General features: G+C 44.5%; 4 protein-coding genes and 5 non-coding genes across 10 annotated transcripts; 2 read left to right on the top strand and 7 right to left on the bottom strand.

Moving 5' to 3' along the window:
* Window positions 1-8,775: 8,775 nt before the first annotated feature.
* Idh3b (isocitrate dehydrogenase (NAD(+)) 3 non-catalytic subunit beta) lies at window positions 8,776-13,012 on the top strand. Of its 2 annotated transcripts, none has more exons than XM_021645103.2 (12): window positions 8,776-8,911; window positions 9,046-9,126; window positions 9,258-9,356; window positions 9,473-9,593; window positions 10,516-10,576; window positions 10,648-10,780; window positions 10,914-11,047; window positions 11,138-11,240; window positions 11,333-11,479; window positions 11,799-11,893; window positions 12,013-12,073; window positions 12,893-13,012. In XM_021645103.2, the coding sequence occupies exons 1-12, from the start codon at window positions 8,876-8,878 to the stop codon at window positions 12,965-12,967; spliced, it is 1,146 nt and encodes a 381-aa protein (XP_021500778.1). In that variant the 5' UTR covers window positions 8,776-8,875; the 3' UTR covers window positions 12,968-13,012. The 2 variants fall into 2 exon arrangements, with proteins under 2 accessions (XP_021500778.1, XP_021500777.1); XM_021645102.2 differs by having other exon boundaries at window positions 8,779-8,911; window positions 12,591-13,012.
* Window positions 13,013-17,850, bottom strand: Nop56 (NOP56 ribonucleoprotein). Its single transcript, XM_021645101.2, has 12 exons — window positions 17,722-17,850; window positions 17,473-17,562; window positions 17,037-17,151; window positions 16,595-16,756; window positions 16,206-16,404; window positions 15,712-15,899; window positions 15,477-15,628; window positions 15,201-15,301; window positions 14,693-14,841; window positions 14,351-14,472; window positions 14,026-14,160; window positions 13,013-13,446 (listed from the first exon to the last, which is right to left on the bottom strand). Exons 1-12 carry the CDS (start codon window positions 17,722-17,724, stop codon window positions 13,096-13,098), a joined length of 1,767 nt encoding a protein of 588 aa, XP_021500776.1. The 5' UTR covers window positions 17,725-17,850; the 3' UTR covers window positions 13,013-13,095.
* On the bottom strand, window positions 14,236-14,307 carry LOC132649131 (small nucleolar RNA SNORD57). The gene has a single exon (XR_009587561.1). It is a non-coding gene; the product is annotated as a small nucleolar RNA SNORD57 (small nucleolar RNA).
* LOC132649132 (small nucleolar RNA SNORD56) lies at window positions 14,551-14,620 on the bottom strand. Its single transcript, XR_009587562.1, has one exon. It is a non-coding gene; the product is annotated as a small nucleolar RNA SNORD56 (small nucleolar RNA).
* On the bottom strand, window positions 15,055-15,138 carry LOC132649101 (small nucleolar RNA SNORD86). Its single transcript, XR_009587535.1, has one exon. It is a non-coding gene; the product is annotated as a small nucleolar RNA SNORD86 (small nucleolar RNA).
* LOC132649135 (small nucleolar RNA SNORA51) lies at window positions 15,970-16,103 on the bottom strand. The gene has a single exon (XR_009587565.1). It is a non-coding gene; the product is annotated as a small nucleolar RNA SNORA51 (small nucleolar RNA).
* LOC132649103 (small nucleolar RNA SNORD110) lies at window positions 16,861-16,931 on the bottom strand. The gene has a single exon (XR_009587537.1). It is a non-coding gene; the product is annotated as a small nucleolar RNA SNORD110 (small nucleolar RNA).
* Window positions 17,851-26,010: 8,160 nt separating the features above from the next.
* Window positions 26,011-92,431, bottom strand: Tmc2 (transmembrane channel like 2). The gene is made up of 19 exons (XM_021645111.2): window positions 92,398-92,431; window positions 85,788-86,100; window positions 78,248-78,400; window positions 73,660-73,750; window positions 61,486-61,567; window positions 61,051-61,157; window positions 58,479-58,577; window positions 56,911-57,053; window positions 55,568-55,715; window positions 52,311-52,499; window positions 51,210-51,389; window positions 49,618-49,767; window positions 48,145-48,273; window positions 43,910-43,977; window positions 42,970-43,209; window positions 36,672-36,797; window positions 30,986-31,064; window positions 30,119-30,236; window positions 26,011-27,766 (listed from the first exon to the last, which is right to left on the bottom strand). The coding sequence occupies exons 1-19, from the start codon at window positions 92,429-92,431 to the stop codon at window positions 27,549-27,551; spliced, it is 2,667 nt and encodes an 888-aa protein (XP_021500786.1). The 3' UTR covers window positions 26,011-27,548.
* A 13,922-nt stretch (window positions 92,432-106,353) lies between these two features.
* Window positions 106,354-113,978, top strand: Snrpb (small nuclear ribonucleoprotein polypeptides B and B1). Its single transcript, XM_021645112.2, has 7 exons — window positions 106,354-106,509; window positions 108,558-108,709; window positions 110,346-110,457; window positions 111,925-112,077; window positions 112,521-112,659; window positions 112,977-113,102; window positions 113,680-113,978. The coding sequence occupies exons 1-7, from the start codon at window positions 106,507-106,509 to the stop codon at window positions 113,688-113,690; spliced, it is 696 nt and encodes a 231-aa protein (XP_021500787.1). The 5' UTR covers window positions 106,354-106,506; the 3' UTR covers window positions 113,691-113,978.
* The last annotated feature ends 12,121 nt before the right edge of the window (window positions 113,979-126,099 follow it).

Below are 126,099 nucleotides of genomic sequence, written 5' to 3' on the forward strand. Positions count from 1 at the left end.
GCTGGCAAATGTCCCCTCTGAGAGCCCACACAAGGCAAACAGTCTGCTGCTGTGGACTATCTGAATCAGTCCCACATCCCACACTTGGGATTAAAACGAAACCATGTTTATATTCACTGCACCTCGGTTCCAGGTAAATGCCTGGATTTTTTTTTAAAGCCTCAATGTTTTCATCTGTAGAATTATAACATATGTCTTCCTTCCACCTAAAGCCATACCAGATAAGAGGTTTGCCTGGGATACATGAGACCCTGGCTCATAAAGTAGGTTACACCACAATTTTTATCTTTTATTTTTACATTTGTTTAGAGAGAGAGAGAGTGTGTGTGTGTACATGCACACATGCACGCATGGGTATTACTTCATTTAGTTTTTAAAATGGCTTTTCTCCTGCCCTTCAGAAAGATGAGTGATTGAATTACTGAAATGATCTTAGCCACCACATTTCTATTATTGGTGCCATGGCCTCATCTCTCCTCAGCCATCTTTGAGTTCTGATCCCTTACTCCTCCTACTGCAGTTCTCCTCTCCACAGGAAACCTCAGATCTCCATGTCTCCTGTGGCTTAAAGTTAACGTTGAGTAACTCTGGACGGCCTGGACTAGTGGTTTCCTTTCCATGGAGTACCAATGCTCTTCCATCACTGGGTAAAATTTTGGCAAACATCTACACTTAGAGCCCTCATCCAGTAAGAGAGTGTAGGACATTTCTAACATTCCTAAAGCCTCTCTTACACCTCTTACAGGTAAGGCCAAACCTGATCTCTCATTTTTGAAGGTTATGTGAGTAAGTAACGTGGTGTTGGTGGTCATCTAGGGGAGTGCCAAGTTTGTTCCTTTAGTGGACAAAGAATTGAGTGTCTAAAAAGGACAAGATCGAGCTATAGAGAAAACAAAGGTGACAGTTTTATTCATTTGAGTTGGGAGAGGCCCTAAAGCTGGGAGTCTGCTAATGCCGGCTTGGGTATTTTTAAAACAATTTATTTTACGTGCATGTGCACCATATGCAAACAGGGGCCTGAAGAGGTCAAAAGAGGCATTGGATCCCCTGGAACTGGAATTATAGATGGTTGTGAGCTGTCCTTTGGGTTCTGGGAACACAATCCTGGTCCTCTGCAAGAGCAGTAAGTGCTCTTAACTAATGAGCTACCCCTCTATCCACCCCATGCCCTTGTTTGAGGATTTTATAGGCCCCGAGTTTTTCCCTTTCTCTCCTGATGGCCCTGTTTAGGTACATGCTGTGGAACCCACATAGGTTCATGGGGAGTGGCAGTATTTGAAAGGATTAGGGCATGGGGCCTTGTTGGTTAGATGCCGACTTTGGGGTTTCAGAAGCCCAAGCCAGGCTGAGTGGCACCCTCTCCTTGCTGAATGCTTATCTGGATCTAGAACTCTCAGCTCCCTCTCTAGCACCATGTCTGCCTGTGTGCCTCCATGCTTCCTGTCATACCAATAATGGACCAAACCTCTGAACCTGTAAGCCAGCCCCAATTAAATATTTTATAAGAGTTACCATGGTCATCATATCTCTTTATAGCAATAAAAATCCTAAGACAATCCTCACCCCCAAACTTTCATTCTCCCCACAATGTCTTCCAGGAACAAGAATCCACCATCTCAGGAAGGCTGCTTTCACTTTCCTTACCTACCTGTGTTCCTTTAATGCTCCTCAATTCCTGCATTTCAGAGCTATACCAACCACTCTAGCTGTTTTATGCCAAGAGGGGACAGAGTCTTGGAGGGTATCCGTCCAAGAAAGAGAAAGAAAAAGAGAGAAAGAGAGAGAGAAAGAAAGAAAAAAGAGAGAGAAAGAAAGAAAAAGAAAGGAAGGAAGGAAGGAAGGAAGGAAGGAAGGAAAGGAAAGGAAAACAGAACCCAAACTGTATACTGCATACATGATAAATGAATGCTACCTGTGTGCAGATTGTTAAACCATGGGACTGGGTTAGTTCCCAGGTAAATCTTCATCTACCACACTGCTTTTGGCTTTGAAAGAGTGTAAGCAGCAGACAGAGCTTTATATTACAAGATAAGTAACAGTCAGAACACCTTTACTTTGGCTACTTTGTTGTTCTTTTTTTGTTCCTGTCACAGAATCAGGAGCCAACATGACTCAGGAAAGGAAGGGTAGGACATAGAGACAGACATGGGTGGGTCTGCAGTGGAAGGATCATATCCCATCTCCAGAGCCAGCTTCTCAGAGAGCTCAGACAGCACCTGACAGTTTAATGTAAACACAAAAGCCATTTATTCCTCTAAAAGCTGAATTCAGTTGTTTGCACTGGACAGGAGACTTGCTTTTGCGGCCAGTGACCACTTGTCACCTGCTGGGCTGTGCTTTGGGAACAGGAATTGATAAGAAACAGAAATCAGTTCCCCTTTTGCAATGAAAATGTTTATTTTATGCCATTGTGTATTGGAAGCATGTAACTTGGTTTTGTTTTATAGAAGCTCACAGTTAAAAGATTACTTTGAGTCTCAGAAGACTTTGGATTTTCAAACAGTGTTGGAACTATCAAACTCTATGGCAATTTTTGAAGCTGAACTGAATGTATTTTGTACTATGAGATGGCCACGAGCCTATGGGAACAAGAAGTGGAGGGACCGTTATAGCTTAAAAGCGACGTGTTTAGGTGTCAAGTTGACAAGGAGTGGACTGGTGATGGTTAGCATTGTTTGTCACTGAAGAGAGATGACTCGGGCATGCCTGTGAAAGGTTATCTGTGTTACCTGAGGCGGGAGGCCCACACTTGATGTGGGCAGTACCAGTTCAGACTGAACCAAATGGGAAAGCAAGATGAGCACCATTGTGCATCCCTCCGTGCTTCCCGACCAGATGTAATGTGACCAGCTGCTTCCTGCTCTTGCTGCCATATCTCTTCCCCACTGTGATGGACTGTCTCTCCTGGAACCATGAGCCAAAAGAAATGTTTACCTTTACGCTGATTTTGTCTTGTGTTTTGTCACAGCATTGCTAAAAGTAATTAGTATAGGGGCTGGAGAGATGACTCAGAGGTTAAGAGCACTGGCTGCTCTTCCAAAGGTTCTGAGTTCAATTCCCAGCAACCACATGATGGCTCATAACCATCTACTGATAAGATCTGGTGCCCTCTTCTGGCCTGCTGACATACATGCAGGCAGAATAATTTATAAATTATAAATAAATCTTTTTTTTTTTTTTTTAGTAATTAATACAAACCTATTCGCCAGACATGTGGCATACACCTTTAATCCTTGCACTTAGAAAGCAGAGAGGCAGGTGGATCTCTCTGAGTTCCAGGCTAGCCTGGTCTACATAGCAAGTTACAGCGTTATAAAGAGAGATCCAACAAAGCATGCATGCCTGTTCTGACTTCACTTTTAGTGTAGCATCCAGTAAGTCACTAGACATCAAACATTTATTATAAAATATACACTGGGTTTAAAGACTGTAAGTTAATTAGTATGTTCTGAACGCATTAAGGTAGGCTAGTCTAGCTTATGTTATTTGGTGGATGAGTTGTTTTAAAAACATTTTTTACTTAATATTTTTAATTCATAATCTATCTGTTGTAATGTAATCCTGTCATAAGTCAAGGAACATCTATATATGACTAAGGCAAGATTTCCTGTCTGGAAAAAAAAAGGTATATAAGTGATGCCAGGGGAATTAGCAAAACTAATTAAAGAAAAGTTATCATTATCCTATGAAACTAAATTTCAGATAAATAACAGTAAATACAAAACCATAACAGCATGAGGAAAAAAAATGTTGAGCACATGCTTGTCATTTTAGGGTAGAAAAGGCATTTGAAACCAAAGTGTTCTGGACACGTGTGATCTGGGCACAGACCACCCACACATCTCAAGGAAGTGTTGTTAGGGCTGGCAGGTGCCTGCTCTGCTCGTATCCAGTTCTTCTCCCTCCTGGCTGTTACTCTGGAACTGAAATACCTATGTGGATCTTGAATGACTTTGGGAATGAAGGTAACAATACGTGGGCCAGTGAAATGGAGTCTGTCTTTGACAGGATAGAGGACCTATGCTGGGTCACATATCATCATGAAACTATGGTTTCTTTGTTTTCGGTTTCAGTTCTAGGGATTGGACCCAGAGCTTGTGTATAATTAACAAACGGTCTGTTGCTGAGCTCCACCCCTATCACATACGTGGGAATTAAACCTCTCTTTTGTTTAGGTTGTGTGTTATGTCTCAGTGAAGCCAGATCTAGTCATGGTTTGCCAGCCCGGACCCAAGGAAGGATAATTGGTGTAAGCTACTGGGCCTCTTTTCTATTCTTTTCTTTTTTCTGAGACAGGGTTTCTTTGTGTAGAGATCTGCCTGCTTCTGCCTCGCTCTGTGTAGCCTTGGCTGTCCTGGAACTCACTATGTAGACCAGGCTGACCTCAAACTCAGAGATCCACCTGCCTCTGCTTCCCAGGTGCCGGGATTAAAGGCATTAACTACCAAGCCCTGTTTTCAACTCTGGCTTTTTAGAGGCATCCATTGGGCTTTTGAAAAAACAAATAAAAACCTACTATGCCTTGGTCCTACCCCAAACAGATTATATACAAATCTCTGAAGGTGCAGATGATTCTAATATGTAGCCCGAATGTGAATTGTTTGAAGCTAATCTGAACGAATGGCTTTCCCTCATTGTCAGCTTTCTTTGTAGTGAGAATTGTTATAGGTCTGGTTTTGATCTATGACATTCAAAAATTTGATGAGAATGTTTCTGAGAAAGCTTTGGTATTTGGGCTGCTTGTGGTGTGTATGTGTGTGTGTGTGTGTGGTGTCTGCAGGCATGAACATGCTATTGCATGTGTGAAGATCAGTGGACAATTCCCCAGAGTTGGTTTTCCCCTTCTGCTTTGTTTTGAGGCGGGGTCTCTGGCCTCGGCTGCCATGTTCCAGGTTAGCTGGCCCACAAGATACTCCCATGCCTCTGTCCTTCCTCGGAAGTCCGGCGATTATGGATGTTTGCTGATGCCTTCTTTTTACTCGGGTTCCAGGGTGTATCAGCCAGGGCTGAATCTCTGTCTCTGTCTGTCTCTCCCTCACACACTATTTTTTGGATTGGCTTACAGGCTGCTGTCCAACTAATCCAACAATGGCTAGCTGTGAATAGGAAGTCCAAGAGTGTCTCAGTTCCACAAGGCTAGGTTTCTCAGTTGGTCTTCTGTATAGGATGAAATCCAAGGAATGGATGTGATGGTAAAGTGAGGACAAGCAGGCAAAAAGATCAAAGGAACCCTTCCCTTTTCCACTGTCCTTATGTAGGTCTCCAGCAGAAGGGAGGGCCCACATTAAAGGTGTGCCTCAAGATCTGGATTAAAGGCCTGTGCCGATCCAGATCAAAAGTCTGTGTCTTCCTGCCTCAAGATCTGGATCACACGTGTGCCCTCCATTTCTATCTGGTAGTTCATTCCAGATTTAGTCAAGCTGACAACCGAGAATTGCCATCGCACAGGGAACTCAATGAACCTAATGACCTGAACTCAGGTCATTAAGCTTTCACAGCAAATATTTTTATTGGCTGAGCCATCTTCCTAGTCTCAAGCCTTAACATTTCAGTTAAGAAAATATATAAATGGTTGGGACTGTTTGTTCTTTTATCCATCTTCTACCTGTGAATGCAAAAGTGATGTCCAGAGCATCAGCTGCTATGCTGTGGCTATAAAACAAAGATGAAGACATCACACAAGCCACTGGAGTTCAGAGGCGATGACGGAGAGCCTGGGTCCCTGGAGACATTACTAAGCAGCTAAATCCATCTCAGTAACTTTTGAACTTTCAGAAGTAAAGGAAGAGAAACTAAGAGCCCTTGTGATTAATGAGCTTTCCATTTACAGCATCAGAACAAACTCCTAAGTGAAACACACACAGGTCTACAACCAAACTATCATGAACACACCATTGCATCTGAAATACAAGGCTACGAGTGCTTTTGTGGGGCGGCTTTAATCTTCATCACGTGTGCAAAGCAAAATGTACACAGCAGTGTTGCTGGTAACAGCCCAGATCAGATTTCATACTAGGCATTTGCCTAGTTAAGAAAGAATTAGTTAATTCAGTAAATTTGCATTACAGCATGGTATAGCAGTGGAGCAAAAGAATTGTTTTTTGTTTGTTTGTTTCAGGGCGTGGTGGCGCCTGCCTTTAACCCCAGCACTTGGGAGGCAGAGGCAGGTAGATCTAGGAGTTTGAGAACAGCCTGGTCTAAAGAGCCAGTTCTAGGACAGCTAAGGCTCACAAAGAAACTCTGTCTTGAAAAACCAAAATAATAATAATAATTTAAAAATGGGTTTTCTCATTCTTTATGACATAGTGTCTTATATCCCTATGACATGTAAGATAGTGTCTAGAGAAAAAGATAAATTATGTAACAGTAAGCATATAGATTATGAAACTATTCTGAAGTGCACACTAAAACCAGTACTAAATTCCCCTCCTTTCTGTGTGTGTGTACACACGAAAAAGCTTTTGAAGGACACAGTTAACTGCCTGTGGTTTGAGGGACAGAAACATTGTCCTTCTTTACTATTTCTATTTTTTTAAGAGAATTGTTATCATTTAGTTATTAATTAATATACACATGCTACTTAAATACTGGTTGAAATAAAAAGAGGCAGATCTCAGTGAGTTCAAGGTCAGCTTGGTCTTCACAGTGAGTTCCAGCTCAGCCAGGGCTATACAGTGAGACCCTGTTTGAAAATTGAGTAACAAAAATGTTCCTGCTTTGAGTTCTTCCTTGATAATCTTTCATGCTTTGCCATATCTGACTTCCTGGAATGGTACATGGATTCCTTCCAGGAGGTCTTTTTTGCCCTGGCAGGCACACTGCAACAAGGAGGACCATCCAGTGCTGTGGATCTGTGTCCTCCTCTGAAAGGGCTCCAACTCAACAGAGATCCTTCTGAAGATGGCGCTCTTAAATGAACCCAAATGTTTGCATCCTCCCCAAAGCCATCTACACCTAAATAAGGATAATTTCCATGGCCCCCAGGCTCAACAGTGTTGCTCATACATCATTTTCTCTCTGGTTTAGAACTTGCACTAACCTTACTTCTCATTCCTCACTATATATGTTTCGTCTCTTCGCACAGGTCCAATCTACTGATTTGCAGTCTTGGGGCTTTCTTACCAGCTGCTTTGCTAAGTACCTCTTGGCCAGCAGGTCTGTCCAGACCCTCAACTGCTTCAGCTGCTAGTCATTAACTGCTAACGACTTCCTCCTCCTCCGAGAGCTGTCGTTGGCCTGTGTGATACAAGGGCAAAGCATGCCAGGAAGTCTTGCCTCAAATCAGAACAATCTTGACACATTCTCCATGTTTCAGAGGTCTGCAGGGAGTCAGGTGGAGGGAGAACTCCAGCTGTGGCCACAGTTTGCTGAACTCCTTCTCCAGCACTTTTCTTGTATTGACACATTTCTCCTGAGAACACTTCCTAAGTGACTTTAACAACCCCTCATCTTTTATTCTGGAGAAGCAAAGGCACCACTTTTGCTTACAATCCACTTTCCTCTAGACTGAGCATAGTCACGTCTGTAAAATCCAGTTTAACCCACAGTCACAGTTGGCATTCTACTTCTTTCAAAACTCCCTCAGACTCCGTCTTCAAAAAATTGCCATTAGATCACTCCCTTGATTGCTCAAGGCTGTAGGGGAAAAAGATCGAACCAGTCTTTACAGAGAAGACATTTTGAGTCCTTTGTGTGCCAAGGACTTCTTTGGAAGAACACTGAAACACATGGATCATGTCCTAGATGGCTTTTAAATGGACAATGTAATTCAGATTACAAAGAAAACTCATTATGTTGGTATATGATAATAAGAAAACTAACTTGGAGCCGGGTGTGGTAGTATATGCCTGTAAACCCAGCACTCACGGAGGCAGGGGCAGGCGGGTCTCTGTGAGTTCGAGGTCAGCCTGGTCTACAAAGCAAGTCCTGGACAACCAGGGCTACACAAAGAAACCCTGTCTCAAAAACCAAAAAAGGAAAAAAGAAAAGAACACTAAGTTAATGAGCTGGCTCACTGGGTTAAAGGTGCTTGCTGCCAAGCACTAAGGGTTGAGCTCAACCCTTGAAATCTACACGGTGGAAGGAGAGCACCAGCTTTCTGAGTGTGCATCTGTTCTTTGACTTTCACAAGCGCCCTTTGGTGGCCTATGTATTGCTTCCCCCCAACCCCCACCCACAAGACAGGGCTTCTCTGTGTAGCCCTGGCTGTCCTGGAACTCACTCTGTAGACCAGACTGGTCTCGAACTCAGAGATCCTCTGGCCTTCCGAGTGCTGGGACTAAAGGCACGCGCCACCACCGTCCTGCTTACATTGCTTATATTGAATAACAATTTAATTTAATGTACAACTAATTCTTTGAATAACATGACCTAACACTGGGTCAACAATGTCAAAGTAGGTATGATGTTTTAAAGTCAAAGTAAACGATATTTTAAGATATTCATGACAAAAGAGATGTGTCGTACAAATATCGTTTCTATTAGCGACGAAGTTCAAGTCTATAACAACTGTTTAGAGCGAAGAATAGGACTCCGTAGTTTTAAAAGAAAACAAACAAAAACGAGGGGCTTGATAAATACCCAGTAACTGGGTATTTATTGTTAAACTCACGGTCTTGTTCGATAAATAGCAAAATATTCTTTAATGTTGTTTCAAAAGAAATTAAATCCGACGACTGAAAAAACAGACAAACTGGTTGTGCGACCCATGACCTTACACTACCAAATAGAAAGACAGCAGATAAACGAACCGGTAGACCCCGCCGATCAGTAGAGAAGACGGAAGCGGCCGACTCTCCAGGGATGGCAGGAAGTCCGGCTCCCACGGCCGCGCTGGCTTCCGGCGTCACTTCCCGCGCGACTCCCTCTGCAGAACATGGCCGCGCTGAGCAATGTCCGCTGGCTGACCCGAGTGAGGCCCGGGACGCGCTTCTCAGAGGGTGGGCGGGCGAGCAGAGGGTTTGTCTGAGGGTTCCGAAGGAAGGCAAAGTCATCGCGGTGTAAGGGGCCTGGGTGTCCCAGATCTGACCTTCATGTTTGTCGCAGGCGGTTGTCGGCGCTCGCAACTCCGGGGCTTGGAGAGGTCTCCGAACATCGGCTACCGCTCACGCCGCCTCGCAGAAACAGGTACGCTCGAGTCCGGCTTCGCTCTCGCTCATCCTTGTCGCCTCCTTGCCGTTCCCCTGGGTTTCCCCTCCCAACCTCCCTCTCTCTGACTTCTGCCTCTGTCCCCCCATCTCTGCTGGCCCCACTCACAGGCAGAAGATGTGAGAGTGGAGGGTGCCTTTCCTGTGACCATGCTGCCGGGAGATGGCGTGGGGCCAGAGCTCATGCATGCTGTCAAGGAAGTATTCAGGGTGAGTAGCCGTGGCCGGGGACAGGGGATGGGGGATTGACCTGGCTGCAGGGATGGATGGGTTGCCTTGGAAAGTTCAGACCCGACCCAGTCCTGTGCTTGGACTTATCCCTGAAGGCTGCTGCTGTCCCTGTGGAATTCAAGGAGCACCACCTGAGCGAGGTGCAGAACATGGCTTCTGAGGAGAAGCTGGAGCAGGTGCTGAGTTCCATGAAGGAGAACAAAGTTGCCATCATTGGTTTGTATGACACTGACATTTAAATTCAAATGAGCAGTGTTCATAAAGCCTCTCTCTGCAGCGTGCATGTATCAGCTTTCCAGAGTGCCCTCTACTGATATTTGGGGAATTTGTTTCTTCTCAGTGAGAAACCAGGAGTTCCTGAGGTCAGAAAGGGCTTGGTGCCTGTGTCACCGTGGTCTGTTAGCTGTGTCTGCAGTTGCACCCCCCCCACACACACTTTTTTTTTTTTAAGGCATGATTTTTCAGTGTAGCCCTGGTTATTTTGGAACTCTTTATAGCCCACACTGCCCTTGAGCTCACAGAGAGCTACCTGCCTCTGCCTTCCCCAGTGCCAAGATTAAAAGCTGGGTGTCACCCAGCCCTGTGTGCAGTGCCTATTCTAACCATTCCATTTCTTTTGCTGTGCTGTGGTATTGCCCTTATTGGATTATTTTATCTTCTAGATTTTCCCCTATAGGTCATTTTTCAAATCTATTTTCTTGGACAGCCTGACTACCAGGGCCAGCTTTTGCAGAGGAAAGTCGGTTCTTTATAATCTGGCCCCTGGCATTCCTGTTTTCCTTTCCACAACTTGTTCTGTGTTTTGCTCACAATCAGCAGTCTGTAACTCAAGTTCCAGGTGATCTGACACCAACATACATGCAGGAAAAACACCAATATACATTTAAAAAATAAATCTTATTAGAAATTTCAACATAAATAAAGTAACTGAAACTAAAGCATTAAACTCAGTTTTTCTGATTTTAACTACATGATTCTCCTCTGCCTTTTGTGAGAAGCAGTAAAAGGGTGAGGGATTTGGGAGTGGGAGATGAGAGTCTGGATTGTATGAAGTCACTGGGGAGACTGCACGCTGGTCTCTGCTCCCTCAGACTTGGCCATTTTCTAACACTCCTTCCCCTATACTTTGTTGCCACAGGAAAGATCTACACCCCAATGGAGTACAAGGGTGAATTAGCTTCCTATGATATGCAGCTGAGGTAGGTGGATGGGTAGGCTTGGGTGAAAGAGGTGGGCATCTGGCACAAAGTTGATGGCTGTTTACCCTCAGGCGTAAGTTGGATTTGTTTGCCAACGTGGTCCATGTGAAGTCACTTCCTGGGTACATGACTCGGCACAACAATCTAGACCTGGTAATCATTCGAGAACAGACAGAAGGGGAATATAGCTCTCTGGAACATGAGGTAAGAAACTGTGTGTGTGTGTGTGTTTGTGTGTGTGTGTGTAGGGAGGGGGTTGGAGGGAGAGAGGCATGCAAGAGGTAGAGGCCTCCTTGCCTTCTTTCTTAGTGCTGTCAGTCACTTCTCTTTCACTCAGAGTGCAAAGGGTGTCATTGAGTGCCTGAAGATTGTTACTCGAACTAAGTCTCAGAGGATTGCAAAGTTTGCATTTGACTATGCCACCAAGAAAGGGCGGAACAAGGTCACAGCAGTCCATAAGGCCAACATCATGTGAGGCATGGTTTTCCTGTGGCCTGGGCTCCCGGAGAAGTATCCCCTGAACTCTTTTGACTGATTTTTGTCTCCTTGGCCCATGAACAGGAAACTTGGGGATGGGTTGTTCTTGCAGTGCTGTGAGGAAGTTGCTGAACTGTACCCCAAAATCAAGTTTGAAACAATGATCATAGACAATTGCTGCATGCAGGTAAGGCCCTTTGTGAGTGTCCAGAGAGAGGGAAGGGAATGGCTCTTTCATTTTGTGGAACTCTTTTCTTCATTCTCTCATTTCACCCCTAGCTGGTTCAGAATCCTTACCAGTTTGATGTGCTTGTGATGCCCAATCTTTATGGAAACATTATTGACAATCTGGCTGCTGGCCTTGTTGGGGGAGCTGGTGTGGTCCCTGGTGAGAGTTACAGTGCAGAGTATGCAGTCTTTGAGACGGTGAGTTTTCCCCTTTTTTCCCCCGGGGATGGTGGCGCACGCCTTTAATCCCAGCACTTCGGAGGTGGCAGAGGCAGTCGGATCTCTGTGAGTCCAAAGCCAACCTGGTGTATGTAGCCAGGATACCCAGAGCTCCACAGTTAGATCCTGTCTCAAAAAAAAAAAAAAAATCCGAGTCCTGTTTCTTTGCTCTCCCAGTGCCTCACTTGTAAATGACAATGTCCGCCTCTTCTCAATTGCCTTGGCCTGCCCTCTTCTGTGCCATAATAGCTTTGACAGGTCTTCATCTCCAGTGATTCTGGCTTTCTCTTTTCTACAGGGTGCCCGGCACCCGTTTGCCCAGGCAGTGGGCAGGAATATAGCCAATCCCACAGCCATGCTGCTGTCAGCTTCTAACATGCTGCGGCATCTCAAGTAGGTTATAGAAAGCTGAAGTGGGTTGGTGGGTGGATGGGTGTTTAAAGGGGAAGCAAAGTGGAAAAGAAAGGGTGGGGGTGTTCTGGTTGGATTCTCAGTTTCTCCTGTGTTGACAGCCTTGAGTATCACTCCAGCATGATCGCAGATGCAGTGAAGAAGGTGATCAAAGTTGGCAAGGTGAGTTTAGAAAGGTTTCAAGGGCTCAGCACTGTTCGCAGGGAAACCTGAGGGACCTTTTCCCTCCAGGTTTCCACCAATACCTGCTGTGATCTCAGGGCTATTCCTCACCTCCCTTCTCTTGGCTATTTCATCCTCTTGGTCTTCTTGTCTTAGTTCCGTCTCCTGCACCCTTCCCTGCACCATCCATTGCCCCTTTCTTGGGCCATCCGAATGTGTACCTTGCAGCTTTGTCTGGGGTAGAGCTAGCAGGCAAGATTGTGCCTGTCTTCCCTCCCACCTGGTCTTTCATTTCCTGCAAGGTAAACTTCATCTCATCCTTTGATATGCACCCCCATCCCACTGCTTAGCCTGCTCAAATGGAGTGGGCAAGTCCTTTTGTCTCCACACCTGTTCACTTCCTCCCATTCTTGCCACATCCCATCTTGTTTTTCTTGGTCTCCATCTCATCATAATGCCCCATCTCCTTCATGGGCTCTTTTTTCTTCCCCACGGCTATTGCTGGTGGCGGCTGTAGGTTCGGACTCGAGACATGGGAGGCTACAGCACCACAACTGACTTCATCAAGTCTGTCATCGGCCACCTGCACCCCCATGGGGGCTAGAGCCCTTACTCCCTACAACTTCAAAAGGACCATGCTACCTACCTACACATCCCTTCAGTACAATGGACCAGGGACGAGAACATCTAGACAGTAGACCATGATTGCTTTTCTGGCAGAGGCTAGGTTGTCCTGGGGGCTGGCTTTAGGTGTACTTGTACAGGGTGGGTGTTGGGACCAGGCCCAGACCACAGGATGATGACAACTTTTTCCCACAGGTTCGAACATCAGATATGGGTGGTTATGCCACTTGTCATGACTTCACTGAAGCTGTCCTTGATGCCCTGTCATAAATCCCACATAAGCCCATGAATTGTTCAATAAACAAACACATGCTATCTGTTTTTGTGGTTTTATTGGGGTTTATCATGGGTAGGAACTGTCACCTTAGGCATGCCCCCTCCCCCCCAGCATGTCCATTTTAGTCTTCTTGGGATACTTTTTGGGACTTTTTCTTTTTCTTCGTGCTGCTCTTTGTGGAGCTAGCAGCAGCTTCAGGCTCCTCTTTAGAAAGTTTCCTTTTCTTCTTAGGGACAGCTGGGCTTGCAGCCTCTTCCGGTTCACTGGCTGCTTCCTCCTTAGGTGAGGATTTCTTCCTCTTAAGACTTACACTGCTAGTAGCTACCTCCTCAGGATCACTGGGCAACTCTTCCTTGGGAACTTTCTTTTTCTTGGTTTTAGGTAAAGAGACAGGCAGGTCTTCCATTCCATTTTCCTGTGGAGTCTCCTGGGGTTTTAGCTTTTTCTTCTTCTTAGGTTTTTCCTGTATCTCCTAAAGGGGGGAATCAAGACATGAGACTAGTTGCTTACTTGTTGAACAGCCACAGCTCCCATTAGAACCCAGGCAGAAGAGCAAACAGCCCAGTGCTTCAAGTGACTTAGTAATCTACTCTCAGCTAGAGAACATTTTAACAGTGTTCCTGGACCATAGGAAAAAAAAAAACCCTGTATGCTGGTCACAAATGGACATCATGCAGAGCTCCCAAGGGACCCTGAAATGGAATTCACTAATAGCTCAAGATGAAAATTCTAGACTGTTTGGTGACCTTCCTGCCCCCATCACCCATCATGAGACTATCACCTCCAGACACAGAACAGGGAGAGCAGGAATTCACACTACCCCCGGTTGAGGACTTCCTGGGAGGCAGCAGAGTACAGAGCACATTTGCCCATGGAATGGGCCATGTGCTACAACCAGCATTCTGGGCTCTTGGTCAAGTTCTCAGCACCTATCTCCTCAAGAGGTAGTTTTAGGTGTTTTGGTCCAAAAAGCCCAAGCTCCAGACCATGGTTTGCTGTCCTTTGTTCTACCACTAAGAATCCTACAACCTAGGATCCACACAGGACTGACCTCACACTCCTCTGGAGCACTACTGTTTTCTGAGGATGCCAGGGCCAGTGCAGCCAGTCGCTTCTTTTCCTTTTTCAAGCGTTTCTTCTCCTGTTTTTCCAGCTTCTTGGTTATTTCAGCAGCTGCTTCCTCAGCCTGGAAAAAAAACAAAAAACAAACCACTAAAAACCTGGAAAACCCCTGGCTTGCCACAACACTTGCAGTCTTGCTGGATCAGGCTCATTAAATCAGTTTTCTTGCCTCCATTACTTAAGGTCAGGCCAAGTCATTTCATCACTTCCAACAGCTAATTATGGTGCTCAGTTACTACAGAAACCACACCGACCTGAACCATGGCTTCCTTCATGACATCCAGGTTCTTCCGTGGAATCTCCCCAGTCTCATAGAAAGACAGCCGCTCCTCAACTTGTTCTCGGAGTTTCTCCCCAAACACACTTGTGGGGACCTCTAGGTGTGTGTTCATGTAGACAAAGCCCATTACAAACGTCACAGACAAACTCCTCCCCAGTCCCTCTCCCCTCAGCTTCACTCAGACCCAAAGAGTCAACACTCACTAGGTGAACTCTGTTGACGAAAAATATCACCATCATTGTAGAAGCTGCCATGACAGTTTGCTTCCCCTCCCTTACAACCCCTTCACTCAAAACGCCAGCTTCCCCATGCATACCAGAGAAGCAATCAATTCTTGATGCAATACTGCACTTGTTTGCTAGGTATCGGGAAATGCGGCCTTTGTTCTTTGCAGCTGCTCGGCCAATGAAGGTGGAATGAAATATGAGTCCATATTTTGGTGTGTTACCCCTTGTCTTCAGGGCTCTAAGAGAATATTCAGTTAATAGTTCATGGTCAGAAGAATTGACCCAAATGGTTAATTAAGCCCCCCTCTTCCAACAACTTCCACATTTCCCACCAGGCTTGGATAGACTTTTTCTACCTCAACACATGCCAACCCAGTTCCCAGAGGCAGAGAGGGAAGGCATCCAATGTCGCTGACCTGGAAACTTGAGTCCCTTTTTGCTGGGCCCTGGGAATTACTCAGACACCAGGACTGGCCATCACCCCCATAGCAGAGGCCTATAGGTCAGGGAGCCCTGGTCAGCCATCATTGTAATCCCCAAACAAAGCAGTGGGCACCAGAGGCAGCACCTGATATGGGCAGGCGCCCTCACTGGTACCTGAACAGGGCCTTTTCAGCCCCAAGGATCTGTACTGTGGAAGCTGGGTACTTGGCCAGGTTGGTGAGGCTGCCAGCATGAGCAATGAGACGTGCACCTACCTGGAAAGATCCAAGGAAGAAGCCAGGTAAGTGAGTGGGAAATTGACCTACCAGTTTCATACCCCTATTCTCCTCCCCACCATGCAACTAGGGACGACATGGTAGCCAGAAGTAGAATAGCGGTACAGAATGCTAACATTTTTACTCCCCCACTTTTGAGTTCCCCATGACGCACCGCTTCCCCAATTAAGGCCGACAGGCTGGGGGCTACTTGGCTCATCTTGGAGCGAAGGTAAGTGTGTAGGCTCTGGCGATACTCTGATAAAGACACCACACGACTGGAGAAGCTCTCGATGTTTATCAAGTCGATAGCAGATATGTCCATGCCTAGGAAACACCTAGTGTGAACAGGGGGACCAGGTACTCAAGGAGTCTCGTACCTTACGCAGGTTGCCGCGCTCTGCACTGACCCATGGAGGACCGAGAGGCATCCAAAATGGCCTTAGCCTTGGCCCCATCCATTGTTAACTCTTCCAGTTTCTCCAACTTCTCCTCATTCAGTTCCCTGCGGTTTCCAATGAACTGAGCCAGGCGACAGTATGTGGCGTTGTCATTGATGATCTTCACCAGCTCTGGAAAATGGTACCCATACCATTCCCTGCAGAGGAACAATCATTCCCTGACCCAGATGCTAAACTTCAAAATCAGGTCCCAGTCTCCCTCAAAGCCATTGTCTCCCCATTCACAATACAGACCAGGCACAATGCCCTAGGCTGAGGTGTACATGGGGTAAGGTACTCTGCCTCCCCTTTCTATACAGCCAGTGTAAGAGAACACAGCCTGTGGTAAGCACAAGGAGGCCTGCCTTCTACCCACAGGGGCCGCCAGCGCTGCTAACCATTAGCTGTTCCTAACCACTAAAACCCAAGCCAAGGAGCCCAGTGCCGCGGCCCCTGCACCTTACCTGACACGCATCGAGAAGGTATTGATATCTTTATCCAGTTGGTCCAGGAGGCTTATGGACTGGATGATCATATTGTCTACCCGGTTCACATTAAATTTAACTTTGGCACGAGAATAGCTGTGTCCCAGCCCTAGCTGGGCCTTACAGGCAGACAGATCTGTCAGGCCCTTCACCAGATTATGGAAGTGCAGACGAACTCCTAAAAAGAGGACAGGGACTATGAGTAAGGAAGGTCTCTGCCACATGGACGCTCACAGCTGATAACCCTCTATCTCCAGTCCCCCTCTTCTGGCTTCTTCCGGCACTGCACCCTCTCGGTATAAATACATGCAGGCAAACACTGATACTCACACAACGAAATCTTAAAAGTTTAGAAATAGGATTCTTACCCCGAAGGATCTCAGCGATCACACCCCCAGTCTGGCAGTTGTACCCCAACTCTTCCTGTATCGCAGCACCAATCTTGGGGTCTCCCACCCCCAGAAGTACCTTCTTCTTTTTCGATGGCAGGTAGGTCTCCAAAAGCAGGCGAAGGTCCTCATGGACAACACCTTGGGACAAAAGAACACTGCTGTAATAGGCTGAAGGATGCTTTACCTGAAGAGAGGACTCTGCCTCCAATTGGATCATGCAGGCACACCCATCCCTTCAGGCATTGCTCAGAAACATGGAGACATCAGTGATGACGCTCAGGGGATTGACAGATTTTTCAAGTCATCATTGCAAAGCCTGGCTCAACGGCAGATCCAGTAACCACTATGAAGTACTTTCATGCTTAGAACAGAAATATCAAACACCATCAAGAATCACATATCACAGGGGCCAACTCACCTTCAGACACAGCATTGGCATTTTCCAAGGCAACCTGGGACGAGGAAAAGGGACAAAAGGCCACCAAACGAACGACATTGTGGAATTTGCCAAGGTTAAGCACACACTCCTCCACCTGTGGAGAGAAGGATGAATGGGCTTTCTTTGGATTTGGCCTCTACAGCGCAGTAGATCAGAATCCCTGCTGCCGTAGCAGTTAAAACACTGGTGCCTGAGCCCCACACCCGATTCTACTCTATTTCTTAAAAAAATGGAGTCTGAGATGTTCTTCTCCAATCGCTCCTAAGGAGACTGTACTGATTCGCGTTAAAGAACTCCACGTTCTAGAGCTACCCCCCCCCGTGCTGTCGGCCACGTGGGATCACGCGGTGCATGCTGGGGCTTGGCGGCCTTAAGGGCTGCACTGCAGCACCGGGAGCCCACCCATCTCACCCACCTGCGGCAGCAGCAGGCTAATTTCCTCCACTTCCTTCAGCGCTAACAGCGCGTAGCCGACCGCGTGCTCGAACAGCACGTGCAACAGCACCTGAAACGGGAACCGGCGCGCGGCCATCAGTCAAACTTCCGGGTCCCCGGGGTCCCTCCTAGAGCAGGCCTTGGCCCATCCTCCGCGCCCGATCCCGAATGCAAACCTAGACCCACGCCGAGGCCTTCCCATCGCTCTTGACCCACAGCCACTCCTCACCATGGCGCCTGCTCCGTGCCCAGCTCGCAATGCGGCTTGCTCGCGCTGGCGCGCGGAACCAGGCTGCGGAAGCCACGCCCTCCCCCGCCTGGCCAATCAGAGGCCGCGGACGGAACCATCCTCACGCTTTCGGAGGGGCCCGCGGTTGTGGTACCGTCCGCCGGGCGGGCCGGACTGCGGCGGGCGGGAGCCGGCGGCCCATCCGGGCGTCTGCGGCTGCGCGAGCCGGGGCGGCATGCGCGGTGCCTGACGTCCGTCCCAGCGGCAGGTCGCTGATGGAGACCCCCCCGTTTTTCGTCTCCCGGGCTTTTGTCCCCGCGGGCCCGGCGGCAGAACTCGGTGAGGGTGGAGAGGCTCCCCGCGGGCCAGAGTCCTCTGGCGGCGGGCGCTCCGGGCCCGGCCTGCCGCCCCGGACGCGGCCGAAATGGCGGCTCCTTGCCGCCGGCCTCTTCAGCGTAGATTAGGGCGCTTTGCCTCTTCCTGTCTGTCCGTGCCGGGCTTCGCAGACCCCGGCGCTGCGTGCTCGGCGCCGCCTGTCGCTCACGGCCGCCTAGGCCCTAAGTTCTTCCGAGTTGCTGCTTTCCAGTTCTCCAGGGCCGCTTTTAGGCATCCCGAGGCGACTAAAACCGGCTTGATGTTAGCGTAAGAGTTAAAAGCCCCAAACTTGATTATCTCTTAGTCTTTCCCTTAATAAAATAATAATGCGAAGGGAAGACTCTCCACCTTTTCACTCTTTTCTGACCTCGCGTCTGTCCCCCAGTCCTGTGCCATCTGTTGGAGAATTCAAGGCGGGCACTCCCCAGCTGAGGTCTACAACAGCTCCCACGGGGACTTTGAACATTCTCACAACCGTTAGGCACACTGATTAGGTCTGTTTTCTTTTAACGCAGTGACTTGACAGTATTCAAACGCAAGGGTTGGAGAGATGGCCCAGTGGTAAGAGCACTGATTGCTCTTCCGGAGGATCTAGGCTCAACCCCAGCGCCCACATGGCAGCACACATCCATCTCTACTCCAGTTCCAGGGGATCCCATGCTCTCTTCCGGGCTCCATTGATGACATACATGCAGGCAGAATACCCGAACACATAAAATAATTTTTTTTTTAAATTGAAGCACATCGTTCATTTCATTTCACTCACATCTCTATCAAGCATTGAGCAATGATTACATCCTAAAAATCTCAGTATTGGCTTACAGATAGGGTTAATTATCACATTTGGGTTCATGATCTCAAAACTGAATCAGTCACTGCTTTTCCCATTTAAAAAGAAGACGTTGTATGTGTGTGTTTTCATCTTTGTGGGTGTGCATGCCAGTGTGTGTGTGTGTGTGTGTGTGTGTTACTACATGGGTCCCAGGGACTGAACTTAGTCCTCAGGCTTGGTAACAGGTGTCTTTACCCACTGAGTCACATTTCACATTTTTAGAGTGGATTTACAAAGTTAATCTACTCATTAACTGTGTCAGTTTCTTAAACATGACAAATAATTACCATGCAAGGTTAAATGGATGATTCCAGGATGAAATGGGAAATATTAATGGTATAACTCCATTATTTCAAACTTAATCTTAAATCATCATGGTTTTACAGGTGCTTAACTATTAAGGAATGGGTTTCAAGTAAGAAGTTAGAATTTCTTAGTAGGCTACATGGTTAACTTGAGAGTTCACGGCCAATATTAAATAAGTAGGTTAAAGAGACTAGGAGGTCATATGTCGTAGGGTATGGAATATTGACTATAAATCTTTTGTCTAGCCATACATACTTAGATACATTAGTATATATACACATAGAAATCTCACGTACACACATGTAAACTGTATATATACTTGTATAAGTTTAGAATATAAAAATCTTGAGAGTCTCTTAGCAAAAAGATATCTAGAATCATTGAGTAATTTGTAATTTGTTTATAATGAAGTGGACTTGGATAGTCAAAGAAATGTGTATGTATTACAACGTAGAAGCTACAAATGCTTGGCAGGACATGGTGGCACACCTTTAATTCTGGCACTTGAGAGGCAGAGGCAGGCAAGGCTGCTCAGTGAGTCTATCTCAAGAAAAGTAAGTGCTATAAATGCTTGTGATTATATGGGGGAAAAAGGCATAAACACCCAAATAAAATACTTCTTTTGCTTCCTCATCTCAATCACTTCATTAAAATATCTCCCCAGGAGTTGAGTGGTGGCACATATCTTTAGTCACAGCTCTTGGGAGGCACCTCTGTGAATTCAAGCCTAGCTTGGTCTATATGAAAAGCTCCAAGCTAGTCAGGTTTGCATAGCAAGAGCCTGTTGAAACAGGAAAAAAGGAGATTGTGATAGCAGATTCCATCTTTTCCTTAGCTTCTTCAGTAAATTAATTGCTCTTGCCTAAGTTTAGCCAGACCTCTTCTATCAAAGTAGATGATATGGATCTAGGAATAGCCACAAGTTGACCACTCAGATACCAGATTCAGATAAGACCGGTCAGTAGCACTATCTGGGCTCAGGAGCCGGACTGAGACCCTGCGTGGTTTTCAAAGTGAGTTTTTAAAGGGAAAAGCCACAAACAAGCAGGAAAAAAATCATTTCTCCAGGTACAGTGTGTTCATCTAAGCAATTAATTTTCAAGTTCATTGTATCTAGGTAGCTAGACAAAGCATTTTAAGCGGATTGGCCGAGATTTAGGGAAGGTAGCTCTTGGGGGCTTTCCAGCTTTCTGGGACAGGAACATGCCAGGGCATTTGGGCTTAACTCAAGCAGAACATGCATTTATCATCTTGTTTCATTCTAAACAGCAAGTACTGAACTGTTGAATTGTAAGTAAAGGCTATTGTCTAGGTGTGGTAGAGTCTGAGAACTTGAACTTTATTTCACCTTATGATCAAAATGGAGAATTAAAGACAAAATGGTTTCTGTTATGCTAAGGTGAAAGTGTTAACAGCGGAACTACAGTTATGCTAAGAACTAAAGCAGGTCTCAAGTGAGGGGCTATAGTTATGCAAAAAAGTTTAAGCTGATTACAACAGTGAAATCATTGGTTTCTGTCTCCAAGTTATCCTCCCTGCTGCCTGAATATTTTTAAAACAGATACTCATGTTCTGTTTATGGTTGTTCGTAGTGGCTGAAGTAATGAGAGAATTAATTATAGGCCTGATCTTTTAGAATCACCTGTGGTAGCTGTTCTCTAGAAAGGCCAACAATGATCTTGATAGCCAGGTCCCGTGTCCCCATGGACACAGGTAGATTGAGTCTGCCATTTCTGGGCCTCAGCTTTTTGCATGTTTGTTGACTTTGAGTTGCCTCATAAGAAATGCAGCTACTGTGTTGATGAGTCCTATGGAGACTACATAGGAATGGACAGAGGTCCAGTCTTCCCTGCCGAAATAGTAGATGTCCTGTGTTCTATCTAGCCCTTGCCGCTTTCTGACTGCAGCTGCATGAGACCCTACAAGTGGCCAGAAGAGCCATGTAGATGTACCCCTTGTCTATTCACAAAATTGTGAAAAAGCCATTAAATTTATGGGTGACTTTTTTTTTTTTTTTGGCAGAGTTTCTCTGTGTAGCCTTGGCTGCACTTTGTAGTCCAGGCCTCAAACTCACAGTGATCTGCCTGCCTCTACCTCCCTGAGTGCTGGGATTAAAGGTGTGCGCCACCATACCTGGCTTATGGCTTATGGGTGACTTATTAAGCTACAGTGATATGAATCAAAGTAAGCAAAGCTGTATGGGAACCCAAGCTCTGTGACTTACAGTGAGATCCGAAATTAATCACCTGACCTTGAGATTTTATTTCTTCAGAATAAAGATTCGTCCCTTTAACAAACCTTTACTGGATATCTGCTATGGGGCAGGTATGAACTAGGTATGGTGCCTGACATGTGGTGGGCACTTTGGGGGTCATTTTTATTGTTGTAAATATTATTTTGAGACAAGTTCTTACTATTAATCTCTGGCGGGCCTGGAACTCACTATGTAGAACCACTGGCCTTAGCTCACAGAGATGCAATTGCTTTTCCTCCTGCTGCGGTTAAAGGCACAGACCATCATGCCCAGTTTACCTTTAAAATTATTGAGTGATTTAACAAAATATGCCAGACCTTTGTAATAGCTTCGTAATATTTCTCCCTTTTTCTTTTTGTGGTTTTGGTGTTTGAACTCAGGGCCTCAAGGATGCTAGGCAAGTGCCCACCACTGAGCTGTCTCTCCAGCTCACCTTTTTGTTCATTTGTCAATAAATAGCACAACATTTTATATATAGAATTTCCTAACACCATTTTTTTTGGGGGGGGGGACAAGTTGAGACAGGGTTTCTGTGTAACAGAGCCCTGGCTGTCCTGGACTCAATTTATAGAGCATGCTGGCCTTGAACTCATAGAGATCTGCCTGCTTCTGTCTTTCAAATGCTGGGACTAAAGGCATGAGCCACCAAGCTTTCTTCCTAACACCGTCTTTTACACACCTTCCTAAAGGTGTGTTTTAAAACTCACACCAGTCATTCACTTACATGTGTAAAGACATTGTCCCCAAATACAGTTAAGTTTCACATGGTGAAACAGTTACCGATACTATCCAACTTCCAGCGGCATAGATGATATTCGCTTTCACTGATTAAATGATAGGAATTGGAAAATCCACTCAGATGGTAAATTTGCCAATTGTTAGTATCTTTATTCTTTCTTAAGAGTTCTTTCTCTTTTTAAAAGCGATTTATTATGTACACAGTATTCTGTCTGCATGTACACCTGCTTGCCAGAAGAGGGCACCAGATCTCATCTTAGATGGTTGTGAGCCACCATGGTGGTTGCTGGGAATTGATCTCAGAACTTGTGGAAGAGCAGCCAGTGCTCTGCTCTTAACCGCTGATCCATCTCTCCAGCCAAAGAGTCCTTTCTCTTAAAAAACAAAACAAAACAAAACCAAAACCAAAAAAACCTTTACCTTCATTGTTTGGGCTTAAAGGTGTGCACCTCCATGCCTGGACCTTAGCTTTTCTTTACCTGCAACTGGCTTTATACCAGACTGGCCTTGAACTCAGATCTGCTTGCTTCTGTCTCCTGTTTGTATTTTGGCTGGCTCACACAGAACTGGAAGGTCTTTGGATGTGATCTCTTGCTAGAGCAGCCATGTTCTGAATTAACATTCCTGTACAGTTCCCCCCATTTGATTTATTATCTGTCTGTCTGTCTGTCATCTATTTGAGACAGAGTCTCATTGTTCTCTTCTACCATGCGGGCCCCAGGGATTGAACTTAGGTCATCAGGATTGGTAACAAGTGCTTTTACCCATTGAGGCATCTTTTTTTTTTTCTTTCAGTTTTTTGACACAGGGTTTCTTTGGATAGCCTTGGCTGTCCCGGAACTACCTCTGTAGCTCAGGCTGGCCTTGAGTTCACAAAGATCTGCCTGCCTCTGCCTCCCAAGTGCTGGGATTAAAAGTGTGTGCTACCAATCCAGGATGCACTGAGGCATCTTGGCAGTCTTATAATTTCATTTATAAAAGGAAACATTTTAAAACTAAAATTTATCATCATTATTAATTATTTTGAGACTGGGTTCCTGTGTAGCCTTGGCTGGTTTAGAATTCACTATGTAGATCAGCCTGGCCTCGGGCTCATAGAGATCCACTTGCTTCTGCCTCTAGAGTGGTAGGATCAAAGGTGTGTGCCTCTGTGCACTGGTCAGCTTCTCTTACTGGCCAGCTCATCAGCTACTAGTATCAGGGAGTGTACAAGTCAGAGATGATAGTGGGAAAACTGTTTTCCTCAATATTGAGCTGGGGAAACTGGGGCATGAAAACACCAAGTGACTGGGTTCCTTAAGTGTGATGGGAGCAAGGCCTGCCTCATTCTGCACCCTTCCTCTTCTTGAGCCCCAGGGCTCTGGGTTTACAGAAACTCTCCTCTGGCATGTCCATCTGCTCACCCCTACCCACCAGGGCACAATGAGAGATGCCTCTGCTGAGGGACCCATCCCTTAGAGATACGGGGCCTAATGTTATCTATCACCTCTTCTCCTAGGCCCTAAGGGGCAGGACAGTGTCTCAGGGGCTTAGACGGAGCAAGGTGAGGCCCTGTGTGTAGGTGGCAAATACTTCCATTTGCCCACCAAAACATCTGAGATGGATGAACAAGGGCTCCCAGTTCCTTGGTGTTCTGCCATTGGGAGATGTCTGTTTTCACCCTTTGAATCTGGGTAAAGAATTCAGGAGAATGACATTGTCCTAGCTCCAGGGTTTAAGAACCCATGCCACTTATACTGTCTGTAGGAATTCTGAGGCCATTCATAAGCATAAACCCTAGTTAACCTGCTAGAAAGTCCATGGGGGAGGAATAGAAAGCCACTCCATCCCATGCTTGTCAGCTGCCACACGAGGTAAGCTGTTTAGCCCAACCAGCCCCAGCTGAGGTGACCAGACTTCCTTAGCATCCTAGTGCCTAGTCTATGTAATAACAGGGTACTCGAAAGACAAAAATGGAGGTGGCCCTTGTCCTTGGACATTTGGAACTTGCTGTATCCCAGTCCCAGCACAGGTGGTGCCCAGAGTCAGATCCCTCCCTAGGTGCTGTCTTCCCGCTACATCAGCTGATTTAGAGGTGGTGACTGGGAGGGACATACTGTCCAGTTCCTTCTAAACTGTATCTACAAAGCCCTACGGTTTGGCCAGGTCCAGCACCTGGCAGGATGAGTGGACTTAGCCCCATGTTGTGGATAATGCAGCACGGGTGGACATGCCCTACACACAGCTATACTGCTAGCCTTCCTCCACAGGCTGTGATGCTGTCACAGGAATGTGCTAGAAAGTCACATCTGAGGAAACAGAGCAGGTAGCAATCTTGGTTTATTTTTGAATAGTAATGTCCCTTCTCTGGAAGCCCACATTAACACTTTTTTTCACCATCTCATTTTTAGCCCACTCAAGGAGCTGTAAAAATTTATTAAACAATGAGGGATAGAGAGATGGCTCAGTGGTTAGAGCACTGGCTTAGCTACCAGAGGACATGGGTTTGAACCCTAGCACCCACACTAGCAACTGTCTGTGACTCCAGTTCCAGAGGATCTGATGCCCTCCTCTGGACTCCATGGGCACCAGGCATTCTTATGGTGCATAGACATACATGTTGACAAAACACCCATGCAGAAAAAATAAAAATAGAGCTTAAAAAAAAACAAGACTTGGTTTATACATTAAATATTGCCAATTTGAACTTCCAGCTCCCGAAAATACCTACAGGACTTTCTTTCAAAATCTCCTGTGTAGATCTCTCTATCCTAACAAACGCCCAATCTTTCCTTTGTTCTCCAGACATAGCACAGTTCTCTCTGGCCTGTGCACGCTGTTTTCCAGATTGCAGTCCTATCCTTTGCTTATTAAAAATCTCCCCCTTGCTGGAGATTTGCCGCCATAGTTTTATTTGACTTTGACACAGCTTTATGGAGAGTCATGGAGAGAATAACCATGGTCTCCTGTCAACACCTAGGAGGAATTAAAGCCTCCTGCCCATAGCCATGTGTGTGAACCACTGTGGGATTGTGAGGATTTCAGCCTCATTTGCTTGCAGAGCCTGGAAATAGAATGGCCTAGTAAGTCATTCCCAGACTCTTCTATTTGTGTGTGTGCCTGGGGTACACATATATGTACATGCTCCTTCATCAACCTTGGTATCCTAACTCAGGGCCTCTCTCTCTCCCTCCCTCCCTCTCTCTCTCTCTCAGTGTGTGCATGCGTGAGAGCAGGTGTCCATTTGAATACTCTAGTTTGTACATATGTGAAGATCCATATGTGACAGAGTGCCCTCCTCTGCTTTAGTGTTTGAGACAGAATCATTGAACATTGAGCTCATATCTGAGCTAGACTGGCCAGGCCCTTAGGATCTGTCTGTCTCCATGTCCCCTTCTGGAAGCACTGGTTTATAGATGCCTGGGTTTGCAGACCTTTCCTTGAGTTCTGGGGCTCAAACTCAAGGTTCTCCTATTGTCAGTGTAAGCTCTTTACTGATTAAGCTACCTCCCCATCCCACCCCCAAATTCTCGACCCACAGACACTACTCAATCATAATACATATTTAATGTACTTTATCTGCTTTCTTTTTGGATTTTTGAGCCAGGGTCCCATGATATAGCATTGGCTGGCCTGAAATTCACTATATGAACTAGATTGGCTTTGAGCATGATGCAAACCTCTTGCCTCTGCTTCCCAAGCGCCACTATGCCCAGCCCATTCTAAGGCACCAGTGTAAGGGCTCATTTGATTCGTAGCAATAGACAGCAAATATATTCCCTTACACACAATTATGCTTCCTCAAAACAGATGCTTTATTTGGTTTGTAACAGGCCTGTATTATTAACAGTCAGAGGCCCAACAGTAATGGAGGCCGATGGTTCAGGAGATGTCCCCCACTTGTTCGCTTTTCTGAGTTGGCATTATCCGGGCAAGATTATGCTGGAGGCATGGAAGATGCTGTGGAAGCTGCTGTGGACTTTGCTGGCTGGCGTGGGTTAGACTATGTGAGTTCCTGGGTTGCTATCTTAGGTAGCTTACAGCCAGGATGTTTGTCCCCGGAGAGCAGTGTAATCCACAGGAAGTGTCAGAGCTGGCGCTCACTGAGCTTTTATGGAGATCTTTTTGCTTTTGTCACTTCTGAGACAGGGTTTCTCTATGTAGCCTTGGTTTTCCTTTGTAGAGCAGGCTGGCCTTGAACTCACAGAGATCCTCCTGCTTCTGCCTCCTAGCGCTGGGATTACAGGCTTGCGCCACCACGCTCGGCACTTCATGGAGATGCTAATTTTTCTAGGATGGACTGAGATGAGGTGACTGCCCTATTTCTCCTGCTCATGTGTCTTCATTCCCATTCCACTGCAGCTTATGTGTGAGTTCAGATTGAAAACTGTTTTATCGTATAACTTATGAGTAGCTGTGAAATGTTCTCACTACCAGGACTTTGCCTGATGTACAATGTGTGTATGTATGTGTACCTCTGAGGGCCCCTATGAGCAAAAGTAACTCAGAGGAAAGGAAAACACTGTCTATAAACACTTGGGGTTTCTAGAGAATCCTCAACTAAGATGTTCACGTTGTTAAGCCTTTGGCTTTTAGCAGAGCCTTTTTAATGGTCTGGCTTCCCTGACTTATGCCTGCTCGGAGACATTTTGCAAAGAACCACCGTCTTCAAGGACCCTTTTACAGGAAACAGATTATCTAATTCCTTTTAGAATTTGGTGCATGAAAAAGACTCCTATCCTTCGCAACCGTCACGTTTTCTTCAGTTGGGTCAGGAGAGCTGTGTTATCTGTCTCTTTTCTTGTCTTGTGGTGAGGAGGCTCCTGTGCAGTGTTTGTGCGTAATTGGCATCAGCTTCCCTCAGGCTGGGTGCCGGGTGTCCCTGATCTTCTTGTCGAGAGGACACTGGCTCATCTACCTCTGTTTTCCTTTGCCTTGACCTGTCGTTTGAACCGTCTAGGCTCCTTTAGATAGGGCTGATGTCAGAACCGTAGGCTCCTCCACAGCACAGCTCTGCTCAGAGGACCTGAAGAAACTGGGTCCCAACATGTACCCCACAGAAAAGTCCACACAGGGCATCATGGCCTCACCCCCACCTTCCCAAGTCTGGAGCAAAGGGAAATCACTAGTGTGTGGGGCCTAGGGTTGCCTGAACAAGACATTGGGAAGCCCAAGTATTCAGGGTAAGCCATTGCCCTCCCCTTTTAAACAAGGGCTGGAGAGCAAGGATTAAAGTTCACATGTTATATGTGCCATATGGGAACATGTATGTGTGTGAGAGGAGAAGGGAAAGGATATTCAAAACAGCAGAGCCTGAGACTGGGAGAGCATGAATGCCAGCCATCAGTTGTGAAGCCTCTGGGTTTTCTTTCCAGAAGTTGACCTGCCCGTGTGCATCTGAGGCTGGGGTTGGCCCGAGTCTTGTCTAACCCTCGGTGACTTGGATCCAGCATGGTGCCAGGAGGTAGGCTGTGGGGCCCTGCCATCACTACTGGAGGTTCTGGGGCCCTGCGCTTTCTTGTCCAGGGCCTGGATTTGGCTGGGAGAGTGAGATGTGGGCTCTGGAAGGCAAAGAAAGAATGAAGATGAAGATTTTGTCTGTTTTCAATTGGAGCTGTTTGGAGCTGTTCTGCTATATAGATTCTAGTCTCCTTTGGTGCTATGAGAGCTGTCACTTTGGGGTCTGGTATGTACTGGAATAGGAAGAGCTTTGTCTGCTGGCTGGGGAATGAGAATTTTAATTCTGGCCTTAAGATAGAGGCTTTTTTGTTTGTTTTTTAGACTTATTTTAAATCTCTGTGTGTGTGTGTGTGTGCCAGGAATACATGCAGGTGTACATGCAGGACAGGAGAAGTCGTGGGCTCCCCTGGAGCTGGAGTTATAGGGGTTGTGAGCCTTACGATGTGTGTGCTGGGTGAGCTTGTGGCTTCTGGAAGATCAGCAAGTGCTCTTAACTACCGAGCCTCCTCTCCAGCCCCAAGGGTAGAACTTTATTCTAGGTTTTCCAGAGTAAAAATTAGGACAACAGTAACAGCAGCCTCTCGGGGTGATGACCATGTCAACTCTGATCATGGAAGCGAAGGGGCCATGTAAATTGGAAAACCACCTCATTTCCAGCTCTTTCACTTATCTTCCTCCCTCTCCCTGATTCCAAGATGGGGACATGCCCTTCCTAAACTCAGTTCTTCTTATGGAACACAGACCAGACAACATTCCTCCTGAGGCGTCACCACTACCAACTATGCTTTCTCGGCTTTCCTTTGAGAAATTTGATACAGGCAGAGCCATGGATGGAAGGAGTCATGTTTTCCTTTCAAAGCAGACAAGCACAGGGAATAGTGTGGTGTCCTTGGGCCCTATTTAGTTTTGAGCTAGTGCATGCCACAACCCCTCTTGTAATAATGCACTTGGCAGCCTAGGTCCTTTACCTGAATATACCACTGACATTACATTTTGAACAATGCACCTAGCAAACTCAGAACTCCAGAGACTCCTACCTGTACACACCCCTCTCTGAACAATAGTCTACATTTTTTCTGTCCCTAACAACAGTTACATTTAGACAGTTTCTGTTCAAGTGTATTCCCAATCTATCTGGGTATGATGAATAGAAGAGCTGATAGATTCTGAACTTGTTTAGGGAATATGCACAGTAAGGTAAATATCTGTAGTAGCAAAAATGAGCATGTGACTTAACCTATGAAAAAATAGGGAATCCACTAAACCATGCCTCTTAGTAACCAGCTGCTCCTTCTCCACAGAAAGAGACTCTAGACTGTATGCTAGGGCTACAGAATGTCTTCAATCGTGTGGCCTGCTGTCAGCCTTTATCTGCAGTGTATCTTTTTCTAATCTATACTGTTTCTTCACTCCCAAGAAAGCTCTCTTATTACTTGGGCAAATCTGTGTGCGCCTTTATCGCCAGTTCTCTGGGCAAGAGGCCCAGAACCTGTAAATGCCTTAGCCCTTGGCCACCCACAGCATCTCCTGAATTGTGGTCACCAAGTGGAAAAACACTATTTGGATTTTGCATTGAGTAAGATGTAATAAGATATTTTGGACTTATTTGTTGTAGCAGATAGTATTATTCTGGTTAGTGATTAAAACAATAGACAAGAACACGTGAAATGTGACTACTAAGAAACTGGAACAAATAAGAAATCCTAACCCATAAATTATTAGTCATTTATTGTGCCTCTTGTATAGTTCTCTCTTCCAAGGTCAACATTGTTGCGTGCCCTTTAAAACAGAGGTGCTCCTAAGACAACCAGATAAGCTTAGACATGGTCTTTACACCTCACACTTTCCTCTCTCTGTATTGGAGCCTTGTCTATCTATGAGCACTCTTTGGAGACCCTAGACCCTTCTGGGAGAAACTTACTTACCCTCTCCTACCAGCTTATTCTCTCCAATATGTCTCTTTAAAAGTTTATTCATCATCATCATGAGTGCTGGGGTTAAAGCCAGGCACCGCCATTGCCTGGCAGAAGTTTGTAATTATTATTTATATATGAGTGTTTTCCCTGAACGTATGTCTGTGTGCCGCGTGTGTTCATTGCCCGTGGATGCAAGAAAACAGCACTGAACTTTGTGGGTGCAAGAAATAGAACCTGATCTTTTAGAAGTGCTCTTACCCTCTGGGCTACCTCTCTACCAGCTCTAGCATGTCTCTTTTTAGAAACTACAAGCTACTACCTCTAGCACATATTTGTTAGTTTATTGTGTTTGCCAGGAGTTTCATTGAGCACCTTACACTCTATGCTTTCATCACCATCCCATGAGCTAGGTGCTGCATATTGCTGAATAATTATCAGTGCCCTTGTCTTAAACCCAGAGCAGTCCAATTTTACATCATATGTTCTTTACAGCTTCCTTGGGGACTTGGGAAAAGTGATCATTGTGGGGAAAATTACCTTCCTTAGTGAGGGGTAGCTGGGTGGCATTTTTAGAGCTGTTCTTAGGGGTGTCCTCTGAATTTGTGACTGTGGCTCTTCCTTTGATGGATTTGTGGCTCTTCTCAACTTCACGTAGCTGCAGAATAAAAACGAATTATTTATGGCAGTGAAGGGCATTGGTGTCTGATGCTTAGAGCCCCTGGATCATGAGAGGCGAGGTGGGACCGTATTTGCGGTTCTTGCTGACTACCTTCGACTGCCTGTTATTGGAGAGTGAAGTGTCTGACTTGGGTTCACACAGCACTTGAAGGACATCTAACCTTTATTTCCGTGTTCTCCTGTATCTGGGCAGGAGCCCAGTGAGGATAACAGAAGGAGGAAACTGCAGCAAGATACATAAAGTTAGTTCCTGAAGTATGGCAGGAAATAAAGATGATGGGATGCAGAGATTATTAGAGTTTGTCCTCGTGTGTGTGTGTGTGTGTGTGTGTGTGTGTGTGTGTCCATCCAGAGAGAACAGTCAGAGTCTCGGATGTTGAGAGAAGCTGCCTGTGTATCAAGGAGACTTAGGAGATATGTTGTTTGGTCATTTCTTTTAGACGATCTCTCTCTGTGTATGTGTGTGCAAATGTGTGAGGGCTAATGACTGACTCCAGAGCCTGTGACCTCTAAGCACTTTTTCTCCCACTGTGCTATACCATCAGCCCCTCAAATATTTTCCTACTGTGTATGCATGCTGTTGAACCCTACAGGGCTGCTTCCTGCAGTGCAGGTACTCTGGGATTTGGCTTACAAGGAAACCATGGAAAGAACACAACTGAGATCACAGAGCAAATCAGCAAAGAACAAGAACATCATTCAAAATGTAGCTCCAGAGAGACTCACTGCTTGGATTTTCTTTCGCAGCTGGGCATTAGCTCTGGAAAGTCTCTTTGAAACTGAGTTCAGATAGTAGATGGCCAGACTGAAAGAGAAAAAAACAAATTCCTGTTGTCCTGGGGCATTAGAAAATGACAAGAGCTGGGCATTTTCCCTAGGATCCCCAGATACCAAAGCTTTGTCTCTAACAGGATAGAGCTGGTCCTCCATCCTAGGTTGTCTGCTCAACATGGAGAAGACACCCTCTCCATTGTAGTGAGTGTGGGATGACCTTCATGTGTCTAGCTCCCAGAGTGCTCAGTGAAGGTTAGTGGAAGGTCACCCCGATTCTAAAGAGGTAGTTTCTTGTCTGCAAAAGAAAATGTTTCTTGTGTAGCTGCCCAGTAGCAGGCTTTGTGCCATGTACAGCTAGCTCCATCTTGTTGGTTTTGATGGACACTTGGTGAAATAATGTTGGGCAGTTGGACAGGTATTAGACAGGCTTAGAGGTCATTTAGGATGGATTCTTCCCTTATGATCAGCTTTGGTCCATTAAGTGAAAGCCTCTTCCTCCTGGTCAAAAGAGTGAAATCTGAGTTCTACCTCTAGCCCTGAGTAGAAAAATGACATTCTAATCTGCTTCAAAGATTAAATCAACATGATCTATTGTCTTTTTCCCTACAAGTTAATCTAACTGGGTCTACCAGTCATCTGGCCAGCAGACCTCCCTAGAATCAGGAAAGCTGACTCATTGAGGATATACTAAGGAGTTGGGAGAAATAATTATACCTGTAATGAGACAACGTACTTATATAGCCCTCCCTTTAGGCAATTTTTTACAGCTCTTAACTGATAAACCTTAGCATTTTATTTTATATTTATTTATTTATTTATTTGAGACAGGGTTTCTTTGTGTAGCCATGGCTGTCCTGGAACTTGCTCTGTAGACCAGGATGGCCCAGAACTCACAGAGATCTGCCTCCTCTGCCTCGGTCCCTGAGTGCTGTGACCACAAGCTTGCACTACCACTGCCCAGCTCGAATTCTAATTCAGAAGTATAACTCTTCTTTGGACACCAAATTGAATCCCAACATGCTTGCCCTGACACTCTGGGCTTTCTTAAGTCGTTTTCCTTAAAGATACCCTCTCACCCTGACCCCTGCTTTCTACAGCTGCTTGTAGACTTCTATCACTGACTCAACTAAAAAATGGCCTTCCTTTCGCTTTTCCATCTCCCTTGCTCAGGTAGCTGCCTGCTCTGTGTTTTTGTTTTCCACTCAAATGCTAATAAAATTGTTCTCAACTTTCCTTTTGTGTTCCTTATTTATTTATTTTGAGTCAGGGTCTAACTTTGTAGTCCTGGATGGCCTTGAAGCCACAGAGCTCTGTCTCCCTCTCCAGTGCTGTGATTAAAGATGTGGGCCACCATATCCTGCTCTGAGTCAAAATATGAAGCTCCATTCAAGCACTAGCCTCTAGGTTAGTATCAATACAAATCTTTTCTCAGTCCTCTTGAAACCTCTTGAACTCTGTGCAGCCTCTTTAATTTATATGTATTCTGCAAAGCATACATCTGCATGTATAAGCATATTACTCTGTGCTATGTTATATGTGATATGAGAGTTAATATTAGTAATTATGATTGAAAGAAAAAACCTGTATTTGCCTTGGCAAGGTTGCCAAGGTAGTATAAGAAATTGCTGTCACTGAAACAGCTAAATCATATGAATGTAGCACAGCCCATGGAATCAGGGCTCATGGCAGCTCACAGGGACTGAAGTGGCAATTGTGAAGTTTGCATGGCTCTGTGTTATGTCCTCTGCATACATGCTAAAGCTGTTGGCTTGGTGTTTATGGAGAACTCCTGACAGTGATAGTGGGGATATTTCTGACTCTTTTGCCTGCTTTGGAGACTTTTTTTTTTTCTTTTACTGGGTTCCCTCATCCAGCCTTGATGTGAGGGTTTGTGTCTGGCCCATTGTATTTTGTTGCATCATATTCAGTTGATGTCCGGGGGGGGGGGGACGACTTCTCTTCTCTGGGAGGGGGCAGGCAGTGGGTGAGGGGATATGGAGCAGGAGAGAGGGAGGTAGGGGAACTGGGAAGAGCACAGGGAGGGGAAGCTGTGGTTGGGATATATTGTATGAGAGAAGAATGAATAAAAAATTTAAAAAACTACTAAATCTTATGAATTTGTTGTTATTCAATAAATTCCAACATCGCACAACTACTTTCAATCACAATAGATGGAGATAGAAAGATATTCAATGATAAAATGAAATTTAAGCAATATCTTTTTACAAATCCAGCCCTACAGAAGCCTACAAACAAAAAATTTCAATCTGAAAAGGTTAACAACATCCAAGAAAACACAAGGAATAAATAATCTCTGTTCAGAAAATCAAAAGAGGGAATAAATAACTCATACCACAACAAAATAATGGTAATCAACAAACACTGCTCAGTGACGACTCAACATGAATGGTCTCAACGAAAAGACACAGACTAAACTAATTGGATATGAAAACAACATCCATCCCTCTGCCACATCCATAAACACTTTAACATCAAGGACAGAGATCACCTCAGGGCAAAAGGATGTAAAAAGATATTCCAAATGACATAAGAAGAACTTTGGTGTAGTCATTTTAGTATCTTGACAAAATAGACTCCAAACTTATCAGGAGAGAAAGGGAAGGACACTATGTACTCACCAAAGGAAAATTTCACCAAGACAATATCGCACTTCTTAACATCTATGCACCAAATACAAAGGCACTCAAGTTTACAAAAGAAACACTACTACAGTTTAAATCACATACTGATCCTACACACTGATAGTGGGAGACTTCAGTACTCCTCTCCTGCCAATAGACAGACTAGCCAGACAAAAACTAAGCAGAGAAATGCTGGAGCTAACTGACATCATAAACCAAATGGACCTGACAGGCATGTATAGGTCATTTCACCCCCCCCCCCCAAAAAAAAAGAACACACATCCTCCTCAGCAGCAGCCCATGGAACTCAAATTTTACCACAAAGAAGGCCTCAACAGATACAAGAAAGTTGAACTAACACCCCAAATCCTGTCTGACTGCCATAGATTAAAGTTGGATATCAACAACAACAGAAACACAGAAAGCTTAGAGACTTGTGGAAACTGAACAACCCACTACTGAATGAAAAAAAATGTGTCAAGACAAGAATTAGAAAAGAAATTAAAAACTTTTTAGAATGGAGTGAAAATAAAAACATCCACATCCAAATTTATTGTACACAATGAAGGCTGTTCTGAGAGTCAAGTTCATAGCACTGAATGTCTACGTAAAACATTGGAGGGATCTCACATTAGTAATTTAACAGTGTACCTGAAAGCTCTAGAACAAAAAGAAGAAATAACATCCAAAAGGAGCAAATGGCAAGAAATGATCAAACTTAAGGGTGAAATCAATAAAATAGAAACAAACAAATAGAAACAATCAATGAAAAAAATAGTTGGATCTTTGAGAAAATTAATAAGATTGACAAACCTATAGCCCACTAACAGGAGCAGAGAGAATAATAAAATTAGAGACTGTTGTTTTTTTTTCCATAAACTGACAGTAAGTTCCTCTTGCTGAAGACAACACCTATGTAACTCACTGAACAGGGAAAAGTCAAGCTGGCGCCTACATAGAGCTTCCACTCCTCCCAACTAGTGTTCATGGTCCTGGAAGGTACTCTGTGCTAAAGGAGAAAGATGAACGCCAACCCCGCTACAAACCCTCCCATTTACAAAGACGAGCCGCCTGCACAGTGAGCTGGTGCAACAGTGGCGCAGGCTTGTGGGAGTAACCGCCAACACTGAGACCTAAATGGGATATGGGATGTCTCCATCAAATGCTTCCCCTCAAGCCCCAGGGAGATATGTGGCAGAGGAAGTAGAAAGAGTGTAAGAGCCAGAGGGGATGTAGGGACATCAAGGAAACAAGGGCTTCTAAACACAGCATGACCAAATGCCATATGACCTCACAGAGACGGTGGCAGCTTGTACAGGGCCTGCATGGGTCTGCACCAGATGGGATTCTAGGGCTGAGAGAAGAGATGGATGCATGGTCCTACCCCTAACCCAGGCACTAACTCCAGCTGATAATCACTTATGTTGTTCATGGTTTCAGAGATATGAGCCCACCTTGACAGAGAGGGTGTAAAGCAGCTTTGTTAGGGTGGATTGGAAGCAAGAAAAAGACAGCCAGGGGCTCAGACGCTATACAGACCCCAAGGACATGTGTCAGCCTGACCTGGTGTAGAATCACCTAGGAGCTGGTAAGGTGCACCTCTGCTGTGAGTGAGGGTGGTTTCAGAAAGGATCAACTGAGGATGAGAGAGCCATCTGAATGTAGGCAGTGCCATCTCCTGAGCGCGGGCTGAGTAAGGGAGGAAACGAGAAAGCCAAGCCCCGGCCTTCATTCCACTCTCCCCACTTCCTGGCCAGCCATGACGGGAACCGGTCTGCTGTGCCTCTGAACCGAGGAGCAAAGAGAACCTTTTCTCCCTCAGGTTGTTGCTGCTGGGCACTGTGTATCAAATTTCCCCGGAGACAGAACAGCCCATCCTTCAAGGGAGTCATTCAGACTGAGAGTGTCTAAAGGAAGGTGAAAGGGTCAGGACCTCTGACAAGCTGTTAGAACGCAGGAAATAAACAACCCAAAAGAGTTTTAGGATGACAGACAGCGGTGCATGTCTTTATTCCCAGCACCCAGGAGCCAGAGGCAGGTGGATCTACAAGTTCAAGACCATCTGGTCTACACAGGAAGCTCCAGGCCGGCCAGGATTTTTGTTTGTTTGTTTATTTTTAGTAAACAAATAGCCCAGAAATCCCTGAACAGACCAGATGAGCTAGGCCTCCCTCCCCAATCAACAAGCATTAAGAACTGCTGAGAGGTATTCAGAGCTGCTTGAAAGAGGCAGAGATCAGGGGAGCTGCCTGGAAGAGCCGCTCTGGCCTGTAGAGCCGCCTGTAGGCGGTGTGGTGGGCTCCAGCTGTGTAAGCTGTCATCCTCACTGGGGTGGGTTTTGGAGATGCAGCTGTCACTGAGTCATTTCTGCTTCGGTAAGTGGTCTCGCACACCCTCTCCCCTAAGCAATCCCAATCAACTCACTGGTCCACAGAGTTGGACTTGGGTGCTATTTGGAGTGACTAGATGTTCTCGCTTTTCCAGGAATGGTGACATCCAACATTCGGCCCTGTGGTCGTGGTGACCCAACAGTAATATAGCCTGCTTCTTCCAGCTAGCCCCAACTAAAGGTTCTAGAACTGCCTAAAGATAGCGCCAGCAGCTGGGGGCCAAGTCTTCAGTGGTGGTCCTTAGGGGACGCCTCACATCCAGGTGTAACACACGCTCAGCTTTTGGACGAGTTCAGATTCCACAGCTCCTTGATATTTCAAGTCAACCTGGTTGGCCGCAAATGTTCTAGCCCTAGACAAGTGACTCTGAGGCACATTGCTTCCTTGGGGTTTCCAGACAGAGTCACAGTAGACTCGTCACAGCAGAGGTAGCCATATTCTTCACTCTCCCTACTCCCTGATGAATCACTTGTGTTTGAATCTGCCTCAGGGTCTACTTCTGGGGAATCCAGACTAAGAGAGTAAAATGGAGACCCCTGTCTCAGAAAGCCTCAGGCACTAGGAGGAGTTTCAATCAGACAGAGCCAGGGGCGCTGGGGAACTTACAACATCAGTAGGATGGCTGGAATGATCAGGCCTGGATTGGCAAGGAACGCAAAGATCTTGCCCAGGAACTTAGGAAAATCATTTTCAATGGTCTCGTGGAGGACGTCATACATTCTGTTTTTCCCACTAGAAAAAGGAGAGAACACATTACAGTATGCACAAAGCTCCTGTGGCACACACAGTCATGTCTCTGACCCCTTCGTTCCAAAGGTGCAATTTATCACTGCTATTCTGAGAGAGCCAGAGCTCTGCCCCAAAAGGACTAAGAAAAGAGTGTTGCCACTCAGGGGACAGGCATCTGGGGCGGGCTGTGGAGGACTCACTAGCTTCCTGGCCTCAGTAGCTAGCTTACAGACTCTCAAACTACACTGCTCTTCTGTGTCAGCAAGAAAGAAGTGGATTTTCTCACAGTCTTTTTTCTTTTAGGGGGCAGGCTTTTTCTGTGTTGTCTAGTCTATCCCTAAACTCCTGGGCTCAAACAACACTTCTACCTCAGTCTCCAAGTAGCCTCCACATAGGTCTCTGTGCCAGGGTTTTGCCTATATTCCACCAGAAGAAAATTGTCTGTGGTCTAGTTATAAGAAAAGCATGGACTCTTCTGGGCTCCTTGCCCTGGAAGCAGTTCTCCTAAGATGAATGTGGTGGAAATGTCACAGGACCTCTAAAACACACTTACGATTAATCTTCCAACCAGGAAACTGGATTGTCCCAAGATGGGCTTCTGTACTGTTTACTGTAGGAGGTTCATTTTTCTTCTAATTCTTTAGAATTGTTGTGAAAATTGACTCCAAAATCATTTTCCAGAGACACCTAGATACTGGAGGCTCTTGAATATACTATGAAGTAGACTTAAAAGTTTGAAGATAATTTCAGCAGCAGTTCAAATTATTTTTCTACAGAGCACTGTGAACTATCTCTATCTATCTATCTATCTATCTATCTTCTATCTATCTTCTATCTACCTACCTATCATCTATCTACCTCAACTCTTATCTACTTATCATCCATCCATCCATTGATCTATCATCTATCTTCTGTGCCTATATCAATGTGTGCATGTGTATGCCCATGCATATGGAGGTCTGAGGTTGATGTCAGAGATTCTTTCTCAAATGTTCTTCTACCTTATTTGAGGTGGGGTCTTTTAAACCTAGAGCTTAGCCTAGGCTAGCCTCTGAGACTCCTTCAGATGCTGGGGTTGTGGGAGAAGCTACCCCTACCCAGCACTCATGGGATCCTGGGGCCTGGCTTGTACAGCAAGTATTTTAATGGCCAAGGCATTTCCCCATTCTCTTTATGAGTGCATGCATACCCTGCTTCTTTTCACTAGAGTTGTACCATCAAATGCGACTATTAAAATAACATGACAATTAAAGAGAGATTTTGCTTTTTATACTAATATTTCAAGTGTCTGCCCACTGCATTAGAAGAATGGATATGGGGTGCTCTCATTATCATAGGCCCTCTACCGGAAGTGCTGAGCTTTAATCTCTGGAGCAGCTGCTGAAAATGTCTTTGCTCTAGTTCTCACACCTCTCTGTAGGTAATAAGGCACAATGCTAACACAGCTGAGGGGACCACTGAAGTCAGTAGGTGTTGAGGATAGCACTGTTAAGCTGTGTCATTTAATCTTGTAGTCAGCAGATTTAGTTTTCAGATTAACATATAGTGCCTCAGGGACAAATCAGCTTGTCACCTGTAAGCTAAAATAGTTTTCTCTCTTTCTTTTTTTCTTTTTATGTTTTTTAAGTGGTTGGAAAAAATCAAGTATAGTAACTTGTGACATATAAAAACTGAAATATGATTTTTAAAGACATTTTACTGTCTATAAACTTTTGCTGGAACACAGCCATTCTCATTGGTGCAGTGTATACAGCTGAGCTATAATGGCATATATATCATATATTTATATAAAACATATATAACTATATATAAATATATATATATATATATATATATATATTGTCCTATAATGGCAGAACTGAGTCGTTGCATCAGAGAGCATGTGTGGCTATTTCATCACTTGGCACTGTTGTGTTGCATGCTAGTAATCCCAGCATTTGGGAAGCTGAGGCAGGAGGATCATGGAGACCTTGCCTGAGCTATGCAAAGACTCTCTGTCTCAAAAACCAATTGGCAACATGTTAGTCATGCAATCACCGTGACATGACATTTGGTTGATTTTTTTTATTAGTAGTACATATCATGGAGAAATAATAAAAAGAAAACTTTAAGTATGTGTTTAAGTCAAAGCTGATTTTGATTATTTTGTCTTTGAAGTGGTGGCTGCTATGACAATTTAGCACACTGGTGAATTAACACAATATACGTGTACTGTCTTACAGCTCTGGAGGCCAGAGGCTGATGTGGTTTCATTGGGTTACTTAAGGTGTTGGCAGGGCTACGGTCCCTCGAGGGAGGACACAGAGGAGTGGATTCCTGTGTCTCTTGGCTCAGGTCCCCTTCTTTCATCTACAAAGCCAGCGTCATGGATTTTCAAACCTTTCTCTGCTTTCACAGTCACCCTGCCTTCTGCTCTTATTTGATGGTGTCTCCCACTTGTTGTCTTTCATGGTAGAATTTGAGGTGTGAGCAGAAGCATGAAGAAGAGGCAAACCCAGGGACAGGCTTGCTTTATAACAAGTTACTCTTATATTAAGTAATCCAGTTCCACAGGTGAGAACTTGCTCCCAACTGTGATTGCCAGACCAATTTCATGACAGAATGGCACTATTGCCATTTAATTGATTAGTCACCTTCTAAACTCCTGGCTTTGTCAAATTGACATAATGGGAGCTGGGTTTCAACATTAGTTTAAGAGGCAATGAATCATACTCAAACCTTGGTAACTTGCAAAGTTTAAAATATACACTATCAGGCACCTTACAGTCAGACAAGTTTAAAATATACACCATCAGGCACCTTACAGTCAGACAAAGTTACCCAATGCTTAGTATACTGCCTCCTACCTGATGGTGGCATTAAAAGCACTGAATAAGTTTCCTCATCGGTGATTGTCACTAACTAGGCTTTCAGAATGCCCTCACTACCTCCACCTGTCTTCAATGACAAGCAGGTGGTCATTTGCGGGGGGGGGGGGGGGGGGAGGGGTCCTTGTCACCTTTCTTCCTTTTTGTCTTTCTCCTTTCGGTCAATTTCGAAGACTGCTGGTACAAATTTAAAAAATCCAGCCAGAGAAGGGAGAATAAATCAAAGTCATCCTGTCTCCCTTACAAGTAAAAGAAAACAAAAAGAGACCCGAGCTGCAGATGCAGACGAATGACTTGGGGATCAGCGGGCAGCCCTTCTCACTCGTGACCAACGCCGCATCCCTTCCTCAAATCCCACGTGCTGCAGGATTGACTTTTCTCTTCTCTCAAGGATAAGTGAATTCATGAGTGAAGGGATTGAAGTAGAAATGATTGCATCATATGTAAGTGATCATAAAAGTGATCAGCATGCCTCAGAATCCTGAACATCATGACCAAAGTCTCGGTTCACTGGCCGCAGAAAAAACCTGAGCCCGTAACAAAAACTCCTAACTTCCCCCTTACTGTGTCCCTGATCCAGACAGACGCACACTGAGCAGCTACAAGCTGCTTTGGAGGGAGTGGAGCGAATCCTGGGTGAGATGTAGTCCAGGTCCACACGCTTGTTCTGGGGGTTGATGTAGACTGTTTTAAAAATTTGAGTGAGTTTGTAAGTTAAAGTGGCATATAGTTCCAAATACATGTTCAGGTTTTTATGAGGCTCTGAAAAGCCTATAATAACGGGCCATGTTTTTCATGGTTAATGTGGATGTCTGAGGCCTGCACCAACGGTCCTCAATTTGGGCAGTGCTCAGGGTCACAGATATTCTTACTAAAGACCGGCTTGGTCCTGTAAGTAGTTTACAAACAACAAACGGGCTGGAGAGATGGCTGGAGAGAGTGGTTAAGAGCACTGTGTGCTCTTCTAGAGGTCTTGAGTTCAATTCCTCACATCCGCATGGTGACTCACAACCATCTATAATGTGATCTGGTGCCCTCTTCTGGCATGCAGGTGTACATGCAGATAGAGCACTCATATAAAATCAATCAATCTTAAAATAACCAAACAAATAATAACATAGTAGATCCTCACAGCAACCCTATGAGCTATGCTTCACCAGAATTTCTATCTTTTAGGAAGTGAACCTGTGCAGAGCTCAAAACTGGTCAATGAGAGAGTTGGCTCTTAAATCTGCTCTCCACATCAGGTGACTTTTCTGCAAAGACCTAAATGATTTCCTTTTTAGCTGTGTGGGTAGGATGGCTTCCACGTCAACTGCTCAGTCCTAGTGCTGCAGAAAGAAGCTCCCATGGGTACATGTAAGCACATAGATATGGCCGTGCTCCAACAAAACTTTTTTTTTTTTGAGGCAAGGTTTCTCTGCATATTAGATCTGTCCTGGACTCCGTTTGCAGACCAGGTTGGCCTCCAACTCCCTGAGTGCTGGGATTAAAGGTGTGCACCACTGTGCCCGGCTCCTCCAGTAAAACTTTATTTACAAAACTAGATGGTGTTTTGGGTTTGTTCCAAAGAGCATGGCCCACCATAGCCCATTTGTGATTGTAGGCTATGTGGTGCCAACCATCCCTATCATTGATGTTGCCTGCTAAGCCCCTGTAGCCCAAATCCCAACTTCTTCCCTGTACAGCTGAATTTTTGTGAGGTGGCATTCTACTTTGAACAGCAACGGTTAAGGCAGTTGTTTTCTTCCAGACACTGAACACAACGGAGTGAGAAAGAAGAAAACACCATCTCCTCATTAATCTTCTGCCATTTGGGAAAACAAGGTAAGATAAACAAGGAAAAGGCATGGCATGTTTTGTCTGTGGTTTGTTTTTTGAGATAGGTTTGGATGCAAACTCATGCTTCTCCTGCTTTAGCCTTCTGAGTGCTGGGTTATAGCCAGTGGCAAGGAACACATGATTTGTTTATGGGTAAAAAGGATATAAACAGGTGTGTGTGTGTGTGTGTGTGTGTGTGCGCGCGCGCGCGCGTTTCAGCTGGGATTTCTGGCAAAGGCCCCATTTGAGAAGCTGGCCTTGGTTAGCTCAGCTTTGTGGAGGTTGTAAACATGAGTTTCTTCTGTGAGTTTAAGGTTATTAGGTCTCTTTTCCTATGATCTCATGTAGGTTTTCAGGGACACCCAGAAAAGCAGATGTGGCAAAGGGGCCAAATGTCAAGAAACAATCATGAAACAGGCCAAGGAGACATCTTTCCTGGGTGCAGGTGGGCAGTCTGAGAAAGCGGTGGCAATGCATGCATGAGGCTTGCTTAGGAAGAAGCTGACTGCGGTTTCTTCCCACACAATTGTTCCCTCACTCCGGCCTCTCTGGTCTCCTACAGCTTGCTATCCTGACTGCTACCTTCTCTCTTCTGTGCAGACTCTTGTTTGACCAGTTCATGTTCTGACATAACACTCCATTGATCTCCTCCTCTAGGTTCTTAAACTGAGAAGGAGACAATCAACCTTCCTCACACTGGCATGTAGGGCTGGCTGTAGACGGGGTGAGCGCACCCATTTTAGTTGAAGGAGATTCTTGCCCTTGGGATCATGCAAGGGCTATGCATGGCCCTTCCCACTTGTCTTACCCAGTCCTTGTCTGGGATGGTATTCAGCAAGGATGGAAACGCTAGTTTATCCATGTTAACTTACTGAGGAGGACACATAGAGAATTTCTAAGCGGGAAGAAAGGGTGCCATGCTCCAAACTCCTTTAGTCCCAGAACTATGTTTTAGGGAGTAGAGGGCTTTGTTTTCAGTGGGTCACAGGTCACATATTTATAAAGATAATAGTAGGTATACATTATTGCTCAGTCTACCTCCTTATATAATTATATCCAAAAACTATATCCAACTTTTTATTTATAATCAACCTTCAGTACTAGCAGTGTTCTATAGTGTACTGGGACCCAGCTGAGAGCCTCAGTCAAGACCAACTCTACCTGATTCACATCTGTGCTAAAATAACCATAGGACGGCAGATTATCCACTGTTAAAAGGTAATACTTGTACCATCTAATTTGACAGCCAGCCACTGTGGTTATTAAAATAAAAATTGATTACAATGAAAAAAATGAGAAATTAGTTTTCCCAGCTCTTTTGTTTTGAGCGTTCAGTAGCTTCCTACTACTGCAGGGAGCATGCCCCTCCTTACAGAAAATTATTCCGGCGGTTTGCCAGAGCTCCACAGCCTCTCGCACACTGGCAGGGAACCAGAACTGGAATTCTGAGCCAGGAGGAGAACTGTCCCCAGCAACAAAGGGCGTACCTGAAGGGGCCACAGTCAAACGACGGTGGGAGGGACATGACGGTGTAGGCCACCGGCAGAAGGCTGAGGAAGAGCACCAGCAGCAGCAGGCCCATGTAGAAGTTGTTGGATCGGGAAGCTTTAAACACGCGCTCGTGGGGAACATTGCTGCTCCTCACGGCCCAGCACTGGAAGTACATGGAGGTCAGCAGGCGTAGCACATTGATGCCCACCAGTCCTGGGGCATAGAAGGAGCCCATCCTGAAAGGGCAGAAACAGGACATCTGGTGGACCTGGTAGCAGGAAAGGCGAGGGAAGGCTAACGGAAGGTAATGGGATGGGTGGACTACGGTCATGCAGCCAAGGAACAGAGGCCTTCTGTTTAACCAAGGTATGTGCCATCAGGCCGGAATCACCCAATCCTCCAGAGAGGGAGGTAGCTCTGAGCACTGCTGGATGGGACCAGGCCAGGATTTCATCACTGCTTTCCTAGCAAGCATCAGCTGATCACATGGTCTCTGGATTGCAGGAGTGTTTCTACTGGCAGACAGTGGCTGGCGGATAGTTCTTTGCTTCTCCAAAGGCTGACATCATGCAGTCTCCAGAGGAGGAAGCTCCTGCCTTCACCACTTTCCTCTCCTTCCCACCCTGTCTTCTCTTTTTTTCTTCCTTTCCCCTTTCTTCTCCTTCCTGGCCTCTTTTTTCTTTCTTCCTTCCCCTCTTCCTTCTTTCTTCCCTTTCTCCTTTCTCCCCATTTCTACTTTCTCTATAGCTCACTGGTTAACTATGAGTTGTTCTGTTCCTCATCCTAGCCTGATCTCTAATTTTTGTCAGAAAGAGGGAGCTGAGAGAGGTATGGGGATTTGCTGCCTCCCTCCAAGCTTGCTGAGAGACAACATTGGAAGTTCTAGTTTTGTGACTCCCCAAATTCTACGATCCTCAGATAAAATAGAAAACTCACCAGATCATTCCTTGGTTGAAGATCAAACCCAGCACATTTCCACTAATATCAAACTCAGCATATGAGGGCTGGAGAGAGAGGAAGGGGAGGAGGGTGAGTGAGCAAGCCAACGTTAGGTGATACCAGCTAGATCCTATCACAAGTCAAGACAGAATGGCACACCAGAATGCCTGCACACCAGGTTCAGGATCCTGTTTTGTTTTGTTAATTTTCAACAGTCTCACTATATAGCTCTGGCTGCCCTCAAATTTATGGTGATTCCTATGCCTCAATTTCTCAAACTATGAGATTGAAGCCTCATACTTGGTAGTAGGATTCTGTTTCTTTAATAGGCTTTTGTCTTTTATTTATTCATTTATTTTGAGAAAGGGTTCATGTAGCCCAGGCTGCCCTCTTAACTTGCTACGCAGCTGGAACTTCTGATTCTCTTGCCTACACCTCCTAAGCTCTGGGATGACAGGTGGGTGTCACCATACTTGGGTTAAGCAGTGCTGGGGACTGAACCCAGGACCTCTGGCGTGTTAGGCAAGTATTCTATCAACTGGACCATATCCCTATCCTTGTCTACAACTTTTAAAGAAAAGTTAATTACGTTTTATTTTACATGTACAGGTGTTTTGCCTGCCCCTGTGTCTGTGCACCACATATGTGCAATGCCCGCAGGAGCCAGAAGAGGCCATCAGATCCTCTGGAACAGACACTGTTAGCTGCCTTGTAAATGCTGGAAACAACCCAGGTCCTCTGCAAGAGCAACAGTGCTCTTAACTGCTCAGCCCCAAAGTTTTGAAGTTAGTAGAACTGAAGCTTTTTAACAACAACAACAAACTGTAATTGTATCTAACTCTTCAGTCTGCAACATGATTTTTTGTTTTGGAGAGGAATTTAGCTCCTAAGAAAACATTTCACCAATGTTTTAATCAGATATCTACCTCAAAATTATAATCAAGGGCGAAAGCAAATGAAATTAGTGAAATGCAAATAATGAATGGAGACACAAAACGAGAAGAAAGCTTTCAAACAAGCACAGAAGAATCATTCTCCACTGTCCTCCACCTCATCTTCCCTCAGTCTGACGACAGTTTGCAAAAAGAACAATTACTCAAGGTTTGAAGCTGATTGTTTCCTAGTTTTGGTTCTCGGCAGGTATCTGAAAAGACACAGAGCTTGTGAGTGCTTAGTCCTCATGAAGGACTCAGCTCTGCCTCCAGTTTGTCCCTGGAAGGGGAGACGCAGACGACAGGTGTGAGGACAGTGAGAGGACAGGAGAGAGAGGGTGGCCAGCAAAGCCTGGTCAAAATTTAACTAACATTACAAAAACATCTCTGGAGAGATGGCTCAGTGGTTAAGAGCATTTGCTGCTCTTGCAGAGAACCCAGGTTCAGTTCCCAGCACCTACATTAGATGGCTCCCAAGAGCCTGTAACTCCAGTTCCAGGGGGTCCAATGCCCTTTGGGCCCCTGTGGGAATTGCAAGCATGTGGTGCACATACATTCACACAGATGCACACATATATACATGAAATAAATCAATCAATAAAATTTAAAAACAAAACTCCCAAATATTAAAAGTCCTGGTTTTTATGTCCTGCTCAGAAAGCTAATAATTCTCACTTCCAAGATTATAAATGCATAAATGTATTTTAAAAGAAAATCTTCATTTATGTTTCTACATTCAAGCTAGGTAGTGTGGCCTATGCCTGTAATCTCAGCACTATGGAGGCTGAGACAAGAAGACTGCTGCGAGTTTGGGGCCATCCTGAGCTACATTATGAGTACTAGACCAGCCAGAGATATAGAGAAAAACCTTGTCTCAAAACAAACAAACCCCAAATCTCCTTCCCTAAAAACTTTGATTTACTTATAATTAATGTAGGTGAAGTGAATGAGGGATATATTCCTCTCCCTATCCACAGATCATTCTTAAAAATAACCATTTTTAAAAATATTTTTAAATATTTTATTTATTTATGTTGCCTGCATGTCTGTCTGTGCACCATGTGTGTGCCCGGTTCCTTTAGAGGTTGAAGTGGGTGTCAGATCCCCTGGGACTGGAGTTACACTTGTGAGCTGCTATGTGGATTCTGGGAATTAAACCAGGTCCTCTGGAAGAGCACCCAGTGCTCTTAACCACTGAGCCATCTCTCCAGCCCCTGCAGCTCATTTTTATAGAATGCTCTTTTTCCTTACTTATTTGAAAGAACATCTTTATTATAAACAGCTTCCCCCCAGAGCTTACTCCAGCGTCTGTGCTCTGTGTCCGCTCCTCTGGCATGTTTACTCCACTCCCAGTTGTACTCACAGCGTCACCATCAAAAGCGTCACCTTTTCGGAAGAGAGTCTCACAATATAACCCAGGCTAGCTTCAAGCTCCTGATCCTCTTGCTTTTTTTTTTTTTTTTTTTTTGTATGTATGTGTGTATGTGTATGTGAGTGTGGTATTTGTGTGTGGGTGTGTGTGCACCTGTGTGTATGTATATTTATCACTTTCTGCTTCATTTCTCTGAGACAAGGGCTCTCATGGAGCCTGAAGCTAGGCTGGCAAGCCCCAGTGATCCACAGTGTTGGGGTTACAGGTGTGCACATGACCCTGTGTCTGGCTTGCTTTCTTTTCTTTTTTGGGTTTTGTTGTTGTTTTGTTTGTTTTTCGAGACAGGATTTCCCTGGGTAGCCCTGGCTGTCCTGGACTCGTTGTGCAGACCAGGTTGGCCTCAAACTCACAGAGATCTGCCTCCCTCTGCCAGGATTAAAGGCATGCACCACCACACCTGACCACCCTCTGCTGCTTTCTCAGTGGGTGCTGTAATCTGAACTCAGGCTGTTAGGCTTGCACAGCACTGACTGTATCTCCAACTGCCTGGCTTCGTATTATACATTAACAGAGTGGTAGGTGTACAGCCTCCTTCTAAAGAGTTTTCTTGTATGTATCATATGCTTGTTTTTAGCAGATTTTACTATAACTTGGCAATCTTGTGGAATTTAGAAATTAATTGGAAGACAGGAATATTGTTCCTTCCTGTCAGCAATGTCATCCCTTTTTAGCACAGTGTTCTTTCATTATTCTTTCATTATTGTGCTCAGGCACAGTCAAAGTTTGGTTGGTGCTGAGGAGCGGTAGAATAGGCTTGTTTAAACTGTTTGCCAGGAGGCTGGAGAGATGGCTCAGCCCATCTCTCTGCTCTTCCAGAGGACCCGAGGACAAGTCCCACTGATGTGGCAGCTCACAACTATCTGTAACCCCAAGATCTGACACTCTCACACAGACATACATTCAGACAAACCACCAATGCACGTAAAATAAATAAAATATTTAAAAAAAAATGTATGCCAGAAATCTGTTCTCTAGCCTTTAGGTGTCAGGCACATGCTACAGGCCAGGGTGAAGGCTATATAGGTAACCAAGATAAGGGGCCTTTCACCAGAGGCTCAGTTAAGGAGACCTTTTTCCCCCAACATGACTAATGAGAAGACCAATGAGGTGGTGTGGGAGAGATACGCACTGGGCCAGAGAGTGGGCCAATTCATAGGGAGAAAATGACATGAGCTTGGGATGAACATTTTACCAGGTAGGTGACGAGGAGGGGATCTCGGGGGGAAATTTCTCAAAGCATAATCAGAAGTTAGGAAAAGGGGCATCCGGTTCTTGGTTGTTCTTGGATTCCTAAGATTTAATTATCCATTCTAGGATTTTAGCCTTCCTCAGGAGAGGCCATTTAGGTACTTCTCCACCAGCCATCTGCTCAGCACTAAAGAAGGTGGTCCACCTTTTCCCAAAGTCAAATGCTTCCATTTTTTTTAAAACACTTTAAAGCCCTTTTTATTTTAGCATTTTATATGTACTGTGTTTTGCCTGCATCTATGTCCCTGTACCACGTGAGTGCCTGATGCCCTCAGGGGGCCAGAAGGGGGTGTCAGGTGGAGTTACAGACAGCTGTGAGCAACTGTCTGCCATAAGTGAAACCCAGTCCTTTGGAAAAGCAGCCAGTGCTCTTAACCACTGAGTCATCTCTTAAGCCCCCACGCCTCCATTTTTTAGATGAAGGTCACAATGGGAAAAGATGGAGTTGCTTCGGTGAATGCAATGAGGACTCAAGTAAATATGAATGAACACAACACTTCACAGAACAGAGTTTGCTTTAAGCATCCACAGGAATGAAATGCACAGAGTGCATCTGAGTACAAATACCAGAGAGGGTGGTGATAGCACCTTCATGCAGAATATATTAAGAAACAGCTTACAAAACCAGCCTCAAGGTCCCAGCACCAGCAGTGGTTCATGAACCGAACAAAACAAGCTCGGAGGAAATCCCCCACCAGGATGGTGAGGTATGTTACCAGCATGTCCGACACCGTCAGCCTCATAAACTCCTGCAGGGAGGAACATGGGAAAAGAGGAGTGGGCAGATGTGAACCTGTCCACTTCTCCCAAGTGATCACAGCTATGCAATACTCTTCCCCACTCACTGGAATCCATCAGTGTGGCCTCGACCTTCCTGCCAGAGTGGTGGAACAGAGAGAGGACCTCAGACTTTGGAGAAAGCTTAATTTAAGCCTCGGCTCTACAAGTCACTAATTAATTAAATAACTTGGAATAATATCTGAACCTCTAAGAGTCAGTAATGCCATGTTTGCTGAGTTGTTAGGAAGCCTATCGGTCAAGTATGCAAATTGCCTGGTTTGTTAGTAATGACCATTGTTCCATACTTACCATTGCTAGTACCTGAAGGCTTACTCTTTGCTTTTTCCATCTGCTCTGATATCCTGGTTGCCCCCACTAGGACTGACTGTCTCAATTACTTGAGACAATACTTCCTACTAATCAAACCTTTTCTTGATATATAGAGAAAATAAACTAAAGAACCACAAAGCAGAAACAAAAGCACAAATCTTTTCCCACTTACATAGGGCATATATTACTGATTGGTTTTGGTTTTCTTGCTTTTTTTTTTTTTTTAATTGGAAACATCTGCCAGACCTCTGTTAAGTAGCAGTTCCCTAGGAGATTGAAACATTCCATCCGGCAGGGAAGCTCCTCAAACTAGAAGGGAAACAACTCAGATAGCTTTAGGAAGTCCCTGAAACTTACCAGACTCACTAGGCTCCTCCTTCCCAAAGAAGCAATAAAGACTGCTGAGAGACACTCTTAAAGGAGGTGACTTGCAAAGAAGACTCTCAGACAAGCTAAGCTGCAAAGACTCTAAGTCTAGCTGCTGCCCATAGGCGGTATAGACCGTCTGAGGGACATGGAAAGGACACTCTCCAACTTGTTGAGCTGCCTGAAGGCTGTGCAGTGTGCTCCAGGTTCCCAGCTTTGGTGAGTGGTCACCCATGCTGGGCTTCTGTGGTGCAGCTGTTTTTGAGTCATTTCTGCTCCTGTAAGTAACCCCTCACTCACATTTCAGTAGGTAACCAGAACTTTGATGGTATCTATCTATACTTTGGTCTGCCCTGAGCACCCTATCTGAAATGTATGGTGCATCTACCCAGGAAACATCTTGTCCCACAACAACTTCATCACAAGTTTAAAGACAGCAGATAGATGTGAAGTTCCAGGATGTACAGAATCTGCTCTATTCTTCTTGGACTTTCCAGGCTGATTAGTGTTGATGGACATTCGAGTTTTCAGGGTTATTTCCCAAGTGGAAAGAGCAAAGAAGGGACAACAAAGAATTGAGAGCAAGGGTCACCTTTTCAGAGAGCATAACTACTCACAATGCCCACAGCTGTCTCCCAGCAAGAACCCCTGGGCACATCTGCAGGGTGTGGTGGTGGCAGGGGCACACTTGCATTCCCACCCGAGGAATTGTAATAGTTAAACAGGGTCCAGTGAGTGATGTTCTTGATTCTCTCCTCATTGGAAAGCTGGAAGAGAACATAATGGTGGGGAGTTGGAAGGAGCCATGGGTAGTTCAGCTGTTTTCATGGGGACAAGTAAAGAGAGCTCCAACCCTGCCATTTGGTCTTTTGGTCTTACCACTGGACAATCTTTTTAGTAAAGAACTTCTCAGATTCACAGACCACTAAGAGAAGGTGTAGTGGACAAAAGCCCTTCACAGACCACTAAGAGAAGGTGTAGTGGACGAAAGCCCTTCACAGACCACTAAGAGAAGGTGTAGTGGACGAAAGCCCTTTGATCTTTTCTACAAAGTTTTCCCCCTAAATTAGCATCCATCCATCCACCCATCCACCCATTTGTTTTGAGAATAGTTTTTTTCAGGGTCTAATCTGCACATATAAGTCAGTGGTGACACAAGAGTGAGCAAAAGAGATTTCTCTCAGGCATTTCATAGTCTAGTAAGCAGTAGAGATGAATGGTTAGAAGACAGAGTGATATGAGTTGGGGACCAAAGAATACTCACATCAGATAATGGGGCACAGAGAGGACCCCTTTGAGGCAGTGACATTTGGAAATAGTCAGCTAGTCTCAGAGAAAGGCAAGTGGTAACTATACCCCAGAGTAAAATGAGAGGCTCAGGAGGGTGGGGCAGTTTCTTGGGGAAGGAGGGAAGCCTAAGAGGGTAGAAGGGTTAGGACCAGTGCCAGGCACTTGCATTGTTAGAACCTTCCAAAGACGTCCTGTAACCTCAGGGGAAGGTCCCTGCAGAATAGTAAGGAGGTAGTAATGAGGAAGAGGAGTGAGGAAGACTCACCCGAGCCTCCACTGTCTCCATTCTTTCCCTCCACTCTCCAGTGGTCATTCCCTGTTGGCTCCAGCTCTTCCCTATGTTTTTACAGCAACCTCTGAGACACCCCAAGCTGAGGATTCGCTTCCTCCTGTGCTCTGACTCTCCCCACTGAAGCGTATTTCACAGTGTGCGGTATTAAATGAGTCTGTCTCCTGTCTCCTGGCTTGAGCACGGAGCCGCTTGGAGCAGGACTGTGGCTAGTTCCCTGCTGTCCCCAAGGGCTTAACATGCAGGTGTTCCATACATGTCTGACAAGCACTGATGAGCAGTTTGGCCAACTGTGACATATCACACCAGCGGACAGTTAGTTGGTTATTGACTAGCTATGCCAGCTGTGAAGCAGCATGGAAAAACCCGCATACAAAATATAAGCATGCCAAATGATACAGGCATGATGTGGAAAAAGACGGCCTAGGAAGAACGCAGGAAAGAACTGTGGCAAATGTTTGCCACCATTGCCTCTGGATTATAGACTCTGTAAACATCTATTTTCAGTTTTTCTTCCCACACTTCCAACATTTATTTAATTAATAGAAATTTTGCACAGTAAAGTTATTATTATTTTTTATAGAAGGGGATACAGTGGACGGAGGGCACAGTGGAGTGTGTGGGCTTTACCTTAAGGTGGACGTCATCCATGAGGGCCAAGAGGAACGTGTAGAGGTTTCCCAAGAAGAGAGCAAAGATGCGTCCCAGCTGCCACTTCAGCCCAGTGCGTGGGTGGTAATTCTCCAGGGCAGCGATGGTTTCAAACAGAGGGGGACAAAACATCCCAAGCAGCGACATCACGATCTCCACCTGAGAAATGGAAAGGAGGAGAGTTTTAAAATAAAAGATAAAGGAAAATAGGAGTTAAACATTTTTAGAAAAAAAAGTTAGATAGACAAAGACTTGGAAAAGTCTACAAAACAAAAATTTTAAACCATAATTCAACAACTCTTTAAATATACAACAAGATGTAATTACCTAAATTAAAAATTCAGAATGTATATCCTATCTAGCTGAGAATATCAACACAAAATAACACACACCACGGTATAGTCTAGTTTAAGTTACTAAACTTAAAAAACAAAACACACTCTTCAGTAGCAACCATTAATTTGCTGGTTTTTAATCCCAGCACTTGGGAGGCAGAGGCAGGTGGATCTCTGAGTTTAAGGCCAGCCTGCTCTACAGGACAGCCAGGGCTACGTAGAAAAACCGTGTCTCAAAACAAACAAACAAACAAAACAAAACAAAACAAAAACAAGAAACAGTTGATTTATATGAAAAAGAAAATTAGAGTATCATCATTCTTTGAAAAATAATTAATTTATGTTTATAAATCTGAGTGGCTTTGCCTGCATGTGTCTGCATAGCTGGGTGCCTGCAGAGGCCAAAAGAAGGTGTCGGTGTGAGCCAACATGTGAATGCTAGGACCAAAATGTGGGTCTTCTGTAAGAGTCATCTCTCCACCCTGTGATATTTACTTGCTTTGAGACAGGGTCTCACTGTGTAGCTTGGCTGTCCTGAAACTTACTATGTAGACCAGGCTGGCTCAGACTTTCAGAGATCCTCACATCTCTGTTGGGATTAAAGGGATGTGCCACCACAGCCAGTTTAATTTTGCTTTTTAAAGCAAGGCCTGCAATTCAGACTTTCATGGACTCTGCCGAGTGGCATAAGAGTGATTTCAGTATTTCCCCTCAGTCTTGGCCTCAGTGGAGATGGCCCTCTTACCTCATTCCGTTCATACCAGCTGACATTCTGCATTTTGGAGAATTCCTGGGACCTCTTCACCACAAAGTAAATGAGGTACCCACTTCCACACAGACAGCAGAGAATGAGAAAGTTGGCCAGGACACGGAGAAATCTTGTCAAGTGGATATTTTCCTCTTTGTTACTCTCCTGTTCATCCACTATAGATTCCTTAGTATGCGAAAATAAGACATGGATAATGTCAGGCAAGGAACCCAGCCACCTACAGTTGCTGGATTCCTGAGACTTTTCTATATTTTGATAAATAATACAGAGGAGAAGATATAATGCCATATATGTGTAATATCATATATTATATATATGTGTGCATATATATGCTGTTATTGTTATCTTGGTTTTGGTTATTTTGTAATAATGAAAGCTGAGATTACTATGTGCTAGACACGATACTAAATATTTTCCAAGAACGCTTTTTCCTTCTTTCTTTCTTTCTTTCTTTCCTTCCTTCCTTCCTTCCTTCCTTCCTTCCTTCCTTCCTTCCTTCCTCCCTTCCTCCCTCCCTCCCTCCCTCCCTCCCTCCTTCCGTTCTTCCTTCCTTCTTTTTTTTCTTTCTCTCTTTCTTTGGTTTTCCAAGACATGGTTTCTCTGTGTAGTCCTGACTATCCTGCACTCGCTTTGTAGATCAGCTGGCCTCAAACTCACAAAGACCCACCAGCCTCTGTCTCTCAGAGTGCTGGGATCACAGGCACGTGTCACCGTGCCCAGCCATGAATTATTTCTTAATCTAACAGTGAATCAATAGGACAGTTAATATTATTGTCCACATTGTATCTAGAAAGGCTCATGGTAGTGGCAATGAGCTATCTAGGATTGTTTTAAATCAATAGACCAAATTCATTCAAATTAAGAAAAATTAATTCATTTAAAGTTTTTTTTGTTATTTTATTATTATTTTTTATGTGTATAGGTGTTTTGCCTGCATGAATGTTTGTGCACCACCTGGTGCCTGTGGAGGCCAGAAGAGGGTGTCAAATCCCTCGGAACTGAAGTCATATACATTTGTGAGCTGCCATGTAGGTTCTGGAAATTGAACCCAGGTCCTCTGCAAGAACAATCAGTGCTCTTAATCTTTCAGTCATCTGTCCAGCCCCTCAGATTAAAATTTTATTTTAAAAAAATATATGTTTATCGGCCTTTATTATTATTTTCTTTCTTTTTTAAAGACTTTTTCTATACAGTATCCTGCCTGCATGTGTGTCTGCAGGCCAGAAGAGGGCACCAGATCTCACTATAGATGGCTGTGAGCCACCATGCAGTTGCTGGGAATTGAACTCAGGACCTTTGGAAGAACAGCCAGTGCTCTTAACCTCTGAGCCATCTCTCCAGCCCCTAGATTAGAATTTTAATCTTGAGATTTCAAATACAGGCACCATATCCTCCTCTAGACCCTAAAGATATTACATGTGGTCTAGTTATAGCACCCATCTTGGAAGATGTTACATGTTCCTCACAAAGAGTTTCAATGTAGTCACGTTTTAAGCTTTATTATACACATGGGATTGATCTACTTATCACCAGGAATAATTTCTCCAAATTGTGCTGTTCTTAAATATGCCTAAAATAAACTACTCAGGGTCAGAATCTTGACATTTGAACCAGCACTGGCTACTGAGTCATGCTGAACCAGACATCCTTCTGGCCTCCCATGGATCTATGCTCTGCTGGCCTTGCTGCTCGCAGAGACTCCCCGTAGCTTTGCGTGTGTGTGTGTTACCTCAGCTTTCAGCAGAGAATGCTTCGTGATTGTTCTAAGTGCTTCAGAGGCGAGGCGTGGCCCTTGGTCTGGTCTAGAGGAAGAGCCACAGCCACCCCAGCTTTCCCTGTCCGTGGCTGCAGCTGGCCACAGCACACTTGCTGAGAGGAGAGGACTGAGTTGGCCCCCATCCACCCAGCACCAGGCGAACAGGCCCCGGCCCAGCAAACCCATTTAGTAACCCATTTCAAATCATTCACTGACAGTGAGCAGAAGACCGTTTCTCCTCCCAGGGAGGGTTAGAGAAGGGAAATGCAGAGGTAGCTAAGTACAACAGATGCCCAGCAAGCGCTGAGGCCTGGGGAAAGAATCTCAAGTCAGCCAGGGCAAATACTGGCCTGGCAAGGGGTTGGCCTGGAAGTCAGGTATAGTGGAGTACTCCTCTAATCCCAGCACTCAGGAAGCCAACGCAGGAGGATGACAAGTTCAAGGCTGTCCTGGGCTACATCAGACCCCTGGTTCAAAGGCTTGTAGTTCTTGCAGCCACAGAGGTACAATATAACATGTGATGTTTCTGGGCTGTAGCTTCTACCTCTGTTCATTTGTTTACTGTCTGGTCCATGTTGGCTTGACTGAGACACAGCCTTGCTGTATAATAGCCAGCCTGGCTTCAAACTCGTGATCCTTCGACCCTACATTCCCAAGTGCCAAGATTACATGTGTATACCACCATGCTGCTTAGCTTATTTATTTTGGCTGAACTATATTTCCTCAGCCCACTTCAAATTTCTTGTGAAAAAATAATGAGGACTGTAAGAGACACAAACCATATGAATACAAGGTTAATTCTTTCATTTCCACATTCTTAAATGGGTGTTACAGTACTTGGAGAGCTTAAAAAACAAACAAACAGCCAACCTAAACAACAACAATGCTAGCCAATCACGTAAGAATCCCAAAGGCTCTAGGCAGGACAGTGTTAAAGCTCCTTAGGCAATTCTAGCTTAGAGAGAAGGTTGACAAGAGTTGTCCCAGTGAATCCTTCCATGAGCTCCACCAGAAGCAATGTCATGAGAGAAGAGGTAGAACCAGACTTCAGAAGTCAGAAAAAAAAATTTTTTTTCTTAAAGGTTGTTTTGTTGTTGTTGTTGTTTTGTTTTGTCTTTGTTTTTGTTTTTCTGTTTTTGGTTTTTAACATATATGATTGCTTTATCTGCATGTACACTGTGTGCCAGAAAAGGGCAACAACAGATCCCAGTATAGATGGTTGTGAGCCACCACGTGGTTGCTGGGAATTGAACTCAGAACCTCTGGAAGAACAGACAGTGCTCTTAGCCGCTGAGCCGTCTCTCCAGCCCCGCAGGAGGATTCTCAGCGCGCCTCTGCCATTGGATGTCTTTTTAGAAGGTGTGTGCACTAATACAGTGCCTCTCACAGATTGTCTGGAGGCCCCTCTCCTCTCACCCAGCTGGGGGAAGCTTCCCAGAGTTCCCTCGGGAAGGAGGGGCCACCCCAGGACCACTACCTTGAAGCTGGTGGTGATGGAGACGTATTTGTTGTCAGCTGTCTCTGAATTCCCGATGAGGTAGTCCCAGCTGGTAAACATCTTGAAGCTGAACGTGAAGCTGTCGTTCTCCCCGTCACTGGTGCTCCCCTGGGTATTGCTGGCCATCCTGGAGGACACACGTCACTGTGGCCACACCTGTCTCCTTGCTGCTACATCAGCCAACGGGATCCTTGGCCTAACTCAGTCTCGGCACAAGGAGAAGATGCATCCAGTGAAGTGGCAAGCCAGGGAGGGACACTAGCTAGGATAGTTTCAATTACATTCAGAGCACTGTTCCCCCAAAGTTCTGAGTTCCCTATGAGCACCCATGGGGCCAGTTAGATAACGAGTCTGCAAGATAGAGGACTCCTCATTATGTTTTCTGTCCTTGCATTTGATTTCTTGAGGTTTGACTCAGGTTGGGTCAACCCAGTCTGGGTCCCAGTCTGAGAACTTGGGAACCCTCTTCTCAAACAGAAACCTGTCTTTCCAAGTCATCTAATTTTCTTGTCTAGAGCTTGCATTTTCTGATCTAAAACTCAGCGACCTGGGCTGAGATGGTTCAGCTGTTAAGAGCACTTATTGATTTTGCAGAGGACCCAGGTTCTACTTCTAGCACCCACAGGTGCTTACAATTGTCTATAACTACAGGTCCAGGGGATCTGACACCCTCTTCTGACCTCCCCGGGCGCCAGGCATACATGTGGTACACATACATATATGTAGGCAGAAAGGCTCATATGCATGAAAGAAAAGAAATATTTAATAAAATAAAGTTTATTTCCCAGAGCTTCACATATTGTCTGGCTTGTTACTTATATCTCAAAATCTGCATTTGCTTGGTGCGCTCAAGACCTAGAGTCACCCAGGAGACACAGCTCTGGTCATTCTGGTGAGGGGTTATGTAGATTAGGGTGATAGAGTTGGGAAGACCCAGCTGCTGGTGACACTCTTCTGTGAGCTAGGCTCCTGGTCTGAATAAAAAGGAGAACGTGACAGCTCAAGTGACTATCAGTCACGACCCTCTGCTTCCTGACTGTGGAGACAATGGGGCCAGGTGCCTCACGCTCCTGCCACCACAGCTTCCCTGACACGATGGACTGCACCCCAGAACTGTGAGCCCAAATAAGCCCTTTCTCTTTTAAGTTGCCTCTGCCAGCTACCTTGCCAGAGCTGGAACCCAAGGAACTGGAAGACTTGTGTAGCGTCTTGCTTGCTTCCTCTTGAGGTGTGTCACAAGGGTAAACATGCAAAGAGGAGTCAGAGGACAGTTGTTTGAATGAAGAAAGACCAAACCCCACAAACAAGACACTCGTACTTACGACCTAATGACGATCATCAAGCTGTAGCCAAACACGCTGACCCCCACCATAAAGTAAGCCATGGGCAGCCTGTACCTCAGCCATCCGATTGTCCTCTGGTTGTTGTAGTAGCCATAGAATAGAGCAGAATATTTGATGTAGCCCTGTAGGAAAGACGTCCAAAGTCTCCGGGTTTGTAATCTCAGAGGAGAGTAGTTGCACACGTCTATTCTATCAGGGACTTCTGTGTAGAGTTCTAAATCAAGCCTACAGAAAGGAAGAGTCCTAAACATTCAGTTCATAGTGTCTCCAGAGGCCGTCCATAGCCATTGTCCTCCACTGCACAGAGCACATAGAGATTCAGGAAGGAGAGGCAAGTGTGTGCATGCGTGTGAGCACGTGCCCAGCATGAGCATGTAAGGATGCATAGCTCTAAGCTATTGTGTTCAAGAGCCAGATTCTTAATGTGCCAGAAACAGACAAGAGTTTGTGGACTTTTGTTACATTACAAAATGACCCCAGACTGTGCAACCCAAATCTCACATTTTGTTTTGTTTAAATTGTGGCACACACGTGGAGGTCAGAGACAACCTGTGGGAATCAGTTCTGTCCTTCCACCATGTGGGTTTCGGGGATCAAACCCGGGTTGTCAGTCTCACTGGCCTATCCTCTGAGCCATCTCATCAGTCCCTGTTTTGTTTTTAACTTTTAAGTGTGCGTGGCTTTAGCCATGAGTAAACTTTTTAAATAAATTAGTTAGCTATGGTATTAATTTAGGTTTTAGTATGTTTTTAAAATGTCTTTGTTGAATACAAAATAAAGAGTTGTTGTTGAATGAATTCCATTTGTTTTTGGCAGGTAAGAGATTTCCACAAGGATTCCTGGGTAAGAAAAAGTGAAAAAACACCCCTGGCAGCAACAGGGCAGGTGCCTTTCTGAGAAGACTGAACTTTGTCTCAGAAGTTGGAGGATGCCAGCCCCATGACCTATTGTTGGCAGCACTGTGGCTAGCCTATGTGACCCCAGGAACCCTTTGAAGCTACAGATGAGAGGTGTGGAGGGTGGGGACTGATAAAAGTCGGGAGAAGATCCCAGGGAGAGGCCCCCTCAGCTGGATGTGTGTCGAGACATCCCTGACTTGATAAAATGGAACAGTGACTTGTGAGGCCTCAGACAAACAGTTGGAGCCGTACAGTTCTTTCATAAGCACAATGAAGAACCCTGGCTTTAATTCCACTGGGAACTGGAAGCAAGGGATAGCTGAAGTAGGAGAGGGACATGCTCCAATCTGCACTTTAAGAAGTTCCCTCTGGCAGCACAGGAAATGGAGATGTTACCATCTACACGAGAGAGTCAGAGCATCCTGACAGCAGGCCTGATCAAATGAGCACAGAAGAAAGGGCAGGAAAGCGCTTTTGTTCACAAAGGGTCCTAGTTGAAGGAAGTATCACTTCTCAACAGCTAAATGCAGCACTCACATCACTAATTTGCGGTTACCTGTTTCTGGTGGACTGACATCCGACTCTGAGAGGGAAGGACACCAGCTTTGTAATCACAAAATGGAGGAGCATTGATATAGTGGTTCGTACCTCAAAATCCCAGAGGACGGCGAAGTCCATGGCTCTTTCCTCCTCAGCTCGAGGCACCGTTTTTCTGGGTATACTTCCATAGGGCATGCCCATCAGCACCTCACGTGGGGACAGACGGGTAAGTGGAGAAAATGCCAACCGTCACCGTACACATATTTAACCAACCCCGTGTCCTTCCGCCAGGTGAGCCTGACTCACACCCTGGCGATGAGAAAGACCGCGGGATCAGATTTACAGGTGAATGAGGACGGACTGGCTTTTCAAAAGGTTTCTCTCTTACTTGTGCGTGAGTGTGTGCGCATGTGCGTCTGTCTGTCTGTGTGTGTGTCTGTGTGAGCATAGGGGAGCACCCAAGAAGGCCAAAAGTTGATGATCCCCCAGAGCTGGAGACACCGGCGGTGTGAGCCACTCCACCTGACAGAACTCCAGTTCTCCTGAAGAGTAGATGCTCCATCGGCTGAGCCATCCCTGCAGATGCTAGATTGGCTTTGTGAAAAATAAGATGTTTTTGTTGTCGTTCATTGACCTTTATTGCACCCCTTATGGTAGTCTCACAGTCTGTTAATTTTTACTGTTTGATAGATTCATTGTTGTTGCGTCAACATCTTCAAGTCTGTTATAAACCAGATCACAAGAGTGTAGGGATTTGGTGGCAACATTTGTCTATTTAATGACTGTCTTAAGGCTCTCCATAGAGTCTTTTATATAAAGCTGGGTACTATTTGGTAGAATACAGGGATGGATTTTGGGGGCTTATACAGTGATATTACTTGTAGATAAATTATATTTTTAGTACAAAATATTCAATATTTTGACCTATTGGCTAAAGTATAAATTTTACAAATGTTGACAAATACTAAAGATAAAGACATATGATACTTCTCTTGGTTTTTATAGCATTGGTTCTGGTATTTCGCTACATGAAATTACTTTTTAGAGGTTTATGATTTCAGATCTGTCTCTTTCTCCCCAACCCCTGACCAGTTCTCCCTGGGTCTTATAGTCCTGGCTGGCCTAGAATTCCTGCCTTTGTCTCCTGAGGTCTGATATTACTGCTATTGTGGCATCCAAGGTCTTCTGGGTTTTTTTGTTTGTTTATTTGTTTTTGTTTTTTGGTTATTTTGGTTAAGTTGTAATTTATAATATTATTAAGAAATACATTACACATAAAGTAGCAAAATAACACATAAGCAGAGTCAGTCATAATAATGAAACTTAACTACTTTTTATCCAGCTGTCATCAAGCTTTTAAAAACTCCCCCCCAAAATGGGCCTATGGCCTGGAGAGGTGGCTCACAAGTTAAGAGCACTGGCTGTTCTTTGAAAGGTCCTGAGTTCAATTCCTTGCAACCACATAGCGACTCATAACCATCTATGATGAGATCTGGCACCCTCTTCTGGCCTGCAGGCAGACTGATGTATAAATAATAAAACTTCTTTAAAAAAAAAATGGGCCTATGGAGATGGCTCAGTGGGTAAGAGTGCTTGCTGCACAAGCATGAGGAGCTGAGTTAGCTGGGTGCCCCAGCACCCAGGCAGAAAGTTGGGTGTGGCCTCAGGTGCACATAACCTCAGTGGTGAGTGGAGGGGGGGGTGTTGAGGGGCAGACGGGAGGGTCACTAGGCTTGCTGTCTACCAGCCTGACTCCAGGTCCATGAGGAGAAGCTGCCTGTGTCTGCCTGTTTGCTCGCTCTGTCAGAGTCTCACTGTGTGGCCCTGACTGGCCTGCAGCTAGCTGTGGAGACCAGGCTGCCTTCGAACTCAAGGAGATCTGCCTGCCTCTGCCTCCCAAGAGCAGGGATTAAAGGCGTGTGCCACTGTGCCTGTTTGACAGACTCTGTGTCAAGAGAACACGCTGCAAAGTGACATAGATCAGGAACTCTTATGTCTTCTTCTGGCCCATGTACATGTGCACAGACACACATACTTGTACACACATGTGATCCTGAAATACAACATATCCCTGACACACTAAAAACAAAAGCAGCAAGACTTTGTAAATCTCCAGAATTATACCCTCCTCCACCTCAGGAGAGCTCATTTCCTAACCATTTTCTTGTTTTTTCTTTTAATTTATTTACATTTTGCTTAGTTTTACCTGTTTTTCTTTTTCTCCAAGAATAAAAGGAAAAAATATTTTTTTCTAAAATTATGCAACGTGTGTATATGTGTGTAACTGTAACAAATTCCTAAGATAGCTCAGAAAGAGGGATCTTAACTTTTCACTGATTTTAAGTATAAATGAAAGGCAGAAAATGTGTTGTCAGTTTCTTAATTCAGAACCCTAAGTATGTTGGTTCCATGCTTAGTGCTGAACAACCAGGGCAATTGACATGAATACTGAATTTAAACAGAGCTGTGACAGTGGTGCTTATAATTCAGGCATTGGGAGGAAGGAGAGGGGGCAGGTGAGCCTGAGGGCAGTTTGGATTTCATAGCAATACCTTATCTCCAAAAAACCTGTTTTTTTTTTTGAAAGAATGACAGATTATAGTAAAGAAAAATAGAGTATTTGGAAAGTATAAATTACGATACTGGCAACATTATCTGAAGACATGGGAGTTGTTTTTACCTCTGGGATGATGACTAGACCAAATATCAAGCCGAAGAGGACGAGGTTCACGCCATACATCCATCGGAGAAAGATGAAGTATGAGGCCACTGAGGAACCGAAGTGGCCTGGAGGAGAAAAGACGGCACCGTGAAATGTGTCGGCGAAGAAATGGACTCTGCCTGAATGAGCGTGGTTTTCACATCAGTCTGTCAAGTAATCATCCAGGGATGTTTTCCTATTCCGGAAGAGCAGCCTGGAACTCTGAGGTAAAGCCTCCTGAGCTCTGTCACCAGAGAGTGGGGAATCTGCACTTGAATCTGGCTCCTGTGCTCTCCCGGTGCCCACCTTTCTTGATGCAACATCATCTATAAAATGACCTAACCAGAACCTAGGCCTTGGGCAGACTGCTCTGAGGAAACCAGTTAAAAAAAACAGCGACGCCAAAATACTGACTTTCAATGTCCTTGATCTTCATCTCCCAGGGAATACACTGAGTCTTGAAATTATCAAAGTCCCTCTTAAATTTGACCCATTTCTGAAATGAAACAGATAAAACCCTCAGTCACCAACATGTTAACCTTAAGCACCAAGGGGAACAGTCAGGTCGTGGGAGATGCTGAGGGTGTGTGTGTGTGTGTGTGTGTAAATGTTGAGGTTTGGAGCAAAGAAAGGAATGGGGCATGGACGCAGAGGCCAGAGAGCCTGGCTACAGTAGGGGACGGCGCTGGGACGAGCAGGGCAATGGCAGTGGGGTGTGTACCGGGTCAGGGGGTATTTTCAGAAGCCAGGGCTGCAGCATATTGCATGGCTGTAGTGCAGAAGACAATTTTGATATGAATTTTAAAATTCGGTGTGCATTTCCTCGGTCCCCTGACACAACTTTCTTCGTGTTAAAACAAAAATCAAGGAGAAAGGAACCTCACAATTCACGTTCGGCAGGAGGCAAGAGCTTCAGTTTGCTGGAAGCCTTGCTAAGCTGAGAGATCTCCCCTAATCTTGCTCATCCTTTTCCGGGGCAATCACTCACCTTGCGGGGGCTGAAGAGAGGGGGAAAGACTTCCTCCTTCCTTGCTATAGTCTGAAGCCTGAAGGTCCCCCCAAAGGCACATATGCTCAAGATTTGTTCCCAGAGGGGTGCTACAGAGGGATGGTGGAAATTTTAGGTCATGGAGTCTAGTGGGAGGTCTTTAGTTCATTTAGTTGTCTGCTCAAAGTGGACAGTGAGACCCTAGTCCCCTTTTCCTGCTCCCGTTTTCATCTTTTCTCCCTTTCTCACTCCCTTTCTGAGACAGCTTCTTGCTGTGATCCCAGGCTGCCTGAACTCAGTGGTCTCCTGCTTCAGCCTCCCGAGTGCTGGGATTACAGACAGGCGTCACCAAATCTGGCCTTTTCTCTCTCTCTCTGTTTCCTGGATGTGAGGTATGTAGTATTGCTTTGCTGTGTGATCTATGGGCCCAAAGCAACAGTGTTACTCACAGGTTAGGAAACAGTGTAAACCCAAATATTCTCCCCTCTTTCTGAGCAGATTATCTCAGAACTGTGGTTAGTTACACACACACACACACACACACACACACACACACACACACACACATTTCTGTCTATAGATAACTCAGTGGACCAGAATATCACCTAACAGATTTATAGGAAATAGCAACCCCCCTTATATATAACCATAAACACACATGGCCTCATCTCACCACTGAAAAGATACAGGCTAATGGCTGGATTAAGAACTATATGTTCTGCTTTTCTTGCAGACAGGAGGCTGTTATGCAACAGTCATCTGAGTGGCTTCACACAGCAGCTGATGAAAACAGATACAGAGGGCTGCCTTGCCTGGCCTCAGGGGATGAAGGGATGCATAGACCTGATGTGACTTGAGATGCTGGGGAAGGTTAATATGGAGGGAGAGGGGCTTCCCTTTTCTGAGGGGAAAGGGGGAGGGGAAGGAGAAAAAGTGGGGAGGACTAGAAGGAGGGGTGGGAGGGGTCACTCTCGGAGGCAAAGTAAATAAACTAATATTTTTTAAGAAAAAGAAAGTTAAAAAAGAAAAAGAACACAGATACAGAGACACACTCAGAGAATCTTATGGAAGAGAAGGAAGAAGGATTGAAAGAGCCAGAGAGGTCAAAGGACACCACAAGAAAACTTACAAAATTAACTAACCCGGACCCATAGGGGCTTATAGAGACTGACCTACCAACCAGAGAGCATCCATGAGATGGTTCTCGTCCTCCACTCCATATGAGTAACGGATGTACAGCTTGGTCCTCATCTGGGACCTCTAAACAGCAAGAGTGTGGGGCTGCCTCTGGCTTTGATGCCTGCCTTTGGACCCCTTTCCCCTAACTGGACTGCCTTGTCCAGCCTCAATAAAAGAGCTGAGCCTAGTCCTACTTGATATGCCAAAGCAGGTTGATATCCATGGGAGGTATCGCCTTCTATGAGAAGAAAGGGAGGAGAGGTGAGAAGGAGGGAGAAGATGAAGGGAGGTGAGAGGGAGGGACTGGGAGGAGAGGAGGGAGGGAACTTCTTACTGGAATGTAAGGTAAATTAATAAGCTAATTAATTAATTAATTAGCACTGTATGTTAGGGGCTAGAGAGATGGCTGGAGAGATGCCTGTTCTTCTGGAAGGCCTGAGCTCAATTTCCAGCAACCACACGGTGGCTCACAACCATCTGTAATGAGACCTGGTACCTTTTTCTGGGGTGCATAAAAACAGAGCACTCATATACGTAAAATTAGCAAATACATTTTTAAAAAACCCTGTGTGTCGTTTATAAGAAACACTGGCAAAGATACAAAACAAAACAAAAATCTATGGAAGGATGCAAAATAAATGAGCAGGCAAAAATAAAGCATAAAGAAGCAGGCTCAGCCACCCTTACATCAGACAAACCAAACTTCAAACCAAAGCTAATTAGAAGAGATTAAAAGGACACTACACATTAATAAAAGGAACAGTTCAACATTAAAAGGCAAAACAGGCCACATAGGCCCTGACACGGTAACAGTGGAGGACGGCAGTACTCTACTCTGATACTTAGGGCTTCCAAACAAGAAACAAATAAACTTCAGAACTAAAGTATACTTTGGATGAACTGGACTTAACAGACATATGTAGGATATTCTACTTAATTGATAGGGAATACACTTTTTCCCCCTTAAGCAGCACATTGAACTTCCCCCCAAACTGATCATATCAGAGGTCACAAATCAAGTCTAAACAAATTAAAAAAAAAAGAGAGATAATGTGTTTTATCAGGCCATAGTGGAATAAAACTAGAAATCAATATAAGAAAAATTACAGAAACCACAAAAAAGTTGTTGGAGACTAAAAGACATGTTTTGAATGAATAGTGGGTTATCCAAAAAAAATCAGAGAGGAAATTTAAAAATTCTGGAGACAAATGATAATGAAAACATATTCTATCAGAACCTCTGGGGCACAACCACAACAGTCCTAGGAAGAAAGTTTATAGCAAATTAGTGCTTATATTTAAAAATATGAGTGCTGGGTATAGGGGCACATGCTTTTAATCTCAGCAGTCAGGGAGCAGAGGCTGGTGGATTTCCAAATTCAAGGCCAGCCTACTCTACAGAGTGAGTTTCAGGACATCTGGGCTACACAGAGAAACCATGTCTTGAAAAACAAAAGCAACAACAACAAAACAACAAAATCCGAGAGTTGTCAAATAATCAACCAAATGATACTCTTCAAAGGTTCTCAAAACAGAAGCAGCTAATCCTAAAATAGATGGCAAGAAGTAATAAAGATTAAAGAAGAAGTTAATAAAATATAAATTGAAAGAACACTACACAAAATCAAGCAAGAGCTCATTCTTTGAAAAAAAGTTAATAAGACCGACAAACTTCTGAGCTGGAGAGGTGGCTCTGTGGTTAAGATCATGCTCTGTGAATCAAAAGTTTCTGGTTTCTTCGGAAATGCAATTGTGTCATATGAATAGGTTTTTGTTTTGGTCCCAAGTATGGGATGTGGGAATGTTGGCTCGTGTCCTGTCTGCTGCTGCTGCCTGTTGTTTTCTTTGAGACAAAGTGTAGCTTGGCTGGCCTAGAACTCCTCTGTAGGTCAGCCTGACCTTGAATTCACAGAGATCCTTCTGCCTCTGTCTTCTGAGTGCTCGGATTAAAGGCGTGAGCCACCATCACCAGGCTAAATATATTATTAAAAGTTGTGGTATACCAAATCAATATAAAAACCAGTAACCTTCATATATCAGCAATGTACCTTAGAGAAAGGAATTAGGAAAAAATGCTCCATTCAAAGCAACACCGAAAATAGTAAGTATTTAGAAATATAGATAACTAAAGAAGAGAAATCCCTCGGTGACGACCCCAGTGCAAACCTAACATAGCTGCAGCTATGCAGTGTGACAGGCAAAGTGACAAAGGTACTAAAATATGGTGCTGCAAAAACTGGAATCCACACGTAGAATGAAACTATCTCCTCCCTCACCCTGTACAAAAATCAGTGCCAGGTGGATCAAAGACCTCGGTATACAGCCAAGAATGCTGAAACTCTGGAGAGAAGCAGGGAAAACATGTCAAGATGTAGCCATAGGTAAGGGCTTCTGGCTAGAACTCTTGCTACTGAGAAAATAATGCCAGCGACTGACAGGCCCTCCTGAAATCAAAAGCCATCTCCACGGCCAATGAACCAAGTCGTCAATGGCAGAGATACCATCGGACAGGAGATCTTTGCGGTTATACATCTGACAGAGACTTAATCACTAGAATAGACAAACAACAACAAGATATCCAGCAGCTCAATAAAGACAACCGGCTGAGTGTGTGTGGTGGTGCGAGTCTTTGATCCCAGCACCTGAGAGGTAGAGATGGGAAGATTTTTGTGAGTTTGAGGCCTACCTGTTCTACCAGCAAGTTCTAGAAGGCCTGCATAGAGAGACCTTATCTCAAAAAAAAAAAAAAAAAACTAATGAAATAAATGAAATAAATGAAGAATTTTCAAAAGACGAAACACAAATGACCAATTTAAAAAAAAAAAAAGCACATGAGAAAATGTCCAACCTAGTGCGCTAGCCATCGGGGAAATGCAAATTAACACCATATTGTGTCTTCATGTCACCTCAGTCAGAATGGCAGTCATTAAGAAAACAAGTGACCGCAAACGCTGGTGAGGATGTGAGCCAAGGGGAAGCCTTGTGCAGGTCTTGAATCTGAACTAATCCACGTACTATGGAAATCCATATAAAGGTTTCTAAAAAAACACTACCATATCGCTCTTAGGTGTTTGCTCAACAGACTTGAAGTTAATATATCGTAGAGACACTTGGACATCATCAGTGATATTGCAGCTGTGTTCACAGCAGTAAAGTCATGGGACCAAGCTAAGCGTCCAAGAACAGAGGGATGAATAAAGAAAGTGTGGTAAACGGACAATGGAAGCGTTTTCAGGCACAATTAACAAAGTTCGGCGATAATCATACCAAGTGAGTTCGGCCAGTTTTAGAAAGACAAATGCGGTGCTTGTCTCCCATGTGGTTGCTGGACTTTTCATATAGATATGAAAAATCATATATCTATGTATATATACATTGGTGCATATAGTACACATACATTGGTATATATATGTACATATATATGTGACATGAAAGTAGAAGCGGAACTGTTTAGAGAAACAAAGAGGATTAATGGGACAGGGTAGAGCTGAGAAAGGGGCAGGGAAGGAGACATGCTCTCAGTTTACAATATATATTTCCACAAAATATTCTTATGTAACAGTGACTCGTGCAATGAACATATTCAATGAGATACTGACAAATGAGACAATAAAAAGGAAATCTCTAAAGCAAGAAGGGCAAAGACGAAACAGCAGGGGCTAGCGGTGTGGTTCGGTCTGTAAATTCTTGTCTGGTGTTGCTGTTTGAATGTGACTGTTCCCCATAGGACCGCCAGTTTGAGCACCCGGTCCTCAGGCAGTGTGAGGGGAGACTGTGGAACCCTCAGGAGGTGCAGCCTCTCTGGAGGAAGCGGGTTCCTGGCGTCAGGCCCTGAGCCTCTATCGCCAAGCCCCTCCTCTTCTTTATTCTGATTCCTGACCAAGGATGTGAGGTGACTGGCTGTTTCAGCCTCCAACTGCTAGGTTTCGCTGCCACGTTGAATTGTGTCTGGTTACTGTGAACTGAAGCAGACCCCTCTAGCTGTAAGATGCTTTTGTCAGAGTATTTTACTACACCGACAGGAAAATAAACCGGGACTTGTAGGTTCATGCTTGTAATCTCTGCATTCTGGAGGAAGAAGCAGGAGGAATGCAGTTCAAGGGCAGCCTGGGCTATGTGCAACACTGTCACACACAAACAAACGAAACCAAAATCCATCACAGAGAATTGTAAGCTCAGAAGTGGTGGGAAGCAGATCCCAAGACAATATTCTTTAAAAATTACTTATTTTTTTATCTCATGTATTACGTGTTTTTATCGCATGTATTACGTGTTTTGTTTGCATGTGTATACGTGTAACACACGCATGCTGTGTCCACAGAGTCCAGAACAGGTCATCAGATCCCCAGAGGGTTGTGAGCCATCTGATGTGGGTGCTGGGAACTGAATCTGGGTTCTTTGTAACAGCAGCACATACTCTTCATGGCTGAGCTATCTCTCTAGCCCAGGCTCAGATTATTATTATTATTATTTTTTGAGACATGGTTTCTCTGTAGCTGTCCTGGACTCATTCTGTAGACCAGGCTGGCCTTGAACTCACAGAGATCCTCCTGCCTCTGCCTCTCAGAGTGCTGGGAATAGAGGCGTGTGCCAACATGCCTGGCTCAGGCTCTGATTCTTTTGTAAGATGGCGTTGTGAAGGCATTGGCATGTTTCCCTTGCAAAGCCAGTGAAAGATGGCCGCGAAGGAACCAGGCAGGGTTTGACAATAGGGTTACTACCACCTGTTAGAAGACAGAGATGGTCGCACAGAGGGGTCCGTAAGCTATGTCCTGCTTGGTGAGAATGTCTTATCTGGAGGGATGCAGGGAGGGTGGTGATGGATCCAGGCTGTTGCAGCCCTCCGCCTTCATCCACCCTCCCAAGTTCTGGCTCTGTGCTCCGAAACAATCCTAAGCTTATCTGTTGCCAGCGTAGGTCTGCCACACAGGGCTCTCGGTGCTCATCTGGGCTGAGTGTATTTTGGCTTTAATTTCCACGTAACTAAATCAACCAAACAACAAAAGCCAGACCAACACCAACAAGCAAAAGACAGCTGATCCAGACTTCAAGTTTTCTGGTTCTTGTGTCAGTAATTATGGACATTAGTAATGCAACATCTGGTCTTATATGAGTCTTATAAACTTAGCTGCTGGAGTTCCAGCCTACCCTGATTTCCTTGGCAGCCACCATAGAGCACCTCAAAGGTTTCAGTATCTTGTACTGAAAATGCTCTGGAACCAGGCAGAGGCAGAGAAGGAAGCTGGGCATTGAAGTTTGTGTGTGCACGCGTACCGACCTCCAACACACGCAGATAACATACATGTATATAGATACATACACTCATTCAGATTAGAGGTCAGCATGATGGCTTAGGGGAAAAGGTGCCTGTCACCAAGCCTGATGATCTTGGTTCCATTCCCAAGGACTCATGGTAGAAGGAAAGAATCAGCTCTTTCAAGTTGTCTTTTGACCTTTATAGATACACTGTGGTGCACCCCCCCAAAAACTCCACAAACAGATAAATAAATAAATGTAAACAAGATTTAAAATTCAATCTTAAGAAAACTAGAAAGGCCGTAAATAAAATGCCATAAAAGCTAATGTGTTTATGAGGTTAAAATTAATCTACCATGACTGATGGTTGAACCAGTAATAACAGGGAAGTTTTCTTAGCAGAAAGGGAAAGGTATTTAATACAACTCTACTATTTATTTCCAACAAAACAAAAATCTTATTTAACTATAACTAGAGAATAGTTTTTGATTATGAGAAAGTTTGCTTCAGGCTGACAATGTTCATAAACTTTGTGTGAAACAGTGAAATTACTCTCATTAAAGTGATAAGCAGACATAGAGACTTATGTCAGTTGAAATCTCTGGAGAACCATGGAACGACATTTCCAGGTCAGAATGGCATGCACACATTTAGAGGAGTTGAGCAGAAATGCTTTCCCCTGCTGTGCTGGTTAGTCTTTGCTTTTTTTTCTCTTCTTTCTCTTCTTTCTTTCTTTCTTTCTTTCTTTCTTTCTTTCTTTCTTTCTTTCTTCCTTCCTTTCTCTCTCTCTCTCTCTCTCTCTCTCTCTCTCTCTCTCTCTCTCTCTCTCCTGATTGCAGCCTCTCCTCCCTCCTCTCTTCCCCACCATTCCCTTCTCCTTTTCCCTTCAGAGGAGAGGCCTCCCATGGATATCATCCTGCCTTGGTATGTCAAGCTGAGGAAGAACTAGGCACTTCTTCTCCTATTGAGGCTAGACAAGGCAGCCCAGTTAGGAGAAGGGGATCCAAAGGCAAGCAACAGAGTCAGAGACAACCTCTGCTCCGGTTGTTATATGAGAATCAAGTTGCACATCTGTTAACACATGTGTAGAGGGCCTAGGGTCATCTCATGCATGCTCTCTGGTTGGTGGGTCAGGTTCTGTGAGTCCCTGTGGGCTTAAGTTAGTTGATTCTGTAGGTTTTCTTGTGGTGTCCTTGACCTCTCTGGCCTCTTCAATCCTTCCTCCTCCTCTTCCACAATATTCCTCAAGCTCCACCTAATGTTTGGCTGTAGGTCCCTGCATCTGTTTTCATCAGCTGCTGGGTAGAGCCTCTCAGAGGACACTTAAACTAGGCTCCTGTCTGCAAGTATAGCAGAGTATCATTAATAGCGTCAGGGGTTGGCTCTCTCTCCTGGGATGGGTCTCAAGATGGGTCAGTCATTGGCTGGCCATTCCCTCAATTTCTGCTCCATCTTTATCCCTGCTCCTCTTGTAGGCAGGACAAATTTTGGGTCGAAGGTTTTGTGGGTGGGTTATTGTCCCCATCCTTCCATTGTGACCATTTCAGGTTCGATATCCCCTGTTAATAGGAGTCTTTGTGCTGGCTAGTTTTATGTCAATTTATATCAATGAGTTGACATAGAACTAGAGTCACAAAGTAGAGTCATTGAGAGGAAGGAATATTAGAACTGAGATAACACCTCTATAATATTGAGCTAGAGACAAAGCCTGTAGGGCGTTTTCTTTTTTCTTTCCTTTTTCTCATTTATTTATTTAACCTTTTTACATCCTGATCCCATCCTCTCTCTCCTCTCCACACAGTCCCACCCTCGCACCCATCCCCCACCCTCCCTCTCCTTTTTCTCAGAGAAGGGGAGGCCCTTACGGGGTACTGACCCAGCCTGGCACCTCAAGTCACAGCAGGACTAAGCACATTCTCTTCTGTTGGGGCCAGACAAGGCAGCCCAGGCAGGAGAAGTGGATCTAGTAGGGCATTTCCTTAATTAGGGATTCCCGTGGGAGAGCCCAGCCCATTGGAGTGGTGCCACCCCTGGGCTGGTGGTCCTCCATGGCCACTGTATCAGCGCCTGCCTCCACGTTTGAGTTTTTGCCTTGGCTTTCCTCCGTGGACTGTGACTTGGGGTATGAAAGCCAAGCGAATCCTTTCATGGTGTCTCACCACAGCCACAGTGACCCCACCTAACACAGAAACTGTTATTCGGCTCATGGAATGTTGCTGTGACGGACCTGACCGTGTCATTTGGGGAGGATTGTGGAAGGACTTCGGAACTTTGGGCTAGAAAAGCCCAGTGAGTGTTCAAAGCTTCATGAGCTGTACTGTGGAACCGTGGAAGACAAGTGTGTTGAGAGAGGCCTGCTTTGTGAACTTTCAAGAGGAAGTTTGAGAGTCACCTAAAGACTCATTCGGGGCTGGTGCTTATTTTGAATTAAGAATCTGTGGTTTTGGTCAGTTGGAGCTGAGGAATCAGCCATGATTAACAAAAAACAGCACCACTGAAATAAAACCTTTGCTTTACTCCAACAATTGATCCTGGTTAGCTGAGAAATTAGTGTTAACTAAGAAGAGACCAGCAGCACTGAGGTGAAACCTGGAAAGTCTTTCCTCAGAGTTAGTACACAGAAGTTGTGTTCCAGAGTGGCCCAAGGTTGTATCTTGTGCTGGCACCTGAACTTGGTAGTTTAAGAGTCCGCTGGGTGGTATTGGTTTGGAAGGCATGAAAGGGTCATGGACAGCAGCTGAGGCTTGGCAGGGCTGCAGTCCCTGAAGAGAGGCTATTGGTAAAAGTGCAGCTCAGTTGCAGCAAGAGACCCCAGGATTTTGGAGATGACAGTATCATGAGATGACCACCAAAATCAGTAGCAGCAGTAGGGCAGAGCTGACTGAATTCAGGAGACAAGCTGTGTAGGCTGTAGAGGGAGGATCCAGAGAAGTGACTCAAGCCCCTTGGCAGATCCAAGAAGATCTGGTGTGGACTTTAGATCTTGGATGCTGAGTTATTTACACTGTTAAAGTATGGTTTTGCTTTGTTCAGATTGTGACTGTGCCTTGGTTTCTTTTCTCCTGAAGTAACAAAATATTTAACTGTATTTACAGGAGCCCACAGTTGAGAGACTTTGAACTTTTAAAGAGATTGAATTTTAAAAGAGACTTTCAATTTTTAAAGAGACTGAATTCTAAGATGGGTGTGGTGGCGCACTCCTGTAATCCCAGCACTTGGGGAAGCAGAGGCAAGGGGATCTCTGTGAGTTCAAGGCCAGCCTAATTTACAAAGCAAGTCCAGGACAGCCCAAAGTGACACAGAGAAACCCTGTCTTGAAAAACAAAAACAAAAAACAAACAAAAAGACTGAATTTAAAAAGTGTTTGAATTTGTAAAGACTGTGGGACTTTTTAAGTTAGTGAAATACTTTATAAGGTGATGTAGATACTAATTTGTAATCAAGGATGAGTGAGAAAGAAAGTGTTACTTAGCAGTGATGAGTTGTCTGTCAAGCTGATAAGGGATCAACTATGTGGGTTAGTTTTATACTAACTTGGCACAAGCTAAAGTCATGTGCGAGGAGGGAACCTCAATTGGAAACATACTTCCATAAGATAGTAACCTTAACTACGACACCTACATAATCAAATGAAACTGATTAAGAAGACAATAAGAGAACACAAAAAAAAGTGGTAGAATGCTTGCCAGTCATGTCTGAGGCTCTGGGCTCCATCTCCAGCAACACACACACACACACACACACACACGAACTAGATGTAAAATTGATACACAAACCTCCATTTTTCCACAGACCTTAATAACTAGCTGTTATATAAATAGAAATTATACCATTCACAAATGCAACTAAAATAAACTATGTAGAAACAGACTTACAACATGGAAAAATCTATATGACAAATTTTACTTAAAGATATAAAAACAAAGCTTGAGAAACATAGTATTCTAGATGCAAAGAAGAAATAAATCATCTCAAACCAAGGATTTAAAATAATTTCACACATGTATAACTTAACTGAACTTACAGATGATAGCTGCCTGAGGCTGGAGAGGTCAGGGGTTGGAGAGGAGAGAGATGCTGAAAGGTTAATCAGTGGACACCTGGTTAAACAGAAGCAAGGTATGTGGAATGCAGATTGCATAGCAAAGAGGTTGTAGACACCAGCGTTCTGTGTGTATCACACAGAACAGAAATTGGACAGTTTTCACTGTAAAGAAATTATATATGTTAGAGATGATAGATTTATTTAATCTGGTTTAAAGGGCATATAATGTATACATGCATGAACTATTACCCCATTCAAGCTACACTGTTGAAATTTGGCAAAATGATTTTCAGAATAAATGTGGAATCATAAGCAAGAAAAAAGTTTTTTTTTTTTTTTAAAGAAAACAATGATAAAGGGAGAAAACTAGAGCTGTTGTGATGTCAAATGATTATTCATAATAAAAGCCCAAAGCTGGGCGCAATGTCTCACGCCTGTAATCCCAGTGCTCAGGGAAGCAGAGACAGGCGGATCTCTGTGAGTTGGAGAGCAGCCTTGTCTACAAAGTGAGTCCAGGACAGCCAGGGCTACAAAGAAAAACCTTGTCTCGAAAAACAAACAAACAAACAAACAAACAAACAAACAAACAAACAAACGCATGCCCCAAGACTCCATGTAGGAACTAAATGAATGAGGAATCACAGTTTTCAAATCAGAGGTAATTAGCTTCAAAAAAGAAAGAATATTCCACTAAGGCCCACATAAAACAGCTACTTGAAGCAGGTTCTACCACAGCTCAATAAAATGGAGCTGCCCCACCCCTTACGGGGACATATCATTCACATAAGCCTGATGACTCAACAGCCTGGCTTCGTTTTCACCAAATCAAGATGTTTTGACTTAAGTGCTGGAGACCAAAATAGATTCCAGTGATTTTTAATATCACTCATTCTGTGAGTTTATTTACTGAAGAGGAAACCAATCTCATACGCAACCGAAGCCCCACAGGTAAGGGGGGAATAACTGGCAAGAGGTAGCTGGTTTCCATCTCTGGAGGACCAGAATGGTCTACTGGATCTCACATTCAGAGTTCGACACCAATGGTCTGTCTGGCAGGTGTCTGTGTCGGTCCCCGTGTCCTCATGCTGAGCGGGCTCTCCCGCAGTCTGCTCACACATACCTTAGCCATCAGCATCCTGTAGGCATAGAGGTGTTTGCCCTTCCCTCTCCCCAAGGCTCCTTCGTACTGCTCCACAAACGCTTGGGCTTCCCTGGTCAGGGGGAAAAAGCAGGAGGTGAGGAGACACAGGAATTAAATCAGAAATCTAAACGGTGAGGCTGAAAGTCTTACACATTTATGTCCTTAGTGGGAATGTCAATTTTAAGAATCAGAGTATTTTGTCAACTGGACTTTCCCTAATGCCACCAATGCCAGGCATATAGTAGATAATGAAAGGCAGAATTTTGTCATTGCTGTCCAAGACTTTGCCCCCAGTGTTACATATGTGAATAAACCATTACATGACAGGAATAATGAAGATTAACAGCGTTAAAACAGGGAGGTTCAGCCGATGGTGGTGACACACACCTTTAATCCCAGCATTCGGGAGGCAGAGGCAGGTGGATTTCCGTGAATTCTGAGCCAGCCAGGTCTACAGAATGAGTTCCAGGACAGCCAGAATTATACAGAGAAACTCTGTCTTGACAATGCCCCCACCCCCAAAAAAAAGAGGAGGTTCACAGGGCATAGTGGCATGAGCTTTTAACCCCAGAATAGAAAATTTTAAATCTCTGTGAATTCCAGGCCATTCAGGGCTACACAGAAAGAGAGCCTGTCTCAACAGGCTCTCAAAAATAACAAATAGATAATAGATAGATAGATAGATAGATAGATAGATAGATAGATAGATAGATAGATGGACAACGAGCAAGAGAGAAATGGAATTAGAGGGTAGAAGTCAGACTAAAAGCAGAGTAACTCTGTTTTTATTTTTTAATTGTGGATATGTGTGTGCACACGGATGTAAGTGTGCTACTGTGCATCTGTGGAGGTCAGAGGACAAGTTTTGGGAGTCCGTTCTCTCCATCTGCTATGGGTTCTGGGGATCTAATTCATGGTGTCAGGCTTGTGTGGCAAGCACTTTGACCAGCTGAGACATCCTATCACTCTACAGAGTTTTAACTGTAGTGGGAATGTTGTGGTTTGAAGCCGAAATGACCCCTACAAGTTCACATTTTGAGTGCTTGTTCGCCGGTTCGTGGTACTGTTCCCGGAAATTGTAGTCTTTAAGAGATGGAGCCTGGTTGACTGAATAGGTTGAAGGGGCAGGCTCTGAGTGTTATATCTAACCCCTTGTTCCAGCTTGCTTTCTCTGTTTCCTGCTTTGTTTTAATATGGCTCCTGCTGTCACGAACTCTGCTCTGAAACTAATGCCTCTGAAACTGTGAGCCAGAATAAACCTTTTTCCATTAAGTAGTTGCTTCCAGCTAACCCCCACACCTGCTGAGACTTGATCCTCTGGCCTTCTTCCTGGTAGGCAAGCATTCTACTATCATGCTATGCTCTCAGACCCAGCTCAGGTCATTTTCTAAGACACTAGTCTCCTGATGAAGCAAGAACCACCTGACTGTGATCAAAGTAACATCCTCAACTCAGAGGCACTAGATGCCAATAACACCTCCTACCTTGTAGCATCGTTAGTGATGTCCGTATGCTTCTCTGATTCATCTTTATTCCCCAAACTCATCTTTCAGGACTCAGCATAGTATCTGGCACAAAAGATGTTCAAGCTTTAATTAAAACAACAACTACTGTTTATTAAGTCTGTGTAGGGCACTTGATATTATTTTGAATCTGTGAAACAGTCCATCAAGTATGTATTTCCCCCACTTTACAAATGAGGACTGTGAAGCTTGAAAGGCTAGTTTGAGTGACTAAGGAGCCAGTAAAAAAACAAAAACAAAAACAAAAAACCATTTGGATGGCGCAGGGGCAATGACTCAGGTTTGCTCTGTTTTGCCTCCATTGTTCTTGCATCTTGCCATCCTTCTGAGATTGGGCACTGTGCTTGGGCAGAGCTAGCCTCATGAGTGTGTCAGAGGCTGCGGCCCATGGCATTGCTTCTGAGAAAGAGGAGGCAGTCTCCAGGAATGCTGGCTGTGGTTGCATGCTGTGTGAGAATGGCCCCCATAGGTTCGTGTGTTTGAATACCTGGTCCCTACTTGATGGAATTATTTGGGAAGAATTAGAAGGTGGGGCTTTGTTGGAGGAGGTGTGTCGCTGGATGACCTGTGTCACTGGGTGGGGTGGGGGTGGGCTTTGAGGTTTCAAAAGAATCGCGCGATCCCCACTGTGTTCTCTGCCTCCTGCTTGTGCTTCAAGATGTGAGCGTTCAACTGCTGGGCTGGACGCCTGCTGCTTGCTACCGCTGCAGCGTTGTCGTAAACTCTAACTCTCTGAAACCATGAGCCTCAAGTAAACTTTCTTTTACAAGGTGCCTTGGTCATGCATGGCGTCTTATCGCAGCAATAGAAAAGTAACTAAGACAGAGACCTCGCTGCCTGATGAGTCATACAGCAGGCGAGGGGGTGTGCATCCTACAATGTCTGGTAATTCTGGAGAAGTAACTGACAGTAGAGGCTCTAGAGCCAGAGTTTCTGAGTTAAAACCCGGACTGGATCACTTAACTTGCTGTGAAACTGTAACAACTGTGGAGCCCCTCTTCAGGGGTTCCATCAGAACTGGATAAGCTCTGTCAGAACTCTGCCTTGTGGCTGGGACAGAGCAGCAGAAATGGCTGCTAAGGTCATCTTGCCACAGCAGCCCACTGAGGCCAGCTTCTGGGTAAAGCTGAATTGTTGGAGGAAGAACAAGGAGGGGGGCGTTACTGTGGGGCTGTGGGAGGATGAATCAAAATGTTTGAAGGAGGGGAGAGCTGACTGATGGGCAGGAAGTGGGAACAAGTCTCCTCTAGTGTGGAGTAAAGGTAACCACTTAAATAGTGATCTCTTGGAATGAGACAATTGAGTGTAAGCTCTTTAGAGTTACTAATTACTGGCATTAGGTCTGGTTTTAGTGCGATGAACTAGAAGAAAGCAAAGGTCTTTAATCAGAGGCCCGCCTGATGGAGACCTATAGGCTAGGGAACCTGAGGCCTGAGTCTAGAGGAAGGCATCCTGGAGGAGGGAAGATGGGGGAGAAGGAAGGAAGGAGGTACAGAGGGACACCTACTGTCTGACACAGAGACAGGGAAGTGTGGGAGGCACAGTCACTGCCAGCCCTGCCAGGGACCTCAGCCTCCTGGACACTTCATTTCCTCAAGTGTTCACATGATGCTCTTCTCACTGTTCACAAAAGCTGTGTTCGGGTTGAGCATGAGTATAAGGTCCTGTGAGAATGACAGGAGGGGCAGGAAGAAAAACCCAGCCTGGAGGACAGGGAGAGGGAACTTTTGGAAGAGGCCAGCCCACTGTCCAAACAGTTTTAAATCAGCAAACGTATATATTTATAGCATTCGACTTCTACATCAAGCTACTTAACATATCAAATCCTCAGCATTTTTATATGGAAAGCCTTTTAGTATTTGCTCAGCAATTTCCAACAACCATCGTTATCACTGTACTGAACATAATTAAAATGAGCTTTAAAAGCCCTAAGAGTTCAGTTAGTCACACGAGGTGCGCCCTAGTGCTCAAGAGCCACGCGTGGCTGGTGACTGCTATATCTGGGAAAACGGATTTAAGAGATCTCTATCATGGCAGGAAGTTCTGCCGGTCAGTGCTGCAGGTGTGGGGCACTGCCAGGAATGTTTTCCAGGGCCACACGGGAGACTGCGGTGATTTGCCTGGCAGCAGAGTCAAATCTGCTTGTTAGAACCATTATCCGAATCTTCACTTTGTTTTTTGTTTTTTGTTTTTTTGAAATAAATAATGTCAAGACATGACTCCCACACCACTCTCTATAATAATGGGAGTTTAATCTGAGCATGAGAAAATCTGTGTTTGAGGGGAGTCGGGGCATATGAGATTGACACAAAAGAAGGGGGAAGTGAGTCACTGTGGTTGAAAATGAAGGCCAGATTTGAGGTTGGAAAGATGGTGGCAGGAAGGACTTTTCTAATGGATAGCCAGAAATGATGCACCGTGAATCCTACTTTAGCTCCAAACTGCAACAGACATTCACGAATAATAAAATATTTGGTGTGCCAGCCCTTCACGTGCAATTCAAGGGAAAGGTTGGGTTGGAAATAAGAGTCAAATGGCACCAGTAGGGAGTGGTATCACAATTCAAACCCATACCAATATGGCACCATTCCAGTGTGGCCTTGTCTTAGGACACAGAGACATGCTAACAGACCTTTCCACCTGCTGTACAAACCACTCAAGCGAGAGACAGCTGCATGGGGGAGGTTGTGGGTGCTTACAGCAGACAAGGCAGTTTCCCTTGGCTAGAAGGGACATCATAGACAGCTTCCTGAAGAAGGCATTTCTGTGTTGGGTCATGAGAAAGAGACAGAACCAGCACACGGGTAGAGTATGGAAGAGCTGGTTATAAGCAGTTGAAGGCCTGGACACAGATTAATGCTGGCAAATCTTAGTCTTCCAGGCTCTCCTGCATGTGTCTGTGCCATACCTACAGTGGGGAGGCTGGAAGGGCAGAGCTCCTGTCCTGTCCAGTCCCACTGGGACCAGGAAGAGGAAGGCATGCCCCCTCTCTGGAGAAGATGAGCCTCCTGTGCCATGGGAAGCATCGCCCACAGCTCGCTCACCTGAGCTCTCTCAGCTTCCTTGCCATGGGCCAGGGTTTGTTCCGCATGGTGGCAATGAGCTTCTTCTTTTCTTCCACCTGCTCCAGGATCTGAGCCAGCTCCTCCTCAGACAGGGACTCGCCAGCAGAGACCCTGGAGGCCAAGGAAGTAGACCTAGGGGCAGAGCCATAGCAGATAGAGTTAGAAGGGCTCAGGACAGAGGAGGAAGTCACAGGAAGGATGGGCAGGAACCTTGACATCCGCAGGTTGACGTGCCTATCAGAAACTGGCAGTGGCTGCACTGGAACTCTATCCTGTAGCGTAAGGCATGACTAGCTTGACTTCCCAAACTTGTTTTCTGGAGTTCTCCAGCCATACACTCTCTAACACAGTGGTATCCAACAGAAATAAAAGGTGAGCCACTTTTAACTTAAAAATTTCCTTCCTTCTTTCCTTCTTTGTAAGGGTCTCAGGGCTGATAAGATGGCTGAGTGGGCAAAGCACCTGCCATGCTGGTCTGATGAGCCTGATGCCTGGAGTTTGATCTCTGGAATCCATGTTAAGGCAGAAGGAGAGGCTCAACTCCACAGTGTTGTCCTGTGACCGCCAGCCGTGCACAGGGGCACTCACTGCACACATGTCCACTGTGCTAGGTGGTTCTATGTCAACTCGACACAAGCGAGTGTCGGGAGGAACTTCACTTAAGAAAATGCCTCCAGCTGGGCACAGTGGTGGAACCTGTGATCCCAGCACTTGGGGAGGCAGAGGCAGGTGGACTTCTGGAGTTCAAGGCTAGCCTGGTCTACAAAGCAAGTCCAGAATAGCCACGGCTACACAGAGAAACTCTGTCTCAAAAACAAACAAAAGAAAAAAGAGAGAGAGAAAGAAAAGAAAATGCTTCTGAAGATTGGGCTGTAGGCAAGCCTGAAAGGCATTTTTCTTAATGATTGATGGGGGAAGGCCCAACCCAGTGTGGATGGTGCCATTCCTGGTGTGCTGGTTTGAGTAAAAATGACCCTTGTAGGCCCATAGGAAATGGCACTATTGGGAATGGTGGCCTTGCTAGAGAAAGTGTGTCACTGTGGAGGTGGGGCTTTGAGCTCTCAGAAGCTCAATACAGTTCTCTCCCTGCTGCCTGCGGATCAAGATGTAGAAAGCTCAGCTCCTTGTCCAGCACCATGTCTGCCTGCAAACTGCCAAGCTTCCTGTCATGATGACAATGGACTAAACCTCTGAAACTGTAATCCAGGCCCCAATTAAATGTTTTCCATGAGCTACCATGTAATCTGGGCATGGCGGCACATTCCTTTAATCCCAACACTCAGGGAAGCAAAGGCAGGTTGGATCTCTGTGAGTTTGAGGCCAGACTGGTCTACAAAGCAAGTCCAGGACAGTCAAGGCTACAGAGAAAAATCTCATCTTAAAAAAAAAAGTTGCCAGTGGCCATGGTGTCTCTTCACAGCAATGAACCCCTAACTAAGACACCTGGCTGGTGGTGCTGGGTTCTATAAGAGCAGGCTGAGCAAGCCATGGAGGACAAGCTAGTAAGCAGCGCCCCCCATAGTTCCTGCCCTGTTTGAGCTCCTGTCCTGACTCTCAAGATGAACAGTGATAAGGAAGTGTAAGCCAATAAGCCTTTCCCTCCCAAGTTTGCTTTTGAGTCATGGTGTCTAATGACAGCAATAGAAACCCTAAAACACACACTAATAATTGTTTTTTTTTTAATCTCAAAACTATTTAAAATGCTTTTATTACAAATTTAAAGTCTGAGGAAGTCCTTTATTGTCCCCAGATCATTTGTAAATAGGAACAGCATAACACATTTTTTTTTTTTTCATTTTAAAAGCTCCTTTTGAAAACGCTAAAATGTGACCACAGGTTTTGGTACCATGTTTAAGAGGCAGTAATGTCCTCACGTAGTGAGACTGCTGAGGTTACAAGATTATCGCACCATTCAGAAGTTAGAGCTCAACCCTACACTGAACAGGAAGAAATAAGGTTTTTATGGTCTAACAAGGGTAACTTGTCCCCAAGTAATGTTCCTCTCTGGATTCCCAAGTTTTCAGATTCACATAACAAGCATTTGTGTCCCACTGAGTTTTAAAATTCACCCATTTTCTTTTGTCCTTTTAATCATTGTGTTATAATAGTCATAAAAGCCTATTAAAGAACAGCAACAACTCCTTCTGGTCAAGATCTCTGACCTGGGTGGAGACCTAACATTTCAGATGGGCAGGGTCAATCCTCAGGCCTGGGGACCACCCTTAAAAGGTGGGCTAACCTTAAGCCATGCTGAAGAGATGGGCAGAATAATTAGTCCTTCAGTAAGAGATGTCCTCCCCTGCCCTCCCACATCCAGGTTCCCAGGTAGCACGCACAGCTACAGTCATGTGACTTATACAGCTGCTTGCTTCTTTGAGTCATCCAGAAAAGCACAATTTCTTTTCTTCATCTTTTCCGAGCATGCTTTCCTTAGCACTTTGGGCTTCCCTGTTTTGGGTTTCCTTATGCTTCCTCTAAAGCTCCCCTTCATACCGTGTGATGACTTACCCACCATGTGCCTGGCTTTCACACTGTCATAAATGGCATGGCTTTCCCCTTTCTTCCTCCATTCTCTGGGCAGCAGCTGTAGTTTACAGCTGGCCTGCCCAAGGGTTATCTTAATCCTTAAAGTTGTCCTTGAACTTCCATTTGGGTCTCTTCTTAAGTTGTTTTATTAATGAGGCTAAAAATCCCAAGAGAGGACCCCGATTTTCCATGTATCAATAGTCTGGTAGAAATTGTTTGAATGTAACATGATACTGAGAATGACCAATGAAATCTCAATGTACCAGGTCCATACGAGATTGAATTTTGAATCAAACTAGGTAGTGGCTATTCATGAGCCCACATGCCAGTCAGAGTGTCTCAAAGGAACTCAAAGAACCATTCAAAGAAGAGTCCAGATTAGTGTATCCTAGGTTGAGGGTGCTTGTCTCACTCCAACTCAGAGCCAGGTTGCAGTTCAGGTTACAGATTAGTCAAGACCATGAATTGACCCAAAAGTACAAGGAGCCCTCTCATACACCAGAGACTTGACATGGCTGCAAAGATCAGTCCAAAGGCTCACAAAATGGGGACGTCTTAATTTAAAATTTTCTAAGAACCATATCTAAATGGTAACATGAAATGGATAAAATTAATAATGCTTTTCTCTAATCCAATCAACTTATAGTTTTAACACAATCAATGTGAAATTGAAGAGTTTAAGTTAGCCTGGGTATAGTTAGCCTGAGTAAAAAGCCATCTTGACTGGGAGCTGAATTCAGGTACCAGGAAATATCACAGAATACGCACTTGGCAGAAAACAAAGTTAACTCTCCTAGCAACAGCCTTCAGGGAATAACACAGAATAAATGCTTCATAGAAAATAGAGACAAACTCCCTGGCAATAATCACTGGGAATCGGTTGGAAATTGGGTGAGAAAATTCTCCCCAACCTTTCAGATTTAGAAAAATAGCCATTGTGATTATATGCCTTAGCCATTGTGATTGTGTGCCTCAGAAAAGGTCATCCCACCCACTAAACTTCACCCAATTCTGTAACACCAAGGCTTGTGCCTCTCTGCTTGCTGCCATGGAAACCTCCTGCTCACAGACTTTCCCTTTAAAAATCCTGTTCACTCAGAACTCGGGGTCCCATTTCTCTACTGCTGTGTAAGTGAGACTTGGGTCCCGAGTTCGATGGCTCTCATAATAAAGCTCTCTTGCTATTGCATCGAGTTGTCTCCTGGTGGTCTTTGAGGGTCCCGTGAACCTGGCATTACAAAATCATCAAAATAGTCTCTCAGTAGTCATTTGGTACTGTCTTCACAACCTGATATCTTCATTTATGGTGCATGTCAATTCAGATACCAAATTTTTATCACATATACTTGCTCTGTATTTGTAGTTTGTAAAATTATAGTTGGAAAAGTAGATTCACATACACAAATTGCTTTATACATGCTTTAAAAAGTTTCCTCCAAATCAAGTGGCACATGATTGTTTTTCTTCAATGTTTATATCATTAACAAAATACTTTGATTCCAAAGTCAGTTCAAATCAATTTCAAAACTATATCTGTCTGTCCAAGTTAAATAAATTTACTAACTCCTATGTCAACTCAGTTACATTAATTTCAAATTTAAATTATGCTACATTAAATTAAATTGGAGACTCGTTTCCTCAGTCTCCCTGGTCATATGACAATGGTTATTGTGTTGGCTAACACAACTGCAGAGGACTTCTGTCAAGAACCCCCATGCTGTGCCCTACCTCATGCCCTGGTAATACTACCCGCTCAGCTGTTACAGGATCCAAATATTGTGTGTGCTCAGTACAGCCTCAGTGATAAAGCGATACAGTAGCTGACAGGGTAGGTGAAAAGAGAGTCTAGAGAAAGGTTAGGTGTGCTGCTTTGAATGAGCTTGGCCCCCATAGGCTCATATGTTTGAATATTGGTCCTCAATTCGTGGAACTATTTGGGAAGGGCTAGGTGGTGTGGCCTTGTTGGAGGTGTGTCACTGTGGGTGGGCTTGGAGGTTTCAAAAGTCCAAGGCAAGCCTATTGCCTCTCGCTCTCTCTGTCTACTGTTTGTGCATCAGGATGTAAAGCTCCATCTACTTCCCTAGAGCAATGTCTGCTTCCTGCCATGGTGCTCATAGACTGACCCTCTGAAGCTGTGCTCAAGCTCTCGGTTAAATGCTTTCTTTTATAAGAGTTTCCTTGGTCATGGCGTCTCCTCATAGCAGTAGAATTCTAAGACATTATGTCTGGATAACCTCAATGAGGCTCATAAAGAGAGTAATCAAGACTACTGCTAATCCAGGTTTTAGAGACCAGTTTACAGAAAGCTCTGTGGGTTTTAGCATCTTAACTCTTGGAAATAAAGAAATTGTAGCATACTGTTGGGTCTGGAAAGACCAGCCATAGGTACTTTTAGTCCTACTCACACATTCCCAGTGATATCTGTCTTTGAGTTGTTGTATGATGTTTTCCTTCACTGAGGGGGTTGTCTTTGTTTAAATTCCATTTGTTCTCCAGATACCTACTGAAATGCTCAACTCCTCTGTAGAGGAAACGTGATGCCCCGGGCCCCGGCAATACAACACTATCTAATCTTGTCTTGTGTGCACATTGCTTTCTGCCGTGTCTAAATTGAGTCTCATCTTTCCAGCTAGACAATCAGCATCTGGGGAACCAGGGCTGACTCTTTTTATCTTACTATCCCTGTCATGGCAGCCAACTAAAACTGGCACTCTTCAGTACTCGTCTGTAACTCCTTATATTGCATATGTCATTTAGGGTATGGGTTCCTTCTAAAATATAAGACACCCGATGGTAATCAACAATGCTTTCAAACTAGCTGGAGGTATAGCTTAATGGTAAGGTATGTGCTTAGAATACAGAAGAACCTGGCTTCAATTCTGGGCACAACAAACAACCGACCAAAGCAAAGAGCCAGGCATGGTGGCATTCGATTATAATCCCAGCACTTCAAAGAGCTGAGGTCTGTTAACACTGCAGTAGTGCAGCTTCCGAAAACAAACAATTATGTGTCATTATGTGGTGTGTGGGTCTGACTACAGTGCCTGAGGAGGCCAGGAGAGAGCGTTGGATTTTGTCTGGAGCTGGAGTTAGAGGCATTTGTGAACTGCCCAATGTGGGTGCTGGGAACTGAAGTTGGGTCCTCTGGAAGAGCAAGCAGTATGTGCTCTTAATCACTAAGCCATCTCTCCAGCCTGGAATAAAAACGTTCTAAAGAAACACTTGTGTGTCTCCCACTGGTTATGAAATTATTGGAATAATGGACTCCTAGAATTAGAATTTCCAAGAAATCTCATGCTGGCAGAAGAAAACAGTTGAATCCTGGTGCCAGGCAGAGGAAGAACAGGAAAAGATTTCACAGTTTTAACAGCTTGTCCGGCCACCTCTAGGAGAGATTGGATTTGAAATGGCAGGACCATACCGCGACCAGGGCTGCCTATTTATACATACCTCCTGCCACTTATCTAAACCTAAACTTCATGTCAGGGCCTCAAGATAGACTTGGACTGTGATGAGTGGACCTCTTTGTTCCTCTGCCCAAAGTGGTCACACTTAATAAATCTCTTGAAGTTCTAGACTGTCAGGTGTTTTTTTTTTTTTTTGTGTGTGTGTGTGTTGATTAATATTGTGTTTAAATTTATTTATTAAATTCAAACAATTTTTAGCATTTATATATGAAAAATCACTCTGAGGCAACTAACATGCAGTAAACCAAATTCTTACATGCATTTAAATTCATGGGCAGATGACCACACACTGGAATGGCAGAAATAAGAAGATCTAAATTCTCAGGATGTCATAATCATTAGTTGGTGTTAGAGTATGCCATCAGTCTTTATGAAGAAATCGAAAGAGAAACGATATATTTTACACTGCAAAATGACCAGCTGAATTTGCACCAAAATGAGTTTTTGTTTGTTTAGAAAGAAATATTAGATGATGTTATATTTTTACAGTATTTCTCCTCAAATAAATTTAAATGATTTTATCTAACCTTGCATGTGTGATCATAACCTTTGCACCTTATTCGTATACAAACACAGCTCTCTGCCCTTACCTGGAAATTTATACTACCTTGCATGTTAAGAGGTTCCAGTGTTATTTAAAAGTCATTTAAAAGTCTAATTTTTGTCTCAATCACTGTGAACAGTGCCATGTGGAAATAGCTATGTCTAAATATACCTGATTCTAATCCCAAAATTAAAACAAAAGCTACCCACTAACAAAAATGTGGTCTCCTGAAACAACATGGAGTTACCACCCTCTTTCTGTCTTAAGACATTCAAAGGAGACTTTCAGCCTGGTGTTTGTGTTCAGGAGGATAGCTGTTTCCAGGTAATCTGAGTTCTTCAGATTTGTATTTATGAAAACAGTATTATCTAAAAATATCATTGTCTCACTTTACTGCTAATTACTGAAATCAAAGCATTTATTTTTTTTTTAAGATTCAAGCCTATTTTCTTTTCTTTTTTTTTTTAAATTTTTTTTTATCAGTTACATTTTATTAACTCTGTATCCCAGCCGTGTCCCGATCCCTCATTCCCTCCCAGTCCCTCCCTCCCTCCCTCATCTCCACCGTGCCCCTTTCCAAGTCCACTGATAGGGGGGATTTTTTTTTTTTTTAAAGAGAGGGGAAGGAGTAGGGGAAGGAGTGTGCATGACTCCGGTATGACTTCCAAATCTAATGCCGCTCATTATTTTTAGCTGGTCTCTTCCGGAGTGATAGCGAGTCACCAGCCGAAAGTCGGGATCCTTGAGATCTTATCTGTTTGCCTCCCGGCCATCTCCCCAAACCCAGAGCTTCACTTACAATATAAGTTGCTATAAAAAAAAAAAAAAGTGTATTGGGGCTGGTCTTCCTGTGATGGTTTGGGAAAGCAGGAGCAAGAGCAATAGCTACTTTTACCCACAAGTGAAACCCTTACCCCTGCCTGGGGGAAGAAAGGGGGTAGCCAAGCAAACGAAGAGTGTCCCAATCAGAGCTACAACACACCTGGGTTTTCCCAGCTGCTTGCCTGTATCCTTCCTGACAGTCCCTTTTTCCTTCTTTGGAGATATTCTGTGCTCCTTGAGGGAAGTCCTCCTGTCCATCTTCCTTCCCTGGGAAGGCCTCTCCACCTTGCATGGTTTCTGTCCCTGAGATGCCCTGAGACAGCTTCCATGTTCCACCTGCTTCTTCCGGGAAGACCCTGGCCTTGGGCTACCCTTAGCAGGCTCCTTCTGGCTAGACTGGGTGTGGTGGCTGTCTTGGGGACACGCAGCTATGGAAGTTTGTTTCCTTGAGGGTTTCCTTGCTGACCTGTTACCTGCAAGAGCAGAAAGTGGACAGTGGTGACTCCATAAGACTCAGCTCAAAGCATCACACCTTGTTGGGGTTGGACAACAAAAATCCGACATGCTTCCCAGAGTCCATTAGCTCTGTTGAATTCAGAACACAGTGCTCTCAAATTCAGCACCTTGCCAAACTGAGTGTTACATGTTGAAGAAAACTGAGAAACCACGATGGTCACTCTCTGACTTTCTCTCATATGTATCCCCAGAGACGCACCTTGATATGGAGGTGTCCAGTCCCACAATATTAGAAAAAGAGAAGCCAAGAAGCTGGACAGACTTTCTTAAATCTGATCAACATTAGCTCATGTTCTATTGTTCTCCAACGAAATTGTTCATAAAAGTGCAATTCTCCCTAGAGTTTTAGGTCTTCATTTTTGAAGCTCTTGTGAGAATCCCTCTTCTATGTTCCTGTCTGACAGTCATTTTCATTTCCATGCATCTTGCCACACCGATTAAATAGTCTCAGATGCCCTTTACAGTACAGGAGAACTGTTTTCATGCAGGCCTTTGGCTTTTGATCTCAAATATCTGATCAAATGCAAGCTATTATAGTTTTAAAAAAATATTCATTTTGTATTTTTTATCTATGTGTGTCTCTGGTATGCCTCTCTGTGTGTATCTGCATGTGGGTGAGGGTACCAGCAAGAAAAAGCCAGAAAAGTTAGTCCAGGACAGCCAGGGCTACACAGAGAGACCCTGTCTCAGGAAAAAAAAAAAAAAAAAAAGGAAAGAGAAGTTTTTTTTAAGAAACTGATAATTATCTCTGTAGACAACTTTAGATTTATCAGTTGTGTTGCAGTTTCTTGATTTCAACCAGCTCATAATGGAAAACTTGATCCCAGAAGGAGGAGGGGACCCTGTCCCTCCCATGTCCTCTCTACTTTCCCCATTTTTCTTTGACCTCAATACTTATATGTGTGTTCCTGCCAAGAGCATTTTGCTCTGTGAAGACTGGTACGTCCATGAGGGAGGAACAAGAACATTTTGAAACATGCCCAGAATTTTATGCTGTCTGTCCTGGCTAGTTTCAGGTCATCTGAAAGGAGGGAACCCCAGCAGAGAAACTGTCTCCGTAATACCCAGCTACAATGGCATTTTCTTAATCAGTGATTGATGAGGGACGGTCCAGCCCGCTGTGTAGTGGTGCCATCCTGGCCCGGGGTCCTGGGTTCTATAAGAAAGCAGGCTGATCCAGCCATGGTGAGCAAGCCAGTAAGCGTGCCTCTACATCAATCAGCTCCTGCCTCCAAGTTCCAGCCTCGCTTGAGTACTGGTCCTGACTTCCTCCAGTGATGAACTACGATGTGGAAGTGTAAGCCAAATAAACACTTTCTTCCTAAGTTATTTTTGGTCACGGTGTTTCATCAAAGTAATAGTAAGCCTAATATACTGTCCTTAGCACTTGCTTCCCCTAACAGGATTCATTTGTTAGAGTGGAACTAATAGACCAAGGACAAAGAAATGTCTGAGTCCAGCCTCCCTGTTTCACTTAAGGGTGGAAGAAACCGGGTACATGTGAAGGGCACAATCCCAGTGAGACATAATGATGGGATGCTACTAAGTGATATAAAGAAACGAACTTTCAAGCCATGTAAAGGTAGAAGACCGTGAGCACACATTTCTAAGTGAGAGCTGGCCCCAGGAAGGCTTTACTCTGTGTGATTGCAGCTTCGCAGTATTCTGGGAAGGCTGAAACTGCAGAGGCAATAAAACCATCAATGGCTGCCAGGATTGAGTGGGAGGAGAAGATTGAACAGGTAGGCCGCAGGGTATTCTGGGAACGTGCCATTCTGTACAATATTGTGACAGTATTCACTTATTTCATTATGCACTTTCAAAACCCATAGAACATATAGCACAAAGACTGAAACCTAGTGTTAATTCTGGACTTTAACAAGAATGTATCAATATTGGTTATAATAAGCAGCACACTAATGCAAGAGAAGAAAAAGAAGGTAATTTATGCTAAATTTTAATACAAGCCTAAAATTTCTCCAAAATGATAAAATATTGGGGTTAGAGAGATGGATCAATGGTTAAGGTCACTGGCTGCTTTTCCAGTGAACTGGTTCAGTTCCCTTTACTCAAATGGTGGCTCACAACCACCTGTAACTCCAGTGTCAGGGGTATCTGACATTCTCTTCTGGCCTCAGCGAGTACCAGCCAAGTCAATATGTCTTCTCCAGAAGCCAGAAATCCTACTGCAACAGGCCCTGAGAAGAGCGAGTTAGCTGAAGGACAAGACAAGGACTCAAAGTAGCAATGATGAATATGTTCAAGGACCTCAAAGAAGATATGAATAAATAACCTTAAAGAAGATTGTAAAAACACAGTTGAATGAAGAAAACATTTTCAGATATGAAAGTAGAATTTAACAAAGAAATAGAATTACTAAAGAAAACCCAAGCTGAAATAAAACTGAAAATGAAAAATTTAGGATATTAAACAAATCCTCAGAAGTAAGCCTCACCAACTGATTTCATAACATGGAAGAGGGAATTTCAGGTCTTGAGAACAAGGTAGGAGAAATGGATACCTCAGCCAAAGAAAATGTTAAACCTAAAAAACCAGGCATAAGAAAAACACACACAACAACAATAAACAGCCAAGAAATATGGGACACTATGAAAAGACCAAACCTACAAATAATAGGAATAGAGGAAGGAGAAGAAACCCAGGTCAAAAGCATAGAAAAAAATTTTTTTAACAAAAATAGAAAAAAATTTCCTAAAGAAAGAGATGCCTATCAAGATACAAGAAGCATACAGAATATCAAATAAATGGGACCAGAAAAGAAATTCCCACAACACATAATAACCAAAGCTCTAAACATACAAAAACAAAGTAAGAATATTAAAAACTTCAAAGGAAAAAGACCACATTACATACAAAGGCAGACCCCCATTAGAATAACGCCTGACTTCCCAATGGATGCTAAAAGCCAGATGGTCTCTCAGGGACCACAGATGCCAGCTCAGATACTATACCCAGCAAAACTTTCAATCGTAGTTAATGGAGAAAGAAAATGTTCCTTGGTAAAACCAGGTTTAAGCAATTTCTGCCAATCCAGCTCTACAGAAGGCAATAGAAGGAAAACTTCAATCTGAAGAGACTGACTACATGCAAAGAATGATTAATGTAAGAACAGTAAATAAAAAGAGAGAGAAAATGCGCACACCACAAGAACCAAATAACAGGAATCAATAAATGCTACTCATTAATAATTTTTGGCCTCAATTCCCTAATAAAAAGACACAGGCTAACAGAATGGATTAGAAAACAATATCCATCTTTCTGCTATATCCAAGTAATACATTTCATCATCAAGGAAGATAAATGAAATTATGAAACTTGCAGGTAAATGGGTGGAGCTAGAAAAAAAAAGGTCACTCTGAATAAGGTAATTCAGACCACAAAAGACAAATATTGTATGAGTCTCTTATGCGTGGATGTTAGTTATTAAGCTCTCATATGCTACAATCTGAATAATCACAGAGGATAGGACCAGCGGGGAGAAGAGGATCTCTGAAGGAAGGGGAAATAGAGTGTAATGTTATGGAGAGATAAAGAGGAAACCAAAATATTTGGAGGATTAAATAGGGGGAATGGGAAAAAAGGGTAAAGGAGGGAATACGAGGAGGGACAACTAACAGGAAAAACCTTTTGAAAAGCCAAATGGAAACCTACTGTTGTAGACACTTCCTAAAATATATGCAATCTGAAAGAAACAGAATGGTACCACCAAATAATAGGGGAGACAGTGCCACAGCTAGACATCTTATGCCACCGAGTATAAAGCCTCTAGTGCCAGGAGTGGGCTGCATCTTGTTGGGTCATTGGGCAAAGGGTCCCCATAAAACTCTCCAAACACTACAGGCTGTTGCTTGCTCTCCACAACCTGATGGTAAGGCCCTGTTGCTGAAGACACTTACGTCATCCAACATGGAGAAGTGGAGCTGGTGCCTAACTGGAAGTTTCAGCCCTACTGAACAGAGTTCATGATACTGTAAGGTACTCTGCACTTCCAGATGTGAAAGGGTCTTCATCAGTATCTCCTCACTGCAGACCCTGTGACCTACAACAGCAACCTTCCTGGGAACTGTATTAGTCCAATGGTGGCACAAATGTCATGGGAGTGACTAATCACTTTTAAAGATTGGAGTTAAGGCCCACCCCATGAGGTGGCCACACACATCTGACACTGCTAAAGTGGCCGAGAACCTGGGGCTAGATAGGTCATGGGCCTAGGGGCCAAGTAAATGCTATTATTCTGCTAAAGGGATGTAGCAATAAAGCGATTTCTAGCGCCATATTGCCGCCCATAGATTAGTGCCCCACTTAAGCCACATCAAAGAAGCTTTTTGCCGCACATGGTAGTCAGCACAGAGACCAACAACTGGACGGCGTGCAGAGAGTGAGAGATTATGGAGGACTTAGTCCTAAGTGGGATGTCTTCGTCAGACCCCTCCTCTCAAATCTCAGGGATCTATGAGAAAGAGGAAAAAGAAAGAGCATTAAGAACCAGAGGGGATGTATGGCTCCAAGGAAACATTGTCTTCTAGCCACAATGGGACGGGTGCACATTTGAACTCACAGAGACCATGGCGACACACACGAGGCCTGCAAGGATTCAAGACGGACAGGGTCCCAGCTCTGAGAGGGAAACTAGACATGAGGTTTTCACCTTAACTGAGAAGCTATTTGCAATTGCTACCTGCTAGGAAAGGGAAAATCAGTTTTCTCCAGTGGAGTGTCATTGAATATATCAACTACACGCTAAGGCAGACCCCACACAAGGAGTAGTTGAAAAGTGTGTGTGTGTGTGTGTGTGTGTGTGTGTGTGTGTGTGTGTTTAAGAGACATCAAGAAAGAGAAAGACCATCAAATTGGGTAGCTAGGGAGCTTCGGGGAATCTGAGAGGAATCTGGGGGAAGGAAAAACATGATCAAAATATATTGTATGAAAAAATTCAAATTAAAAAAGATTTAAAAAGCTTATGCGATTGGCTTATAACATAAATAAATGCTTGCACAAATTAAATATTTTAAAAGATTTCTAAGGAGCTGGGCACGGTGGCACATGTCTGTAATCCCATCACTTGGGGTGCACTTGCAAGCACAAGGAGACCAGGAAATGGCAGTAGCAGGCAGGACCTTAGCACTCGTCAGCAGAATCTTCTGTGTTAGGGTATGTTTAACTGACGCGGTAAGGTAAAGTCATGACAATGGAGGAGAATCTCTTTTTGTAGCTTCTGAGGCCTATTTAGCTTCTCCTTGGGAGCCTTCTGCACAGGTTAGCAGAAATGCTGTAACCACAGCCCATGGGGAGCTATCTGAGCCTTTGGGTGTGGGTACTGGCTGTACCACCTGCTAGGTGCTGCCTTGTCCCTGGGATAATGAATGTTCATAGCTTACTTACAAGGCGAAGCTCAAAGTGTCTGTAATTCTGGGAGTGTCCCTCTTAGAGTAGAGGCTGAGTAGCAGGCCATCTCTGCTTGGCATAGTGCTTCCTTTACAGTTAAACCAACTGCTTCCCAGAAAGGACTCATAGAAAAGAGGAAACAAGAAAGGGGGAGGGGGCCAGAGAGGAACAGGAATGTGGGATGAGTGGCTCAAGTTCAGGGCTAACTTGAGCCTAGCACACTACTCAAGAGCCCATGACTTCCCAACACTGCCTCATCCCATCTACCCCATCTTCCATGCTTGAGAGCCGCTCTGATGGCTTTCTCATTTCATGTGCCCAAGGACTGGAAGAAAGCAAATGGCTGCGGTCTGCAAGTCTCCTGGCAGCAGCCCCATTCACTGTGGGAGCCTGAAGACTGGAACTTGGCTCTAGTTACTTTATTCAAGATGCTCTAAGCTCAACATTTCTCTGAAACCTTGAAAAAGTCATAAGTTCAGATTAGGACCATGCCACCCCTGCAACAGACAGACAGCCACAATGGGTGAGAATTGTTAAGGAAAGACAGCTGCAAACAGTAGGCCCTAGGATCATGCATAAAGGGGGCCAGCTCCAGCAAGTTCATTATTGTAGGTTCTTCATAATTTTCTGCATGGGTCATCTTCAGTTTCTCTAGGAGCCCTGCAAGGAAGTACCCTCATCCCATCAGTGGGTAGGAAGAGGCTAGCTACCCTGGGGTTTCTCAGCTCAAGTTGCAGGATCTGAACTCAAATGCAGGGCCTTCTCATGCCTCTTGAGACTGCTTCCCCTATACCCTCCGTGCCAAGGCCTGGCAGTTAGGACCCATGAGAATGAAGATGAAGACTCACCTTCCTCCTCCATGCTCTTGAACTGGCGGCTCATAGTCACCAGAATTTCAAGGTCCTCTTACTGGCTCACATCTTCATATACCTCCAGCTTGGAGTGCTGTCATGCTGCCATGGTCCTTGGCCTCTTCCTGGGACCTGACAGCAGCTGGGGTCCTCCCAGGTTGAAGGTGGAGGTATGTATTGTTGGGGAGAAAGATGGGGAAGGAAACAATTTGCAGCCTATCAATCCATCTACACACTCCTCTGCTCTGGCTTCTCTGCCAAGGACAGTGTGGCCTCACGTTTCAGGCATCACTTATACATAAGGGCCCTGGAGGGGTAGGAATCGCAGGCTCATCTCCTGACAATGATAGCCCTTGCATTTCAGCCAGGGAAGGTGTGAGCTATGTTGCAAGGCTCTTTCCCAGTGTCTTGAATCCCTGATTGGGACAAAGGCATAAGTCATCATCTGGGCTTCAGTTTAAATAGTAGATTATAAAAAATGGACAGTGGGATCTCCTTGCTTTTCCCACTACCCTTCAAGTGCGCAGCATCAAGCCAAGGGCCTTGTGCATGCCAGGCAGGCACTCCTGGGTCCTGGAATCTACACTTTGGACCTGAGCCAACACTGATAACTGTCCCTACTAAAGTCGCCTGCGTATTCATTCAGCAGCTTTCACAGTGCTGCCTGCCTTTAGGGAAGGTTGATTTGGCTGCTGTGAAAACTGCTGTTATCGTGTAATATAGCAAGGCTGCAGAATCAGAATGGGAACCAAGGTTCTTGTTGGTATCAGCTGATACTGGAGTTTGGAGAGAGTCCCTAGAGGGATTCCAGGTTCCCTCAGCAAGGGACTGATCAGAGACACAGAGTTACAGTAGTAACGGTATTAGGAAAAGATGCACTTCCAAGGGAGGAATCTGGCTGGGACAGGAAGGTTCAGTGGCTCAACAGTTCTGCAGTTTAGGTTTTTTCTTTTTTCCCTGTTACCTTAGTGTGCGCTTTTGGGCTCATGTCCTGTTACATGTTGTTCTCCATACAATTTCATGTCTCACCAGCATTCTTTATCTCCACCCAGTGGTATTATGGTAGGCCATAGATTGCCCTTAGACACTCCGGAGTGCCTCTGTGCCTGTGTCAGTAGGCTGAACTGGTTTCAGTCGGCTTCATAGGGTGATTTCCAATCTTTGACTTATGCCAACTTGCTTCTTCTTTCCTTCCTTCCTTCCTTCCTTCCTTCCTTCCTTCCTTCCTTCTTTTTTTCTTTCTTTCTTTCTTTCTTTCTTTCTTTCTTTCTTTCTTTCTTTCTCTCTCTCTGTTTCTCTCTCTCCTTCCTTCCTTCCTTCCTTCCTTCCTTCCTTCCTTCCTTCCTTCCTTCCTTCCTTTTTCTTTTCTCTTTTCTTTCTTTCTTTCTTTCTCTCTCTCTCTCTCTTTCTTTCTTTCTTTCTTTCTTTCTTTCTTTCTTTTTTTTTTTTCAAGACAAGTGTTCTCTTTGTGTAGCCCTGGCTGTTCTGGAACTTGCTTTGTAGATCAGGTTGGCCTCAAACTCATAGAGATCTGCCTGCCTCTGCCTTCAGAATGCTGGGATTAAAAACATGCATCACCATGCCCCAAAAGCCAACTTGCCTTTTTCATATGCTAAGTTTACAAGGCTTTATGGGAGTCCTTCTGGACGGCACTCTCTGCTCTATTCTCCTACCTCACCATACAGACTTTCTGAGGGACCCCCGGAAGGAGCTCACAAGGCCTCAGAGTGCAGGAGGCCTTGTGAACCCTTTTATTTTATTTTTTTTTATACAAAGGAATAGTGCTATATTTAATAATTTTACAAAAGATGAAAATCCAGGTGTCCTGTAAACACGGAGAAATATTAATCCTCCAAGATAGAAGGCTAAAGAACATTTTGTGCAAGGAGTCCTTGCTACTGTGAATTTAAGCTGGGAGCCATGCCATGACTTTAGGAAAATATTCCACTCAATTTCATCTTGATAGGTACATCATGTCTATTTACCAAAACAATAGCAGTAGCTTCTTTACTAGGGCCAGTGACCATGATCCCAACCATGATCAGACATGAATTTCTTCCAGAGAATTGGTTTCAAATCCAGTCCAAAGGTGGATGCTTACCTCTGTGGTTATATCTTGCTTTGATAGTCAATTGTGTTACATGCACGATGAGGGCTAGCCAACGGGGAGGAAGCTTCCAGCCTAGTTTCAGCTTTATTCTCTATATTCTGTGACCAAGATGTGTGGTGTCTTCAGCAATATGGTCTTATTATCAAGGCAACCAGAACTTGGTAGCACCAACAGTATCTTGAATTATTTTGGGGGGAAGGGTCAGCGGCCTCCCTGACAAGCATATTGTAGGAGGTAGTTTGCTCCTGGCACTGCCTGAGTCCTCTTTGTGACTGAGTTGTCCATTTTGTTGTTGTTTAGTTTGCTTGCTTACTCTGAATATTTGTGTGTGTGTGTTTCTCCCATTCTCCAGGTTGTCTTTTATGTGTGACTGATGGTTTCTTTTGATGTAAATAAGTGTTTTGATTTAATTTTTTTTTCAATTTAACCACTTTACGGCCTGATCCCAGCCCCCTCCTTCTTCTCCTCCTAGTTTCACTGTCAGGTCCCCCCCCCCCCATTCCTCCCTCTCCTTCTTCAGGAGTCAGGGAAGACAAAATAGTGTGTTCTGGACATACCAGGACTCATGAACTCACAGCATCTGTGGCTGCCTCTGCGTGACCTGCACAAGATCAAGCCGGCCAGCATGCCAGCACACATAAGGGAGGGGCTCATTAGCCCATCCCTAGCTGAGGAGATACCGATGATACGCATCTGCTAGGGGAGAGAAAGTCGGTTTTCTTTAAGGGTGTAGCCCTTGGTAGTTGGCAGTGCTTCAGTAGATGACTCCATTCCCAAGATCATACGGGCAGCCAAGCTCAGTAGGTTCTTAAACAACGTGAGAAGTTAAATTGGTAGGGGGTTCATCCTGGAGAAGCTGAAGGTGGGAGAGAGGGAAGAATAAATACCATCAAAATGCATTCTATACATATGAAATTCCCCCAAAATAAAAATATTATATTAAATAAGACTCCTCAAGTGTACCAAGATAGCATAGACATAGCATTTTTCATGGCTACACAATCACAACAGAGATGCCTTTAATATCTTGTTTCTCAGTGTCCCTCACAGCTGGTTCCCAGCACAATTCTGGCTTCGTTGTCAATACTGGAAGATGCTCAAATAGTTCGGCAGAACCCCAAATTTTCTCAAAAGAACTTTGGAATCACCGAGGGCTGTCACACAAATAGCTGTCACCCAGATGTTTCAAAAGAACACTGGGCTCAGAAAAGTCCCAAAAGACAAAGCTAGTCACACAAATGGCATTTGGCCAAATGGCCCAGTAGGATCCAAATAACTCAAAAGATACCAAAACTGCAGAAAGAAAGAAAGAAAGAAAGAAAGAAAGAAAGAAAGAAAGAAAGAAAGAAAGAAAGAAAATAACAGACAATTCTGAGGTTTCCTGACTTACCAAGAGTCAAACTTCAGGGTCTATAGAGCTCAGGCACTGTTTTTTCTGCATCATTGAATAGAGAGAAAACAGAGAATATTGGTTGAAGTGGAGAGAAAAAGCTCCTGAGATTAAATTACTTTGGAAGCTGTGTGGGTCAGTTCCATCTTCTCTCTCTGTCCAGTCCATTCAGGACTGACTTGCTTGCAAGCAATTCAGAATGCAAATGCCTTTCTTCCTGGCTTGACAATCCAAAAGGTGTGCACGTGGTTAAGTGTGTGTGGTGTATAAACAAGCATGTGTGCCATGGATGGTACCCTGTTCTCTCTTTCTACCTTATCCTTTTGAGACAGGTCTCACTGAATCTGGACTAGGCTGGCAGCCACTAAGTGACCTACCTCTTTGCCTATGTTGTCATGTTTGACTTTTACATGGATGTGGCGGATTTGAACTCAGGTCCTCTGCTCACTCAGCCAGTGCTCTTATTTAGAATGAAATCTCTCCAGGCCAACATTCCAAAAATATGGTTGTGAATTTTGGGGTCGAAGCTCAGGTTCTGTAGCCTGGGCAGTGCTGGAGAGCTCGCCCTGGTGGCATGGGTGCAGGAGAGCTGGCAGGCTGACCAACTCAGCTACCACCCAGGCCCAGATTCAGGGCTTTGACTTGGTGTTCCCTAACATCTAGCCCATCTATGAACTGCTGGAGTGTATGAAGGGGCCAGTCCTACAGACCCAAAGCTCCAGGATCTCCATGACACAGGGCAACAACAGGATATCCGAGAGAAGTCCATGAGGATCCAGGATTGATAGAGTAGCAGAAGCCAGAGGCCTCCAACCAGACCATGACTCATTGCAGTGAACATTTGCAAGTGAAGACCCTTGGATAAAAGGGTATATTCTGTGACACACTGTGGCACACTACAGCTTCTACAACAAGATTTTTTTTTTTTCCTTTTGGAATGGGGGTAGATTGTAAGGGCCGAGAGCAGGTACAAAGAGACAGGGAGATGACTGGGATTGAGGTGAATGATGTGAAATTCACAAAGACTCAGTAAAAAGTTTTGAAAAAAAGAAAAGCTCAGACTCTGGCAGTCCCAATAAGCTAAGCATGGCTACTCATGCCCAATATACGAGTTAAAAAGATAAGTAATACTGAAAGGCAGAGAAAGATTTATTTGGTGTGGTCACACTGGGAAGAGGAACACAAAAGGTTATCTAGTGAACTCCCGAGTCTATCTTTGGGGTACTAACATAATGTTTAGGTGTAAGTAGAGGGCCAGAGCTATGTCCTGTAAGGTGGTCCAAGCAGTGGTCAGAACTGTATGAATCTCTTGGTACGGAGGAGGTAAGATCCTCTTTTGGCTGGCCCGGAGTTTCAGCTTGTCTCTACTTAAACTGTGAGACTCCCAGGGAAATTTTAATTCTCTAGAGTCCATTGTTTCAATAGTCTGATAATACAAATGTTTCCCTTTAAAATATATTTCTCTGGCTGAGATAGTTATATCTCATTAAGACTTGTCTTTCATTTTAGGTGATTTCAGCATGAATTAGTGTGAAATTTCACACATTTATAAGTCAGGAGAAAAATAATCTCACTTGAGAAGAGCAAACCAAAATTAACCACCAGAAAGACACACCTTTGCCCTTTCAGAAAACTTGTCTTTTTCTTTCTTAACACAAAGCTTTAGCTAATTAATATTTGATTTACACTGATTGCAAATTCAACTTAATAGAAATAAACATTGCCTGGGTAAGTAATCAAACTAGAGGGCTGTCTCATGAAGTGTGCGGTCAGAACAGTGAACACCATTCCCGCTAAAACTAAGGATGATGAGCTCTATATTAATTTTCTTTCCTTGTGTGATCAGAGGAAGCCAAATGCACAAGAAAAGTGACCAGTGACATGGTGCAACATCAACTGAATGTTTCAGGGTGTCACAGAAGCCTGTATCAGCTGAAGCTTCTTGCATTAACTTGTTAATTTATCTCTCCAATTAGAAGTGTATATATATAATTAGCTATGGGTGTCTGCTTACTAAACATCCAGTGCCACTCACAGAACCTTGTAAACCAGCACAGTGGAGGGATCCAGTTGCAGGTAGCACTTTCACCGGACAACACGATCTGGAGCTATCACTCATAGGGTGTTTCTGCACCTGCCACAGCAGCGAGCTCATTACTAGCCATTTTGTGGTGCATCAGAGGAAGACGCCAGGGAAATCTGGACGAAAGCAGAATGTTTTTCACATATTTTGAGGTGTGAAGTATGAGCAGCTTCTGAGGCTTGTTGGAGCGGTGTTGGTCTCCTGGCCTTTCTTGGTTAGCTCTGAAGGTGGAACACAAGAATCTTGGTGGAGACTCCTGGGGTGGTCGCCGCCATTTCAAGGTTCTTAGAAAGTTAACCCACACCCATAATTTGAATCTGGGAAGAGGCACATCTTACAAAACTCACAATGAAACTCATGGCTAGATGCCAACTATGGATGCCAACTGTTTGTGTGTTATTTTTACTTTTTGTGTATAGGTATTTGCTGGCATGTAAAGCTGTACACCATGTGTATGCGGTGTCTTTAGAGGCCAGAAGGTATCGGATGCCCTGGGACTAGAGTTACAGACAGTTGTTAGCTGCCATATGGATGGTGGGAATTGAACCTGCGTCCTCTGGAAGAGCAGCCAGTCCTTCAAACTACTGGGACATCTCTCCAGCCCCAGGTTCGTGCTTTTTTGGTTTGGTTCCTTCTACCTTCACCATTCTAGGAGACAGGGGGAGAAAAGAGAGCCAAGATTAGTGGCTATATTTCTGCCCACACAGGAGATAGAGACAGTTCATAACTGGAATTCCCTCAAGGCAAATATGTTCTGTAGTATTGTTCTCTATTGAGGGGTCGCCTGAATCACACAGGGGTCTTATTCTTATTAGTTTCTACCAGTAGTGGACCATAAATAAGATACTGAAGATTTTTCTGTGTCTTCTTCAGCTGTAGTATAGATATCAGTCTGTTATGACTTCTAGGCTCCTTCAGGGATTGAGATGCTGTGGCCATAACTGGGATGTATCCATTATGGTTTTGTATTATCTGTCCAAAGTTTCCTGTGTTGGAAGTTTGGTCCCTGACATAACAGTACTGTGAGATGGTGACGTGGTTAAGAGGTAGGCTTTATGGGAAGTTGTAAGGTCATGGGTTTGTCCGAAGGCATATCAGCTGGTATAGGTGGAGCAGGTTACAAAGTAAGAGGCCACATGTCTGACCTCTTCTCCATATGCTGCTTATCTGCATCTGATGTTATGTTACTATGCCCCAAACGTGGCTGCCCAAACTTGGACTTCAGTTCTTAAAATTGTTCACCAAAGTCAAGTGCCTACCCAACATAAAATGTGCTAAGAAAATCCCAAATCTGAAGTTCGGGGCTAGATGCTGTTATGCTAGATCCTGATCACTGTCACTTTGCTCACAGCTCCGGTTCCTGCAGTGCGTCTGGGTCCCAGGCAAACTTCTTGTCCTCTGTTTCTCTCTATCCCATTTGGCTTTAGGAGAGGAATGGCTCTTACGATTTCATCCCACAGAGCATCACTAAGCCAAGCTGTTTGTATTGTCACTGATAACCAGTATTTTGGAGATAACCTGGCACAGTTGTAGCAGAAACCATGGCAGAAGTCCCAGACAGGGAGAATTAGACAGCTTTAAGAATCTTAGTCACTTCTGTCACAGGACAGATCTGCTGCTGAAGTGTCTTTGGCATTCTGAATTCTACTTACACTCTGTTCCTCAAGCTCTCTCTTCCTTGGCATGCCGGGGGGGGGCAGGGTATTCTTGTACCTGGAGTGGGTAAAGGAAGTTGCCCTCCTTTCTGGGGAACAGGCCAGCTTCAAAAGGCAGATGTATCTGAGTGAAAAGACATAGAGTAGGCCCCAATACAGACATAGAAGCTGGGGTTCTATCTTGGGGCATGTGGAGACCTCTGTCTAGGAATAGTCTTAGAAGTCTCCTCGAAGAAATAGGTTGTATTGGGACATGTTGGAATTCTGGGGAGCAAGAGGAGAGAGCTTGTAAAATTATAGCATAGAATTTAGAAAAGAGAGTCTTGATTACTCACAAGGATCTGGAGATGTCCGTGGGTGGCTTCCACCCGAGAGTCACCACGAGAGGAGACAGAGATTCACAAGGCTCACAGAAATAGGTGCTTCGTGCTGCTGGTCATGGAGAGTCTTAGCTCTGGACAGATGAATCCATGGTGAAAGGCCTTGTATTGTTTCCTTCCTAGTGAGGAACCTCTCTGCACACTGAGAGATTAAGGATGAGAAGCTCTTTAACGGCATCTGTCTTGCTCGGGCTATAATGCTCAAAAAGGAGGCAGCCCTAAACAGGAGGTTTACTGACTTACACACACCTCAGGCTTGTGCACGCCACTTATGCTGTCATCTTTCACTCTCTTGTTCAGGAACAGGCCTGGGCTATACTTTGAACAGTTTAAACAGAGACAGGAGACTGCAAGTCTGGCCACTTGGGCAGATGGAGATTTACACTCCACAGATGTTGCCAGCGTTATTTCTCAAGTATATCAGGCTTGTTCTTTTCAGAGAGTTGCTCCTGTGGTTATCCGTCTTGCCCATCTGGCTGGATTATAGTTTTCTCAAGAGAACTGGGGCCTTTACGGCAGGCCAGGACTTAATGCTAACTGTGACCCTGCAGTGCCCCCTTGAGCTTCCTGTTAGAAGAATGTTCTTGGGGAATGAACGTAATAGCTAGTGAATCCTAGTAAATTTCACTTATCTCTAACAGGCCTCAGACATACCTCTGGGCTGTTTTGTAGGCAGCTCCCTTAGTCAAATTCCACTTTTGTGACTTAATGTCTCCTAAGAAAAATCTATTGACACGTTCTATAACATTAATTCTGTATTCGAGTTTCTTCTACATCAGTAGCTTGACCGTAGTTGGAAACAAACTGCAGGGATTAAACAGTTCACCACACCAGCCCTACCATCTAGACAATCATCCCTCTGTACACATGGCAAATAGCAATATATATATATGTATGTGTGCTTGTGCGTGTGTATTATTTGCCTTGACAAAATAATATTTTGTTACCTCATGCATTTTCATCAGAGAATGAGTCTGTGGTCACTGGAACTATCTCCAGTTCTTTAAAACGTTCACTTTATTGGGTGTGTATGGGTGTTCTGCCTGCACGTGTGCCTGCGCACCACATGTACATTTGGTGGAGGCCAGAAGACAGTGTCATGTTCCTTGGCATTAGAGTTCTCTTCTTCACTACGTGGGTTCTGGAGATGGGGATTCAACTTGGGCTGTCATGCTTAGCACAAGTGCCTTTCCCTACTGAACCATTTCACTGCCCCCACCAGCACTTCTTGCTCCCATCTAACAGGCCCCCTCCCCAGCCTTCTCTCCCAACATAAACTTTTAAAATTAATTTCTTTATAAAAGAGATGGTGAATGGCTCTTAGCAAGCTGAGAGCCTCTCGTGCTTCATCACTGATTCATTAGTAAATGTTCTGTTGTCCTTTTATATGTCCTCCAGACATGAAGTATACAAGATATTAACTCCATATTCTCATTTTGTATATAGCCCTGTGTCTTGCTTGTGAATTTTAATACAGAAATTGGTAGATGAGCTAAACACAAATTGCTCTTTAAAGTGACGTTCCAGCAGGTTGAAACACAAGATTCTAAAGTCCTTAACAAACAAGCTTCCAAATTTCTAGAGTGTCATTTGATAGTATTCTTACAAGGATAAAGCATCCTTTCTTTGGGGCACAGCTAAGTGTTGCAACGTGCTTAAACTCTATAGTCTCTCTGTTGAGAGATACTTTAGTTCTTTCCATAACTGTGGCTCCTCTGCTGTAGCCTTTAGCATATCAGGAGCCATTTTGCCTCCAAGTCCCCATTTTGATAATAAGGTGAAATTAAGTTCAAGTTCTCAGGTTTAGGTTCCTGAGACCAGGACACAATTCAATAGTTCAATATTTGCTGCTTAGAATAAAACAATAGGTGATAAATGCACGTTCTGCTTGAGTTAAGACTGAAACATCCTGCTATTTTCTTTACTCCGAGAAAGCTGGAAAGTTCCCAAGAGTTCCCCTATCCTAAATCTCAGCCAATCAGCTTAAAGTGCTTTGTCTAGCTACTAAGATACAACACAAAATACACTTGGAACAAAATAGATTGTTTAGCTAGTCAAATGATGTAATGCTGCCCCCCCCCCCCCTTCCTGCACCTGGTTACCTGGTTACGGGTTTTGTTTGTTTGTTTGTATAAAAAAAAAAAACATGCCTTAGAAACAGACCAGGGTGGTAGTCTGGCTCCCGAGTCTGGTCCTGACTGGTCAGTTTTTGTTCAGCATTCAATCAATTTCCATCAATCTGAGTCTGTTGTGGTCAGTATGTGGCTATTCTTGACCGCATAACACTAAGGACTGGCAAGGTCTACAAGCCTGGGCTATAACATAGGAAGGTTACACTCTAGTACATGGCTCATCCAGATCACACAGGTCAATTCCCGAGTCACCCCTCTTCCTAGCTATAACAGGGTTGGCTCATCAGGATCCTCACAGCTAGGAGTCAGGGTTCTTATCTTTCCCTTACTTTTCACTTCTAGACAGCTTTGTTTTTGGCTGTGAGGAGAAAGCTTAGTTGTGTGAATTTTTCAAAAGATATTTTATTATTAGTAGTAGAGGTACACAGGCTTTTTCTGTGTAGCCCTGGCTGTCCTGGCACTCACTCTGTAGAGCAGGCCGCCCTCAAACTCAAGAGATCTGCCTGCCTTTGCTTCCCAAGTGCTAGGATTAAAGGCATGTGCTACCTACCACCACCTGACTTAGTTGTGTGAATTTTGATACTACTTAAAGGAGAGGTTTTTTTGTGGTTTTAATAACCTAGGGTAAAAGTAGAAGGGCTGAACCTTCAGTTGGGTAAGCTGCTACTAGCAGAGGCTTACTTGATTTCTGAGGTGTATGTATGGTAACCTGTGAAAAATCTTAGGATAAAAACATTTTGCAGCCAGGCATGGTGGCACACACCCTTAATCCCAGCACTCAGGGAGGCAGAGGCAGGCAGATTGCTTTGTAGATCAGGCTAGCCTCAAACTACAAAGCGATTCCAGGACAGCCAAGGCTACACAGAGAGAAGTCCTGTCTAGAAAAAAAAAATGTTCTTGCAACATTAGAGATGTGCTGGAATAAACTGGTAGGACTACGAAAACACTGAGATTGGGTTTTACTGGCAGAGAAGTTAGAGAGGATAGAAAATGTGGAAAAGATGCTGCAGAGCACCAGAGAGGCACATTGCAAAGGAAAGATGAGGTATAATGAGCTGCAGGGGACTAGGATGAGTTTGGGAAGTCAGAAGTATTGTGGCTGTCTGGCAAACTTTTACAGCACTACGGGTTATTTGCAGCTGTATCTAAGCACTGGCCTGAGGGCCTCTCCTTAATTACCCAGCCAAAGGTGTATACCACTGTTCCTTATATCCCTAGCTGCTTTATTATGTTCTGTCGGGAGCCGCATTCGCCATTACGAGATGGCGCTGGCTTCCTGCTAGAACTCGCCTTACAGCGGCGCATGCGCCACAACATGCAAATACGGATTTGAGTGCTCTCCCTATCAGAGAACACATGCTAATTGGGTATTGTGCGGAGCACCAATCATAGACTTGAGTGCTCTCCCTATCAGAGAACACATGCTAATTAGGTATTGTGCGGAGCACCAATCACAGACGAGCACGCCGCCCTGCAGGCTATTTAAGCAGAGCGCGCTTGGGGTTTGGGGTCCTTCTCCATCTACCTAAAAGAGCTTTACAATAAAGATTCTGCTGGACAAATCTTCGGTTGCCGCGTCATCCTTATCGGCGAAGGCTGCGCGCGACAATGTTCCCATTGTTGTAACACTGCATTATGTACTTATTCCTTTGGCTTATTTTCTCAGTAGAACACAGGCTTCTTGAGACAAGAAACTTTTATCCCCGTAACAGCTCATGGTATTATTAGCTACTAAATACATTTTTGTTTTGCTTCGAGTCAGGGTTTTGTGAAGCCCCGGCTGGTCTAGACTTTGCTAAGTAGCTGAAGCTGTCTTTGAACTCCTACGCCTCCTGTTTCCATCTCTCAAGTGTTGGGGAATATATGTGTATGCATGTGTCACACGCCTGACTCTAAATAAGTATTTTCAAATGCTTCAGTGAATTATGCATCTAGGGACTGGGTAAGCTGGGGACCAATAAGCAGCTGAGTCAGAAGTACCTATCTGTATTTTCATTCTGATTCTGCCACCTTGGGCCTGCTAATTTACCCTGCTGTCTCTGTCTATAGGTTGATAGAAATGGGACTATGGATATATCTCGTAGAAATGGTGGTAAAGGGGCAGAGTTCTGAGAAACAACAAAGAGACCAGTGCAACTGGAGACTGACAATGAGCAGGATGCTAAAGGAGATGAGGTGGAGGACGGCTGCATTTTTCCCATGAGTCCTGGGCAAGTCGGTGGGAGGTAGAGAGCAGAGTATGCAGTCATCTGAGATAATCCTAGTATACTTTAGAAGAATCCCCCTGGCTGCAGGGAAAGCAAAATTAAAGCAAAGAGATCAATTAAGAACCCATTTAATAATCCAAGCCAGAGACGCAGGTGGCTAGAACTAGCAGAGACATCAGTGGAATGAATAACAATAGTCGTATTCAAGATAATCTTAATGTGGGGCCTATACAGTTTGCTGGCAGGTAGATTTTGAGATAGAAGAAAGGAATGAACTATGCTTTATGTTCTCATTACTTTGTTCTGTTTTTCTTTTATTGTTGCCTGTGTAGCCCAGGCTGCTTTCCAACTCCTTGGCTACCCACCTAACCGCCTGAGTGCCTGGATTATAAGCATAGGTTACTAAACCCAGTTTATGTGGTGCTGGGGATTGAACCTGGAGCTTTGTGTGTGTTACACAGACACTCGGATGTGGCACAAACGTGCTCCATTCCTAGTTTTCTTAACAAAACTTCTGAAACAAGTAAATGGTTTTGAGTAATAAGTCCAAGAATTCAGTTTTCGACATGTTAAATTTAGTATACTTACTGGACAGCTATTATATAAAAGAGCAAAAGCTAGAAAACAAAAACAAAAAAAACCAAGATTGAAGGAATAAATTAGAAAGTCCTGGGAATACAGGCAATAATTGAAAGTCATGGAGCTGAAGGAGACTAATTCATTAAACATTTATTGAGCCCTTAATGCTAAGCTGTGATCTAAGCAATAATCAGTATACAAAGAAAAAAAAATCCATGCTCTAGTGATGCTTACATTCTAATGGGGTGATAAAGTAACTTAAAATATGTACAGTGCTCCCTTTTTCAGGCTTTAGTTACTTTTGGTCTGTCAGTCTGAAAATACTGAATGAAAATTCCAGAAATAAGGACTTAATGTTCTAAGTTGTGCACCATTCTGAGTGGCATGAAGAAATACTGTGTCTTTGCTTTTGCCAGATCATCCCTCTGTGTAGGAGTCCACACTGTATAAGCTACCCACTCAGTATAAGGATGGCCGACCTATATTGTAGTGCTTGTGTTCAGGTAGTCTCTGGGTTTTCTTTTCTATTTCATTTTGGGTTTTCGACATAAGGTTTCTCTGTGTAGGGTGTCCTGGAACTTGCTCTGTGGAACTGGCCAGCCTGGAACTCGAGATCTGCCTGCCTCTGCTCCCCCAGCACAGGGATTAAAGGCATGTGTCCTGGTTTTTAAAATTAGTCCTAATGCAGTTGATTAGTGATGTTGGCAATTCAAACATACCAAAATATGCTTTCTTTAAGTGAAAAGGTGAAAGTTTATCATAAGTATGTATATGTAGAAAAAAAAAAGCAGCATATATACGGTTTGGTACTGTGACTTGGGGAGTTACTGGGGTTCTTGGAAGGTATGCACCTCATTAGGGGGGCTACGGTTTAGCATATCAGATAGCAAATCAATCCTAAGAGAAAAAAACAAGTGAAAGGAGGCATGAGGTGCCTGAGAAGTTTTCAGTTTAATCCTGAAGGGCGTGAGCTGGGGGTCTAGTGCTCGCGATTAGACAAAAAGAAACACAAAGGCGCAGAGGCAAGAGCGTGGCTTCCTGCAGTGAGTTCACAGGAGTGCTGGGTGAGAACTGGGGTTCCGGGGCAGCGGCGTGTAAGGAAGGTGTAAGTCCAATGGGGATCCAAGGCCTTCAAGGCCGTTCAGTTCGATGTTTGCCACCAACGGTGTACGCCAGCATCCGGCACTAAGGACGCATGGGTAGGAGGGTCGAGAGCTCCAGACCAGCCTGGGCGACACAGTGAGACCCTGTCTAAAGCAAAACAAAACGAGGCGGTTAAGCCCAAAAAATCAAAAGGGAGAAGGGGGGAAAAAAACCAAAACGCCACCAAAGAGCAAAACAAAAACAAAACCCCAAACAAACCAGCCCCTGATCCGGTCCGCGGCTAACCCGCTTCCAGAGACCGGAACTCCGGGGCCGAGGCCGGACCGGAAGTAGCTTCAGCGGCGGCGGCATTTTGCAGGCTGCATTTCCGTTGGCGGCGGCGGCGGCGGGAATCGAGCCGCTGGCTGGAGGCTAGGCCTCTGTGGAAGTGAATCCGGCGGGAATCTGAGCCATCGGAGCCGCCACCATGGTGAGAGGGCGCGGGCTGGCCGCAGGGCGCTCGGGGGTGCGGAGGGGGGCGATGGCCGACGGCGTCCGTGGCTTGCAGACGCCTGTGGCGGAGAAGGTCGGGCCGAAGCCGCTTAATCCGGGCTGCAAAGGCCTGGCTCTGCGGTGCGGCTGGGCCTGGGTGCAGGATGAAGGCCGACCGGGGTACGGAGGCCGGCGAGCGTCCCCCGGAGCCACGGTGGTTCGATTCCGCGGCCTCGGTAGCAGTAAACTCGGGGGTCAGTGCGTGCTCGGGCTCCCGGAGCCGACGCGAGCGCCGGGCCGGCTCGGGGGAGTAGCGGAGGTCACGGCCGGGAACCGGAGTCCTCTGGCGAGGGGCGCGCTGGGGTGGAGAAGAGTGTTTACAAGCGGGGAGCCACCCCGTTACTCAGATTTTTACATGCTGGGGTACGGCAGGCGCTGGGAATGCACCCCGAAATAAGTTCTGTCTTCACTTAGTTCCAGTTTCTGGCCCAGGCAGTTCTACTCTAACTCGCCACGGTAGTCCAGCGTTAGGCAGAAGTAACCGGGGGGTGGGGGTCAGAAACGCTCACCCCACCGCAGACTCAGAGTGATTGTTTAGGAGTGCCGCCCCTCCCCCCACAGGAGGGAGGGTTGCCAATCCGGAGGACTGCAAGAGCAAAGAAGTAGACGGCAAGAAATTGTCAGGAACCGCGTTGCTAAAGTCCTAATCTTGCTGTATGCTATGGGTAGTAAAATATCGCTGAAAGATTAAAAATTTAGGTTTACAAAGTTCAGCCAGGGAAAGTGGCCGTTGCTTGAAGTCTCAGTTTGTAATTTGTATTTCTGTATTTAGTAGGCAAGAGGATATTAAAAAAATGTATTTATTGTTTTATTCATTACAGTTTATTCACTTTGTATCCAAGCTGTAGCCCCCTCCCTAATCCCTTCCCAATCCTACCCTCCCTCCCTCCCTCATTTCCGATGCTCCTCCCCAAGTCCACTAGTAGGGGAAGTCCTCCTCCCCTTCAAGAGGATATTTTTGAGAGTTGCCTGAGATTAAGTCCTTACTTAACTTTCAGCCTGGGGTAACGTGTTTTATAGTAAAAAGGAATGACAGTGGGTCCAACTTTGAGGATCAAATGAAATACACAATCTCTTTCAAGGGCCTGGATATAAAGGGAGTACCCAATAAAGTATCAGCTGTTAACAGGTGAATGGATCAATGTATACTGATCCTGGGAACAGAGTTCTTTAAGATGATTGTTTAAGCAGAAAACACATAATCCTGGCTCTTTGGGTTAGGGCTGAATAATGCTCACAGGGGTGAACAGCAGTTGCAGTTCTTGTAGAGAGAAGGTACTTGGGTAGTCAGAGGTGACGTACTACCAGTTATGTCTCTAAGAGAGATGGGTACCTCTGTTAACCTAGGGATGGATATAGGCTTCCTCTTTATTTTTGCAAAGCTACACTGGGAACCAGGGCAGAAAATGTTGCCTTAATTAAAAATTAAGGATAACAAGTTGTGTAAGTTAAGTTTCCAGACTAATTAGCACTCTAGCCCAGAAAAGTTAGCCTGCTACAAAAAGCCCTGGAGATGTGATAACCGATTCTTGATTTAAGGACTCCATTAACTTTCTGGTAATAAGCTTTTCCTTAAGTGGATTTTTAGTGCCAGTCAAATTCCAGTTCTTAGTTGTTTAGACGGATTTAGATGTTTATAGCACTGAGTCTGCACAGTGGCTTAATGTCTAGCATGGATGGATTTGATTAGTTTGTGGACACTTCAGCCCCCTGAGACAAACACATCGTAGACAAAAGTCAGTTACACTCTGAGGAAGATTGCTTTTTTTTTTTTTTTTTTAAGGGAAGGAGAATAGATTACAGGGCAGAAGTCAAGGCTGAAAGCTGGGTGGTGAAGATTCTCAGATAAAGGCATTGTGTGGAAGGTAGCTGAAAATTGTTGAGAAGGTTAGATACACAAAATTAGTCTGGAAGATTTGGGGGAGGGCCAGAAGTGCGTGAGCCGCAAAGATCTGAGCTCTGCTGTTCGCTGCTCCCTTCTTGCAGACTGTGGGCAAGAGCAGCAAGATGCTGCAGCACATTGACTACAGGATGAGATGCATCCTGCAAGATGGCCGCATCTTCATCGGGACCTTCAAAGCTTTTGACAAGCATATGAATTTGATCCTCTGTGACTGTGATGAATTCAGGAAGATCAAGTAAGGAGAAGGCTGCTGGGAGGGAGAAGGGCCTGGGAGTAGAGTGGATGGTATGGGGGGGCCAAGTGTGGGGTGGTGATGCAGTTAGGTGTTCTTGCCTGCTCGCCTGATTTTGAAGGGAGTAACTTAAGGGAACATTGGCTGCTAAGACATCTTCCTTAGTCCAGCAAACCTTGCTCTCTAAGTCTAGCAGAGTGGAAGTTGGTGAGGAGGGCTGCGAGGCTTTGAATTTCTCTTGAGTTTGCATGCCCCTGGGTACTGGGGTAAAGGGCTCTCATGTTCTCCCCACAGGTGTGTGAGGGGGGAGAGCTTGATTTTCTGGCCTCATTACCTATTTGTAAAGCTGTAGCCTAAAGGGCTCTCCTAATGCAGCCTGGTCTGAAACTGCTTTAAGAAGCCTCTGACCCTCTTCAGGGTAAGTGCTCTGCTCCCCATGTGGGCTTGGGGCCAGTCATTTTTGTTGGCATTTTCTAAAAATTTGGAGCTATTTTCTGGTCTGCTGCAGTTCTGTAAAGTTATTAGCTAACTTCTCTCAGGCTCATTAAACAATGATCTATTTCAGTCCTGTTTTCTATATTCAGGACATCTTGAGGCTCAGCAAGATGGTGTGACGTTGTGGTCATATGCACACTCTTGCCGTATGCAGCATTCGCATTATGTACTGACTGAATTCCCTTAAATTCTTTTTGAGGTTGTCTTCTTTTGTGGCCCAAGAAAGTATAGAATAAAAATGCAGAAATGCCTGACTGCCTGGTATATATTAGGGCCAGCAGATGAGTGTGGAACTTACATTCTAAAAATGGAACTGATTTTCTGATCCAAAAAAGTTGGAAAATTATTTTTTAAATAAAATTAATGAGAAAAACAAATACCTGTTTTTTTCCCCCCATTATAAAAAGCCAATACAGGCTTATATAACAAGACAGTATGAGCTAAAAAGGAAAAAAAAAATCTTAAGTCTTTAAAAAAATCAGGATATTTTGCCTTTAGTTTAAGGACTAAAGTTTTTGGTTTTGGCTCCCTACTCCCCATCTTGCAGTTAGTTTTCCTAGTTTGCATTTTTATTTCATTCATCTTTTCTGCTTGGTGTTTGGGATGGGTTCTCCTTTGAAATTTCTTTGTGACTCTTATAAAAATTCAACTTCTGTGTACATGAAATTCCTTTTACCTTTTCCTCTATTTCTTCTGTTTCTCATGTAAGGTGAAGGGTGGACTTGTAGGCCTTGAGGGTGAATGGTACACTGCATGGGTATGGAGTGGGCTGAGGAATTGTTGAGCATGCTTCTTGTCTGTGAGATCTTAAGCTGAAGTGAAGGAGCAAGGTAGTAGCTAAGAAAACTGGGAAACACATTTGCAGTTGGCTGTGGAAGCATCTTTGCCAGGTCTGGGTGTTCTTGCTGCTTGTCCTGTTTCCTGGTCTGTGTATCTTGGTTTGGTAGAAAACAGCCAGCCACCTCCATGAGTCACTTAGCCTGGGATACTGTCCAGAGGACATATTTTAGAAAGTTTATAAGCTATTTGTCAGGTGATGTAACCAACATACAGCCAACCTTGGTGGTTCCTAGATAGGCAAATGGAAATGTTCCCTCCTTTCTAATAGTTTTTTTTCCTTGTTCTTCTAAAAATTCAATTTTAGGCCAAAGAACTCCAAACAAGCAGAAAGGGAAGAGAAGCGAGTCCTTGGTCTGGTGTTGCTTCGAGGGGAGAACCTGGTCTCCATGACAGTAGAAGGACCTCCTCCTAAAGATGTAAGTCCCCTCTGTTAGGTACTCTGGCTGTACTCCCCTTTATAGATGATAAATGAAATTATAAAATAGCTGCCCTGCCAGTGAGTAGAGTGGAGAGAAAGCTAGAGTTTGTGACTCCAAGGAACCCTAATTAGCAGGGGAACTGCCTGAGGCTGTTCAGCAAATATATATATATATGTAACAACAATTAATGAAAATAGAGGGAAAAAAGGGGGAAACTAATAATCCCACAAAGAATAATTTAAAATAATTAAAAGCTTCTCCTGGGTGTGATGGTACAAGCCTTTGCTCCCAGCAGAGGCAAGTGGATTCATGAGTTCAGGACTAGCCAGGGCTACATAGTAAGAGCCTGTCACAAACAACAGCAACCAAAAGTTCCACATAATAGAATTTATGGGACTTGGTTGGTAGTTACAGAATAATAATATTTATTACCTGTGCACCAGGGACATCCTTATAAGAGGTTTTTAGTTCGTTTTTGAGAATTTACCCTCACCTTATGGATGAAATAAACTTGAGTTTAGTAGTATATCTAAGATGTCACAGCTAAAGCCAGGCGCAGTGGCGCATGCCTGTGATCCCAGCACCCTGGAGACAGGAGGCCTAGTCTATAAAGCAAAGTCCAGGACAGCCAGGGCTACCTGTTTTGAAAACCCAAACCAAGTTAAAAGAAAACAAAGTCACAGCTAGTAAATGGCAAACCTGACATTTGATCCCAGATGATCTTGGTTCTACAAACACCAACTGTGTTTATAAATAGAGCTGTCTAAAAAGAACCTAACCAGATTTTCTCTTTATTTTAAGACATTGCTAACCAGGAGGCTATTCTTAGTCTGTATTTATTTGTGTATGTATCTGTTTTCATTTTGTAGTGTTTGGGTTGAACTCAGAGCATCTTGTATGCTAGGCAAGCACTCTACCACTCAGTTGACTCTTCAGTTCTCTTGTTTAATTTTACACGTACTTCTTTGTATGTACCACATGAAAAAGTTTGTTCTGCCTTCTCAGTTTGTAAACATTCTTTAGTTACCCTCTTGCTTTAAATCCTGTAATGATGGACAGCCTCTCAAATGAGTACAGAGTAGTTTATCTCATTCATGTTGTTATTTTGAACTCATTATAGCCTTTCCCATTTGTAAATGTGTATAAGAGGTATTATTTGGCCATTGTCATGTAGCAATAGAGAATCAATGGATCCTGTGTGTCTGTTGCCAGGTCAAGTGCTCTGTCTACTAATCGTATCTGAATGAAGAGTCTTAGCTTTGACTCTGGGTTTTAGTTTTGTAAGAAGGAATGTAGGTACTGAGTGATGTACTTCTAGCTTCTTTAAGGGGTGCTAGGTAGGCTCTTGGTCTTGCATAGAGGAGGAATGGTGTTAGTATAGAGTGAATGCTGTTTAAGTGCTTTAAAGGTTACTTAGAATCCTATAGGTCACTGAACATTTCAGCATCTTTCTTTTTTTTTCAGACTGGCATTGCCCGAGTGCCACTTGCTGGAGCTGCTGGGGGTCCAGGTATTGGCAGGGCTGCTGGCAGAGGAATCCCAGCTGGTGTTCCCATGCCCCAGGCTCCTGCAGGACTTGCTGGGCCAGTCCGAGGGGTTGGAGGACCATCCCAGCAGGTGAGGTATTGGAGGAGGGCTACCGGTTTCTGGTAGCCAAAAGGATAGGGGAGAATCACAGCTTGAGAAAGAGTCCAGAATGGTCAGTCTCATGATGAGTCAGGATTGTCAGGCTATCAGTGTTTATGTGAAGAGATGTACAAAAGGTATTCTAGTCAACTGAATTTAGCAAAATATTCCTGTGACAGTAAATGTACTTTCTCTTTTCTTGTCATCAGTTTTAATTGAAAGTGCAAGTGCTTTTCCTAAGTTGGATTGGGAACCCTTAATAATGTCAGGCCAAGAGGCTGGAATCTGGCGTTCAGGCTTCCTGATACTTGACTTTTATATGGAAAGTCTGCAGTATGAATTGTAGCTTTAGGAGACTCTGCTCAGTGTAGTTGTGGAGAAGGGTAGGGAGATGTGCTGACCAGTGTTTTCATTCCTCTTCTTCGTTTTCTTAGGTGATGACCCCGCAAGGAAGAGGCACTGTTGCAGCTGCTGCAGCTGCAGCCACAGCCAGTATTGCAGGAGCTCCAACTCAGTACCCACCTGGCCGTGGGGGTCCTCCTCCTCCTATGGGCCGTGGGGCACCTCCTCCAGGTAAATGCTGTCCAAGGACACCAGTGCTAATTCGTCACAAAATGCCGTAGCTGGATTCATGATGAAATAGATCCTTGACTGAAACTGTGATGAGTTGTGTAGTTAAGCAGGATTACTCTGAGATCCAGCCTGGCTGACTGAACTGGGAACTAGCTGGACAAGAGCCAGTAGGAGCCCCATTCTTTGGCTCAAGGGTCACTTTGCTTGTAGAGGCTGAGAGGATGGACTAGGCCATCTGACTTGGTAGACATCTTTGTATGTTTCCTTCTGTCTTTTAAAAAGTTACTTGACTATATTTTTGGGCTTTTCTCCTTCAGGAATGATGGGCCCACCTCCTGGCATGAGGCCTCCCATGGGTCCCCCAATGGGGATCCCTCCTGGCCGAGGAACTCCAATGGGCATGCCCCCTCCTGGGATGCGACCTCCTCCTCCAGGGATGCGAGGTAAGTGTCTACAGTAGTGACTTCGGCTTCCTTTCTGAGAGTTTATTGGAGTGGGAACTGGAGGTTGGCTTCCAACATCTGTTTGGCCCTCAAATTTGGGGAAGTGAGCTTTTGGAGAATAGCTGTGTCCAGAAAGTAGAGAGAAGGGAATAAGCATTTAACAGGTGGTCTTGCCTCCCTGGTGGGACAGAGGTGGGGTTAGTGTCCACTGCAGACACCCTGGATGTAAGCTGCGAGTCCTGAGATCACAGTAGAGACTGCAGTGCCCTTGAATAATTAAGAGGGCATGCCCTTTGCCTGGGCATGGTGGCTTGTGCCTTAAAAAAAGGCTCAGAGAGCGTCTGATGACGTTCTGTGTTCTTTCTATGAAGTCATTATAGTAAGTCTTAAGATACATAATGGTCAAATTTCATGACTGTTTTATGTCTCTTTGATTTTGCATGTGTGGTTTTTCCAGACATAGCCCAGTCAACCCTAGGAATGTCTTCAGTTAGCATTGTATGTCCCTGTAGTCACTTGATAGCTACCTGCATTGTTACAGATCAGGTACTGACTAAACGTCTTTCTCTCGCTTCAGGTCTGCTTTGATCCTCGGACAGCATTATGTCAGTAGCTCCACAGAGGCGTTGGCCCTATTCCCCAGGGCCAAGTTACCACAGACCTGTTTGTTTGTTAATGCTGTTGATGGAGTCTCACTGGATTGTCTGGTTTTCCTTTCAGGGCCCCCTCTTGGGAAATGTGCCCTCTGAGGCCCTAGACTCATCTTGGTCCTCCTCAGCTCCTTGCCTGTTTCCCAAAAGGCTGTACATAGTACTTTTTTCCTGTGGCCTATGAAGCTGGTTTATAATAAACTCTAAAGAGACTGTTAAACACGCACTTGATACATCCATTTATTTGTCTTTAGAAAAGCCTTGGATATGTTGGGTACCTAGTAGTTAAGGGTAACCTTGAAAAAATTCACCCTATCATTAGCTGCTTCCCATTAATATTTTACTGTTGTTTGGACTAAGAAAGTTGCAAAACTGAACTACAATGAGGCTTTTTGCCCGTAAAATGTAAAGATCAGTTTGAGGAAAAAAATCTGTTCGGTGTTACGTTCCTTGAATAGGCAAATCTTTATGAAGCAAACACTAAACCTTTTTGAGAGGGGCTGGGTGTGGCTACTGTGAGAACTTTGTCTCAGGGTCACATGCACGTACTGTAACCTGACTTGTAAATGGGATTACCATGATTTCTGCCCAGTTGGCGTGGGTGATGAGATAGTGAGCAGCACTGTAGTACTTAGTACGGCAAGATGAGTGGTGAACCATGAGTGCTGGCTTCCTTAGCATGCGGCAGTAGTTCCTTGAAGTCACATTAGCAGAGGTGAGGAGGCAGGGTTAACTCAGTAACAGAACACGATTAATCCATTATTCCACGATCACACTGGGAACAGAAGGAAATTCTAAACAGTCCCTCAGCTGGGCCTGGGGTGGTGTGGCTTAGTGATGGAATGTTTGCCCAGTATTTTCAAAGCTGGATTTGATTCCCAGCATTTAGGATGAGGGAAATGGCTGCGTAGCCAACTACACAAAGCTGCCTTCGCTGTTAAGCCTTCCACCTGGGGCTGGAGTCTAGCTAGGGCAGCTGGGAGGTAAAGTAACTGCCAGTGACAAGCTTATGTGTCCAGCAAGTTATAAATCATGAGGCAGCCTGTGCGTGAATGAGTTCAAAGTTGTAGGGTAGAAATTGACTACTGTGTCAGTCTGAAAAGGAAGTTAAGAATTTCGCTTGGGACAGTATTAGAGTTCCCTAGAACAGAACTTATAAAATGAATATAGGGGATTTATTAGACTGGATTACAGATTGCAGTCCAACTAGTCTAACAATGGCTGTCTCCCAGTGTAAAGTCCAAGAATCCAGTACTTCAGTCCATGAGGCTGGATGTCTTGGTCTTCAGTATTGACCAGAATCCCAAAGAAGTGGCTCCAATGCCAGTGGAGGAATGGACTTGGTCAGTAAGAGCAAGAAGGCAAAGAGCAAGCTTCCAGAAGCAAAAATCTCACCACCTCAAAAGGTTCAGATTGCAACAGTGGGTCTTCCCACTTCAAATGATTACTAAAAAATAAAAAAAAAATTCTTCATAGGGGTACCCAGCTCTTGGGGGTTTTAAGATGTAGTCAAGTTGACAACTAAGAAAGGTCATCACAGATAGCAACCAGAGGACTAGGAATCAATGAGTTCAGAGGTTATACTCTGAAAATGAAAAATTGTGACAGGAAATGAGAAAGATTTTATGTTTATGGGTTTGGACATGATACTAAGCTAGTTAAACCACCCAAATGAATTAGGTACTGAAAGTCTAGTGGTACAGTTAGAGGAAACACTGTAATTTTGTGTGCTACAGGGAGCCTTGAATAGGCAAAAGCTTCAAAGTAATAAGCTTAAGGTCTAGGTTTTTGTTTTTTTTTTTTTTTTTTTTTTTTAAGATTTATCTATTTATACAATGTTGTGTCTACATGTACACCTTCACGCCAGAAGAGGGCACCAGATCTCATGGTTGTGAGCCACCATGTGGTTGCTGGGAATTGAACTCAGGACCTCTGGAAGAGCAGCCAGTGCTCTTAACCTCTGAGCCATCTCTCCAGCCTGTTCTAGGTTGCTTTTTATAAGCAAAACCCAAACATTTGATTTTATCAATAGGCTCAGGAGCCAGATGCTGAGGTGAAAACCTGCTAGCTCAGAGAGGCAGAGAAAGCACCTAGCTGACCTTCCTACTCAACTCACGTAAAGCCTTTTTTCCGTGTGGTCTTAAATACCCTTCAATTCCATGTCCCTCCTTCCTGTGCTTTCTTACGTCCACTACCTGTCAACTGGTTGCTTGCTCTGCCTCTTGACCTACGGTTAGCTTTCCTTACAGAAAGCTTTTGGGTTAAAGGTGTGTTCTAGGGCTGAGCCACACCATAACAAAATGGGATCAAATCCTGCAACACTAGGTACCTACCTGTCAAAGCTGTGATAAGAATACAGTAATGGCATCTAGACAAGGACTGTGAGTAGAGGTGGGAATTGGAAGAGAAGCCCTTGATGAGTGAAGTAAAGTTGACAGTCATTAAAGAAAGCATCTAAAACAAGTATTGAGACAAAAATGACCAAAAATCTACCTCATGCCATTATTCAGTCTAGAAAAGCTAAAACTAACTAGAAGGAAATAGGAATTATTATTGTTCACTACATTATTTATGGTAGTGGGTTTTTTAGGTTCGACAATTGAGAACACAAGCAACAAAATAGGTACCTGGGACTTCATCAATTATGAAGTTCAGTGCTCTGGAGCGTGTTAGTGTTACGCCAGGTTCACGGGACCCTCAGAGACCACCAGGAGATGACTTGATGCAATTGCAAGAGAGCTTTATTACGAGAGCGATCGAACTCGGGACCCAAGTCTCACTGGCGCAGCAGTAGAGAAGTGGGACCCCGAGCTCTGAGTGAACAGGATTTTTAAAGGGAAAGTCTGTGAGCAGGGGGTTTCCATGGCAGCAAGCAGGGGGGCACAAGCCTTGGCATTACAGAATTGGGTGAAGTTTAGCAGGGCGGGGTGACCTTTTCTGAGGCACACAATCACAATGACTAAGGCATATAATCACAATGGTTATTTTTCTAAACCATATCTGAAACATTGGGGAGAATTTTCCCACCCGATTCTCAACCGATTCCCATTGATTATTGCCAGGGAGTTTGTCTCTATTTTCTATGAAGCATTTATTCTGTTATATTTCCTGGAGGCTGTTGCTAGGAGAGTTAACTTTGTTTTCTGCCAGGTGTACATTCTGTGATATTTCCTGGTACCTGAATTCAGTTCCCAGTCAAAATCTTTATTTCAAAATGGAGTTATATTCTGGCTAAATTAAACTCTTCATTAGCAGTGTGAAGCAGCTGAGAGGGGGAGAATATTTGCAGACAGAATGACTTGAAATAAATGGAGTCTTAGTATTCAGTGCTTGTCTTTTGCCTGTGTGTTGGTTTTTTTTTTATCTTATTATATACTAAAATACAAGTTTTTAATATTAAAGATATATACCAAGTATCTTGGCTGTACGTACCTAAGTTCATTCTGCGCACTGTCCCCAGAGGCCAGAAGAAGGTGCCAAATTGTAAAAATAGGTCATAATTTGAGGGGGACCTTTTCTAATCAACCATTCTAACTCCCAAATAAATCAGAGACCTTTTAGATTTATTAATAAGCTTTAGGATTTATAACTGGGCAGATAATGATCTATTCTAACCTGTCTAAGCTAGTCTTGCTGTTTCCCAGCCTTTTGCCCTGAATTAATTGCCATATTAGTCCTGCCTGATCTGGTTTTGCTCCATTAGGCCAGTTCTTGCCACATCCTTTCTCTACCTCTTCTTTTCTTCTCCCCCTTTTCTCCTCTACCACGTGGTCCCTACTTGAGACCCCTCTCGGCTGGGAACGGAAGTCCTGGCTCCTGTCGCCTCACCCAGATACAGGCTCTCAGCAACTTTATTTACCAATCAGAAATAATTGGGGATCAAAGCTTACACAACATTGATCAATGAACGTGATAACGCAGGTCTGGACTGCAACCAGATTTCAGGCTACAGAATTCAGCGTCTGAACACACAGCACACCGGATCAACCCCAACCCCAAATCCCCTTGTAAGTTACCACGCACATGTTAGGAATTGAGCCCAAGTTCTCTGCAAGAGCAGCCAGTACTATTAACCACGGCGTCATCTCTTCAGTACACCCTCTCCAATTACTTATAATTAAATTTAGTGTATATATGCGAAGGTGTGTGAACCATGGTGTGAATGTGACGGTCAAAGGACAGCTGGTGAAGGTCATTTCACTCCTTGTTCCTTGTGAGTCCCAGAGATCAAAGAGCCATCAGTCAAGTGCTTTACTTGTTCAAGTGTCTGAACAGCCCATAAAGACTTTCTTTTCTGTGCTGTAGTCCTGGGGATTGAACCTAAGGACTTAGACCATGCTTGGCAATTGCTCTACTGCTGATGCCATTTCCACAGCCCCCTTTATTTTAAGAGAATGTCTAAGTTGCACACTTTAGCCTTGAACTTACTCAAATCAAGATAGGCCTTAAATTTAATCCCCCTTGCCACTTCCTGAGCCGCTGGGATTACAGGTTTGTGCTGTCAAAAACATCCTCAGATCTTTAGAAACATAAAGATGAGTGAACGTAGTACTATTAGTCAGTTCTCTGTCATTGGACAGTTAACTTATTTTTCACTAACAATATGATGGCTGTATTTTGCATAAATATTGCTCTGTATTTAGCTAATTAAATGGAATGTCTGAGTCAAATGATGTAAACATTTTAATTATCAAGAAAGTCGATTAAAGTTAATTACCTTGAAAGTTTGCCCTGTTACATATTAGACACAGATGACAGTTCACTAGGTGCTCCTTAGAATTAATAATTATCAAGAAAAAGGTGTACTGTGACAGTTGAAAGATGGTATACCAATTATATATGTATTGTTCTTATTTTTCAGTATGGAACTGATTTCATCTATTATTGTGTGGAGGAAAGAGGATTTCGAAGACAATCACCACAGTGATTGTGTCTTCATAATGATCACCAATGGGTAGACTCATCTTGGTCTTTCCTCCCACTTTGGGAATTCACATTCCTGATTTTTCTTTTAAGTGACCGCAGATCGGACAGTAATCAATTAGATTGGTGTGGAAATACTTTTCTTTGGATTTACCCAAATTTTAGGAGCAATATTTATGACTTAAAGTCAAAAGTTAGAAAGATTCCTCGACCCCAACTCAGTGTTTGGCTGTGGGTCTCTGCATCAGCCTCCAACAGTTGCTGACTGAAGCCACTCTGAAGACATTTATGCTAGACTCCTGTCTGCAAGTATGGCAGAATATCATCAATAGCTTTAGTGGTGGGCTCCCTCCCATGGCACGGGTCTCAAGCTGGGCAGTCATTGGTTGGCCCTTCTCTCAAATTTTGCTCCATCCCCCACCCCTGTACATCCTGTAGGTAGGACAAATTGTGGGTGAAAGTTTTTGTGGCTGGGTTGATGTCCCTCTATTGAAAGTCTGACTTGGTTACAGGAGATGGTTGGCTCAGGCTCCATATCCTCTGTTGCTAGGAGTCTTAGCTAGGGTCACCCCCATAGATCTCTGGGAGTTTCCATTGTCCTAGATTTCTAACTTCTTTCAGAGATGCTCCCCTCCCCCAAATCTAGTTGTCTCTTCTAGTACTTTCTCCTTCTGTCCTCCCCCTCCCTTGCCTCAACCCCCCCCAGTCTCCTCCTTTCATCCTCCACCCCCTGTAGCTAATCTATTTCCCTTTCTCAGTGAGATTCAAGCATGTGCCTTTGGGCCCTCCTTGTTACTTAGCTTCTTTAGGTGTGTGGATTGTAGCATGGTTATCCATGGCAAATATCCACTTATAAGTGAGTACATACCGTGTTTGTGTTTCTGGGTTACCTCACTCAGAATGATCTTTTCTAGTTCCATCTACTTGCCTGCAGATTTTATGATATAATTGTTTTTAATGGCTGAGTAATACTCAGATCTGTAAACGTACCACGTGTTCTATATCCATTCTTTGTTGAGGGTTATCCAGGTTGTTTCTAGTTTTTGGCTATTATGAATAAAGCTGCTATGAACATAGTTGAGCAAGTGTTCTTTTTATATGGTGGAGCTTCTTTTGGGTATATGCCCAGAAGTGGTATATCTGGGTCTTGAAGTAGATCTAGTCCCAATTTTCTGAGAAACTGCCAAATTGATTTCCAAAGTGGTTGTACAAGTTTTCACTCCCACCAGCAATGGAGGAGGGTTTCTCCTTGCTCCATGTCCTCATCAGCATGTGTTGTCACTTGAGGTATTGATCTTAATAATTCTGACAAGTGTAAGATGGAATCTCAGAGTCCCTTTTGATTTGCATTTCTCTGGCGACTAAGGACGTTGAGAATTTCTTTCTTTACATGTTTCTCAGCCATTTGAGGTTCCTCTGTAGAGAATTCTCTATTTTGATCTGTACCCCATTTTTAATTGGGTTATTTAATTTGTTGAAGTATAGTTTCTTGAGTTCTTTATGTATTTTGGATATCAGCCCTCTGTTGAGTGTGGGATTGTTGAAGATCTTTTCCCATTCTGTAGGCTACTATTTTGTCCTTTTGACAGTGTCCTTTGCTTTACAGAAGCTTTTCAGTTTAATGAGGTCCCATGTATTAATTGTTGGTCTTAGTGCCTGAGCTGTTGGTGTTCTGTTCAGGAAGTTGTCTCCTTTGCCAATGAGTTCAAGGCTTTCCCCCACTTTCTCTTCTACCAGATTTAGTGTGCCCAATTTTATGTTGAGCTCTTTGATCCACTTGGACTTGAGTTTTGTGCAAGATGATAAATATGGATCTACTTACATTCTTCTACATGCAAACATATAGTTAGACCAGAATCCTGTGGAAGAAGGGGAGGGAAGGATTGAAGGTGTCTGAGGGGTCAAAGATTCCACAAGAAAACCTATAGAGTCAACTAACCTGGTTCTGTGGGGGCTCATGAAGACTGAATTTAGCAGAAAACATGAATGGGATGGACCTAGGCCCTCAGGACATATGTAGCAGTTGTGCAGCTGGGTTTACATGTGGGCTCCTAAAGTGGGCGGAGGGCTGTCTCTGACAGCATTGGCTGCCTTTGAATCCCTTTCTCCTAACTGGGCTGCCTTGTCTACCGTTAGTGGAAGAGGATGTGCCTAGTCTTCCTGCAGCTTGATATGCCAGGGCTGGTTAATGATCATGGGAGGCCTCCCCTGTTCTCCTTTTTTAGGGAGGAGAGGAAGGATGAATGTGGGGAGAGGGGAGAGGAAGGAATTGAGAGGCAAAGGGGGAGGGGAAGCTTCAACTGGGGTGTAAAGTGAATAAATAACTTAGTCAATTAAAAATAATAATAAAAAGATGGACACCTGTAATCCCAGCACCCAGGGAGGCAGAGGCAGGCAGATGTCTGTAAGTTTGAGTCCAGCCTGGTCTACAAAGCTAGTCCAGGACAGCCAAGACTACACAGAGAAACCCTGTCTTAAAAAAACAAAAAAACACAAAGAAAAACAAAAAACCTCAAAAGAAAGAAGGAAAGAAAGAAAGAAAGAAAGAAAGAAAGAAAGACTACTGAATCCAGGTGCACAAACCAGTAAACTCTGTATGTAAGTAACTATTTGCTTATGGGAAGAACCTGCTTAGAGAAGAATAAAAATGAAAGAAAAAATGTACACTGAGTATCATTTGGAGCCTTTTAAACATGTACATCACCTAGTTTGGAAAACCAGAGGTATTTAAAACGATGAGCTCGGATAGATCCACCAGGGGGCAGCAGCGCTCTGCGAGAAGGCTTTGAACAGCCCGTGTGGGCTCTCAGCCCCGGGTGTTAGGCCTGGAGTTTGTGTCTTCTCTGTGTCTATCCCTCTTTTGTTCCCTCTCTTTTTTCCTAACAGCATGTCCCCCTTCTTTAGGAGTGAGATCTGTAGCTATGAACCTAGCTACAGAGTTGGTTACTCTTGTGCTTATTGTGTATTTGCCTCTTTCTGTTTGGTAAACCAGGGTTCAGCTGGGTGTCAAGGGAAAAATCCGTCCACTGCCAGAACTTCTTGTCAAGGGCCGTGAGCATTGCTGGGGGCGTCACTTGAGTTGGGTCAGCGTGCATTCAGGAACAGACTGAGAGGCAGCCTTAGGTGGGGGATTTCTTAGGAAAGTTGACCATAAACACAGCCTGTGATTTATCAATTCCACACTAAAACATCTCCCCACACTAAAACATCTCCCCAATAGAAACGCTGACATTTTCACAGAAAGACATGTATAATTCAAGCTGGACGCAGTGGCGCACACCTGTAATCCGAGCACTTGGGGAGACAGAGGCAGATCTCTGTGAGTTCGAGGCCAGCCTGATCTACAAAATGAGTCCAGGACAGCCCAGGCTACACAGAGAAACCCTGTCTTGAAAGAACACACAAAGAAAGAAAGAAAGAAAGAAAGAAAGAAAGAAAGAAAGAAAGAAAGAAAGAAAGGAAGGAAGGAAGGAAGGAAGGAAGGAAGGAAGGAAGGAAGGAAGGAAGGAAGGAAGGAAGAAAGAAAGGAAGAAAGGAAGAAAGAAAGAAAGAAAGAAAGAATATACATACAAACTGGACAAGACCTAAATACACATCAAAATCATATTAGACAGCTTGTGTTTTTGCACAGTGGAGCATCTCACAGCAAAGGAGGTGCAGAGTGGGTCTGCAGCAACACATGGCAATGTGAATCTTCTACACAAACCGTTAAGTAACAGACGTCAGAGTCCAAACTCAAAACATGCAGACAATGTAATTCCATTCACAAAGTATAAGAACTAACTTCTGTAACTGAGGAGCCTTGACCCTGTAGCGGCACACAATTAGCGGCACACGGGGGGCTGGTGGTGCTTTGTTCTTGGTGTGTGAGTCCCGGTTCTTCTGGAAGTGGGTGAGTGTGTGACTATATGTATGTATGTATGTATGTGTTTGGTGTGTGTGTGTGTATGTGTTAGTATGTGATAGAATTCAGTGAGCTGTTCCTGTTTCGGTTGGCTGGTTTGCCATGTAGCTCAGGCTGGCCTCAAACTCTTTATCTTCCTGTGTCATCCTACTGAGCGGTGCCCATTTTTGAAGTGAATAAATTTCTGTGTGTACATAAGCCCTAAATGGATTGAAGAGCAAAACAGTTCAGAGCTCTTGGGGACAATCTAAGGAGGAGTGCCACCACAAGAAGAATGTCTCTGACAGATGACACTGGCTGGTTTTTGCCCTCTCTTGCTATATGCTCCTAATATAAAAAAATAATACATTTATCCATACATATTTATTGAGCACCTACTGTGTGAGCTAGACACCATTCTTTTCTAGTCAGTTCTGCTTGGTGTATAAGAGTGAACAATAGAATCCTCTGTACCTAAAGAGTTTGCATTTAGAAGGGGAAAGTGGACAGTGAATGATGCTCAGTCCTGATGATTACTGTGGAGGAGATGGACTGTGTGTCAGTATGGTTCTGTTTCACTAGAGTGACTGCAAAGGGCTCTCTTCATGAGGAACAAGTTGAAGAGGAGCCCGTACAAAGCAAGGGGACAGGCCATCCTGATATGAAGGGAACCAAGAGAGCTTTCCACAAAGTTAGTTCAGAGAAGCTGCTCTTGCTGTGTGAGCATTACGTGGTTTTCCAGGAAACCAAGGAATGTTTCCTGTCAGCTTCAAATTCACTCACTCTTGTTTGTAGTTTGTTTGTTTGTTTGTTTGTTTTTGCAGGGCAGGTGTTCAGGTTTGTCACTAGCAGGTGCTGGAGAGACATTGTCAGGGCATTCTCTTTTGTAGCCTGGGTGATTTCTCTAGCACCAAGCTTCAGCAGGAAAATGGCTTTTGTAACATACAGTGAGCACTGGCACTGGGCAGCTTCCTCTGGCATACTTGGGTGGTGATGTCACAGGGCCTGTGCGCAGATCCACAGTGATGCTTTTCCCTGGCAGACTGACAGCATGTTCTGATAAGGAGATGCCACAGTGGCTTCTCCATTGAGCCACAGCCTCCTATCCAGCAAGGTGATGACATGGGTCATGTCGGGGTTGGTGATGATGGGGAGCATATTCTGGGTATCTGTTGAAGGTAGAATGGACACATTTATAGCTGGATTTAGTGAAATGAAGAAGGAAAATAGGGACAGGTAGAAACTCAAAGTTTTTTACTTTAGCAGCTGAAAGAATGGAGTTTCCATTTGTATTCAAAAGGGACAGTAATCCAAGATTGAGCTTTGGATATATGTGTACACACACACACACACACACACACACACACACACACACACGGTCTACATCTTAAAATGGGTTGATCTAGAAGTTTTGGATTTTTCCTATTGTATAAAAGCCATGCATTCCATACGGGTGATGCTTCAAATCTAGACTGTTCCTAGTCTGGTGGTAAGCTGTGTGATCCTCTCTGCAGTGTGGACAGTAGCTGTGAGCTGCAGCCTCCATCCGCTGCGTGATTACTAGGGCAAATAACCAGATATGGCAGAGCCCTGGGATGTGTGCCTGTGTCTTGTAGGTTAGGGTATCAAATATACTTTCAACTTCTGGGAAGAACTGAAGCAGAGTTGGAGTTTACTAATGAATAGTTCTAACAGACTTAAAAAGGTAGAGACCATCACCTGGTGATGAGTTTCTTGGGTTGTAACTGCAGTGTACGTCAAAGAGTATTAGCTGACACTCAATACTAGCTGAGGAGCGTTCACTTAAGAAGGCCCATTTGACTCTGGGAAGAACAATAAAGAATCAGGGCGGTTTAGTCTAGAGTTGCCATCGCCTGTGAAGTTGGAGCATGGGCTGTGAGGAGAGCAGGGCACAGCCCACTGCCTGTTGAGAGCTGTTTGGACACAACTAGAGAAGCCAGCATCTGGGCTAGCTGGGACAACCAGACAGACCAGTCAGTAATCTCAAAGAGCTGGAGGAAGAAAGCTAAAAAATCAAAACAAAAAAAAAAGCTTGTTTACTCTAGGCTGAACGGGCCTCACCCAGCTCTACCACTGGGATGCATTCTTAGCCCAGAGGTCTTGGTAAGGTCAGAGACTGTGAGCAACCTTGAGTGGACTGGAAGACCAGCTGGCTACTCCTTCTTCCCTAATATGAGGTCTTGAAAGCATGAAGGAAAGATGATGTCTGCTTGGGAACAGCCCGAACTTTCATTGTGTTCTTGAAACTTAGCAAAGGATGGAAGACTTACCGTCTCTGTTCAGTTACACGTTTGCCTACATATGTTACCATCTCAGGCATTTTTGTCAAAGCGACAGAAAGCTGATCGGCAGCCATCAATACATGAAACTTGTAGTGGTCCAAGCTTTCAGATTTAGCGGACAAAGACTTCAGTTATGAATGTGTTGACCTGTCACAACTATGGTACCCCCAAACAGCAATACACACATTCTCCTAAAGCACACACGTGGCATTCTTGAGGCTAGATCGTGCTAGGCAGTGAAATAAATCCCTATCACCTTTTAAAATTAAGCCTGTTGCTTTGAAATGACTATATATCCACATGCACCTGGAAAAACAAAACAAAACAAAACAAAAAAAGCACAGAGAGATCCCCTGTATCCTTCACGCACCTTGGCTGAGTGGTTACGTCTTGAAAAGCTGTTATTACAGTTAAGATGTTATCCTTGATGTGGTCATGGCTGAACAGGCTGTCCCAGGGACCTCCTTGCGTTGTGCATTCCTTTATAGCCATCCTCCCACTCCTCCCACCGTGTCCTAGACCCTGGGCAACGGGGCATCTGTTCTCCACTCCTGTCATTTTCTCATTTTAAGACTGTTCTAAGTGGAATCATGAAGGATGTAACCTCTTAGATTTTCTTAGGCGGGATCTCAAGCACCCCAAGTGGCCTTGAGCTTGCTAGGCAGCCAAGCGTGATCTTGCAGTTCTCGTTTTTCCAAATAGGATTCCAAACATGTCTCGCCAAACCCAGAGTACGCAGGACCAGAGAATAAACCCAGGGACCTGCGCATCCCAGGCAAGTACCGACTGAGTGACACCCCAGCTCCAAGACTGGCTTGTAAAACAAAAACCGACAATTCTATGACACTCTTTCAGGTGTTATTGACGTCTACAGTTCCTTCCTCTTCAAGGCTGAGTAGTATTCTACATCATGGGTGCACTGGGAGATGTTTAAGTACTTCACTTGAAGGACAGACATTCGGGTTGCTGTTTCAGTCTGGGGCTCTCACGAACAAAGCTGCAGCGAGCACCCACGCTCAGGCTTTTGTGTGAACACCATTTCTCGTTAATAAATAGAATTACAATAGACGGGCTGCATGTGTGAAGTTGGCTTTTTTTTTTTTTTTTTTTTTTTGAGACAGGGTTTTCTGTGTAACCCTGGTTGTCCTGGACTCGCTTTGTAGACCAGGCTGGCCTCGAACTCACAGAGATCTGTCTGCCTCTGCCTCCCAGAGTGCTGGGGTTACAGGTGTGTGCAG

The sequence above is a fragment of the Meriones unguiculatus genome, chromosome 18, assembly GCF_030254825.1.
Source record: "Meriones unguiculatus strain TT.TT164.6M chromosome 18, Bangor_MerUng_6.1, whole genome shotgun sequence".
Taxonomy (NCBI): Eukaryota; Metazoa; Chordata; class Mammalia; order Rodentia; family Muridae; genus Meriones; species Meriones unguiculatus.

Excerpts from the sequence above, each read along its gene's own strand:
- Idh3b (XM_021645102.2), top strand. The coding sequence starts at position 8,876 with ATGGCCGCGCTGAGCAATGTCCGCTGGCTGACCCGA. Across the intron at positions 9,594-10,515 it reads GAACAAAGTTGCCATCATTG|GAAAGATCTACACCCCAATG; the intron begins GTTTGTATGACA and ends TTGTTGCCACAG. Across the intron at positions 11,048-11,137 it reads GTCCATAAGGCCAACATCAT|GAAACTTGGGGATGGGTTGT; the intron begins GTGAGGCATGGT and ends GCCCATGAACAG.
- Snrpb (XM_021645112.2), top strand. Across the intron at positions 108,710-110,345 it reads GATGAATTCAGGAAGATCAA|GCCAAAGAACTCCAAACAAG; the intron begins GTAAGGAGAAGG and ends ATTCAATTTTAG. Across the intron at positions 112,078-112,520 it reads TTGGAGGACCATCCCAGCAG|GTGATGACCCCGCAAGGAAG; the intron begins GTGAGGTATTGG and ends TCGTTTTCTTAG.
- Tmc2 (XM_021645111.2), bottom strand. The coding sequence starts at position 92,431 with ATGAGCCGCCAGTTCAAGAGCATGGAGGAGGAAG. Across the intron at positions 61,568-73,659 it reads ACAGGATGCTGATGGCTAAG|AAATGGGTCAAATTTAAGAG; the intron begins GTATGTGTGAGC and ends GTTTCATTTCAG. Across the intron at positions 43,210-43,909 it reads TTCAACCAAGGAATGATCTG|GATGGGCTCCTTCTATGCCC; the intron begins GTGAGTTTTCTA and ends CTGCCCTTTCAG.
- Nop56 (XM_021645101.2), bottom strand. Across the intron at positions 17,152-17,472 it reads TTAGCCTGCTGCTGCCGCAG|GTGGAGGAGTGTGTGCTTAA; the intron begins GTGGGTGAGATG and ends TTCTCTCCACAG. Across the intron at positions 16,405-16,594 it reads GATCGCTGAGATCCTTCGGG|GAGTTCGTCTGCACTTCCAT; the intron begins GTAAGAATCCTA and ends TCCTCTTTTTAG.